Genomic DNA, 141607 nt, shown 5'->3' with positions numbered 1-141607 from the left:
CCAAGATGCTTGGGGTATGCACTCCTACCAGCAGAGGGAGACTGAGAACACTAGAACTGTAACAATGTATAAGCCACCTGCCAACCCCAAAGCAGCCAGTAAATCTCAGTCTCCAGCAGAGGGTAGACGTGCAGCCTGAGCAGTCAGTCTGGTCTGGTAGGCCTTGGATTTGTTTTAGGCCTTTTGTTGGTTAGCACCCTGTACTTAGAATCTGTGTGCTTCGGGGAAGTGGGTCCAGTGGGGCTCTGTTTTTCCCCTGGGGTGTCACACCCGGTGATCGGGTCCCTCCCCCTGCTGTGCTCTCCTGAGCAGTCAGCCCTGTGCCTCGGCTCCTGTGTGATTGCAGGAACCTTGAGAGCCATAGCCCTTGTCAGCTTTTAGCAACCAGGCTGGGAGGTAAGAAGCCGGGGGGGGGGGGGGGGGGGGGGGGGGGGAGAAGGAAACTCCAACACTCTGTTTAAGGCATTTCCTGAGCCCAGACAGGATAGGAACATAAAAATAGACATGCTGGGTCAAAGCAATGGGCCATCTAGACCAGTATCCTGTTTCCAACAGTGGCCAATCTAGGTCACAAACACCTGGCAGAATCCCAAATAGTAGCAACATTCCATGCTACTACTCCCAGGGCAAGCAGTGGTTTCCCCTATGTCTGTCTCAATAGCAGACTATGGACTTTTCCTCCAGGAATTTGTCCCCCCCAATTTTTTTTTTAAACCCAGATACACCAACTGCTGTTCCTACATCCTCTGGCTACAAGTGCAAGAGCTTCACTATTCATTGAATGAAAAAGTATTTCCATATGATGTCATGTACTTTGTGAGAGTAAAAAATTGATTCCCTTCTACTCCGGATATTATACACCTTAATCGTACCTCTGCCCCCCCCCCCCCCCCCATCTCTTTTTGAAGCTGAAGAGTCAAAAACATGCAGCTGCTGCCTATGATACAGCCAGCACTGCATAAAAGCACCCATCTGCTGGGGAGAGCGGGGTGGGGTCTCTGCTTCCTGGACCCCTGGGTTTAGAGCAGTGGAAGCCACCCCTCTTGCAAACACAGCAGAGTCCTTCATTGCATTGATATGCTGAAGCTGGGTTAATGGAAGTCACACAGATGGTGACATAAGGGGTGGGGACGCAGCAGGCACAGTGTGAATGGGGATTCCAGAAAATCTGGACAGGCACAGTGGATCCTTGGCAGTGGAGGAGTGAGGAGTAAAGCCTGGGACAGACACAGATGATCCTCAGTGCTGGATAAGGTAATGAGGTGGTTTAGAGAACAAGTGAGGGGGGTACTACTCACTAGCTGTCTTTTACCACCTTAGATATCAAGGGCCATCCAGTGCCAGCACCAGAGAGCCCAGGGACCTATGGGACAATGCCCTTTTTGTCTGTAGCACCTCCAGTTTCCCACATCCACTTTTTTCCTCAGATTGTGGCCTTAGCAGGGCTTTGAAGAGGTGAGGAGGAGGATGGGCCACACTTGACTAAGTGGTTGTGGAAGGGAAGGGCCTTGTACTGAAATAGAGCTCAAGGTACTTAATGTCCTTTAGGTTGTAGAATAATGCAGTCTCCCAGGTTAGCTATTTGTAAAAGCGTCTTTCATCTCAGTTGAACTAATGCTTGCCAGAATTTGAAGGTGAAATTAGGCCTTACCTGCTAATTTTCTTTCCTCTAGATCCTCCAGACCGTTCAAGAGCCCACCCACTGTATTGGACAGTTCAGTATGATAATTTCTTTAGACTTTCTAGTAGCTCCTGTGATTTGGGTCCTGGAGTTTTACTAAGGGCAGTTTGTGGTACCGTTTGTGCCCATCTGCAGTTGAATTCCCCCGTCTTAAGGGGAGGAGATCTGAGTGTGGATTCAGTGGTTTAGGTGGAGGTTTTTGTTCCTCTGCTTTGTTACTGTTTTACTGGTTAGCAGAAGGTCTGCACAGGCTACTTGTATAAGAAGTTTTAGTGTTCTCAGTCTTCCTCTGCTGGTAGAAGTGCATAACCCAAGCGCCTTGGAGGATTGCTGAGGAATATAGGATTTGTGCCACTTCTTGTGCTGGAGCTGTCGTGGTCCTGTTCCTTTCTAAATAGCATGTATGGTTTTTCATATTTTGCAAATTAATTCACTGGATTTATTGATCCAACTCATCTCAATAATTTTTTTCTTCATCTCAGGTACATGAAACCTTCTTATTAAGGTATCCTATTATTAAAGGACTATGATACAACTGACAACTTGATACCATGTTTTCTTTTCATGCTATTTCTATTTGGAACAATCTGCCTCAATACATTTGAGTTGGATCAAACAATGTACGATTCTGAAATAAATTGAAAACCTTTCCATTTATTAAGTTCTGAGGACTTGGTTTGGTGCATTTTATTGATGATACAATTCCCCACTAGAATAAGTCTTATTAGATTAGGTAGAATTCTAGCTCACTGTACCACTTCTTGTGATGGGTTTTTTTTTTTTTTTTGGGGGGGGGGGGGGGGCTGTATCAGTGCTCATACCCTCCCTCTGTACTGTCATTGGCAGCTGTAGCTCATGCAGTCTCTAGTCTATTTTAAACCCATCTAGGGTGTAAAAAGGTCTTATAGCTGCCGTCAACATAACAGATACAGGGCGGCGTGTAGAGTAACCCTCCCTTTCCCAACCCCACAGCAGGAGCAGTAGAGACAGGACAGGACACAACACCGTGTTAACCTTTTATTATACACAGGAGCATCTAACAGAGCATCCCCTGTCCCCTATACACAGGGAAGGAGGTGGAGAGAGGTGAGCCTGCAGGCCCAGGGGCCAGGATCTAAGCACCAACTGGGTGCAGGAAAAAGAGAAGGGTAGGCAGGTGAAGTGAGGAGGGGGATGGGATGAGTTTTTCCACATTAGATGGTGATGCATTACCAGGCCGGCTGGAACCGCTGCCTCTTATTCTTTGGTGGCCATATGGCACAGAAGGTCCACGACACGGTGGCTGTACCCAAACTCGTTGTCATACCTATAGGAGAGAGGAAAGGGATGAATGCCTGCAACTGCAGTGGTCTGTTTCCACAACACTCACTGTCTCTCTGACACCTCCCTGAGCCAATGTCCACTTGGCTCCTCTGCACTCAAAGCTTTTATTCAACGTGCTGCATCCTGGAGCTGGCTGCACACTGTTCTGGCAAGTGTCGAGTGCACAGGAGTGTAAATCTGAATGCCTCTATTACAAAGCAAATAGATTCAGACCTCAACCACCCACCACATCGCTCACCCTGCACCTACCAAGATACGAGCTTCACAAAGTGATCATTCAGGGCAATTCCTGCACCAGCATCAAAGATAGAGGAATGATGATCACCATTGAAGTCACTGGAAACCACCTGTGAAGAGCAGAGGATCACCATTTAGACACAAGATAAACTTCCCTCTTCTCCCACCCCTCAAGTTTCAAAGGCAGAATCAATGATGTGATAAGCCCAGTGGTTCCCAAGCCAGTCAGGTTTTCAGGATATCCACAATGAATATTCAGGAGAGAGATTTGCATGCACTGCCTCCACATCTCTTGTCATTGTGGATGTCCTGAAAACCTGACTGGCTAGGGTGCCTCTAGGACCAGATTTGGGAACCACTGTGTTAGCCAGTGAATTCAATTTATAAAGGTGCCCTAGACAAGCACACCCTGTTCCTTTCTCCCTCCAGCCATGAGGTGGGTTTAACATATGAAGGACTCCGAGAGCTCACTGCAGCCTTAAGAGAATCCTACAGCCTTAACAGCTACAGCAAAATCTTTCTTTCACCATAAGTACATAAGTAATGCCACACTGGGAAAAGACCAAGGGTCCATCGAGCCCAGCATCCTGTCCACGACAGCGGCCAATCCAGGCCAAGGGCACCTGACAAGCTTCCCAAACGTACAAACATTCTATACATGTTATTCCTGGAATTGTGGATTTTTTCCAAGTCCAATTAGTAGTGGTTTATGGACTTGTCCTTTAGGAAACCATCTAACCCCTTTTTAAACTCTGCTAAGCTAACCGCCTTCACCACGTTCTCCGGCCACGAATCCCAGAGTTTAATTACGCGTTGGGTGAAGAAAACTTTTCTCCAATTTGTTTTAAATTTACTACACTGATCATCCTTTGGGCAACTTGAGGTTATTCTTCAGAAGATTTATTCAGGTAACGTTACCTGGACAATTTTTAGATTTTAAATTTCCCCCTCACCCCATGGAATGCTTAATTGTTGGAAGAAGGAGGCATAGTTAGACTTTGATTGAGTGGGTCACAGAAGTGGAGTGGCGGCCTAGTAGTTAGAGCACCCAGTCTTGAAATCAAGAGGTGGCCGGTTCAAATCCTACTGCTGCTCCTTGTGATCTTGGGCAAGTCACTTAACCCTCCATTGCCTCAGGTACAAACTTAGGTTCTGAGCCCTCCTGGGACAGAGAAATATCCAGAGTACCTGAATGAAACTCACCTTGAGCTACTATTGAAAAAGGTGTGAGCAAAATCTAAATCTGAAAGCTAACAGATTGACTGTAACTGGGGGACATCCAGCAGCTTAAATGATCTTAACTCCACTTCTCTGCATTGAATACAAAGTTAATCAGGTAGCAGCTTGCTGAATATCTAACTGTATCTATTACACTGGCAAAACATGAATTAACTGGATGCCAATAAAGTAATCTGAATTAAGGTGCTTTACCCTACACCCGAAGAGCAACTCAAGATGAATTCCTCAAAGCGAAACAAGACGCCGGGCAATGCTGTAATCAGAGTTATAAAAGAGACTATAGCAGCCCCTTAGAACACATGAAGAGGAAGCCAGACCCCCTGAATAAGCAAATCGTAAGGTAGCTAGGAGCTTCCGAACATAAAACAAATGAGAGGAGGGATTGAGCTGAACCTAAACCTTCTGGTGTAATATGTTGATGCTTCTTCATAGTTTGATATACCGCGTTTACAAAAAAGGTCAGCGCAATTTACAATGAAAAGAAAAGAACTATAATAAATTATAGGAAAAGAAAACAAGCACCCAATTATTCAAAAATAAAACAATGAAAACAAACACTGCAAGAAAGCAGCCAAATCATTCCAAAATAAAACATTAAATTACAAAAAATACTAACTGGGCACTGGGTCAGTGACAGGCCAGCACTGCCAGAGGGGTCACTCAAGCGAGATTTTAAAAGGAACTTTGAAAAAGTGAGTCTTAAGTAAGGCTTTGAAGCATGCGAGGGAAAGGTCAGATCTAAAGGAGGGGGTGGGGGGGTCATTTTATTATTTTGGTGCTAAGAAGGCAGAGGATCTGGTGGACTCATAGTGGGTAGACCTGGCAGAAGTAAGAACGAGGTGATGGGCATTAAGGCAATGAAGGGACCGGGATGGTGAATAAAGGATAATGGAAGAGGAGAGCGAGGAAGGAATTCCAGTATGTAAAATCTTGTGGTAGTGAACCAGGACCTATATGCTATGGGTAACCAGTGTAATTGGGATAATGTGATCAGTCTTAGCACAGAAAAGTAGACGGATAGCTGAGTTTTGAAGGCAACGTGTTTGAATCTGAGTGATTCCAGCATAGACAAGTGTTGCAATAATCAATGCGAGAGATGATAAAAGCATGAAGGAAAGGAAAATCCAGGTATAACTGAGCTGTGCAGGGAACATCGGATTAGAAGGGACAGCCTCAAACCACTTCTTTTCCTCTGAGACTATTCCCACCCACTTGTAGAAATTGTTTTGTCAGCATGGTAGCAGTGGGATCCGAGATGACATTTCCATCGCCACCCTGAATGGCCAACTCAGGATGACTGGTTAATTTGGAAAACTCTCATGAGATGTCTGGTTACAGCATGTCAACTCTTTCTCTAGGGCCGTGACACGGCAGCACCATTACTGCACTGGAGCAGGAAAGCGGGCAGAAAATTGCTTCAGCCGGTTCTACACCCCCACTTCTCTGAAAACGATGGGAGCAAATCTTCCGACTGCTACTGGCAAAAGGTGGGGAAAGAGCAGCCTGTTTCTACATACAAAGGACATAGGGTTAAGATGATTGATATTAAGCTTTATCAACAGGTCTTCAAACAGAACCTGACCATGTAACGGGAACAAACAGATTCTCTCTAATCTATACTGACGTTTAGAAAAAAAAAAAACCTATCTAATGTGGCAGGTTTAAAATTACACCAAATGTTCATTTTTTAAAAATCAATAAAGAAAAAAGAAAAAAAAAAAAAAAAAAAAAAAGAGCACATGCTCATTACATCTCGGGTGTTTCCAGGGAAATTATACCCCATACCTCCCCCCCCCCCCTCAGCTACAGGTTATACAGACTCCAGCCTTACCTGGTCTTCAGTGTAGGCCAAGATTCCTTTCATAGGCCCTTCTGCCGCCGTCTTCACCACTTTCTTGATGTCGTCATACTTGGCCTACAGAAGAGGGTAAGAGATATGAAAGATGTCTTACTCCTGCCCCCTCCCCCCACACCCACCAACAAAAATATAAGAAATCTAAACTCGTTCTGGGGCAGCAGATCCCACTGCCCGGGTGGGGGTTGGTATTTTGCAAGGGACCTCGAAAGCTGATGGATAATAATTCTTCTGCATGGGCTGAGCTAAAACTTCCTTTTCAGCAGGTACTTACAGGCTTCTCTAAGCGGCAGGTGAGATCCACCACAGACACATTGGGGGTTGGGACACGGAACGCCATTCCAGTGAGTTTTCTGCAGGAGGAAGTGGGGTGGAGAGAAAGGATATTAGAGAAAAGCAGGGGGTCTGTGCCTTGCATCTCCTCTCGCCACCCTCACCCATCTCCAGCATTTGTCCCCCTCCTTTGCTTACCCATTCAGCTCAGGGATGACTTTGCCAACAGCTTTAGCTGCCCCAGTGGAGGCTGGGATGATATTCTGGTGAGCACCACGACCATCACGCCACAACTTCCCAGATGGGCCATCCACAGTCTTCTGAGTGGCAGTGTAAGCATGGACAGTGGTCTGAGGAGAGGAGAATGTCAAACGGTTCATCTTTAAGCTCCAAACACCCAGAGATACTCGCCTCCAGCCCCTCACACCCAGAACGGGAGGTAGTACTCACCATCAACCCCTCCACGATCTTGAAGTTATCATTAATTACTTTGGCCAGTGGAGCCAGACAATTAGTGGTGCAGGAGGCATTGCTGCAGTAAGGAAAGACAGCCATCAGAGGTCAGTATGGGACCAAAAACTGGTGGTGGTGGGTCAATATAAAACCAAAGACTGGGGAAGAAGCAATGACTCCATAGCTTGATCACCACCAGATTAAAAAAAAAAAAAACAAAAAACTTTGCTTCTTGCCAATAGAGGACTGAACAAAATAAATCATATTGAAAAAAAAATTAATCACACGCACACACACTACCATTTAAAAAAAACAGGACAAAGACCTCAGATTGCACACCATAGCAGAATAAAAAAAAATTCTCCAGGCAAAAGGTTTGAAAACTGCCTCTTGTTATATTATGTCCATTTATACCCATAATTCAAGCTATAGTTAGTTACTATCCATTTAAACCACTTATGTCACACATGAAATTAAAATGCTTATTTTATACATTATATCCATCGGAGGCCTTTGTTTCGCAAAACATTCTGTTGTATCAGGAGCGTTTCATCCAATTTCTCATAGCTGCCTCCGACGCAGAATATTTTGCAAAGCAACAGCCTCTGATGGGCATAATATACAAGACTAGTAAAAGAGGCCCGTTTCAGAGCAAATGAAACGGGCGCTAGCAAGATTTTCGTCACCAACACCCCCCTCCCTGGCCAACCCCTTCGTTGTTGCCATTGCTCCGCCCCCAACGTCATGACGTTTGACGCGAGGGCGGGGCCCGGAGCGATTTCCCCCCCGCCTCCCTCCCTGCCAACCCCTTCGTTGTTCTGCCATTGCTCTGCCCTCGAGGGCAGGGCCCGGAGCAATTTCCCCCCGCCTCCGTGCCTCCCTCCCTGGCCAACCCCTTCGTTGTTGCCATTGCTCTGCCCCCAACGTCATGACGTTTGATGCGAGGGCGGGGCCCAGAACGATTTCCCCCCGCCTCCCTCCCTGCCAACCCCTTCGTTGTTCTGCCATTGCTCCGCCCTCGAGGGCGGGGCCCGGATCGATTTTGGTGGCTTCACCACCACGAACCTTCTTGAAGGAAGTCAGGGCTTGGCTTCACTGACGTCAGTGTCCTCAGAACATTGAGGATGAGTTTTATTATAGTAGATAAGCAATATTCAAATGGGTTTAACTGCCTTAACCACCACTGAGCGACCCAGCACCTGATATTTAGCTGCACTGAACTAGTTAATACTGCTAACCGACTGGGCTGGGGGCAGGGGGGGGGGGGGCAGTCCACTAACCAGCTCAGTAATCACAAAGGCTGTTGTAACTACCGAGCAGATATCTGAATATCAGCCGATGCCTGGTTAACTTCTGGGTGACCACCAACCCCCGTATAGTTGATGCCGAGAGCTGTGTGGGCCCCAGCATTGAATGTCTGGGGGCTCCAACCCCACAGGCTAAGTATCGGGCCCTTAGAGAAAGTACCTGTATACAATAGAAAGGTGCATGTGCAGGAGTGGCCTAATGGTTAGTGCAGCAGAACCAGGTTCGATTCCCACTGCTGCCTAATGGTCGGCAGTGGGTTCAATTCCCTCCGCAGCTCTGTGTGACCCTGAACAAGTCACTTAAACCTCCATTGCCCCAGGTACAATATAATACTGGATTGTGAGCCTATCAGGAACAGTGCAAAAACCTTGACTAGTTATACATAAACCGCCTCAATTCGTGCTTCAAAAGAGATGGTATATCGAATTGATAACCTTAAACTAACTGCCCTTATGAATAAATGTCACATGTGACGTAATAGTGGTGTAAACGGATATGATTTACATTTTATGTCTATAACTCGCAGGTTTTTTTTTTGTAGATTTAAGAATAGTATATATTTTTTTTAAGCTCTGGAGATTTGCAAACTGAAGTCTAGGTTTTTTTTAAGCGTGATTTTTTTTTTTTTTTTTTAACAGTTCTCGACTGGCAAGAAGCACAGTTTTATCTGGTAGTGATCATAGAGTGGATGGTATCTCAACCTTGGCTTGAATACAGGAAGGGGGACCAGACCCCTCATTCCACCTGTATTAACAACCCTCTTGCCTCTAAAAGGAAGCTAACCAAAACAGAAAACTGAAAGAAAGCCCTTCTGGTAAAGGAAACACTCTGGAGATTAGTTTTTCTCTTTCATAATAATGCTAAAATGTATTAGAGTAAATAAATGGTTACAATACAAATTCTTTTATCCCAGTGTTACAGAAAATTGAATTCTTATTTGTGCGAGTCCAATTCTCAGTATAAGGAAAATAAAATCTCTCTCTCTCTCCTGTTTCCTTTGGAAGCTTAACAAAACCTGCCTGCCACAAGCTGTGCTTGTCAGATTACTGAAGCCTAATTTTGTCCAATCACTTAATGCCTTATATTTTCTCTCATCTGGTATTCTGCAACTCTGACCTCTAAGGTCTCCCTTTACATAATTCTTTTTCTTTGATATTTTTCTCAAATATTCATCATTTGCCCTTTGTAACCTCCTTCCCTCGAATACTTATCACTCATATTTGTCCTTCACTGAAAATGTCTGTGTTAATTCAGAGTCTGTTTGAAACAAACAGACACTTGTTAAAGTTTATGGCCCATTACTAGGGCTAAGCAAGCCTGTCTATGGTCTGTGAGAAGACCAAGAAGACACAAACTAGCTAATTGCCCTACTAGATCATAAATAAGGGCATAAGTTATATATACAAAGCTGACTGATCTGAAAAACCAGACAGCTCTATACTAAACACCCCCAGTCCCTGATATGTCTATTTATTTGTGACAATTATATCCCACATTATCCCAAAAGGTCTCGAGTTCAATGTGGCTTACAATATAGATTGAATAAATACAGAGTGAAAAATACACATATCACAGAGTCCAATTTGTATATAGAACCCGCTGACACACTATACATCCTCTCCCCTACACTCATCATCTCCTCTTATCCTTTCCTCCATTCCTCTCACTCACCTCACCACTTTCAGAGAGTTGTCGTATTTCTCATGGTTGACACCCATGACGAACATGGGGGCGTCGGCTGAGGGAGCAGAGATGACAACCCTCTTGGCACCGCCCTTTAGGTGAGCCTGCAAGATGAGGTGGGAGAGAAATCAAAATTACTTCCACCCATAACCCACTCCCAGGACAAGGCCCCACAGCAAAATCTCTTCCCCAAAACGGCCCTTTGTTGGGAAGTGGTGGAAACTCTGCACTGCTCTTCCCCCCCTAAAACCCAGCAGTACTCACGGAGGCCTTCTCGGTGGTAGTGAAGACTCCTGTTGACTCTACCACGTAGGTGGCACCAGCTTCACCCCATTTGATGTGGCTGGGGTCACGTCTGAGGGGGAGAAGGGATGAAGAGGTGAGTTTCTGTTTAGAAAGTTATTAAGTGAAAGGTCTACTTTCCTCGCCAGTTCTCCCTACCATGCGCCTCATACTCACTCCTGGAAGACGGTGATTGCGTGGCCATTTATAACGAGTTTTCCATTCTCAGCTTTCACTGTGCCATGGAAGCGACCATGGGTGGAGTCATACTTAAACATGTAAACCTGTGGGGAGGCAAAGTAAAGATCAATCCCACTACTTGCCCCACCCACTTCAGTCCACCCTGTGCCGTTATCCAGACCTACCTCATGCTGAGGATGCCCTATCCAATGCCTGCAGCACCCTAGATACCAAGGGTTGACTGACAGTAACCTAGGCCCGGAAAAAACTAAGATTCACGGACTCCTAACCATCTATCAAAAATGATTAAACTAGATGAAGCTGGGGAGAGTAGGACCCCTACTGCTGTGGGCCCTGCGCTATTCTCCTAATGGTCAGTCTGCCCCTGCTAAATACCCACCCTGCACCATTATCCAGACCCACTTCATGCCCTATCCAGTCCCTGCAGCACCCCAAATACCTACCCTGTGCTGTTATCCAGACACACCCTCACGCCCAGGATGCTGTATCCTCACTTCTGGATGACTAACTTTTTCTGCCAAACTAGTGCAAAAGGAAAACCTCATGTGGGAGGAAGTTCCACCACACTTTCACCCCAGTCTTTACACCGACCCCTGCAGTGGCCGTACTCTCACAGTCATTCTTTCCTGCCCAAGGTTTGGCTTTTGTGCCATGTCGTTTTATAACTTAAATCCAGCACTAGGGTGCCCTGCCCACCCATAAGGTTTTCAATGCTGGGGAAACCGGTCATCACAGCTTCACAATGCACAGGTTACAACTCCCATCAATCCAATCCTGGACAGAACCAGGCGGGGGGGGGGGGGGGGGGGGGGTCCAAGACCCATTTATATCAACCATATCCTTCCCTCTCCATGCAGACACTCACCATGTAATCCAGGTCAATGAAGGGGTCATTGATAGCCACTATCTCGACTTTGTTCGAGTTGAAAGCGGCACGAGCGACGAGCCGACCAATACGGCCAAATCTAGGGAGGGGGAGAAAAGCACGTTAGATGGGGGTAAGGACGCTCCCCCTCTTTGTGTAGTGTTCCAAGTGGTTTCCCAGAGTCCATAAACAGGAATTAAAAATGAGATGGTATTATAGATAAAGCCTGTTTCTATCCTATGAGGGAGGTGTTTTTAAAGACACAGTGTAGGGACCTCGGAGGTAAGTCACAGCAGAACCTGCCATCATCTAGGAAAGGGACAACAAACTGACGTCCTCAAAGACACCCACGTGGAAAGTGCAGCACAGAAACTGACCTCTAGGTACAGGTCACAGCTGGCTTTGAGCTCCGACCTATCCAATTCCGATCACCTCCCCCAAAAGGTCACATTGCTAAATTTAAGTCAAGTCCTTGCATTCCTGCCCAGCCTCAAATCCAGTTTAAAATAGATTTCTTTCATTACTTAGCTAAGCAAGAAATCTTCACCATTTGAGAAGGTCAGAGCCACTTTCCCCACCCTCCAGCCCAGAGACCCGATTAAGATGGAGGGACATCCCTATATCTTCCAGCACTGGGCACCATGCCACCATCCTCCCAGCTAATCCCTCCTGGGTGTCTAAGGACAAGTGGCAGCACATTCTGTCTCTCATACTTGTCGGCAACACCTCCCCCTCCCCACTTTAGTATTTGGGAGTTGCTATTGGGACTCTCAGCCCTCATTTGAAGCACAGCCTTCTTCAGTAGTGAAATCAAACTTCACGGAGCTCCGTAGGGCTGTACCGAATATTGTACCCCGCGCTTTCCCACACATGGCAGGCTCAATGCGGCTTAAGTACTTATTTGTACCTGGGGCAATGGAGGGTTAAGTGACTTGCCCAGAGTCACAAGGAGCTGCCTGTGCCTGCAGTGGGAACTGAACCCAGTTCCCCAGGACCAAAGTCCACTAGGCCACTCCTCCACATGTTATTTGATTCGGTCCCGAATACATTATTCACATTCGGAAGAATAGTGGTTTAAATTGAAATATAAATAATCTGGGGTAAAATAAAACACTCAATCTCTGATTTCATGTTGCTTTTTTTATTATTTATGTTAAAGCCCATCATTCGTATTTGAATAATAGTAAAATGCTATTTAATGCAGCTCTACGCCAAAGCATTCAAGCTATTCCCTCGGTTTTTATAAACTGGCTTTAAAGAAGTCTGTATTTGCTCTTTTAATTAGTCAACTGGACTACGGCTCATCTGAATCTTTAATTCACAGTCATCCAGAACACTGTTATTAAGCTTATAGATTTGACCGTGTCACCCCATTACTCGGACAAACCTGTTGGCTTCTGCCTCCTTCTCACATTAAATTCAAGTTCTTGATATATCTTGGGAGATCAGAACAGTAGAGGCTTGTACATGCCTAGGACACAGCTTCCCAAATTGTGGGTTGGGACCCTGCAAATGGTAAAGTTCCAACTGGATCCAGATTCATAGGCCAGGGTTGATCCAGTCCTGGGTTTACCCTGTTGCATGCAAGGATGTGTAGTTCTGATTTCCTCACTGGATGCCCTAAGAAAAGCAGGACTACAAGTCCCAGCATGCACTGAGGTAAACCCAAGACTGGATCAACCCTACCCTGAGAATCTGGATCCAGTTGGCAGTCTTACCAAATGGGGCCACAAAACACACATTTGGGGTCATGACCAGAGTGGGCTCTCCAAAGGTGTATCATAAAATGTATTCAACTTTTCACATTCTTTCAAAACTTAGATATCGTGGGAGAATGACAGTCTCAACTCTCTATAGAGCCCTAGTGAAACTCTCCCCCCGACGAAACTTAGGATATATCAAACAAAACTGGGAACAAGAGTCAGGAAGGCCGATAAGGGGGTGGGACACTGAAGCAATGTTGCGCCGTGTCCCGACCCTTACCATTGATGAGAGGTTCAACGACTGTGGATATAGGGTGATTATGAGAGCATATATGTTGGGGCAACAATGGGGACACATGAGTGCCACAAGTGATGACAACTGTGTTAAATGTAATCATACGCCTCACACTTTATATCACGCTTTCTGGGGCTGCCCAAGGGAACACACGTTTTGGAGACATGTCCAGAGTTTCATGACTAAAACGACACAGACGCCAGTAAGGGGAACCTGGGATCATTATGTCCTTGATACGCAGCTAGCGTTTGCAACTCAGGTGAAAGGAAATAGAATCTGGTGCCGTAAAGTATGTCTGGTAGCGCGTAAGACCATCTTACAGAGATGGATAGACCCTGATCCACCGGTGTACTGGCACTGGAGGAATCAAGTACACGAGTTGGCCACGTGGGAGGCAAGAGAGGCAAAAGGAGCTCCGAAACGGAAAAAACAATTCATGTCAGTCTGGGGTCAATATAGTCCACGGGGGAGAAGTATGCTCCTCAATTTGCTTTGAGTCTGAATTGGAAATGTACATGGTATGAATGCTCAATTTCACTGTTCCCATTAATGGTTGACACGCATAGAGGGGGGGAGGGGGGTAAGTACATAAGATTAAGAAGATAGTATGGTTGCAAGGTTGTAAGGAAGGGAGGGGGGTATGAGAGTCTGGGAGGGGAAGGTATGAGAGAAAGGGGACGATTGGGGGGGGTTCATATACAGTTCATGAGGGGAGGGTTATGAACAGAGAGGGGGGAAAGGGGGGGAGGGGGGATTTAAAATTATAGAGCGTAAATAACAACTCGTTTGGTAATATGACTGTTATCTGATATTTAGTTGTTTATTGAGTTGATTGATTTTTGTCATATGTTGGCTTTTCAATAAAGTGTGGCAACATAAAATGTATTGAAGTTTTTCGGGATCTTGCCAGGTATGTGTGACCTGCATTGGCCACTGTTGGAAACAGGATGCTGGGCTTGATGGACCTTCGGTATTGTCCCAGTATAGCAACACTTATGTACTTGGGATTCTGAATGGAATGTTGCTACTCTTTGGGGTTCTACATGGAATGTTGCCATACTTTGAAATTCTGCATGGAATCATGATATTCTTTATAATTCTAGAATCTTGCTACTCTTGGTTTTACATGGAATGTTGCTACTTTTTGGTATTCTACATGGAATGTTGCTACTATTTGGATTTCTGCCAGGTACTTGTGACCTGCATTGGCCACTGTTGGAAACAGGATGCTGGGCTTGATGGACCTTCGGTATTGTCCCAATACTTATGTACTTATTATTCTGCACTTCCAGTGGGGGGGGGGGGGGGGGGGGGTCACAGTTTTATTTGGCCCCTATCATGGGGCTACAGACACAAATGACAGACAAGCACTGGTCTAGGAAAACCATAATCTTCTTATGATTCCTCCTGGAATCCGCTCTGAGCTCTTTGAGCAGGGACTGTCTTTTTGTTTATAGTGTACAGCGCTGCGTATGCCTTGTAGCGCTATAGAAATGATAAGTAGCAGTAGATCAGCCTTTTATTTGGCATCTGCGTTATGAAATTCCCTCCCTTCTGTTTTAAGAATTATGATCAATTCTGGGAAATTCAGGTTTTTACTGACAGTTAGTTGCGGTGTGCTTGGGGGGTGGTGGGGGGGAGGTGAAGCTAGGAACAACTAGGATTATGGGAGCGAGTTTTCTTGTTTTGTTTTTCATTTCACCTTCCCTTTATTCTACAATTTATTGTTATGTAACTGCCTCTCATATAAAAAACAAACAAACAATCCCCACTAAATAAACAAAAACACAGTCTTCATGGTGAATAAATGCTTTCTGACATTATTAGCAAGTCTTCTCTGGAGAAACACCAGACTTGAGCTACAGCAGGCAGAGGAAGTGACTAATTTCCTCTCCTGTAAAGGACTCCAACGGACCCATGGGGTTAAGCCATGCTTCCTCCCTCTGTTACACATCTAAACTCCCCTCACGGTGGAAACTTCCATGAGTAGATAAAACAAGTGTATCATTGTGGGTTGAAGGTACTCGAGTGCATCACCTCCACAGACTGCAGGGTGTCCCTTCACCCATCCTGAGCTCCCCTACCCCATTTACCCCCAGAGACTGAAGAAATCCAACCTCTGCACCCCCCCCCCCCCCCCGTTTCCTCTCAATACATCAGCGGCTGAGGCTAGAGGTGCTGCCAGAGAGAATGTGCAGCGAGCGAAGCCAGCGCCAGCTCAGGCCTGCAGACTTACTGACAGCTGAAAGAACAGGCTGTGACCTTCATATGTCCTTGTGCACAGGACAGCTGAAAAGGAAGGCCAGAGACTCTCTAGCCAGACACAGCAGAACTGGTGGTGGTGGGGGGATAGAAGTGCATAGCTCTTAATTGATCTGCAACAGGGAGGGGCCCTTTCCAGCACAACACCCACACGCTCCTCCATTCCAGCCTGCTACAAGCAACAGAAGGATTCAAGCTCCATTTTTCTGTGATTTTAGCCTAGGGCCTCAGGACAGAACCCCAGTTATTCTCTTCCAACACCTTCTCCAGACAATCACATCCACCCACAAATCTTCCATATTTAAATTTTGAAGACACCGCCCTGAGTCTGACTGAATGCTGCTCAATCATCTCTGATTCAAGAATGAGGCATGTGAATGACAAATCGCCTCCAGGGCCTGGGTTCAATTTGTAATAATTTACATTACTACTGCTTCATCCCTTCTAGTGTGTATGATTATATCTGCATGAGAAATCTGACCCCCCCCCCCTCCTCTACTCCTCCTATTTCAGAGTCAGCTCTATGGAAAGATTTCTATGGTTACCAGGATGACAGATGCAAAACCCCTCCCTAACTTCAACAGTGGGATAAGAGTAGGGGGGTTAGAGAGCCTGGACCTCACTTCTTCCCTGTTGTAACATGAGGGGGGAGGCGGTGGGCGCCTGTGCTTCCTAGGCTGGTATCAGAGGTAGAAGTAGGAAGCCTGTCCCTTACCCTCCTGGCTCTAAGCAAAGCTCACTAAAGGAGAGGTATGGAGGGAGGGAAGCCCTGCATTTAATGGCTTCCTGTCAGCAGAACTACAAATCCCACAGTGCACAGGGGCCCGACATCTGCAACCTGAATGCTACACTTCCAATTTTGGAAAATTCTGGCTACACCAGTCACATGGTGGGGGGGGGGGGGGGGGGGGGGAGCTACTCACCCATTTATACCGACTTTCACCATGTTTTTCTCTGAAAGGTGCTCCTGAAAGATACCAAAAAGCAAGAGTTAGAATGTGTTACTACCTGCCCCCCCCTACATTATAAATCTAGACCAGCACATTCCCCTTTCTCTAGGGAACTCTTACAGCACCGGTATGAGGCCCCCACCCACCTTGACTCAGGGATCAAATATAGAAAAAGCAACATCTGCCTGGGGACCTGGACGGTGCCCGCCCCACCTTATGCTTCCATGCGTGGGAGGCTCTTCCCAATCTACTCAAAGGTTAAAGGATCTCTAGCAACCCCCCCACCCACCATGAGCCCCAGAGCTATACCTGTGCTGTGCGACTGTGGCTGGCAGAAGGCAGGGAGGGGCCCAGGGCTGACTCCTTTTATAACCCAACTGCCTGTGCTCAGACCACTCCTCCTCCAGCTCTCTCAGATCAAGTCTCAGCCTAAAGACACACCCCTCCTCCCCCTCTCCTCTCTGCAGCCTACGTGCAGCCCTAAATCACAGATTAGAAGCGCCTGTAAAAAAAAAAAAAGGAGCCTCAGGCCAAGAGACAGCCAGGAATCTCTCTGCTGCCAACCAGCTCTGCATGAGAGTCTGGATTCCTGGGATGTTTAATTCAATTTTGTCTGCATATTTCTAGTTATTATTTATTGCATTCGTACCCCACATTATCCCACCTTTTTGCAGGCTCAATGTGGCTTACAGAGTATTGTTGTGATGCAGTCAATACATTATCTTAAGTACATTCAATAATCGGGTGTATGGTTTAGATGTAAGGTGCTGGGTAAGGTGTTGTGAAAAAGTTCTAGTTTCGGTCCCTTATTCTGAATTTGGAGAGCGTCTGCCTGGGATCTGCATGTGTGATGAGGTAAAGGATTCTGTTTGTATGGTCTCAACTCAAATCCAAGAGATTCTATTCAAAATTCTGGGGGGTGGGGTTGAAGGGGGCTGTGTTTCCCTCCTAAAATGAGGAGATGGCTGTCTTTTACTAGAGTGGAACCTAATGCTCCCCCCTGGCCTAGAACAGTCATGAACTAGCCCAAGTACCAAGAACTGAGGCTCTCTCTTCACCCCCTCCCCGCAGGTGGCTTTTTCCTACAATAAAAGAAAACACAATTGCAGGTATAGTTTAAGGTACAATGTCTTTAGTTTTACCTATTTGCATAAACACTTTAAATACAATCTGTCCTCCTTCCCTTCCCACCAGCAAGGAACTATGAGGGGACCCCCAGAGGAGCAAGTCTCAGAAGGAATCGGCCTTCCTTTCCCACCAAAACTCTAGGACTTAGGATTTAGAGTGATTTACTGGTTCCTCTCCCAGGCTAATCCATGGAGTTGTCCTGAAAAGCAAGTCAATATTTCCCAGCAAGCATCAGGGTAAAACCAGGACTGGATCAGCTTCAATTGCACCTGGTGTACGAGTAGGGCTGCTATTTTTTTTGGAGAGGGGAGGTCACTACAAAAGCAGCTTATTGGCTGGCCCATTCCTTAGTTTCTGGTCCTATAGTTAAAGCCAATGTCAGCGTTCCCCTTCTCGGAAAACTTGGGCATAGCCTCTACTAGGAGTTAGACGGTAATTATGCAACCCCCTTCCCTGCATGCCTCACTCCACTTGGCAAACACCAGATATGAACTACAGAATTAAAGGGGGGGGGGGGGGGGACAGCACCTGTGAGAAAATTTATGCTGTCAATGTTGTGGACAAGCAGCAAGCTCAGGGGTACAAATACCCCCCTCCCTTTAAGAAGAGAATTGTTAAGAGTGCTTTGAGAAAGCTGGTGCTGCTGACAGGTGGCCCTGCATTGAGGGCCTGTCTAAGAGGGACACTGCTGACAAGAGGGCTCTGCTATGAGAAACCTATTCCTGCTAACAGGGGACTACAGCGAGGAAACGCATGCTGCCAAAGCCCAACTAAGAGGGATACCGCTGACAGGGGGGTTCTGCAGAGAGGAAAGTCACTGCTAGGGCCTAAGAAGAATACTGCAGTGAGGAAGCTGGTACTGCTGACAGGTGGATCTGCACCCAGGAAGGTCACACTACCATGGCCTGGCCAAGAGGGACACTGCTGTGAGAAAGTTGACACTGCTGACAGCAGAGGGGGCACCCCAATGAGGAAGCTCACATTTCTACAATACAGCGAGTTAAGGGGAGGCACTATTCCTGATGGAAGATCCAGCCTCCTTGCCGGCTGGGCCAGTTGAGTGACAAGCATTGCTCCATTGATTGCTATTCTACAGCTTCTGAGACACAGAAGGGTTTGCTCAAAGCTTTTAGCAGCTTCTTCCCCTACCAGAAGAGTCCACTCACAGCAGGGCCACCAAAGATGATTCAGGCCTAGTTTTACTTGCAAGAAAATCAGATGGTACAATGCAGTAAAACTGGAAGTTTGGCAACTAGCTGAGAATTAAGATACATTAAGTTAATTTACAGGAAGCTGCATTTTCAGAACTTCCTCCAGGAACTGTGTATCCCATTAACTAACTGTATTCCAGGAGTTGTGAGAGCTGCAGTGGGATGTCTCAGGAGTAACTGTAGGACTTGCTTGCACTGAGCAGTAACCTGAGTCAGCACTTACAAGGCCCGTTACTTATAATAATCCCAGCAAAGGTCACAACCTTTAAGTAAAGGTTGAAGTGTAAGTAAGGGTGCCAGTAATGGCTGAATGAATGATAGAGAGTGCAAGGCTGTGCACAGCATGTGCATGGATGTGTGGGAGCAGCAGAACCTATCCTTAGTTTGGAACTGCATCAGCTCTAAAGTCATTGATTGCATTCAACTGTGGGATTATTCACAGGCCTCCTTTTCCTTATTATTTGACCCAATACACATTGCTGTACATAATTTGTCATCTGGCAAATTCCTTCTACTCCTCTGGGCTTCTGCTCAAGCAGTTAACTCTCTGCTTGGATTGTGTACTGTAAGCCTCCATTTACATCTTCCCAAGTTTTCTTCCTTCCATTTTCCTCTCTCTCAACTCTACTTAGCCAGTGTTTAGTAGCCATCCTCGCACAGGGCCTGTGACCACTGCCTATGGCTGGCTTGGGATGGAGAAACATAATAAGAACATAAGTACTGCCATAGTGGGACATCAAGCCCAGCATCCTGTTCCCAACAGTGGCCAATCCAGGTCACAAGTACCCTGGCAAGATCCCAAAACAGTACAATACATTGTACATTTGGGAAGCATGCCAGGTGCCCTTGGCCTGGATTGGCCGCTGTCGTGGACAAGATGCTGGGCTCGATGGACCCTTGGTCTTTTCCCAGTATGGCATTACTTATGTACTTATGCTGCTTATCCTAAAAAATAAGCAGTGGATTTCCCCAAGTCCATCCTAATAATGGCTTATGGACTTTTCTTTTGGGAAGTTATCCAAATCTTTTTTAAACCCCGCTAAGCTAACTGCTTTCAACACATTCTCTGGCAACGAATTCAAGAGTTTAATTACATGTTGAGTGAAGAAATATAGTCCATGGTTTGTTTTAAATTTACTACTTAGTAGATTCATTGCGTGCCCCCTAGTCCGTATTTTTAGAAAGAGTAAACAAGCAATTCACGTCTACCCATTCCACTTCACTCAGTATTTCATAGACCTCTATCATATCTCCCTTCAGCTGTCTCTTCTCCAAGCTATGAGGAAAGGCTAAAGCGGCTTGGAGAAGAGCCTAAGCCACTTTGGCCTTTCTTCATAGAGAAAAGTCATCCCATCCTTTTTTATCATTTTCTGGACCTTTTCTAATTCCACTATATCTTTTTTGAGATGTGGACCGAGAGCCAGAGCCAAAGTTTCTGCATTGCAGTATCAGGCACTCTTCTCTAACCCATAAGATTACAAACAGAATTAAGACTGTTGGATGGAGGCTGTCTTGGAAAAACACAGACCCCCATATTCAAAGATTTCCTGATCACCATCTGCTCATACAGGCTATTCTGAGAACTGAATTGGATTGTGGTGGTATATCAGGAGCAGCATATACATGCTTTATGTGAGAATCACAGGCAAATCTCAGGTGAACGTACCCCAAGGTCTGTGGTCAGAAAACCCTAATTATTCTGGAATGGGGACAGAGACTCCAGCTGATACCCTAGAGGGGGGCCACAGAGACAAATTGACTTCTCTTGTTAGCATCATGTCATCTGTTTATTAACTTTTCCCCAGTGGTGATGCAGCGAGAAGGGAGTTGCCCACTGTTACTCAGGAACAGAACTTTATTGACAGATTCTCCAAGGAGAAGCAGAAAGCATCAACCATGCACTAGTGACATCTGACAGCAACATGGACAGATTAGCTCTCCTAAAGCTCAGAAAAGCCTAGGCTTCTGAGAATGTGCAAGCAATTCCTACCACAGTGGTCCACCTGTTGCTGCCTCAGTCTGTTCTATACACCTGGCCGCACACTGGATCCCCCTGCTTTCCAAGAACCAAATCGCCTCAGCAGCTAAGACTAACAGGATATATCTCTTGTCCGCTATGGGATCCACCATGCGGAAAAGGTCTCGCCAACGTCTGCCTCCAAGAAAGGAAGATTAGAACAGCCTTCTTGCCATTGCTCTCCTGGGAAAGGTGCAGATAAGCCTCTTATTTTGAGATCTCTCCCATCTTGTCACCCTCCATGTATTGGGTAGGATGATCCTTTTACGAGACAGAGAGCAAGATTCTCACAGGAAAGCTCTCCCGTACACTACAGAGCCTGCTGCATGTGGATAACACTCAGGTCTGGCCATATGCATACTGGATTAGATCAAAGGGCCTGGTCCCAACAGGAAGGCTCATGCTCCCACTGTCATGTACGCAGGCTCCCAGCAAGATGGGCAGAGCTGCCATCTTCTCCCTTATACCTCCACTGCAGGTGGGCAGCGCCGTCTCCACCAAGCCACTCTTCTCTCATGCTGGAGTGCAGAGTGTTTATTCCAGCCCTGACTTCCTGTTCTGCCCCAGCATCACCCACCAGATGAAGAAGCCGAGATTCTCTTGTGTTATTCAGCCACCACTAGCTAGATCATGGTTGCGCAATGCTAATGCCCATACAACCTGACCAAATTATAGCTACGTCATGCAAGGTTCCACGTTAGGAGTTACGGACCAAGAAAGGGTGTCGTCGTCGATAATACACTGAAACCTTCTGCTCAGTGTGCTGCTGTGGCTAGGAAAGCGAATAGAATGTTGGGTATTATTAGGAAAGGTATAGAAGACAGGTGTGAGGATGTTATAATGCCGTTGTATCGTTCCATGATGCGACCGCACCTTGAGTATTGTGTCCAATTCTGGTCGCTGCATCTCAAGAAAGATATAGTGGAATTGGAAAAGGTGCAGCGAAGGGTGACTAAAATGATAGCGGGGATGGGACGACTTCCCTATGAAGAAAGACTAAGGAGGCTAGGGCTTTTCAGCTTGGAGAAGAGACGGCTGAGGGGAGACATGATAGAGGTATATAAAATAATGAGTGGAGTGGAACAGGTGGATGTGAAGCATCTGGTCACGCTTTCCAAAAATATTAGACTAGGGGGCATGCAATGAAACTTCACTGTAGTACATTAAAACAAATAGGAGAAAATTTTTCTTCACCCAACGCGTAATTAAACTCTGGAATTCGTTGCCGGAGAACATGGTTAAGGCGGTTAGCTTGGCAGAGTTTAAAAAGGGGTTAGATGTTTCCTAAAGGACAAGTCCATAAACCGCTACTAAATGGACTTGGGAAAAATCCACAATTCCAGGAATAACATGTATAGAATGTTTGTACGTTTGGGAAGCTTGGCAGGTGCCCTTGGCCTGGATTGGCCGCTGTCGTGGACAGGATGCTGGGCTCGATGGACCCTTGGTCTTTTCCCAGTGTGGCATTACTTATGTGTCAGTACCAACCTGATCATATTAGTAAAATGCCTTAATGTTCTACCAGTTTGTTAAAAAAAAAAAGGTAATGGGGTTGGGGAGGGAGGGGGCATGGATAGTGGTTCGATAAATGTTGTACTGGTGTTGTCCTTTGCTTGAAAACAGTGAATATCAGTAAGCTTTAATTATCACAACAGTTATGTATGATAACGTGTATTTTGCAAATCAGTTGGATTCTGAAAATAATGTATCTATTATGTACCAACTGGAATTAATGATGTGGAGTGTTTTGTTAAATAGATTAAATGCTGCAATTTCTTTCAAGGGAGGATGGTGTGAGAGATGTAGCAGGACTTTTAAAATATGCATACCTTGGACAGACAGGAGAAACATTCTGGATCTCCTCTCCAAGGTGAGGTGTGGGTTAATCTGGCAAAAGTATAAAATGGAGTGTAGGGAGCGGCTTGTTCTCCTCCTTCACAGGAGCCGAAGATGCCTTGCTGTGATGTTTCTTCCTAGAAGAGGAAGGAATGAGAAGATAGGGTAGTTAAGCTATAACGGGCTTTAGTCCCCTAAGTGTAGTACAGGGATCAGTAGGGGAGATCCCAGAGAGGAGAGAGAGAAGTAAGCTAGTCTATAAGGTGGAGCTGAAGCGAGCGTCCAAGCAGATGACCCAGAATGAATAAAGAGGTAGGACCCGAGTCCCAAGTGAATCCTACTCAAGAGTGGTCTTGTGTTATTGGACTGAGAGGTAAATAAATTCCTAAAGAGAGAGGAATCATTTCCTCTGGTTGTTTAATTTAACTACACTGTGAAGGAAAAGATTCAGAGGTACCAGCACCTGACCACGATGGTTGCGAGAAGAAATGTGAGCAAGGACAACACAAGCACCCTTTTGCAAACCAGGAAACTGCTGCAGGAAAAATGCCAAGGAGATAAGAGAGAGAGCACCTGAACAGTGAGCCATCGGAAAATTTTTCTAGGTCTTTAGCCCTTTTTCTGGGGACAATAGGCTTGTCTTTATCTGCCTGCTGTTTATATATTGTGTTCTTCTGGGATTTGACCAATAACTGGGTGGGGTATTTTTTGTTACATTTGTACCCTGCGCTTTCCCACTCATGGCAGGCTCAATGCGGCTTACATGGGGCAATGGAGGGTTAAGTGACTTGCCCAGAGTTACAAGGAGCTGCCTGTGCCTGAAGTGTGAATCGAACTCAGTTCCTCAGTTCTCCAGGACCAAAGTCCACCACCCTAATCACTAGGCCACTGTTCATGGACTCCAAATTTTCCTGCCGATATAGAGCCCTGGCTAGGCTTGAAGGTATGTGAGATTTGTTTCTACCTGGGACTCTTTACCTGTGTGCTATAGATTGAAGAAAAAGGGGAAGTAGTACTTGAGTGTAAAGCACAGACACCTATAAATGATAAATTACATCTTACCTGCACATTTTCCTCTCTCGAGTCCCTCCAGACCAGTCCTGACGCATGGGTATACGCTCCCCCGCCAGCAGATGGAGACTAAGAACCACTGGCTTTATGACATCACATTATGGTATCATGTGCAGCCCATAACCAGCCAGTATTTCCTTAAAAGGCAGTAAAAAACAAACTTCCCTCTCTGAACCAAGGGACAATCAGATGACCACCACATAGAACTGGTCTGACTGCCAAAACTCTTTGGTTCTTTTCAGATAAAACATTCTCCCCATCCAACCTATGTAGACACCTCACATCAACTACTGTCTCTCAAAACACCAGGAAAGAAATGAATAGATTAATAAGGAACAATGACACTACATTTAGAGGGGTAGGAACCAGATGGATTACCAAAATGTGTATAACTCTGGACTTTGAGCATTGGGTTTTAATATACCAGTTTTTTTATTTGATGCTATAGACAGATTTATGTTTTTTTCCATAAACATTCTTGAGAGACTGTAAAGACTCCTGAGGCAGGCTGGTTGGCCAAAACATGGCCGCGTCGAGTCTTAAGCTACACAGTAAATTTGGACTCTTTCAGCATTGTCTAGAGACCATATCTGTGTCGTCTTTGCTGTGTCCTTTTTGAGTGTGTGAAGACTTGTGTTCTTCTGTGTTTTACATGGACTAGGAAGTATGACAGAGTGACACCAGTACTATGTCAACACTACCACGGGCTTCCATTCAATATCAATTCAAGTATAAAACTTTTCCTTAGTGCACCTTCGCACCGGCCCAGAAAGACTGATGGGTTGTGCATGCCTTCCAATGTCTCTCCATACTTGACTATAAAGCACTTCACCTGGTTCCTTACCTTACTTGGCTTCACTTCTGAGACCATATCATCCGGTTCATCACCTCCATTCTTCAGAATTACTACTTACTTTGCTATCTCTGTCTAAGGTTTATCTAGATTCTACCCAGTTCACAGCTTTCTTCTACTTAGCACTGGCCTTATGAAATTTAGTACATCTACCACTTAGAACTGATCTTTCTTTTGCAAATTCAAAATAGACCTGAAGACGTATTACTTTATGCTAGCATTTAACAAAGACTGAATCTACAGTGTTGGATCTTGGTCTTACCAGCGTGCCTGCCATGGATTTCCCTATCCCTTGAAATACTCTGCCTTATTTCTGTGTTTATTGCTAATTTAATTGGAGTTCCTTTCTAACTGTATAGGCAGTACAGCAAATACCTAATAAGTAAAATGTTTTCAGTCTTTCATGTTCATATTGTCTTTTATGTTAGTTTTTTTGTGTATTTTGTTTTAATTATTTTGAATTATATATGTTACCCTTTGTTATCCGACTAGAATTTTAGATAGTTCTGATTATGAACTTGTAAAATAAATAAAATAAACAAACCATTATTTTCACATTTTTCCTACTCATGGCAGGCTCAATGCGGCAGGCAATGGAGGGTTAAGTGACTTGCCCAGAGTCACAAGGAGCTGCCTGTGCCGGGAATCGAACTCAGTTCCTCGGTTCCCCAGGACCAAAGTCCACCACCCTAACCACTAGGCCACTCCTCCACATCCTGCAAAATATCTAAAATCTGAGATAGAAGACCTCAATGATACAACCTGCCATTCCAGGCACCATGACTTGAAAATCTACCATACCCTTATGCAAGCCAGAGGTTGATATCCTTGTGCTTCGCATGACACAACTGTAGTATCCCATTCCTTGAAACCTTGCCTCTCAAGAGCCATGCAGTAAGATAGAACAGAGATGTCCTGTATCTGTATTGGTCCCTGTACCAGATGACCTTCCACCCTGGACATTAGATATCTCCCACTTTCAAATCTCATTAGATCTCTGTGCCATGGTCTACTTGAGCTACCAGAATGATTACTCTGCCCAGTAAGGGTCACAGCTGAAACACATACAACAGTCCAGCTCACAGCCATACCTGCATGTCTATCCTGTTGCATGGCATTCTTTCATACAAATGAACACTTTCAGAACCTTTGTGTTCTTGACCGATCATCTGCAGTGTTTTTTTTTTTTTTTACATTTGTACCCCACGCCTTTTCCCACTCATGGCAGGCTCAATGCGGCAGGCAATGGAGAGTTAAGTGACTTGCCCAGAGTCACAAGGAGCTGCCTGTGCCGGGAATCGAACTCAGTTCCTCAGTTCCCCAGGACCAAAGTCCACCACCCTAACCACTAGGCCACTCCTCCACAGTGCTGCATAATGTGTGGAAAGACCTCCTCTCTAAGATGCCACTCTCCTAGGTTCAGAGTGTTTCTGCTTAGAAAGCCCACCTAGACATTTTCCACTAAGCAAACTCAGAAAGCATTTGTCCTGAGTTCTAATGAGGGAGTCTGTATAAAAGAATCACCTAGGAGGAGGGATTGGGGAGAAAGAATAGGGAAGGGGGAGGGAGGATCTGGGAGTTGTTTTAATGTTAGTGAAATGGTTATTGTTGGATGTTCTTGTTTATTTTTACTTAAACCCCCCCCCCCCACATTAAATAAAAGATCACCTAGTACAAAATTAGGGAAGGTAATTGAAGCCACTGATGGGATTAATTAATTTACACTCTGTCAGTTGTGGGGGGGGGGGGAGGGTTTTAATATAGAAGTTTTTTGGGGATGGAAAGACAAGCTGATCTTGAAGTCGGTGATCGAGGAGTTATATCCATATGCAGAGACTCCAAGGAAGATCGCTTTGTTGAAATGTCCCACAATGATGATTGTTGAACTGTATAAAAACATGAGAGAAGGGAGATATATCTTTAAGCTTAGATAGGGATAATGGACCTTGAAGGTTTTAGGAGGCTTCTGCATGTTGGAGTCCTGATCGAGTGGTAAGGGGGTAAGGAGTTTTTGTCAAATTGTTATTAATAAATAAACCTTGTTGAAAAGAACATTAAATATTAGGGAAGGGGGGGGGGGGACAAAAGTTAAAAGATTAATGAAGGGGTATAATATTTGACATTTATTGCAGTTAATGTTCGTTGATTGATTGTACTGGTACTTATAACATGCAAACATAATTTTTGTGCTTCATTAATAAAAACTGTTGAAACATAATTTACACTGTCAGCCAAGAATGAAGGTGGAAAACAGATAATTAAACAAATAGATTACGGGCATAGTTTAAGTGCAAATGAGGGCAGTTGTTATGAATAAATGGATGAGTTGAGAAGTGTACATGAGCTGAGTTGATGCCTTTTATATCATTTTGTCATCAGCACTGCCTCAGATGGGTTGATGAGATTGTGACAAGTGATTGGCCGGTGCCCATAGTGACCCACAGGAATGGTCTTGCAACATTTCTGAAGGATTGTCCCCAAATTCAGTTGCCAGTCAGTCTAGGGGTCGACCTGACCCAGGTCTTTGTCCATACACCAACCAAGATCACAAGTATTTTACTTCCGACGTGTAAGCGCTGGCAAATGCCAAAGCAAACTTCTTGCTTCACTGGAGCATTAACACTGCGCAGTTGTACTTAGTAGAACAGATCTGCGTTTTGGCAAACACTGCAACACACCAGTAATTGTGGCTGGGGCTTTTACCACTACTCAGTAGAGTATCTCAGACAGTGAGAAAGATGAGGTAGAAATTTCAGATACTGAAACAGTATTGAGACGTACGAAGGCTGTTCCTTCTCTGTTCGTGGATAATCTTGAAACTGAATACGCAGAATAATTCCAGGGAAGATACTGAAGAACACTTCCTCCTCACCATCCCTCAACCAAGTTTCGTTAAACACAGAAAAGACAATTTATGGTCTGTACGGATATCATATAGATCGGCATTTAGCAACGAATGGTGTAAAGTCAGTGGATGTGGTAACTTTTTTTTTTTTTTTTTAGTGCTAGTAGAAAAGAAATTAAGCAAAGAGGACAGATAATAAACTCACCCGAGGTGAAACAGTCCTTGGGGACCTCTGCGGGGACCGGTAACCCCAGAAAACAGGAATGGATGCAGACATCTTCCACAGTGATAAGAATCTTATCTAAACATTAAAAAAAATAGCCACCATACTTAAGTCTTAATGATTTTATTTATTCTTTTTAAATTAGCTTTTGTTTGCTGACTTGATCCCCAGATAGGGCACTCAAGCACCCCTTCCCAAACATAGAGGACAACCAAGACAAAGGCAGCCAACACCTCCACAGGCAAGCCTGCAATGGAGTGTGTGGGGAGGGGACCATCTGGATGTAGCACCTAAGCTAGAAGGAGCAACTCAGCCAGTCCTAGTGGCTTCCTTTTCTCAGGCTTTTTTTGTCCAAGAGGGAAAATCCCTCAGCATAAAGGCCTCCAGAGGGCCTACCAGACCAGATCCAGGCTGCACAGGATAACTCACCTACTATCTGGTATTGACTGCTAGAGTATTCTGGGCTCCACAGTATACTTAATAGGTGATGTCATAAAGCCCGTCATGAACAATGTGGTTCTGTGCCTCCATCTGCTGGCAGGAGAGCATATTCCCATGTATCTGGACTGGTCTGAAGAAACTGTTTGGCACAGGGCTCACCCTCAGTCTCACCAAGTATAGCACCCATTACACTTTCAAAAGAAAAAGATTCTCTATATGTTGTTCTTGAACTAACCGATGCCTGCTTAAATGTACATTAGAACTAGTCTTGGAATTAGTTTCTGATCTGAGTCTAAAGTCCAAGTGAGTTAAGTTCATTGACATCATCGCACCTCATCATGAAGTGATGAATGGAGCACCAATCTCACTTCTTATCAGATTCCCAAAAATAAAAACCTACTGCACAGAATTTAAATGTATTAAACCACCTCTCAAACCCATGTAGTCAGCACCCCTAAAGTCTGTTTCCAGAAAGATTCTTCCTAACAATTACATCAGCAATCAGAATAAGAATTACAGGCACTAGTTTTTTTTACTCAGCAAATAGTTAAGCTCTGAAACTCTTTGCTGGAGGTTGTATTAACAGTGTTAGTGTTTCTGGGTTTAAAAAAGGTTTGCCCCTATTTGACTGACTGTACATTTGTCCTTTAGATTGTAAGCTCTTTGAGCAGGGACCGTCCTTCTATGTTTAAATTGTACAGCGCTGCGTAACCCTAGTAGCGCTTTAGAAATGCTAGTTAGTAGTAGTAGTAGTAGTTCATTATTCACCATATACCCAAGTTACTAAAATAAGATTCTGTTCAGAAATAATCCAGAATTTTACCAAGATTAGTTGGTTGGTATGAAATTCTGAAACTGTCTATCCCAAACCACATCCTGTAATGACTGAAGAGATTCTCCATAGTTTAAGATTACAAATGCACATATGCACAGAGTACAACTCCACAGAAAGACTTCCCAAGTATTTTTTTTCCCTTTGAAAAAGGGCTCTCTTCTAAATGAGCACGACCACACCTGTATGGCAATCGAAAGCCACTTCAGATCACTTATGGTTCTCTGGAAAAGTGGCTACTCGGTCCTCTATATATACCTTCACAAAGCATTACCGTTTGGACCAGGAATCAAAATCATACAGTGCTTTTGGTCATCCCTCAAAGTTATTTTATTCATACATCTAACTTCCCATCCATTCTGCAATGTCATTCCCAAGTGACACTTCGAAACTATAGTTAAATAATCGTATCACTGCATAACGCCCTCCGCTTGTGTGGTTGAAGAAAGCAGGGTTCTCATGAGACAGCAGGATAAATCAGCCACAGATGTTCTCAACCTTCACAAACAAGATAGGTTCAAGCCTGAGGCAGTTTGAGGCTAGTGGTAACATGGTAATACAATCCATTTTGGGCCACAGGATGGCCACTTGTGTGGCTGATTCATTCTGCTGGTTTTACATGTATCCATCTGACATCTGTGTGCAGCTCTGACGAACCACCACTCTTCCTCTGTCCACGCAGCATTCACTCTCCACACGTTCCAGTTAGGAGCCACTCTTTCCGTCCATGCAACATTCAGTCTTTACACATATCAGTGAGGATCAACTCTTCCCATCCATGCAGCATGGTAAAATTAGGTCTTACCTGCTAATTCCTTTAGTCCTTCCAGAGTGATGGGTTATGAACTTCCATCAGTAGACAGAGACTGAGGAACACTGACTTCTAAGTAAGCCTATAAGTGAGCTATGCAGTACGCCTGGGAGTCAGCTGCCAAATAGCCAAGCAGCTCACTCAAAGAATCCAGACCTAAACAAACCACCCCTCTCAGTGCTGAATCTCTGCTACCAGAGCAGAGACTTACAAAATAATACCAGTTCCCACTGAAGAAGGGCCTGGTACCACTACAGAACTGCTTCGCTCTACCAAGGACGACTGTCCTGATGTGCAGACCCACAGCTAGATCAAAATTTGCATACTCCTGCTGGATCCAGGCCCATCCCTTGGCAAACAGCACACCACTTCAAGCTGCTACAACCATGTGGCTCAAGCCATGAACAGCAAGGGACACCCCCCCCCCCCCCCTTGATAAGGCCACCCCAAAAGAGCTGTGCTCTGAGAAGCAAACGGGCACTGCAAGGGAGACAGGGAGCTGAAAGGGTTTAGCCCACTAATAGTTTTCAGCCTCCCCCCCCCCCCCCAAACTAAAAGCAAACCCCGCAGGCACTCAAGGCTGTCTGCTGTGGTGGTCAGCAGAGGTACTCCAACCCTTAATAGGGGCAGTGAAGGGGGTAAGGGTCCCAGCCTCCCAGGTGTAATACCCTCAGGATGAATGAGACCTCCAGTGGCCTCTGTCCGACTCCATCAGCCTGTGCCAGTCTGGAGCGACGACGCTATGAGGATCCACAGTTTCCCTGTCCTTGCAGTATTTACACTTTATATGAACCGGTGTCACGTTTGCACAAGACTCCAATGAAGATCTACTCTTCAATTCTCTGTGCTGCATTTAATACTTTATTGGATGTGGGGGTGGGGGGGGGGGGGGTGTCTTCTGCTGCTTATGGCTATTTCTTAGACTGACAGACCTGTGATAAGTTGCTTTCAAAACATTTACGAACACTGATCTTGTTTCCTCAGGAGAGAAGCAGAGAAATGCCTGCTGGACTATTTTACAATCCTGTCGTCACACCTGTCTCTTGGAAGCTTAGAAACAGGGTCTGTACCACCCCCTGTACCTCAGAACTCAAAGATGGACAAACTGAACACACTTGATCCAGTACAACAGTGAGAGAATGCACAGGTCATAAGCCTGAAGAAAACATTGAGCAAGGCAAATAGTGACACTGTGTGTGTGGAGTGTACACAGGCCAGGAGCCAGCAACCCTGCTGCTCCTCCTTATTCCTTAGCAGCAACAACACTTCCCTTCATTTTTGAATAATATTAGAAAACAGACTTTTGTAAAATCTCCGAAGTAACTTTACTTACATTCATATTAAAATAAAATAGTAATAAAACAAGGATATACACGGTATGTGATGGACCCCATCAATCCCAACTCTCACCCCTCTGCTTTCTCACGATACGATAAAAAGAGGAAGCTGAGAAAAAGTACAGAATGGGTCATCATTATTTAAACGAATAAAATTCCTCCAAAACCAGATTTAAAAAAAAAACAGAACAAGGCGGCTTTCCTGGAGGCCGTCTAATGTTATTTCTTGCGAGCTGTTCTTGCAGACGTGCGACGGATTGGTGTGGTATTCTTTGGGGTTTCATTTTCACTCATCTCTGCCTCCAGGTCTGTGGAAAGACAAACCAACCAATAGGAAAAACATCTCAATGTTATCAAGGAAAGAACAAAAGTGGACAACAGGGAGACACTGTGGAAAAAGTGGTATATTCTCTCACATGCTAAGTGCTGCAATTGGGCACTCTTTCTCTCCTCCCCCCCCCCCCCCCCCCCCCCCCCAAAGACAAAACACTAGTCTTGAGTGCTGTGGACATTCAGTACCTTCCTCCTCCTCATCACTGGAGAAAGTCATCACCACTTGCTTGCGACTGGGCCGTTTCCGCTGTGACATCCTTGGTGTTACAAAGTTACTGTCACTTCCGCTGTTCATCACAGACAGGGGCCGACGTTTTTCTGAGATAGTGCAAGGAGCAAGAGACACCGGTCAGGAGGTCCAGACAGGCACGTACAGTGCCTTGTAGAAGTTTTCACACCCTTACAAAAGGGATGGGCAACCATGGTCTTCGAAGGCCACAACCCAGTCTACTTTTAAAGATTTCCACAATGTATACATATGAAATCTACTTGTATACAATAGAAACAGTGCATACACAATCTCATTCATTGTGAAATCCTGAAAACTCGACTGGGTTGTGGCTCGTGAGGATCATGCTTGCCTACGCCTGCCTTAAAGGTTGCCTGTCCCTTCTTGATGCCCCCAAAGTGGGCAAACAACCTATCTGATCTATGATACCAACTGGTGACCTCATGAACACTCAATGGACACCTACCAAACACATGTTTGTCCCTGAAATCTTCTATGCAATAGGAAGGAAATGCTAGCACATGATTTATATGAAACAAAGATACCACCTCTGGAAAGAAAAGAGAACTATTCTGATAAATTTCAGAAAATTATTTAAGTCCATCCTGTTCAAGAAGGCTTATTCTCCAGGTTCAACATAATTTTGATTAACTCCTAGTTAAGATTCATGGACACTAATTATCTTTATTATCTTCTTCATATTGTGGTTTAAATGATGTTTACTATCTTACTTTTACACCGTTTAATTGTGCTTTTCTGTACAGTAGCCTTCCTATAGATTTGTGTAAGCCACATTGAGCCTGCAACTAGCGGGAAAATGTGGGGTACAAATGTATTAAATAAATAAATAAATCCTGGCCTCTGTAAAATGGAGGAATGGCTCTCTATAAGAGCGCCTGCAATTCTCTTCTACATGCTGAAGAAACTGCTAAGAGGAAAACTGTCTTTAAGGTAAGATCCTTCTTCAGCAGTTCAAAAGGTAGGCGCCCCAATGCCCTGAGCACCAAATTCAGACTTCTTTCAGGACAGGTGTGTACAGGAGGATGAAGACGATTCATCTCCTTAGAAAATGAACCAGCAGCTAAGGAGGTTCTCTCTAAAGCACATGGAAAAAAATATGCACATTCTATGGACAGGAAAGGCCTTGTTCAGCTTTCTTTCACCATCAAGAAACAGATTCTCTACACTGCTACACTTTGCCAGACTCTCCTCCAAGATATTCAGCACCAAAAGGATCAGATATATAAACTACTGTAGCATCCTTGTGTGGGAGGGGTTCTGAGACCAGACAGGTCTCCTGCCTGCTTCTCCTGCTGCACCTGTCTCATCAAACCCTTTTCTGGGACATCCTAGGTCTCTTGGTGGAAGAGAGTCCTCCTTGGGCTGCCAGTCCAAACAGTAGACTCCCCAACAAGGTCACCTGCTACCAGAACCTTCTTAAAGCATAAGACTGAGGGAAGGAACCATTATGTATTGATTTCAGTACATTTATACCCCGCCTTTTGCCATAGTGTTACAGCCCTATGAGTACACAGGAGGGAGCATTCGCAAATGTTAAGAGTTTGGCTGATTCTATCCTGCTAGTCCACAGGGAAACAGCTTGATTCTTCACCAAAAAATATTTGCTTCTGCTCAGCTACCGTGACTGGATATAGTTGGGCTCTAACTTACTATGGACCTTCTTAAGGCAGGACTTTGTTTCTTATTCTTACTTTCTTAATATTTCTATAATTGTTCTGTCACATTGAAAGTGAAGCATATGTTATGTAGATCAGTAAAACACACTACACATTTTTAATGTCAACGTCAATTCACGTTTCCCCTGAATAGGGGTCAACTTGGTGTACAGTTAAACATTAATATGAGGCATAGACAAACAGTAAGAACTTCACGAATTGATTCAGCATAATTAATCAAGAGGAAATAGACCTTCGTCCAGAAAGGTGGGGTTTCTTATGGAATTTCAAATAGTTGTGCTCTACTCAAATAGCAAATGGTAGAAAATTCCTTTCAGGAATAACAATGACCGAGAAAATAGGGTTTATTATTCTCAGAAAATGTATTTTACTAAAAGATGAGGGATAAAGAATCTTATCCCACAACCTAGAGGACTGCTCAAATAGGTTTTTAGAATCATATTTATTAACAGTTGAGCAGTGGAGCCATAGTTGTTACGGTGTAATAAGTGCCCTGAACAAAATATGTTTGGCTATTGGAAGCAGGTCATGAACCATAAAATAACTTTACAACAGTAACTGAGAATTATGAAGAACTTTGCTTCTGTAAGATAGAATTTACTAGAATATGCTGGAATATGTTAGAATATGCTGACTTTGTACTTCCAATACTAGCCTATGAGAGAAAAGGGTATAAAAGGAGACTCATGGACAGAGGCAATCAGAGAGCTAATGTCAGAGGTCACGTCTCATGAGAGAATTAATTATATTACGTATTCTAATTGTAGTCCTGATTGGTAAGTGTAATAAACAATTACTGATTATTCTCGTATTACTAAAGCCTTCTGTGTCTTTCTGTCTCTCCACCTGGTGGCGTTAGGACCATAATCCCTGGAGTGCTGGACATTCCAGGTTACAGATAACTAGTACCTTTATACCTGGGAGAGGGCAGAAAGATAAACACAGTGTAGTAGCCTTGCCATTAATACAAAAAAAGAAATCAATCTCAAAGCAGTTTTCTGTAGCTGAAGCTTTTTAACATATCTAGAACTTAACCCTAGAAAAAGCACATTGCAGTAGTTCAGATGAGGCAAAATCCATCATCTGGACGAAAAGCCTCCAGAGTAAAAAATGAACATATCAGCCCTCAGCTGTCTCAATTTAAATAATGTTTTCTTCCATGAGTTATTAACCTGAGGGCAGTAGAATATAAAAATGTACAATGTTTAACTGGAGTGGAGGAGTGGCCTAGTGGTGGACTTTGATCCTGGGGAACTGAGTTCGATTCGCGGCACAGGCAGCTCCTTGTGACTCTGGGCAAGTCACTTAACCCTCCATTGCCTGCCGCATTGAGCCTGCCATGAGTGGGAAAGCGCAGGGTACAAATGTAACAAAAAATCAAAAATTAAAAAATTAATTTTTGTAATATATTGAACATAGACAAAGATCATGGCGCCCCCCCCCTTCCCTCCCTCTACCCTGCCGGTCCACTCCCCCCCCCCCCTTCTCACCTGCTATGCATTTCTTTCTCTTCTCTGAAGGGCCTGTGGGTAGCAGTTCAGCAGGTTGTTCCACGTCCTTCAATCCTCGGTTATGGAAAGCTGAGATTTTCTGCTCAAACTCATCAATTAGAGCCTGAAGAAGAGAGAACAATGGTAAGAAATGAAAAACTGGTTAGAGAAAACTACTGTACCAAAAATCTCTCTCTCTCAGTAGCATAAGCAGCAGCTCATTTTAATTTATTAACTAGCTCACTGTGCCAGATCACTGCAAAGACCATACCCACAGCATGCCAGACACTCTGCCCTTCATCCCCTCCCTTTCCCGTCCCTACCCCCCCTCACCTTGAGCTCAGGCTTGGCCCCCCGGCGTATCCTGCCTACAACGGTGTTGAATGAGCTGTAGACCCCCTCTTCACTCAGCTTATCCCCAAAGCAGTCAAAGCTCTCCTGCATCTTATGTAAGCCACGTTCAGAGATAGGCAGGAGGGTGAGGCAGTATGCAAGATCACGCCACTGTCGCTCTGTCCTACAGGGAGAATTAATTGGACCACACACACACAAATTTATCAGACCAATCAGGTTTTATGTCGAGAGAAGCCCCAAGAACAGGAAAAAGGTGCAGTATTACAAACCTGGCACTTCGGAACCTCTGACAAAGCTTCTCCACCAGATTCTCGGTTTGCTTCTCCTTTGTGATGTATGACAACAGCTGCCTGTGGGAGGAAAGAATTTCAGCATCCCCTACCTCATGAAAGCCTTTGCCCCCTACCACTAATTTTTATAGCGCTACAAGACCTACACAGCGCAGTACACAAGCATGTCAAGAGAGTCTCTGCTCAGAGCTTGCAATCCCCACCTCATAATAGTCTGGAATACATCTTCTCCCACACCACACTCTGGGTCTGACAGACGGCTTATGATATCTGGCAGCAGATTGTAGACGGTGTTTCCCTGTAGACAGAGCCAACGGCAGGATCAGTGACTGTCCCTTTCTCAGGTCCCTTGCAAATCTATGCATGGTCCTTCCTAACTATGTACCTTATTGGCGAGCTCATTTACAAAGTTGCGTGCCAGCCTTGCAATCTCTTCATCAGAATCACTGACCAAAATGGCCATCTCGCTGACCTGACCTTTCACCTTTACCAAATCTTTAAGAATAAGATGTGTCATCACCAGGATGGCAGTCTTCCTGACAGTTTGAGAAGGGTCCCGCAACCTGTGGGAGAGAAGCTGGACATTAAATGAGAGACTCCCTTCAGGTTCACCTGTAATGGAAGAGTCGGGGGGGGGGGGGGGGGGGTATCTGCCGGGAATGCATGTATTATTACTACCAATACTAATTTCTATGCTGCTAATAGACACATACAGCTCTGCATGCAAACACAGATTAAATCCCTGCTTGACAGCGCTTACAATCTATTCAAGACAAAGAGGACAAATAAGAGATTAGAGAGTTTAATTTATTATGGGAATGATTAAAACATGGGGCTCGTTTTCAAAGCACTTAGACTTACAAAGTTCCATAGGTTACTTCGAAAATAGGCCTCCATGGGTATTGAACAGCTGAATAAGGGGTTAATATTTAAAGAAGGTGGGTTTTTAGCCTGGATTTGAATAAGGTCAGAGATGGGCTCAGGAAGTCTATTCAGGGTCAGATTTACACAGCCTATAAAGGGGCTCCGTGTCTCACTTCCTTCCTCTCCTCATACTCCTTTGGATTCACCTTTACGGTTTATTTGTACATTTGCTATACCACTTAACTTGCCAAAAACAAGTCAAAGCAGTGTACAACCTAAATTAAATTAAAAGTAAACAGGAAAGAAAGTCCATTAATGATAGAAGAGAGTCAAGCATACAAAAATCACACACATTTCAGCATCTTTTGGTTCTAATGTCCAGACCTCCACCAGTCATGCAAAAGCAGCATTGAAATAGAAGGTTTTCACAAGAGTCCAAAAGACTTTACAAGGATAAGGATAAATTATAGGGAGCAATTAAATGAAACACCCTATTCCTAGTAGATTTCCATTTTTCTTAACAGGGACCAGAAGAACTAATTTGTGATTGCTCAGGGAATGTAAAACACGGAAAAGCATGTAAGGAATTAAGTCAAGAAAAGTAAGCAGGGTTATCAGAGTAAGGTGGGGAGTGGGGGGAAGCCCTATGTCAGACTTCACTCCTGCCGTACATGTACGTGTGGAGATTGCACCAGACAAGTCTGAATGTGTACAAGAGTTGAGAGTGAGGGCACATGTCATTCTCTCCCCATGCAGTTTCCCCCAAGGCTCACCTAGCATAGAGATGTGATGTCCATGGCTCAATCACATTAGGGAAGCGCATGGACAGATCTCCAACAGCAATCATGATGTTAGAGCGAAGAGAAGGATGTGGAGACTTCTCCAACATGGTGAAAAGGAGACGTAGGTGAGAGTCACAGAAATCAGAACTAGGGATAAAATAAAAGTTAAAATCAGACAGAAGGCCTATCACACAGCGCTGCAAAGGAAAAACAATCTGAAATCCGAGTGGTCACAAAGACACAAAAATAATGCTGCTCCTTACCTTATCATCATGAATTTTGCAAGTGCAAGAGCTGCCATAGTGAGCAGAGTAGGGTCAGTGAATCGGCCAGGATTACTGCACACCTTCAGAACCAGGGGCACAAAGGCTGAGAAATACTGCTGGGCTGAGAGAATATAAAATCACAAATCAGTGTCATACCACAAGTTTCACCCCATCCATGATCTACAGCCCCCTACCCTTTCCCTGTATTGAATGTAATCCAAAAGCCAGACACAGAAGGAACATTATTTCACAAATTGCTGACAGAAGCGTAACGCAGGGGCAGGACATGTCTATTACATGACTGGAGAAAAGCCATGCAAGTGCACTAAACTTGCTGAAAGTTTTTTTTTTTTTTTGGGGGGGGAATGGGTACAGCACACCAAAATCCACTTCTTCTGTCCAATGTACCACCTTATCCACACTCGTCTCATGTGCACACTGGAACAACCTTTTTACCTGGGTCCCTCCCCACTGGATCCCCGCTCCTGTGCACCTCTCTAGTCTAAACTATGCAACCGCTTCCTCCCACTCTCCTCTACACAGGAAGTGAAATGTTCTTGAGACGACCACCTTCAGGATGGAAAAGGGAACCAACCACAATACATAAGTAATGCCATACTGGGAAAAGACCAAAGGCCCATCACGCCCAGGATCCTGTCCCCGACAGCAGCCAATCCAGGTCAAGGGCACCTGGCAGCTTCCCAAACGTACAAATATTCTATACATGTTATTCCTGAAATTGTGGATTTTTCCCAAGTCCATTTAATAGCGGTCTATGGACTTGACCTTTAGGAAACCGTCCAACCCCTTTTTAAACTCTGCCAAGCTAACCGCCTTCACCACGTTCTCCGGCAACAAATTCCAGAGTTTAATTACGCGTTGGGTGAAGAAAACTTCTGTCCTATTTGTTTTAAATGTACTACACTGTAGTTTCATCGCATGCCCACTAGTACTAGTATTATTTTTGGAAAGCGTGAACAGATGCTTCACATCCACCTGTTCCACTCCACTCATTATTTTATATACCTCTATCATGTCTCCCCTCAGCCGTCTCTTCTCCAAGCTGAAAAGCCCTAGCCTCCTTAGTCTTTCTTCATAGGGAAGTCGTCCCATCCCCGCTATCATTTTAGTCGCCCTTCGCTGCACCTTTTCCAATTCCATTATATCTTTCTTGAGATGCGGCAACCAGAATGGAACACAATACTCAAGGTGGGGTCGCACCATGGAGCGATACAACGGCATTATAACATCCTCACACCTGTTTTCCATACCTTTCCTAATACCCAACATTCTATTCGCTTTCCTAGCCGCAGCAGCACACTGAGCAGAAGGTTTCAGTGTATTATCGACGACGACACCCAGATTCCTTTTCTTGGTCCGTAACTCCTAACGTGGAACCTTGCATGACGTAGCTATAATTCGGGTTCTTTTTTCCCGCATGCATCACCTTACACTTGCTCACATTAAATGTCATCTGCCATTTAGCCGCCCAGTCTCTTAAGGTCCTTCTGTAATTTTTCACAATCTTCTCGCGAATTAACGACTTTGAATCAAACTTCGTGTCATCAGCAAATTTAATTACCTCGCTAGTTACTCCCATCTCTAAATCATTTATAAATATATTAAAGAGCAGCGGTCCTAGCACTGACCCCTGAGGAACCCCACTAACTACCCTTCTCCATTGTGAATACTGCCCATTTAACCCCATTCTCTGTTTCCTATCCTTCAACCAGTTTTTAATCCACAATAGGACATTTCCTCCTATCCCATGACCCTCCAATTTCCTCTGTAGCCTTTCATGAGGTACCTTGTCAAACGCCTTTTGAAAATCCAGTACTACTTTCTCTTTCAAAAAGAACAAGACAGACTCCCTGCAAAAACAGGGGATGCAGCTGAGATCCCCATAGTTGAACAAATAGCCACAAGAGACAGTTTTTAAGGTTACATCCTTCACCGAGGCCTCCCCCCACGGCTCAAAGGCCGACAACATGAATCAGATGCAAATTCTAAGGGAGAACCACCAGATGCCTTGGAGGTTTCATACCTCTCAGAAACAAACCGCATCCAGATGACAGGCTATCGCTCCCAGGGGACCCGCAGGGCTGAAGAGAGCAAGGCAGCCCCAGGGCCAATTCCTCCTGTGGCTCCTGAAGGCAGACCCTCAATCTGTCCTACCATACACACCCGTGGCAGCAGCGGGGGTGGGGGGAGACCAACTCCACTCAGGAAGCATCGTAGATAGTGGTGGTTCTTGACAAAACTGGGTCCCCTGGAATCTCTAATGCCAGCTCTACTTCTAATTGCATAGTCATTTCTGTGCTGAAGAGCTCTGGGGTATCTCCCACCTCAGGTCAAGTCTGCAGCAGCAGAGTACAGGACTCTTGTGTTGACCCTTTTATTTAATTAACTTTCTCCTGCTTCCTGCTATAGAAGGCACTGAACTGAGGAGTAAAACTGAGGAACAGAATACTCCCCATCCAGTGGACAATGGTGAGGGCTGAGGGGGAGAACTCAGCCACCAAGGTGTAGGCCAACGGGGTGGAACCAACCCCTGCCTATTCTTCCTTTTCATATATAAATCTCTGTCTCTTGGGGATTGCCTCCACTTCCTTCCTTTACCTATGGGGAAAAATTAACCTCTAGACAAGACCTTCTTCGACCACTTTTTAGACTGCACAGAATAGGACGTCTACCAGACTGAGAAATACTTGCTGGTTTGGGCTGCACAGGATACTTATGGGATCACTTTGAAGCCAATGGTTCTCAGTCTCTATTTGCTGGTAGGAGTGCGTATACCCACTCATTTGGCGTGGTCTGGAGGGTGAAGGGAGAGAGCAGGTTTCTGCCATTAACACTCACAATCTAAGAGCTCTGTCTCACAGATCTTGCGAATAAGTTCAGCCTCTGTGTCATCAGCAGAGGCCCCCACCAGCCCCAGTTCTTCGTCCATGGTGCTCTCATTCCCCTGTAAAAGGCAAAGCTCATATCAGCAGAGGCTGGGCCAATCCCCAATGTACCAGCTACTCCTGTACAAGCCACACTGCTTCTGCTCTCTAAGGTATCTGTATTCTCTGCCTCTTCACCTTGGTTTTGCTCTGCTTCCCTGCAGAATCCTTGGCCTCTTGTTCTTCTTTCAAGACCCGCCGTCTGCGGAGCTCAGAACCAACAGAGCGCTCCAAGTGTATCAGCTGCTGCAGTGCCGTGGTCCCTGCCAGAGACAACAGGTGAACTAGCAGGAATGAGGGTAAAACAGGGCCCAGCTCTGATGGAGCTCCAGGTGCAGGGGCTCTGGTCTCTGGCAAATCTGGGGAGAGAGAGAGAGAGAGAAAAAAGAAAGTCCTGGAGTTAGACACACAGCCCAAGGAGAAAACGCTAAGAGTCATGAAAGGAGATGGTAGGCAGAAGCGATTAAGCAGCAGATCTCACCCGTCGTTAACAGGCCTTCCCCTGCATGGTTGGCAAGAAGAAGAGGGAGGGATGTTGGGGGGATCGGGGGGGAGGGAAGGATGAATAACAGGGAGGATAAGACGCATTAGAGTATGAATGAACGGATGATGTGGTCACTAGTTACACCCGTATGTGTGAGTACATTTGTTGTACCACTACGGGTATACGATCCAGGTTTATAGACACTTATGTTAACAGTTAATGTTAAGCTTTAGAGAGGGAGCCACCAGAACAAGGGCTCCTTCTCAGACAAGATGTTGTAAATTAGTTTCCAGTGTTGTACCTAGATTAGGAGGGTTGGGAATGATACAGACTACAACATTATATGCAAATGAACAATGAATACCTATATTTATCCCTTGTTAAATTGGCAACACACACAGGGATCTGAGGGGAGGGGAGAAGTAGGGAAGGGGGGGGAAGAAAATTATAAATAAACAACAACTCGGAAGCCAGATTGATGTATTTTATTTTGTTGTACAAAGAATTGAATGACTACGTATATTAATATGACTTTTCAATAAAATGTTGAAACATAAGCAGCAGATCTCCCACCTTCCAAGTAAATACACCATAACATTACTCCTTATAAGTAGCCAATCCTCCAGGCTGTTATAATTGCTCATGTGCCTTCTCTACCTCTCCCCAGGCTCTTTGCACCTAACTCTTCCTGTGTTCTCGCCTCTCACCTTCTCCTTCCAGGCTTTGTGTTTGGCTGCTCAGCTGCTCGTGTACCCGATGGCTGCAGCGCTGCAGGATATGTGCAGAGATTCTCTCCGGCTCCTCAGCCAACTGATAGATAAGGGAGAGAGCGGTCTCTGTAAATAAGACCCAGTAAAGCACTGGCTGGCCAATACCTGCACGAGACAATGAAGAATTCCTGATCACTAGAGGTAAAACGGCAACGTAAGCAGGTGTAATTCCAAGTAAAGGAATATTAATTCTGTACCCCAGAGTGTCCTGCTTCTTACCTTCTACGATAGCATCTGTCAGTCTCTCAAACAGTATGTGATCACTGGCCAGACGAAAGGGAGAGTCCTTTTCACTCATTGCAGGCTGCAACAAATCAATATAGGTAATTAACCTAACAGTACCTGCCTGTCATCTATCACTGCTCTAGTGCCCCCTAGCACAAAGGGCAAGTACCACAGGCTTCCCTGGCTGATGAACAGAGGTGGTTCCTTCCCTTCTCACCTTCTTGCCGTCTGTGATTTTAAGGATACAGTTGCACACCTCACATGCGAGCTGGTAATCCTCCTGCACCCTCTCTCCTAGGCCCACTGACACCAGAGTGTCCAAGTTACTGCCCACAATCTCCGGCCGCCCTCTGTCAACCCAAACAAAATGGAGAAGTGGATGAGTCTTGATTACAAAGCAAAGCACCAGACCCCTTGCTTAATGGAGGCAAAGTAACAGTCATAACAGTTACCACATTAGATTAGACCAAAGAACCAGCATCCTATTTGCAACAGTGGCCAATCCAGGTCACAAGCACCTGGCAGGATGCCAAAAAAGTAGCTAGATCATTGTTCTTCAATGGTGGCCCCCCTGGAGACCTTTGGGGAAGCCCTCATCGCTGTTTTTTCTATTCTCTGCCTCACTTCTCAAGCTCATGACAAATCAGAAAGCAGTTGTGGGGGGGGGGAAGAGAACAGCATGCTTGAACGACAAGGCATTTTCTCAATAGACAAAGAGAATGCATTTCAGAAATGACTACATCCTTGAGAGATGCCTCCAAATGAAAAGCCTGGTGGGGGATGGATGTCATTGAAACACACTGGTCAGCAGTGTCACAACCCTGCATAGGAAGATATTTGATGGCTCCGCTTGAGCTCATTTGGATTCAAAGTGGCCTCAGCTTAAAAATTAGTGAAGACCACCGAGCTAGATTCTACTTACTCCCAAGGATAAGCAGTGGCTCTTTCAAGATCTATTTTAATAAACGTTTATGGACTTTTCACCCAAGAATTTGTCTAAATCTTTTACAAACCCAGCTACAGTACTTAATTACGACATTAGAACACAAGTGTTGCCATACTGGGACAATCCAAAGCCCAGTATTCTGTTTCCAACAATGGCCAATCCAGGTCCTCAGTACCTGGTAAGATCCCAAAAGATCTCCGTTAAGAGATATACTGACTAGCTAGGAAGACTGATGTCCGCTAGACAATGTACAAATCAGTGCTATCTCCACCTACTAGGAGATGGACACAACCCACATGTGACTGGATTCATCTGCTGCGACTAAAGGAAAGAAATTATCAATTATGAAAGTTTTCCTTTTTGAAATGCTGTAACCAAAATTGCACACAATGTTCAAGGTGCAGTCTCACCTAGGAAGGCATGATTTTTTTGTTTTGTTTTATTCTCTATCCGTTTCCTAATAATTCCTAACATTGTTTACTTTTTTGACCCCTGGCATGAACGATTTCTTCCCTGCTCATGTACCTTCTGCTCCACCTTGGTACATTAAGCCAACAGTAGAAATTTTCAAGTGGCTGGAGTCAAATCACACAGTGCTGAGACCCTCTCCATGTGCTTGGGCAGTATAGAGAAACACTAGCCAAATACTGTGAAGCTGTTATACAGCCCATAGACAGTAACAACCTAACAGCAGAGCACAGGCGAACTCTGACCTTACCTCGCCAACATCCCAAGCAACATGATAGCAGCCCGTCGTTCCAACACAGAGCACGGACACTTTCCAGTGAATTGTTCCCACAGAAACTGGATAACAGCAGGATGGATCTCGTCTTTCTGTACAAACTCTGATACCTAAAGTAGGCAAAACAAAACATCAAATTTAACTGCAGATGGAAGACTGGAAAGGAGCAGGGAGGAGGAACTAAAAGGGTGGAAAGTGTCAGGTACTCACAATTTCCTCCAGACACCGAATAGTCCCCAGTGAAGAATCCACCATAAGGAGAGAGAGATTGTGAACCAGGGCCTGGGCCTTTAGCCTGTGAAAGAAGGAACACAAAAGAATTAAATAGCAACAAGGAGCCAGCCAAAGGCAAAAGAAGTTCCATACAAGGAGAAATTAAGTCTTGCCTGCTAATTTTATTTCCCTTTGTCCTACCAGACCAGCCCAGAACGTGTGGATTATACCCGTCAATCAGCAGATAGAGACGGAGAAAAAAAGTAGTCCTATGTGCTTTGCATATAAGGGCATTGTGCAGCCTTAGATGCTCAGTATTTGCAATGACGAGCAAGGGACCATATGTTTTCCATTTTCCTTAAATTGATCACTCTGGGGGGTTCAGACTCATGCCCTGGTCCAGACTGGTAGTCTGAAGCCAGCATGCTTCTCACTTTCCTTTGGAGGGAGAGCCTCACCAACTCCTCAGTCTGTGACCACCATTAAGAAAGCAGGGCATCTGCAGCTACTACTACTTAACGTTTCTAAAGCACATGGGCCCTGGTCAACTGAACCACCTCCAGCATTGCTGCCACAGATCCTGAGATAGCTCCAAGTATGTGGCTTCCTGCTGTTGAGCTATTGTCAAATCTATGACTAAGTTCTGAGCTCTGAATTTCAGCAATAAAACTTATCCCAGACGAACGTTGACACAAACTCCAAGGTATTCTAACTCATGAGATGGTCTCAGTTTGCCCAACTGTTCCATAAAGTACATTACCCAAGAGGTAACTTGTTTGGTGTCCTGAAAGAACTTTGCCCAAATGGGGAAATTAGATCTTACCTGATACTAATGGAAAGAAAATTACTTCCCACTTTACCAGAACCTGTGGGATAGTTGTGTCCATCAACCAGCAGGTGGAGACAGAGAACTGAAAACTGACCTAAGACATCTCTCTCTTGGAATCCAGTCCAGCTCCTCTGTACTTACATAAGCAAGCAGGTAAGGAGAAATTCAGAATAAAAACATCCACCTTAAACAACTCACTAACCTAACATTAACCAGACAAGCAAACTGACTAGCCAGGAAGCATGATGTCCACTAGGCACTGTACAAATTTGTGCTATCTCCACCTGCTAGTAGATGGATCTCAGAATCTCTACCTGCTGGTAGGACAGCACAAGCTCAAGCCTCTGGACTGGTTTGGAGGCATGCAAGGAAAGAATATTAGCAGGTAAGATCTAATTTCTCCACTGGAAAAATAAACTGAACTGATGTGGGTAATAGGTGCAAGAAGGAATAGATATTTCAAACATACACTGACGAGATCAAAGACAGGAGGAATCGTAGTATACATGAGAACTCTGACAAGACAGCGATGCATGGGACACAGACAAATAAATCCTAAGAAGTTGAGGTGGCACTTTTTACCTGGCTGACTCACCACTGGGAGTCAGATAAAGCCTCCTGTATGCATTCACCACAGCCTCTCTCACACCTGCCTCTTTGGACCACACCAATGGCAACATCCTGCGAATCCCAACCACAGCCTGTGAGATGTCAAACTGTGAGACTGTCACAAAGAAATCAATCACCTCCTGTACCACTGAAAGATACAAATACAGTGAGAAAAGACAGTCATAAATGTACCATGGCAATATGCTATACGTTACACCACTTGCCTTCACTTCCCCTCTCTGATACTGCCATTCCCACCCCTTTCTTCTCATCCAACACTTCTGCCCTCCCTCCATCTTGTCTAATACCCCCCCACCCTTTTTTTTTTCCATACCTGACAGCGTAGCCTTTACAATCCTCCTCCCTAACAACCCAATCATCCCTGACGCAATGGTCTGGTCTGCTCTCCTTCACCCTCATACCTGATACTGCTGTTTCATACATCATTTTACTGATCACATTAATGGCTTCTTCAATCTTGACAGCAAAGTTGAAAGCGTCTCTCAGATACTGCACTAGCATCTCCTGTTTCAGAAGTTGAGACTGCTGCACTTGAGCAGCTGAAGAACCTACTTCTGGATTCTCCACTGCAGATTCCTCTCTCTCACTGTCACTTGTTCTCACACTCTGCTCCTTATCTGCATTAGGGTTACAAAATCACACCTGGAGTGAGGAGCAACCCAGACCCCATGCCCAGGATTCCTGTAACCTAAGAGACACTGCCAAAGCCATGCAAGCTTTTAAGCAAAGACTCAGGCCTTCCAGTGATGAATATGAAATGAAGACAAATTCCCAGATCATTCATTCGTCTGTCTGAACAGCCTTTATTACATACAAGACATATCTGCTGAAACAAGGTCTCTAGAAAGTTCTGAGACAGTTTCTCTACTCCACCATAGGGTCAGAGTTTAACGTAGGATCCAGTTCACCCATATGCATGATATATACTCCCTTATGAAACAGCCATACAGGACCCATAAATACAGATGCTCAATTGTCCAGGCTTTATCAACACCCTCAGATAAACTTGGGAGTGTATTAAGCCAATGCAAAGGATTTCAACAGCAGAAAACAAGACAGAGATGGAAGACAGAGCAAGTTACTGCCCTGAACGGAAACACTCACTGCCATGATGCATTTTTAGCCTGGCGGTACAGCAAATTTTTAATTAACTATAGCTCTATAATACCTTTGAAAAGTTTTTCCAGCAGACTCAGAAGCCTTGTTTGCTCATCTTCTTCCATGCTTCCTGGGAAAAGCTTGGTACCCTTAAAGTGCGACATGGCTGCCCGTGCAAGAGCAATGGCATCCCTAGGCAGAATAGTGAGATCAGAACTTGAGGTACATGGGGAGCAGAAAGTCAGGTAGAGTCTGGGAGCAGAGGCCTCACCACTCACTTATAGCTTGATTTTTTCAACAGCAGGACAATGTGTTCTGAAACAGTTTCTGGCATCTCTCCCTCTCCAATGCCACTTCCTACATCCTCCTCTTCCTCAAGATTTCCCTGTAGGATAATCTGTAAGCAGCCCTGGATCTCTGGTAGCATGGCTTCCCACTCCTCCTCTGCTGAGACAAGGGCAGCTGCAGAGGCACAACACAGATCGTTTTATAGACACCTAAACCAAATATTCAAACCACCACTTGAAGTATTACCTTCCGTGCTGGAGACCACATCTACAGAGGCACAGACAAGGTAGAGGCAATTCAAAAGGCAGACCACCAAAAGGGAACATGGCCGCCACTACACACCATATAAAAACTGAAGTTAAAGATGTTTAATTTCAAGAAAGTAGGGAAGGAAAAATTTGGCCTTAGTCCAGACATAAGTTCATGCTCCCCTATCAGCAGATGGATGCAAAGGACTACTAGACTGCAGATTGGGCATATAAGAAAGAGGAACCTGAACTATAGATATGTGATGCAAGGTTCCAAGTCACCGACCAGGAAAAGGATCTAGGTGTCATTGTTGATACTTTGAAACCCTCTGCTCAGTGTGCAGCGGCACCTAAGAAAGCAAAGGAGCAATTAGATCTTACCTGCTAACTGGCTTTCCATTAGTCCCTCCAGACCAGCACAAATGGGTTATGCACTCCGACCAGCAGATGGAGACAGAACAAACTGAACTTCAAATAAGCTATGGAATAGAATGTTAGGTATTAGGAAAGGAATGGCAAGCAAAAATGAGAATGTCATAATGTTTTTGTATCACTCCATGATGCAACCGCACCTCGAGTACTGTGTGCAATTCTGGTCACCACATCTCAAAAAAAATTTAATGGAATTAGAAAAGGTACAGAGAAGGGCAACGAAAATGATAAAAGAGTATGGGATGACTTCCTATGAGGACAGGCTAAAGTGGCTACGGCTCTTCAGCTTGGAGAAGGGACAGCTGAGGGGAGATATGACAGATGTCTATAAAATGAGTGGACGTGAATCGCTTGTTTACTCTCTCCAAAAATACTAGGACTAGAGGGCACGCAATGAAGCTATTAAGTAGTAAATTTAAAACAAAACTGGAGAAAACATTTATTCACTCAATGTGTTTAAACTCTGGAATTTGTTGCCAGAGAATATGGTTAAAAACGGTTAGCTTAGCAGGGTTTAAAAAAAGATTTGTATAACACCCTAAAAGAAAAGTCAAAGCCATTGTTACGATGGACTTCGGAAAAATCCACTCCTTATTTCTAGGTTAAGCAACATAAAATCTATTTTACTGTTTTGGGATCTTGTAACTTGGATTGGCCACGGCTGGAAACAGGATGCTGGGCTTGATGGACCTTCAGTCAGTCCTAATATGGCAATACTTATGTTCTCTATAGAGTCCCATACAGTTCCCAGCTTTCTAGTATTCACATATCAAAAAACTCCCCAGTCTTCATGAGCAGGGGAGCTGTAAAATAGTGGCTGTACTCCGTGTGTGTTCAGACAGAGGCAGTACCTCACTGCCAGTCGGCCCTGACAAAACTGTGCCCGTTCCCACTCTCTCCTGCATCAAACTGCACAGCGGTCCTGCCGGAGAGCCCAAAATTCCTGGCATATTCAGATGCTGTAGCAAATCAGAAGACAGGCCGCCGCCAACCATTTCCTGTGGGATTCATGACTTGCACACACTGCATTGCTCTGATGATCCCTCCTCTGCTCCAAGCAGAACTTGCAGCCTTCCAAAGCAGTTCATAGTCAAACATTAATCGGACTTACCACTACCAGCTACTCCCCCCCCCCCCCCCCCCCAAAGCTCACTCTCCAAAATTCCTACCCCAGATGAGAAAGGATCAGGACTGATACTCTACCCACAGTCTCCAGTAAACGTCATTCCTTCTCCTTTTAAGGTTCTTGTGCTGGAAAAGGAGAACTCTACAGGAATAAACTGGGTCAGAAAAAGAAACAAACCAAAGAGTCTCCCCCAAGGTAAATGGAGCTCAGAATAAATTGGGTCAGAAGACAAAGCTTCCATCATAGAAGGAATTATAGTAGTCACAGATGTTTTGGTGAAAAACAGAACAAGATAACTCCTCAAGAAGATAACTTAGTCTTCCAGTAAGAGCTGGTCTATTATTAAGCTTTTCCAGTAAATACTAATCAACTCATTACTATAGCCAATCAGTGTTAACCATTACATTAGCATATATTCAATAAATGGGATTATTGTCAGAATAACCTGTTATGTTAATGAGCGTATATAAGTGATTGTACTTCCTATTTCTTGGGGGTGAGAAAGTCACAGCCAGCACACCTTTGTGCAAACCGGGCTGCACTCCCATGAGAAACCAATTAATTGGCAAGTAATCCTATTGCTTTCTCATAAGCACCCTTGGGTCTTTTATATATGTAAATTGGCTTTAGCTGGTAATTTGGGGTGAGGGTGAAAAAGACCCTAAAATAAAACATTGGAGACTCAGACCCAGAACATTTATGTGTAGCTGTGGACTGTACCCCCATAATCATTTGATTGTACATATATTTGGAGAATAATAAAAGGATTTGATTGCTAGTGCATTCTTTGGAGTCTCAGATATAAAAGTAATGTCGTGTAGCAATGTTCTGTACTCCCAGTGATATCACTGATCTGCTAATTGTACAAATACTTGATAAGAAATAAGGTATCTAATAAAGAGCAAACTGCTGCAGCCTTGGGTGATTTATTTATTCCTAGGTATTGTGCTTGATGAGTACAATTAAATGATCACATTTCTCATTCTAAACGTAGCCTTGGTTATTTATTCCACCTATTAGGAGGTGGCTGGTCTATACACTTTAGTAAGGAATAAATATGCCTAAAATTCACCATCTGCTGGAGAAAAGGCGGCTGAGGGGAGATATGATAAAGGTCTATAAAACAATGAGTGGAGTTGAACAGGTAGACGTGAAGCGTCTGTTTATGCTTTCCAAAAATACTAGGACTAGGGGGCATGCGATGAAGCAGGACTAGGGGGCATGCGATGAAGCTACAAAGTAGTAAATTTAAAATGAATTGGAGAAAATGTTTCTTCACTCAACGTGTAATTGAACTCTGGAATTCGTTGTCAGAGAATGTGGTAAAGGCGGTTAGCTTAGCAGAGTTTTAAAAAAGGTTTGGACAGCTTCCTAAAGGAAAAGTCCATAGACCATTATTGAATTGGGGAAAATCCACTATTTCTGGGATTATAAAATGTTTTAATTTTTTGGGATCTTGCCAGGTATTTGTGACCTGGATTGGCCACTGTTGGAGACAGGATGCTGGGCTTGATGGACCTTTGGTCTTTCCCAGTATGGCAATACTTATGTACTTCTAACGAAAATTTCAATCTAGAAAAACACTCATAAGAAGATCCACAAGGAAGCTAAACATCACACCTCGTCTAACAACTAAATAACCACTGGAGACCAAGAACACACAATGGCTGCAAAGGAACTGCACAGGGATCTTATTCAGTTTCAAAGTTAGATGTTCTCAGTCTCCACCTGATGGTAGGCGTGCATAACCCAACTGATCTGGAGAGTCACTATGGAAAGTGTCCGTTAGAAAGGCGGAACCCACCACGTGATTTCCACAAATTGCCACTTGCAAGGTCAGTACAACAGATACAGTTGTATCTGTTTCAGTAATGCTTGTTCCCAGAATCCTGTGGGCCCTTCAGCACTACGCTGCCTTCACCCAGAATGAGTGTCTTTTTGTGGAAAGCTAGCACCAAGGCATCCATTTTAGGAAGGTGCAAGCTCCACTGCAGCAAACCACTCTGACGGCTACTCCTCTTCGCAAGTGTAGCTGTAGCCAGATGACCCGATACTTGGGCCACGCAACACCCATTGTGCTCGGCTTGTGTCACCATTGTATATACTTCTCAATCCTTCACGTTCCCTGCATTCGGCCCACTTACCTCATGGCTTCTGCAGCAAGGTTTTCCCTTGGATCGGCCCTGAAGCCTTGAGTCTTCTGGCAGCACGAAACAGACCCATCCTTTAATTTCCTTCTTGTATTAGCTGCTCAACTCATTCCTGCCCATGTGTCTGGACAGATCTGGAGGGATACTAAAAGTTGGGGGATCTTTTTCTCCATCTGCTGGAAGGATGGCATAAACCCATATGTAGACTGGTCTAGAAGGATAATAAAGTTGCCACTACCTGTGTGTGTGTGTGTGTGTGTGTGGGGGGGGTGCGCTATACCTGAAGTGGATCCTCTCTGCTGCTGCTTCATTTCCATTAGTTTTCTCATCTCCGTCTCTAGTGGCATCTTCAGATCCACACTGCTCAGCTATAAGGACAAAACAGAAGAGTAAGAGCCCCAATCCCACTTCTCAAGCAGGACACAATCCTTCCTGCTCCCTCCTTATTTTTCAGTATTACAACTCAGACCCAGCTTCCCTTGAAGCAAGGAAGACCACAGCCTATACGTACACATACTTTGCAGGTCCCATGGCTGTGCGCCAGGAATACTAGAAAGCATACGTACCTTGCACGTGAAAGGGTTGTGGGCAAGGAAAGTTGCCAGTAGCTGGATGGCCATCTTACATACATTCACAGACTTGTCAAAGAGCCGTCCCACCACTAAGGTAACCACTGCATTGAAACGGTTCAGAGGGAGAACCTGGTGAAAAAGAATATGTAAGGGTGGCCATGAGAACAGACCATCCTGTGGAAAAAGAAGCACCTTTACCTTCCCCAATATGGACTCCCCCCTCTCACTGCAAACCTGTAAGTTACCTTTCAACTGTTATCCTGATCTGAGCAAAAATCTGCAAATGTTCTGCAGTTCCTGTCATCCAGGACTGAAGAGATTAACCTTGCTGTTCCAACTCAAAACCAAGGCTACTCCCCTCTCCCGCGAAACGCTTTTAACATTGGGCTGTAACGTGGACGTTAGTACCAGACTGTATTTGTTATGAAAGGTAGTGGTAGTGTTATAATTGCTTCTATGGAACAGGTTGAGAACCTCTCTAGTTGGTTGGAAAGTACAATGGAAGACTTGTGGCCAAAGCCTAGTCCCAGTTCATACAGCCTCTTGTAGACAGACTGGTACCAAATTAATATTGTTTGCTGTTTCCAAGTTATTAGATTAAAAAAAAAGGTACTCTGGGCCTGCAAATAGGTAGGAAAATGTGGGCTACAAATGTAATAAATAAATAAAACTGCAGGCATCTGATCAGTGGAAGTAGTTTTCATAGTAACATAGTAGATGACGGCAGAAAAAGACCTGCACGGTCCATCTAGTCTGCCCACGATAAACTCATATGTGTATACCTTACCTTGATTTGTACCTGTCTTTTTCAGGCACAGACCGTATAAATCTGTGCAGCAGTATTTCCCGCCTCCCAACCACCAGTCCCGCCTCCCATCACCGGCTCCGGCACAGACCCCGTATAAAAATCTGCCCTCCCCCATCCTAGCCTCTCAACCACCAACCCCTCTTCCCCCTGCCACCCAATTTCAGCTAAGCTTCTGTGGATCCATTCCTTCTGCACAGGATTTCTTTATGCCTGTCCCACGCATGCTTGAATTCCGTTACCGTTTTCATCTCCACCACCTCCTGCGGGAGGGCATTCCAAGCGTTTTCTGTTTAGTCTGTGGGTATTATTTCTGGGAACTGCAAATCCTATATCTTTTGTAGCATCATAACCCCAAGAAACTACCAGGGAATAGTTGCAAGGCAGAGTTACTAGTCCAGAGCTGACGAGCAGGTTTCTAGCATAGGGGCAGAGGCTTGGGGGGGGGGGGGGGGGGGGGGGCGGGGAGTCGCACTAAGGCATTACATTACTGAAGCGACAAAGAGCAGTACCTTGCATTGCACAATACGGATGAGGCTCTGCAGTGCCCGAGCTCGTACAAAGGCATTGACATCATGCATATGTTCCTGCAGCGTGTCCAAGAACTGGTCACGTGTATGCCGTGCCATCTCTTCCAGCTCTTCCCCATTCAGCACCTGGATTATCATCTCTACCATGATCCCAAGCACTGCATTCCGCATGATGTAGCTCTAAAGGACAGGGTACACAGAACCATTAATATGCACACGCTGTGAACACTACCTAGTTACATGTTAAATATTATTCCTCTCGCACCTCTCCGTCCAGATGATCCAGTAATACACTAATACTGGGGAGCATCACAGCAGGGATCTTCTCAGCTAGTTCCACTAGGAATACTGAATATGCTCTCACACCAGATGTCTCCCGCACAAACTCCTGCGGGCACTTCTGTCCAATCTCTCTGAGCAACATGGGTGTGGAGGGGAAAGAGGGAGAGAGAAAGAGAAAAATAAAACCAGCAATTTTATCCGTAAAACAGGAGACCGATGCCGAGATCAAGCAACTGCCCCGGGAGAAGGTTAACGGGGACAGGGGGTCTGGAAGGGTGAGGTGGTGTGGGGATTGGTGGTTATGAGCCCCCTTACCTCATGATTTCCCCCACGATGGATTTCACTCCGTACTCTGTGGCCCACAGACTCACCGCCTGCACAAAGATGGGAGCCAGATGTTCAAAGTGCTGCAGCAGCTGGCAAATCTTTAGACTAGCACCTAGAGGAAAAAGACAGAGGTAAATCACCATGGTATATAGAGAGCGAAGCCTCTTCCAGCACAAACAGTGAAATAATTAATGCCTTTACCATGGCCCTGGGTCCAGGGCTACAAGCAGAGATGGAAAATTTCCTGGAAAGGTAGACTGAAGGAAGAAGAAAGTGGAAGAAAATAGGAACACTGGAAATAAATTATTGTATTTAGGTAATGCTATAATAAATGCAAGTATAAAGACACATGCATTTTAAAGTTTACTTGAATGCTTATGAAGTTCTGATGCAGAAGTTTTATTAGCTGAAAACCAACATTACAAAAAAACACAGAATACAACCTATCAGAACTTGACCAGCTATGTTCAGCAAACCACCCCTATTTACTATAGCGTGCGCTAAGCTAAATGCTAGTCGCCCATATGTTCCTATAGGCGACTTAGCATGCTAAAAACACTAGAACGCCCTTAGTGTGGCTTAGTAGTAAAAAGAAAATCAGCCATCCTTTTCTTATTTTTCATTTTATGGCCGATTCATAGCAGAAATACATCTGAAATAGATAAATTCCATTAAAATAAGAGAAATCCTCAATCTAAAACTTGAAATTTGTCAGTTTACACAGTACACTTAGGTACAATGGACCACAGACTATGACAATTCATTGTTCTAGCAGATAATATGCGGAGAGCCATGCATCCAACACAGTTAAAATATTTCCAGATAAAGATTCTCACTGACCACTGTCCCATCTTTCAAAAATATTTACAATTATACGAGGATTATCCTGAAATTATGCTATTAATATTTTGATATCGTTTTAAAAATACACATAAAATTATGCCCTTTTTCCCTGCCCCGTAGGTCACTCACTCAGCATGTAATTATAGCGTTTCACCAGCACTCCCAGCAGGTGTGCAACAGCATCACGCACAGGTCTGTTCTTCACTTGGGCGATAGCTTGGTTCTCTAGGATCTTATAGCAGGAGCTAGATATCATGCTGAGGAAGACAAATGTGGGAGAGTAATGAAATAAATGAAGGCAGATATCAGAGATGGGAAGAGAAAGAAGCAGAGGCTCACAAAACGACAGATTGGGAGACCAGGAGCTGCAACAACACGGTTTAATGGGGCTGCCTGAAAACTGCCTCCTTTAATTCCTTCACTGCCCACAGATTACTTGCAGCAGAAAGGAATAGACACAAACTGCATATGGGATTTCATGGAATAATTTGGTCGTACTTGCTAATTTTCTTTCCTTTCCAATCAGCCCAGTACAGAACATGCGGTATTTAACAAAGCAATGCTTAACACAGGTGGGAAGATGAGGATTTTTCTGCCAAAACAGAGGGCCCAAAAGCCACCTCAATCCTATTACCAACATCCAACAAAAATGATAAAAAGGGATAGAAAGACTTCCCTACGAGGAAAGGCTAAAGCGGCTAAGGGTCTTCAGCTTGTAGAAGAGACGGCTGAGGGGAAGATATGATCGAAGGTCTATAAAATACTGAGCGGCGTGGAACAGGTAGCCAATCGCTTATTTACTCTCTCCTAAAATACTAAAACTAAGGGGCACACAATGAAGCTTCACACAATGTGTAATTACAAACTCTGGAACCTGATACCAGAGAATATTGGAAGGGTTTAAAAAAGGTTTGGATAATTTCCTAAAAGAAAAGTCCATAAGCCATTATTAAGATGGACTTGAGAAAAGCCACTGTTTATTTCTAGGATAAGCAGCATAAAATCTGTTGTACTGTTTTGGAAATCTTGGCCACTGTTGGCAACAGGATAATGGGCTTGAAGGACCTTCGGTCTCTCCTGGTATGGCAACGCTTATGTTCTTAAAATGCAGTCTTTCCCCTAAGATAATAACCTGACAAACTCTTCCTCCACCACAGCACGGCCCCAGAGTTTATGTACATCTAGCTGCAGCAAGTGACTAAGGATCTGTAGCACCTGCCCTCGCTCCACTTGCCAGTCAAAGCCAGAACCCTGGACCTTCATTTTCTTCCCCTGCAAGGAGAAGAGATAAGAGTGAAAAAAATTACTTGCACACACAACGAGAACTGTCATGCAAAGGAGCTGAATCTCTCCCATTCCTCACCTTCCCACATGGCTCCATGTTCAGTCCCATCTTGTACGTCTCTGCTTCAAAGGCTTCAAGCAGCTGAGTCAGTAGGTAACAATTCATCTTCAGCACATTGAGGTGCAAAAGACGATTAGCTGGAGACAAGTCAGAATCCTCCAAGGCTGCAGGGAGTTCATGTGAGTGACGAGATACAGCTGCAGGGTGAGAACAGAAAAAGAATCCAATGCAGTAATCCTTCAGAAACTTTGCAGGAGTTACCGTCCACATCTCAGTGTGATATACAAAGAAAAGCCTGGAGTCTTGCATAGAGTATTTGGCCTACTCCAGCCACGCTAAGTTTCTTCATTATTTTTCTCGGTACCGTGCAAATTGTAGATAAATTACATTGAAACAGCTAAAGCCTTGCAGATAATTTCTCCCACTGTTCTAGTAGCCATCCTGACCTAGCAGCCATCAGATTACCAAAGATGAGCGGTCATACCCTACCTGCCAGATCTTGGCTGTGACCCTGATGACCCCAGGCCGGGCATTATCATACCGTCTTGTTCTGGATGTCTCAATGCCCCAGCCTCTATATTCTTGAGAGAGGACAAAGAGATCCCAGATTTCCTGTTGGTCTGGCCTTACAGCAAATGAGCACACCTTTGCATCACTCACCAAGATTACAGACCTGAAAAAAGGCCATGGAGGGGTCACAGGGCACAGCCTGGCTGGTGGGATCACATGTGCCTTTGTGTCATCACTTGGCTGCAGCGGTTCATCCAATGAATAAAGTATCTTAATACTGACCTTTCACCAGAAGTTCCAGGGTATCCTCCTTCAGTCCAGGGTTCACAGCATGGAAGTGACTGGTAAGGGAAAGGGGGGGGGGGTGTAAACAATATACCAATGAGCATTAAACATCTAGTGTCATACACCACTTTCTGTCCACACAGGACCCTCCCACACCCCTTAGCACTATAAAAGCAGAACCAGCCACCTTTGGGGATGGCCAGCACATACACACACAACATGGTAAACTCTTCTAGTCTTGCCACAATGTAACCCCCCAGCCATCAGACTACCAAAGGTCTGTGCTCAGTTCCTGTAAGATTGTTCTGTGAAATGTGACCACTAACATTTGGCCATCAGGCTGTAGGCACTAGTTCACACTTTGCCTGCATATGCTCACCACAGGCAATCAAGGATAAACATGGGTGCCTCAGTGACTACTGTTGGTCCGACATAAAATCTGCAAATCTCTATGCAGCACTCATCAAGACAGACCAGAAGAGAGGTTAGGGGTCACACTCCCAACACAACTGCCAGAATCGCATTCGCCTTTGTCTCATCACATGGCACATTTGGCAATACAAGCCTGAAGAGTAATGGAAAGACTCCTGAGGACTAGGGATGAACTCAGATACTTACTACAGAATGCTATAAATGACATCAAATTGTTCCAAGACAGCTAAGGGACCTTGGGTCCTAAAAGAAGGCTGTAACCCTGTCAGGAGACACAATACACACACAATCCAGTGAAATCAAGCTACTGCAAGGGAAGAGAAGACAATACTGCCCCATCCAGCCCAATGCAAACTCTTGCAAAGCGTCAGAAATCAAATTGTGTTGTACAGCCATGCAGATTTATGTTCCTTATGCATTTCTAATTATTTTTGTTATCTGGTATATGAGCATTAAATGCATAAGCATTTCTGTCTGATATGTATTGTTTCAATCATACTTTTCAAACATAATTGTATTAAATAGGCAGACTATAACTATTTTAAATAAATTGGGAGACACTTTTCTCCCTGGACAAGAAGGATATGTCAGCCACACGTGGGTGATGCCTGGAAAGCAGCAAAGCAATACCCTACTGTGCAAAAACTGTGTACAGGGTAGGTAAGTGACCAGAGCTTACAGCTCACTGACATGCCTTGCAGACATAAAGGCAGAGAGGCTTTGCTTTCCATGAGTGCAGTGAGGAGAATGTTGAGGTCTCAAGTGGGAGGATACATGTTCATAAGCCCCCCCCCCCCCCCATGAAGCTCGATATGAGTGGGTGGGTGGAGATAGCATCCTACTATGACCACATAGATGTCAACTCTATCTCTACTAGGTGGAGTTGGACAAAGGTAATTTTGAGTCCAGACTGGGCAAGGTGCAGGAGGTAAGTCATGAGTTTAGCAGAACAGGTTGTATCCCATCGTCTGGGCCCACAAGTACGAATGCTTGCCGGAGAGTTTGGGGGCTGATAGGAGGACCTCCTTGACCTTAGGTGTTAATATCCAGGTGTAATATCAAGCACCATGAAGTCAGAGAGAGAGAGTGCAGACTGGGGTAGAGCCACAATACTAGGTGAAGAGCCACAGATGGCTCCAGTAGAACTGAGTAGTCCACTTGCATGGATAGAAGAGGGCACCATAGCCATCTGGGCCAACGAGATGCTGTGAGAATGAGCTTTTCTCTGTCATGTCTTGAGTACTGTCATAGCTAGGGAGGGGAAGTTTAGAGGGGCCCTTGATATTAAGGAGTAACAAAGGAGTTATGTGCATATCTGTAAGAATCTGGTCTGATGGAACAGAATCTTTGGCACTTGGATCTCTTTGCCACTCCAGACAACGCCATGTGTGGCTGCTCCCAGAGGGTGAAGGGAACCAAGGTTTCTAGGTAAAGACCAGTTGGTTTCAGTCACCTGGGAGATATGCTGCTTTTATTTGGACAGCTCAAGTTGTCAAATGCATAAGGCCTTCCAACAAAGTTTGAGGGACCCTGATCCCATCTGCTTGTTGCTTTGACCATGTCTTCTCCTTATTAAAATCATATCAACTGGCTGCCAGTTGCCTACAGAATAAAATTGAAAGTTCTCACCCTAGCTCACAAGACTTTGTATTCTGGAACTTCTCTATATCTCTCTTCTCCTATTATTCCTTACACTCCCTCTTGCACTCTTCATTCTCTTGATGAATGTTGTCTTCACCCCCCCCCCTCACAAAATCTTCTGCCCATTTGTTAAATTTGTATCTCACATTTTCCCACCTATTTGCAGGCTCAATGTGGCTTACATAGTACCGTAAAGGCGATCGCCATTTCTGGTATAACAATTACGAAGTGATGTAGTGGTAGAATAAGGTTCATGTGTACAAGACACAATAGGGAATCGTAGAGAAGGGGAGTTGTGTTATGTTCATTACGCTCTTTGGTTTCGCTTGTGTTGCAGGGTTCAGGTATTTAGGTTGGATCGGTAGGGTATGCCTTTTTGAACTGGTTAGTTTTTAATGATTTCCGGAAGTTTAGGTGGTCATACGTTGTTTTCACGGCTTTTGGTAATGCGTTCCATAGTTGTGTGCTTATATAGGAAAAGCTGGATGCATAAGTTGATTTGAATCCACTTAGTCCTCATCATTCCTCCATTTAGCACTGTCTCTGTGGAATTCTCTTTACAACTGGAAATGTACTACTCAAAATTTAAAGTGGGACTGAAGACATAACTGACTAGTCTACTCTTTAGCTAATGCCCATTTCAACCTGTAGTGTCTCTTCCTCATAAGAACATAAGAGTAGCCATACTGGGTCAGACCAATGGTCCATCTAGTCCAGTATCGTGTTCTCCAAATAGTGGCCAAGCCAGGTCACAAGTACCTGGCAGAAAACCAAATCATGGGAACATCATAATACAGATCCTAGGCCAAGAAATTGCTTCCCATGTCTGTCTCAACAGCAGACTATGGACTTTTCCTCCAGGAATTTGTGCAAACCTTTTTTTAAACCCAGATATGATAACCACTCCTCTGACAAAGGGTTACTATTTGTTGAGTGAAAAAATATTTGCTCTTATTTGTTTTAAAAGTATTTCCATACAACTTCGAGTGGACTAACCGAAACATAAAGGCGGACATTGTTACGCATACTCAGAAAAGTCTAGGTTTTCCTGAGCTCAAGCAAAGCAAAGTCTGGAATTTAGCAATATTGGATGACATGTGTGGCTAAGATCCTGCTGCACACAGTGAATCCCATTACAGGCACTTAACTTTGCTTTACAATTAAATAGTTTCCTTACCCCCAAACAGTGTACTGAGCTGCCTGACAGGTAGCACTTCCTGCACAACATACTGATTCACCCCTCCACTCTTCAGCAGGTCCCGAATCGAGAGTGGGATATGGAAGTCAAAAGCCATCTCCATAACTGAGAGAATTTAAGCAATCATCACAGATCTACCAACAACAACAAAAAAGTATAATAAAAAATAAACAAAAACACAAGAGAAGAAAAGGTCAAGTTCATAACCAAAATGTAGGCAATGTAGAAAGTGCAGCGAAGCAACTCAAGCTTTACACATTAGGGACTAAATGCCGCACTGGTGCGCCTGGGTTTTAATCATGAGCTGTAGAAGAGTGTGGTAGCCGTGTTAGTCCACTCTTAAGGTTATCAATAGAAATCAAACCAAATAAAACATGGAAAAGAAAATAAGATGATCCCTTTTTTATTGGACATAACTTAATACATTTCTTGATTAGCTTTCGAAGGTTGCCCTTCTTCCTCAGATCGGAAATAAGCAAATGTGCTAGCTGACAGTGTATATAAGTGAAAACATTCAAGCATTACTATGACAGTAAAATAGATACCATTGGAAATTCTACATGGAATGTTGCTACTGTTGGAGATTCTACATGGAATGTTGCTATTCCACTAGCAACATTCCATGTAGAAGGCTGCGCAGGCTTCTGTTTCTGTGAGTCTGACGTCCTGCACGTGCAGGACGTCAGACTCACAGAAGCAGAAGCCTGCGCGGCCACATTGGTGATCTACAAGGGCCGACTTCTACATGGAATGTTGCTAGTGGAATAGCAACATTCCATGTAGAATCTATAGAAATCAAACAAAATAAAACATGGAAAAGAAAATAAGATGATCCCTTTTTTATTGGACATAACTTAATACATTTCTTGATTAGCTTTCGAAGGTTGCCCTTCTTCGTCAGATCAGAAATAAGCAAATGTGCTAGCTGACAGTGTATATAAGTGAAAACATTCAAGCATTACTATGACAGTAAAATAGATACCATTGGAAATTCTACATGGAATGTTGCTACTGTTGGAGATTCTACATGGAATGTTGCTATTCCACTAGCAACATTCCATGTAGAAGGCTGCGCAGGCTTCTGTTTCTGTGAGTCTGACGTCCTGCACGTGCAGGACGTCAGACTCACAGAAGCAGAAGCCTGCGCGGCCACATTGGTGATCTACAAGGGCCGACTTCTACATGGAATGTTGCTAGTGGAATAGCAACATTCCATGTAGAATCTATAGAAATCAAACAAAATAAAACATGGAAAAGAAAATAAGATGATACCTTTTTTATTGGACATAACTTAATACATTTCTTGATTAGCTTTCGAAGGTTGCCCTTCTTCGTTAGATCGGAATAAGCAAATCATGAGCTGCAAATGCAATTCCCAACAGTGGCATCATCTTTCCCTATCCCACCCTTTAGTGTCCAATGTTCCCATATGGCTTATTAGTTGTATAAGCATTGGCCTGGCAATAGCCATTTTGGTGTATTGTAAGCCACATTCAGCCTGCAAACATGTGGGGTATAAATGTGATAAACATTGGAGACTAACGGGTTAAAGTGGGTTGACCTTCAGGATCTCCCTCCCCTTTGCTCGGCTGCTGTGGAGCTTCCCAAAGCCCCAGCCATGAGGCTGCCCGAGACCCTCCCTCCCCCTTCCTTCCTTCCTTCGGTAACCGACCCCTCTCTCTCTCTCTCTCTCTCCCTCCCTTCGCCTCACCTCAGGGCTCTGCCTCTCCCCCTCCTCGACTCCTCTTTTCAACGTTTTCTTTCACTACTACAGCGGCGGCTGCTCCTGCCTCCTGCAAGTTCAAACTTTCCCTCCGCCGCCTCCCGCGCCTGCTGGAAACAGGAAGTAACGTCAGGAAACAGGAAGTTACGTCAGCGAGAGAGGATGGCGGAACTTTGGACTGTCGTCATCTAAGGGGAGGAGTCGCTGGTTGAGTGTCCGCGAGCTTAGTTATCTCGCGATGCAGCAGCTGCTGCTTTGGCCTCCTTGTTGCACGTGTCAGAGAGAGGCCTCGTATATCCACTAAGGGTATCAGCAGCCTGTGAAGCAGCTCCTGCATTGCAATTTCCAGTCATAGGGCTGATAATCAAAACTCTGGCCATATTTCTGAATAGCACCATAAAATACCCAAAAAACAACACCCTAATACTCAAAGCTCAGGAGCATTAGGGAATTCGGCTGGAGGATATTCCTTGGCATAAGCACAGTGGCTGATACCCGGGCCGGATCGCCGATGCCCCCCCCCCGGCGAAAGGACACCCCCCTCGGGTGCATTTTTACCTGTGAAGTAACCTGTGCCGGGGCACAGGGAGCACGGAACGAGCAAAGCCGACAGGCGCGTGCAGTGGTGTGCTGGAGCAGGCTCTCACAGGCTCGCAAGAGCCGGTTGTTAGTTTTTTAAGAATTTTGGGAGCCGGTTCTTAAAGTAGGGCCCTCCATGGCTACTTTAACAACTGGCTCCCAAAATGTGGGCTTGGGCCCCCTGCTGAATTATCTTTTACTTTGCTGGTGGGGATGCTGACCCCTGCCAGCCAAGTAAATAGACTACTGCTGCTCCCCGCGCCTTGTTTCCAGCTCTGGGCAGCAGGCTGGGACTTCTCGAGCATGCTGCTCAGAGCAAGACATTGGGAGTGGTGGCAGTCCATTTATTGGCTGCCAGCAAAGGTATGCATAGTGTGCCCACACGAAGGGAGGAAGGAGAAAGAGGCAAGTGTTGCTCCCCCCACCGGCCCTTCCAACTGCAGAGCTGGCTACGTCCGGAGAAAGAACCTGTTGTTAAAAATTTACCAGCACACCCCTGGGCGCGTGGCACCCCTTCCAGCGGCGTGCACCCACCCCCCCCCCCCCTAGGAACGCCACTGCATACGCACAGAACAGTTCAGCGGTAAACAGTTCCTATGCGCATGCGCCTGGTAAAACCTGAACATGAAGCACACATTGGCATGTTTTCTGCAGCCTACATATAAGCATTTTTAATTTTTTTTTTCTGGATGCATTTATTTAGATACAAGTAACAGATGCCAATGTGTGTGTTAGGGTTCTGGCCGCTTAACGCCAATGTGTGCTTCACATTTGGGTCAGCTGTTTCTCACATCCACTGCTCAAGGGCTTGCACCAGTAGATATTGCAGAATCATCTGAGAAGCATGAGAATCATGGAAAATCTTCTCTTCCAACACCTTAATGCCTGTGCAGACATGGTGTTATCTTTTACAGTGGTAAGGCACCTTTGTTTCAGGTGTTCCTTTCTGATCATTGGGAAGAATACAAAATTACCTCATTTAAATGAGCTTGACTACATTTGCAAGCTATCTGTGCAAAGGCCTGACCTGCTAAAGCCTCTGATCATTCTGCGCTGGTAAATGTGGATGCTAGTATGGTGCTAATGGCCTCTAGTGCCCACATTTACTTTGGATTATTGGCCCCACCCTGTCTTGGAATATGTAAATGCAACATGTTTCTATACCCTGTAGCTTTATTTTACTGTTACAGTTTGGAAAAAGAAGTTTCCCTTTTAACCACGTTGAAGATAATTTCATAAACATTCTCTGTGTTTGAGGTGTGTTCTATTTGTGGAAATTGTGTGGAGGATGTATGGTGGCGTGTGTACTTTGAATACATCTGCAATTATTTCTTCCCTAGGTCTGAATTTGGGTGGAGCTGTTGTATACCTGTGAATTTTATTTTACACAAAATAGGCCTGTGCCTGCATTAGAGTACATGCACATAGTTACACCTTCCTTGAATCAAGTGTAACTTTCAGAACATTTGTGCACTGTTGAGGATTATTGCAGGAACCTGTTCTATAAAGGCAGCTAAACATAGAACTCGTCTAGATGAGCCCCTGCCTGCTTAAGCTCCAGCTATTCAGTGGTATTTAACTGGGTAGTACCCCTGAACATCTCCGCTAACTGGTCATTCCTTAACTGCTCAACTTTTTGTCCTATAGATTGTAAGCTCCTTTGAGCAGGGACTGTCCTTCTTTGCGTAACCCGGGTAGCGCTTTAGAAATGTTTAGTAGTAGTAGTAGTCAGCACACATACTTTCAGTATCATGAACCACATGTACCCTGGGTTTGAAGATTCAGGGTTAGTTTAGGGAGCGCCTTACAAGACACTTACTGCCGCAGGCTAAATACTACCTCTTAGGTCAGTGGTTCCCAAACCTGGAACTATGTCAGCATTAGTGCAGCTTTGTAAACGAGGGGGGGGGGGGTAAGAATGTAAGGCAAATACCTTTTCGGACTAGTACAGGCTGGGTTTTCTTTTTTTTAATCATTTATTAACCTTTATTTCTATTTTTATACTTTAAACTAACAGCAACCACCTTGCTTTATCCACCAATGGAAAGGTCAGAATTTTCCCAGCCTGTGGTTTTGTCCCATTCTCTCCAGCCACCAGCCATACTCAGTCTGGAAGCTCTCCAATACAGGAACCCAGGACCCAAACAAATACAAACTTCCCAGGAGGCTCCTGTCACTACACACTCCTCAAGCTGCTCTATATCTTCAATAATGATCCTCATGTGCATGAGGGCTTCCAGCTATTGAATGACACCTCTGAACAGTCACCTCTCTTCCCCTCTTTATTATTGGATAACTGTGTCCTAAGCAGACACATCACAGGAGAGACAATGTAAAGAGACAATAAACATCCCCATAACACAATGAGAACAAAAAATGTAAAAAAAAAAAAAAATAATAATAATAGTCAATAGAAACTTGTAGCACCATGAAAAGTAACAAGCTGTAAAAACTGTGTCCAGTTTCATCCTCCAGTCCCTGGAAGAGTAAGATTCTGTGCAATCAGTCTCTATCCCCATCCCCAGAGGAGCAAGACTTAGCTACTTCCATCCCCAAGCAATTTCTGCAGGGCAGCCCGTAGCACCAACACAAGGAGGAGTGCAAGTGCTTGGGCCAGAAACCACAATCTGAAAGGATTCAGACAGCATTGCAAGACAGGCAGAGAGAGAGAGAGAGAAACCAAGATTGCAGGAAAAGAGGGGAGACTTTAATAGCTGCAGCACAGCTGAGAAATTTTGGACAATACAAACCAGGCAGTGCTGGCACTGAACTAGAAGGACAAGCCAAGGGATGAATTAAATTCTATCTAGGAGAACAATGGAAAGAGAGACACTGCTGCCCCCATATTATCCTGAAAACATCCTGGCAGTGAATTTCAACCCAGCTCCACTGCCGTTGTAGCTTTCCAGTTGCAGTAACTCGATTTTCTGTTGTGGATTTTTCTCTTTGCAGGGTCACTGCCTTTGTTTTGGGGTCTGACCATCTCTCCTTCCCGAGGTTCAGGGGTCCTCTCACCTGACGTCATCTCAGTCCTAAAACTAGACAAAGCCCAGAGCCAAAGAATGCTTTGCAGTATCACAGTGATACAGCTGATTGCCCCAACCCCTAGCGTTTCTAAATCAATTCTGCCCCTTCCCCTCTGGATCCAGTGGCCAGTCCTGCATTCCAACTGGTCACACCAGACAAAAGCTCCAAGCCGCAGCTGCTAACAGCCTGAGGCTCCAGTTCCAACTCCGAGCCATGTGCACAGGGACATGAAGAACAGGAGAATGAGGTGGAGGAAGAGATGATCTTTTCCAGTTGGCATCATCCGAACAGCAGGTTTCATTTCTTCTTGCGCTCCTGAGAGCAGCGGGGGCAAAACCTGTTCACAGAAAAAATAAATTAAAACCCATTTACTTCTTTCCAACACCAAGATTCTCAGTAAGCTCCCTGCTATGCCAATATAGAGACCATCACAAATAGCTCTGCCAATATACCTCACTCCCGTGCCTCCCCAAAAACCCTTGACATTACAGTACTGGGACCCTCTAGCTCTGTCCGTGACCCTTACTCCTCCAAGGAGTACCTGCATATAATGTGTACAGTGCTGCGTACATCTAGTAGTGCTATAGAAATGATTATACTAAGCAGTAAACCTCCCTCGCACATATGACTGCCATTAGGCACCCCTGGTCAAACTGTATGCTTCAATAAATCCCTTGGTGAACAGAAGCTGACAACCACTAAATAGTACAAAGTTAAAAGACAACATCTTAATGCATGATTATTATTTGCAGATATTAACTTTTATTCATTTTAACTTGTTAGGGTTTCATTAGTCAGCTGAAGACAAATCTATGAGTGAACAAATACACACAGTTCTAACCTTTCATCTTGTGATTGTTCTGTGTACTTTCAACAATCACAAGCTGAAATAAGCAGCAGTCAGTAGAAAAAAACATTTCTAAATACTTCCAACTAGCAATTTCTACTGTCAGAAACATGGTTAAGAACTGGAAGTTATATGGGATTGTTAAGGTCAAGGCAAGATCTGAAATACCAAGAAAAATCTGTTAGATATGCAGAGATCACTGGAAAGGAGCCGCTGAAAACTTTGGCTGACACTGGGGTAAATTGTCCACAATACAGTATTCCTTTTACAACAATAATCTGCATGGAAGAGATACCAGAAGGAAAAAACGTTCTACAATTTCATCCCAAAAGTCATCGTCTAAAATATGCAAAAGAAAAACTTTGATAAGCCTGAATTTTTTGGACTGATGAAATTAAAATTGAACTATTGGGCCACAAAAGTTACATTTGGAGACAAGAACTGCTTGCCAACCCTTAAGCACAGGGCTGGCTCTATTCTGCTTTTAAATATTGGGTGGGTGGAAGAATGGATTCTGCTAAATAACTATATATCCTAGAAGCTGCTCCAGCAGATGTGGGAGTCGGGAAAATCTTGCTGGACACAGAATGACAAGTGCCTGTTAGGCACAGGTCCTCTGCAACTGTGATAATGTACCTGAATGTACTACTGAAAAAAGTTGTGAAGCTAAATCCACATAACTTTGTCTCCATCTGCTGACAGGGTAGAATAGACCACCCATCTGGACTGGTCTAGCAGGATGATAAGAACATGAGTTTTCCCTTCCCCTCCCTTCTATTGTAGTTGCATGTCGGGCTCCTCTTTCCCTCCTGCACATCTACGAGGTACTCACCATTTCCCCCTTGGTTTTGTTGTCAGACCCACACAGGCAAAATGAAACCACTCAATGGAACACTATGAGAAGAGAGACAAGAACTACGGTCAGTGACCCATCGTGGTCTCAAAGTGAAAGGCAGGGGTAGCCAATGGTTTGTAGACAGGGAAAGAGAGAGAGTATTCTTACATCAGGATTGTCACAGCCGATCATTTCTCCATAGGACACCTGGTGACACAGACAGTAAGTTGGCTCATTGGGGTCCACGGGCATGTCTAGCACATCCGAGGGGTGCACATTCCCAAAATTCACAGCTGGCGTCCCATACTCTGCACTACTGAAAAGCAGCAGAGGGAAGGTTGTAAGAGAGCTACAAGGAACTACCTCATTCCTAGCCCCAATCTCTAACCACCAACACCTCATTCTATCACTTACCTCTCAACCTCTCACACCCACCCTTAACTTCTCATTCTTATCCCTAAAGCCTCATCCTCTCTCACATGCATCCCCTCACTCCCAACCCTAATACTCTACCGCCTTACCCCATTCCAATCTTTCTCTTAACAAGTCTCCCCCTCCCCCGTTAATCTGCTATTCCCTCTCTCAATCTTCAGGTAACTGTCACCAAGTCTGGCACTTCTTCCCTCATCTCTTCTACATTCTTTCGTTCATCATATCAAGATCTCTACTCTCCAACATCTTCCCCTCCAGCATTCTCACCACATTCCTATCTGTCCTGCACGCTCCCCCTCTAGTGATCGTTCCTATCATGTGCTTTACTTCCCCAATTGTCTGCCTTCACCCACATCAAACTCACCATATCCTGCACCCCCTTACTACCATCCTCTCATCCCCACTGAGCATCATCCCTCCTAAATTCCTGCGTCTTCCCCATTACTCACGTATGAACAAGTTTCATTTTTTTCTGGCTGCTTTTCACTGTCTCTTCATCTGAGTTCTTGACTTTTGACCTGGCTTTTGCTGCCTTTTTTTCTTTCTGACTCCTGCCCTCTGAAAGAAAAAAAAAAACTCTATTCAACTATAGATAGATAGATAGATAGATTTCAATAGTTCAGTGAAAAAATATCCTTGTACCACTAGAGATCAGAAGTGAGTAGTCACACCAGGGATGGAGAAATTAGGTTTTACCTGAATTTTCTTTCCACTAGTCCTTCCCACTGTTCCAGAACCCGTAGGATAGTTGTATCCATCAACCAGCTGGTGCAGATAGAGAACGGAAAACTCAGCTGAGACATCGCTCTCTTGGCATCCAATCCAGCTCCTCAGTATTTACGTAGACAAGAAGAAAAGGATAAACACAACAACCTTAAACAATTCACTAACCTAACACTAACCAGATGAGCAAACGTGTGCCATGACAGCCAAAGACATACTGCAGGTCATAAATAGCACCAAATAGGCCATCCCCGCTTCCAGCTTATGTTGCAGACTGCTGATGCCACTTCAGGCATTCTCGAACCATGAACGAGTTGCACACTATCACTTGAAGGCCCCAAAGAGGTCACTTCAAAGGCTTGTTTCAGTGAGCCTTCTAGTTTCCTATCCTGTTGGTCATTTAGGGCAATGACCTTTCCAAGGGCAATGTGGTTTTCTTGGTCACTGCTGTTACCAAGAGAGTCCACCACGGGAAGCTGTAATTTCTTTCTCCTCCAAAACCAACAGGTACAGGCGAGCCATAGCTCTAACCACTCCCGGACCCGTGTCCGGTGAGACCCATTCTGCTGCATCAGGTCTTGAATGTCTGGATGCACTGGAAAGGCCTTAGAAGGTCCTCTTAAGCCTTCTCATGATTGACGAAGATGGATAAGTCTATGGAATGATGGAAAACAAAGAAGCCGAAAATCCCCTGACCTAGAGGTGTTAGGTGATAATGGAAAAGAAAATAGACTCGCTAAATAATTAGGGCAAGAGCCTTCTAAAATCGCGTAAACCTAACATGTCAACTTAAACGAAACTCGGGCTTTTAAAGGAAGCAATGCAGTGCTATCAGGCATGGCATGGTCAAACCGCCTCTTGTCAAATATCAGCTTTGCTGCAGTGTTTTGCACGGTCTGTAATCTAGCAATAGAGGAAGCAGATAAAAGGCTTTATAAGCCATTACAATAATCTAAATAGGATAAAATTATAGACTGAACCTAAATAGCAAAATGTTTTTCTTTTTGCTTGTTGACACTCACCTCAATAGCACAATTCTTGAGTTTTGCTCCAGGCTCAGGTCATACAGCATAGGATGTCTTCATCCACCATTGGGGAAGGGGTCTTTTATATGTGTATCCTTCAATACCTTTTGTGGGAAAGACTTTGCTGAAATCAAACAGGAGTGGCCTAGTGGTTAGGGTGGTGGACTTTGGTCCTGGGGAACTGAGGAACTGAGTTCGATTCCCGGCACAGGCAGCTCCTTGTGACTCTGGGCAAGTCACTTAACCCTTCATTGCCTGCCGCATTGAGCCTGCCATGAGTGGGAAACGCGCGGGGTACAAATGTAACAACAACAAAAAAAAACTATGATCTTCATTGTACCCTTTTGGCCAAGGCAGATATGGTTCCTTCTACTTCTGAAGTTGGCCTCCAAAGAACCATGGAGACTGGACTACTTTCTGAACCTCATCACTCAGAACGAGGGATCTCTCTTGCATCCCAGTCTCCAATCCCTGGCCTTCATGCATGCTGAGAGCATAGAGTTGGCATTTCTTGAACTACATAAGGGGGTCTCCAGGGTCCTGCTTACTTCCAGAAACGATTCCACAAAGAGGTGATATCATTTTAAACAAAAGAGGCTTGCCATCTGGTGTGAGGGCAAGGCCTTAGAGCCTTTTCTTGCCCTTTACAAAAACTGTTTGAATACCTTCTCCGCCTTTCTGGGTCTGGTCTCAAGACCAAATCTGTAAGGTTTCATCTTAGTGCAGTTCGTGCTTACCATGTAGAAGGCAAGCCCATCTTTGTACAGCCTCTAGTTGTCAGATTCTTGAGAGGTTTGTTCTTGACTAAGCCCCCTGTCAAACCTCCTACAGTGTCATGAAAGAAAAGTCCATAAGCCATTATTAAAATGGACTTGGGAAGAATCCATCGCTTATTTCTATGATAAGCAGCATAATATGTATTGTACTGTTTTGGGATCTTGCCACGTACTTGTAACCTGATTGGCCACTGTTGGAAACAGGATGCTGGGCTTGATGGACCTTCGGTCTGTCCCAGTGTGGCAATACTTATGTACTTTCAATAAGCAATGCATGAACATTCTTAAGTTGATGGAATTAAAAAAAATAATAACAAATTTATATAAGATTTACTGCTTTTACCTGATAAATAGTAGTAGTAGTAGTAGGTACTAATGATAAAGAGGTGTCTAGATAAACACCAAGAATCTTTGAAACCTTTTCAACCTTAAAGGTTGGACCATCAGGTAATAATAACTCTGCATACAAGAAGATCTAAACACCCATAGAAGACAAAACAATGAAAAAAAACTGATCATATATCTATTAAATAATCATGCAGAGCCCTGGGGAACACTACAAGGTGGGCTCCAATTGACTCTAATGGCTCCTTCAATGACAGACCTCCAGGAATGGACAGATGAGGCTAACCAAGATCTCTTAGAAGCAGCAAGGCTAGAAAGTGAAGCACCTTGCAGCAGCTCTGACTGTCCCTGCTTCAGTCAATAAAAATTATGGAGAACACAAAGATCCCAATGCAGCTGAATGCTCTGTTGGGCCCTGAGGTTGTAAAATGGCAGCTGTGCTTTGCGCATGATCAGACAGAGGCTGTTTCTCACAGCCCTGACAAATGGTGCCCATTCCCGCTCTCTCTTACATCAAACTGTGAACCGACTTTGCCGGAGAGCCCGAAGGCCCCAGCATATTCGAATGCTGTGCCAATCGTTACCTCCGTGTCCCTCGGGATTCACGGCTTGCACGCACTGCTATATCTCAATGCCAGCCAGCAGAACACCGCTTAACTGTCTCCTCGAGAGTTGCCACTCCCCTCAACTGTCACAAACACAGCACAACGTGTCCCAAACAGTGAGTCAGGATCTCTCCCCTGCACCAAGTAGAACTTGCAGTCCCTACAAATGGACCCGAGTCAAACTTTAGCCACTCACCACTTCTGGCTGCTCCCCCCCCGCCAGAAGTCTGCACAAGTGTTACTACAGATGAGAAAGGCTCAGGACTGATAGGTACTCTGTCCCACGCTCTCCAGAAAACCTCTTTCCTTCTCCTTTTTTTTTTTTTTAAGTTGTAGAGCTGGAAAAAGAGAGCTCCACAGGAAAAAGGAGACAGGTGAAGGGAGAGGAGTAAGTTTGCGGAGCACCAGAAACAGGAATCTGAAGACCTCCAGATATGACTCTGCAGACTCAAGCCACCCACAAAGCTCAACAAATCACTCAGAACCAGAGGCTGAAAAGTGTATCCAGCCACCTGCTGGAGACTGAGAACTGAAAACTGAGGTGAGATATATCTCTGTTGGCATCCAGTCCAGCTCCTCAGTATTTTCTATCTCCACCTGCTGGTTGACGGACACAACTATCCCACAGGTTCTGGAATAGTGGAAAGCTACGTAATGGAAAGAGGGTTTTGATCAGATCTGGAGAGATGTTAAACCCTGAAGAAGAATGAGCAAAGCTGGAAAAAGGGTCTCTATTTCACTCACTTTTTTTCCCTTTGCTGGATGAACTGTCATAGTCACTGGATTCAATCTGTTTCTCTTTCAGATCTGCCTCAAAGCGGGCAAGGTCTGTGTCCAAGCGCCTGATATGTTTATCCACCTACAAGAGAAAGCACATCTGAAAAACATTCACTCATCTGACTAGGTACACTCTGACTCCACGAAGCCTCCACCTTTTACTGCAGAAGCGATATTCATTCCCTGACTCTAAGCAATTTCAGCATCCACATGTACATTTGCTCCAGTTTCAACATCTCCCTGCAGGAGGCACTTCATCTTAACTTCTTGCAGGAGATACTCAATTGTTCATACCATTTCATAGGTCTGCATTGCCAGCTGCACTTTATCATCTCCAAATTCCTTGCATTTTCCATAGGCATCTTGAATCCGCTTGAGAAGCTCCAGCTTTTCCTCCGAGGACAGTGTCCGGGCACTAGTAATGTATTGTGTGGCCATCCTGTCAATCTCTGTCTTAAGGTCTGCAAAAAAAAAAAAAAAAAAGAACTAGAAAAATATCCAAAAGGCAGGAGACATACACATACACTATTGATATTAACCTAGAAACTGACTGATCATAAAAATATGCACATACAGATCTTCAAACATTTACTCACAATGATACAAACTGTATCCAACAAGAGATCCAGGATATAAATCCCAGAGAGACACAGAAAAGCTTATCCAGTGATGTTCATTGATTCAGAAAGACTAATTTATATTGTTCCAGAAGGAAATTCATCAGAGACAACAAAGCAAGATCCTGACCCTCACAGAAAGACTGATTCAGAAAGATTTGCAGATTGTGATATAAAGATGACACATCCCAAAAGAGATGCAGTGGAGGTGACAGACTGCTCACCCTCAGTCCTTTGGTCTAGATCCCTCATCAGCTGGAAGTTCCGCTGTAGCTCAAAAGGGAGATTTTCTATACCTGAAATGAAAATAATCAATTGAGAGAGCACTGACACATAGAAAAATAAAGACAGCACACTCTTATTTCTATTTTTCCCATAAGGACATGAATCCATAGAAGATGGATGTGATGAAGATGTGTGATAATGATATGTCATTGTTTTAGAGAAAAATGATCACATCATTTGAGACTCCATACCCCACCACCCCCAGAGCCTATTTCTGGAGGAGTCTAGGGGTTTGTGCAGCGGCCTGAGAACCTGGGGAATTGAATTTGATTCTCACAGCAGCTCCTTGTAACTAAGCAAGTCAATGAACCCTCCATTGCCCCAGGTACAAAATAAGTACCTGCGTATAATATGTAAACCACTTTAAAAAGTAGTTGCAAAAACCACAGAAAGGTGGTATATGAAATCTCATTCCCTTTCCCTTTCTTAATCAGTTTGGTTTACCTTCTTCCTATATAACCTTTTGTATTAACATCGAGGCGGTTTGCAACACAGTAGGTCGGTGAAATCACTGCTGCTATTCCTCATTCCTTTGAATAAAACACAGATTTTTCTTGCTCATTCTTTTAAGGGGAGTCTGATTTTTTTTTCTCTCTTTGAGAAGTGATGCAGTTCTGTCTTCAGTTCTTTACCAGGATCTTTATACCTAGTCTAAGAAGTTTTCCATCTCGTGGCTCTTCCTGCCATACAAGAGATTCTTTCTCCAAATGTTAGGGTTTCCCTCTGTTTATGTTATATTATTTATAGAGTAAGAAGTATTTTTTAGAGAGACTGAATATCTGATCTGACCTCCCCCGACTCTGCGACGCTACCGGTTCCCTCTTTTCCCTTCAATTAAGAAAAGATTTCTTACTGTCTAGATAATGCTCCAGGTACATGCCCGCCGCCATCTTAAACAAAAACAAAGCCACTTCCTCTCTGAACAGGAAATGACTTCACAGCGCTTGTTCCAAGCCAGCAGGTTAGATTGAGAACCAACCTCCTTTCCCAAGGAGATGAGATGAAACAGGAGGTGGGGTTAGCCTATCTAGCCCAAGGAAATTTGAGGCGGCATGACGTCAAAACGTTGAAGCCACTTAAGTTAATCTTTGTTTCCCCTTCTCCGCGTAGCCGTCGAGCTGCGAACACTTAAAGCAAACAAACCTATGATGAGCTGCTGAGGCATCCGCACTGTCGTTCTTTATTATTGGTAGCATTTTTATTTAATCTCACTTATATTTTGAAAGTTGCCAGCTTGTGCAGCATACGAGTCTACACAGAGAAAGTATAATAGTCTTAGTCCATTGTAAGCCGCTTTGGGGCTGCTCCATGTGGCAAAAAGCGGGGTATAAATGTACTTAAATAAATAATAGTGGAATAACTTTTCACAGGTAGAGTAGTAATTTGCTATAAATCGTAATCAGTGTGTCATTTGGAGGGGACACCCTAGCATGTCATATTCGTGCAGAGATTTTTTTTTTTTATCCTGGTAAAGGGCCACTAAAACACACATCATATTATCAGAATCAAGTGCTTAACATCAAAGTTTCTATTTATTTGTTTAGTAATGGCAGTTATATCTCACATTAAACACGAATTAGGTTGGAACCTGGGCACATTAAAAAAAATATATATATTTTTTCCTGTGCCTAGATCAAAAGAAAAAGGTGTTTTATAGGAACTTGCTCCTTTCGTTTTGTGGAATGCAGTGGTACATTATAAAAATGCTCAACATTATTACTACTGTTTAAAAGAAAGATATTATTAAGAGAGGGTAGAGGAGGGGAAATAGGGATTGTTCTGTTTAATGAGGCATATTATGATGCACAAATGATATTGTTTTCTGTTGTTAGGTTATGGCTATGGTGCTGGAATGTTAATAAACATTGTTGAAAGTTGACGGGGAAGGCGAAATAATAAGGTGGGGAGGAAAACAAGATGGGAGGGGTCTCTCACATGCAATGTTTTTCCTGTGAAATGTATAGTTTTGTTGTACTTGGAGTCCTCCCAGATAAAACGATGTTGTATAATGGAGGGTATGGAAGGGGGGGGGGAATTAAAAATATGATGACAACTTTCATTATGTTGATGATGTATAAGACTTGGTGAAGCCATCATTTTGTACAGCTGGATATACAGATGTATGTGTGGTTGTGAAGTCATCAATAAAAACGTTGAAAATAAAAGAAAGATATTAAATAATGAGGGGAGCTACCTTGATTGAGAAGACCAGAGTCTGAGGGCCCTGTTTACTAAGCAGTGTTATTTGTTACATTTGTATCACAATTCATTATTTTTACCCGCTACATTTGTTGGCTGTTATTTCACATAATTTAGCGGAGTTGTTCCCAGAGTTTTTTTGTTACATTTGTATCCCACATTTTCCCACCTATTTGCAGGCTCAATGTGGTTTACATTATACCATAGGCGTACGCCAAGCCGGTAATGAACAAATACAAAGTGGTATTATGGTGGAATAAGATACATGTTTTACAGACACATTAGGGAATCGTAGAGAGGAGGGGTTGCGGTAGGTCCATTTCTAGCTGTAGGTAATTGTGTTGCAGGGTTCAGTCATTTAGGTTATGTCAGTAAGGTATGCTTTTGTTTTTTTATAAATAGGTAGTTTTTTTAGTAATTTCCTGAAGTTTAGATGGCCGTATATTGCTTTCACGGCTTTTGGTAGCACATTCCACAGTTGCGTGCTTATGTAGGAAAAGCTGGTTGCATAAGTTGATTTGTATTCCATATCATCAAGCTGATCAATCCATAGACTGGTGGGTTGTGTCCATCTACCAGCAGGTGGAGATAGAGAGCAAACTTTTGCCTCCCTATATGTGGTCATGTGCTGCCGGAAACTCCTCAGTATGTTCTCTATCTCAGCAGGTGGTGGTCACACACAGCAGCAGCTCTGGCTAGGCCTCCAAGCCTAATTTTTAGGTTTTGTTGAGTGCCTGGGGTTGAGGGCTCTTTTGAGCAAGTGCAAACCTGGTGGTGCCAGGTCCCTCCTTTTCTCCCCCCTCCCGCTGGCTCCGTTAAAAAAAAAATTTTTTGAACGTCCTTAACAAAGTTGCGTGCTTATGTAGGAAAAGCTGGTTGCATAAGTTGATTTGTATTTAAGTCCTTTGCAGCTTGGTAAGTCATGAATATTGCAGTTAAACAGCTATGTTTTTGCTTGCTCCATATACCTGGAAATTCAATGCCAGAGCCCAGATATGGCCCAGCATTTCATTTCCAGGCACATTAACATTTTTAACACATGTTAACCATATAAGCACCTACACGATTACCACACACTAATTGTATGCATGTTAAAAACACTAAAGTTCCTTAGTAAATAGGTCCATAAACATGCCAACATTTTCCAGTTCTGTAATTTATTTCTTCAAGTCAGTTTTCAACAGCATTTTCTCAGTAATTACCCAAATGCAATTATAATATTAATTAATTTGTTTTGGATGTTACTGAATTCTGTTATTCTGTCTCACTGTATCTCCAGTTTTGGCACTGTATAAGTCATCACAAGGATAAATACAAGAAAACTCATGGAATGCATGAGGAGCTTATAGCCCATTTAGTTAATACAAATGAGAGATCTGCATGAAAAAAAATAGTTATTTTTATTATTTACACTTATGAAAACCACTTGTCCCTGAAACACGCTCAAAACAAAATAATGCATTTGTTCAAAACAGATGAGGTGAAGATGTGATTACGTGTGCTCCAATGAAAGAAGAGTTTAATTTTACTTCCAATCTTTATAACACCAGGCTTCCCAAGGCAGATTACAACAGTTAAGATGAACCCATTAGTAAACAGGATATCCTCACTGAAATTTGGCCATGTATTAATAATGTATTGTATAGAAGAGTGTAGAAAAATGACCACAAAATACAGCCTTTATTAATGCTGTTTCCACCAGCTACAATAAATTTTGAAGCTGTTTTAGTGATATTCAGTTTTTATTTCATTTATATCTACACTAGTAAAAAAGCCCAGTTTCTGATGCAAATGAAACGGGGGCTAGCAAGGTTTTCTTCTGTGTGCATGTGGGAGTGTGTGTGTCCCTCCCTGCCCTCTCTCCCCTCCCCCCTCTGAGTCCTTCACTGTTACAGAGAGAGCGATTTGATTTCGTGCTTTCCTGTGTTTTTTCCTTCACTGTTTGTGTTACAGAGAGAGCGAGGGCGGGGCAGACACTCATGTGGAAACCGGATATCTCTCCCCCTTCACACTTCCAGCTGGAGGCTTCATAGAACGTTGGTGGTGCCTTTTATACATAGAGATATGGGATGCTTTCAAATAAATGAAAAAAAAAAAAACCAAAACCTGTCAAATAAGTAAAAAAAAAAAATTGTTGTTCTCCACCTTTTAAGGCACTGCCTATCCAACTGGAACAGCTTTTCACTTTTTATAGATGAACCATGCATAGGCAGCACATTATTTCTAATAATCTTTTACTATTGCTTTCAATAGCGTTTGCTATTTTTTTGGGTGTACTTGTGACTCTGCCTACTGGCTTCAACCCATATAATAGGCTAGATAGCCTCGTACCGTCTCCTGTTCTCACTCAAACCTCTTTGATCTAGTTCATTATGTAGGCTGAAGCCAGTAGGCGGAGACTGCCGCCACACTGGTTCACCCAACAATTGCAAAAGCAAAAATTATTGAAAACAATCGCAAAATGATTATTAGAAATAAGGGACTGCATATATGTGGTCCATCTTTAAAAAAATCGTTCCAGTTGGATAGGCAGCGCCTTAAAAGGTGGAGGACAAAGGATTTTTTTTAAATGTTCTTTTTCCATATAGACATTTAGGTATGCCCTATGGTAGTGTTTATACAAAATTTCAACATTCCTACAATTGAGATATCAATTTCTTTTGGTGTAACTTTCCAAAAAGTAATGTTTCCCAATTAGTTGAAGATCTCAATATGTTGTGTTTATTTGATTATAGAAAGACAAAATTCCTCAGCTGAAAACAATGATTAGAAAATAATGTGAAGAAAATAACTAATTTCCATGATCGCAGCTGTTTTAATAGAAGTGGTCCCATTTCTCTAACACATTGTTTAGCTGAGATGGGAGTAAATGAAGACAAGGATCTTGAGGAGTCAAAACTAATTTAGGGAGTCCAAACTGGGAGTCAAAACTAATTTATGAGTCAAAACTAATTTAGGGAGTCAAAATGGGTGTCAAAACTAATTTAGGGAGTCAAAACTGGGAGTCAAAACTAATTTAGGGAGTCAAAACTAGGAGAAAAAACTAATTTAGGGAGTCAAAACTGAGAATCAAAACTAATTTAGGGAGTCAAAACTAGGGGTCAAAACCAATTTAAGGAGTCAAAACTGGGAGAGAAAACTAATTTAGGGTGTCAAAACAGAGAGTCAAAACTAATATAGGGAGTCAAAACTAGTTTAGGGAGTCAAAACTGGGAGTCAAAACTAATATAGGGAGTCAAAACTGGGAGAGAAAACTAATTTAGGGTGTCAAAACAGAGTCAAAACTAATATAGGGAGTCAAAACTAGTTTAGGGAGTCAAAACTAGGGGTCAAAACTAATTTAAGGAGTCAAAACTAATATAGGGAGTCAAAACCGGGAGTCAAAACTAGGAGTCAAAACTAAATTAAGTAGTCAAAAACTTAGTTTTGACTCCCTAATTTAGTTTTGACCCCCTTAGTTTTGACTCCTAGGTTTGACTCTGTTGGAGGAGGCGGAAGGCCTCCAATTATTTAATGTACAGAATTAATTTCTCAATATTTTTGGACAGGGAGAAATGGACGTTTCTCTCCTTCTAATCATGGGAAAAGCTTGCTGGAATAGTAATTTTACTCTCTACCCCCCCCCCCCCCCCTCTTGCCAAGTCAGGGAATTGAACCTGATTGCTCACGATCTCTCCCATTGAATATGGTCAGGCCTCAGGGAATTCAGGAGACAGAGTTCTTTCCCATGTTCTTTGAGGTAAGGCCACTACTTCAAAGACTCTTTTTGTTGTAACTATAAGAGGACATAACACCTTGCAGAAGACTTCTTTCCCTCCTAGAACAATAAGATCAAACACTATATCTCCCTGACAGATCTCTGGAGCCAACAGCAATAGTTCTATTACACATATCTTTGAACATAAGAAAATCTATGTTATGACATAAACACAGGGTCTGGGCTGACAGGAGAGAAATCTATGACCTCTATAAGAAAGTAGTTAACTCTTGCCTCCTCTTAGAATTAGAATAAAGATGAGACAATGAATCAAAGGTTCTGAGAAATATATTCTTGTGTAAGAAAAGCCGTAAAGATGAATAGAAGAGATATAATGATCCACAACATTTGGACAACAGACCAACTGCATCTTCAAAGGAAATGTAAACAGATGCTATGTATTTCTTTATTGACAGGAGATCCTGACTGTAAGATGCTAATTAAGGGGGAGAAAGAAACCCTCCTCCTTCTTGTGCTCCTTTTGTATTGAAAGGGAAAAGAAAGCCTATATAATATTTCTCTGCCAGATAGGAGGGTGGTCAGTGTGCAGCGCTCTTGGCCTCACGCCAGAGAACAGAGGGGCTGTCCTGACCATTTTCCACTGCAATTTAATTTCTGTATATGTTCTCATTTCTGTCCTATTCTAGTCTATATCTATGAATATTTCTTATTATTTATCCTAAATCTCTGGATAAAGAAATAAACCTGTGTTACCCCGAGAAGCACTTCTTTTGGTTCCTTTTTCCTGTTTCTTTTGTTATTGCTTTAAGCAGGCTTGACCAGCTGTCGGAGTTTCTAAAGATACCAGTTGAGAGGATTGTTTTGCGTGAGTAGTGCTGGCTGAATAACGGCTCTGGAGCGCAGCACAAAAGGCGCTAACAACTCCTAGTTTTGACTCCCTAATTTTGACTTAGTTTTGACTCCCTAATTTAGTTTTGACTCCCTTAGTTTTGACTCCTAGTTTTGTGTCCATCCACCTTCAGGAGTTAGAAAATACTAAGGAGCTGGACTGGATACTAAGCGAGGTATGTCTCAACTCAGTTTTCAGTTCTCTATCTGCACCTGGTTGATGGTCACAACTATCCCACAGTTCTGGAATAGTGGGAAGCTATGTAATGGAAGTTTGCCTTTTTGCTGATGATATCAAGCTTTGCAAACAGAGTGGACATCCAAAAAAGGAAGTAAACTTTAGAATTGTCTGGCAGTTAAAATTTAATGCAAGGAGTAGAAATCCAAGGGAGCTATATATGCTAAGAGGCAAAAGGCTGATTTGTACAGACATGGAAAGGGACCTTGGGGTAACCATGTCTAAGGATGTGAAAGCAACAAAACAGTGTGACAAAGCCATTGCTGTAACCAGGATGCTAGGCTGCAGAGAGACATAATCACCAGCAGAAAGGAGGTGCTGGTACCCTTGTACAAATCAATGGTGAGGCCTCACTTATAGTGTTGTGTTCAGTTTTGGAGGCCGTATCATGCGAACGATGTAAAGAATCTTGAAGTAATTGAGGAAGGTGACAAAAATGATATGGGCCTTGCACTACAAGATATGAGACTGGGATACCTAAATATGTATACCCTAGAGGAAAGGAGGGATGAGGAGATATGATAGACATTTAAATACTTGAAAGGTATTAATATAGAAAGAGTAAAAACTAGAGGACATGTGTGACAAAGCCTGTAAAACTGTATTATTTCTTGAAGTGTATTTCTCTAGTTTGGCCAGCAGGTGGTGCATGTTTATGCTTAAGATGTTACAGAGGACTGCTCCTTCTTCAGTTAACACTGATAAGAGGTAACCTGCAGTGATGTGGCCAGCTATTTTTAAAACTTGTTCTGGGCTGATTGGCCCAAGAGCTCAAAATTCAGCTAGGATATTATAAGATTAATGTGCAGAATTCTCCCTGGAGTATCTTTTTAAAACTAAGCGTTAAAAAGTGTCTACCACTTCTCTTTCAGTCCTTAGGTAGAGTGGTAAATTTTAATGATAGCTTACAGATTACCACCACACACCAAAAGCTTTAAGGGTGTCAAAACGATGGCATCCACCTGCTCCTATTTTTTGCTGCAATTTGTTTCCCTATGGAAATCTGTAAAGACAAAATTTATCACTGAATAGAAAACTTCACAAAACTGAAGGGCTGTGCCTCAGGACCGCTGCAGATGACTCTCCAGGAGAAGCGTGAGAAACGCATGGGCGAGATCCAGAAAGACAGCTCCGGCTCCACTGATCCTCATATATGGGCTTTTATTTCTATACAATGTGCTAAAAACAGGGCATTTGTACATAAGTCTGGTAGCTTTTATTTTATATATATATATTCATATAACAATGTCTTTTCTGTTAAACCTTCTCTCCCCCCCCCCCCCCCCCCCACATATCTCCACGATTCAAACTGTTAATTAACTCTGACAGAAGGCAGGCAGCTTTCTCCAAGAAAGAAAATATATATTTAAAAAAAAAAATAAAAAAAACTCCCCCTCCTCCTCCCAAGTAGGTACTTTTATAAAGCACAAAAGACTACCGTAAATATATAGATATATATATATTTTTTTGTGTTTGTTTTGTCTAAGCGATGTATGCAACATGCAGAGCCATGGCTGAGATTCACCTCCCACAGTTGCACTTACACCTTTCTTCCCAAATCTGTGGGTTGACAGCTGCTACCTGGGCATGCTGTCTTTCTAGGGGGACAGCTGGGTTCTAATCCCAGATTTGTCACAGACTCTGTAAAGACCTTATAGGATCTTACTTGCTCTCCCCATGCCCCTGTAGCTACCTGTGCATCTCTACTTTAGAAAGCACTCTCGGCACAGCTGATACCCTCCTTATCCTACCCTGCTACTGTCCTTCCAGGACTGGGCAAAGACAGATGGATGTGCCTGCTCGAGAGCCACTGTGCCCTGCTGATTACAGTGCAAAGGGTTCCTGTGATGTGTAAATCTAAACACCCTCTCCACAACATTTCTGAAGCCCATTCTGTCCTTAGGTTTAAAATCTTTTCATAAATTTCTAATTATAAAAAATAACCCACAAAGCAAGTTCATAATCCCCAGCTTTTACTCCCTCTGAACTGGGGACAACTCATATCCTATGGTAAGGGTACAGTCTGGGACCCCTGGAGTCCAGCTCCTGCCAGTGGGGTGGACACTCGAGGAAGCTCTAGAGCCATTTTCTCCTCCATATCTGCAGCACAGGATCCCCTGGATCAGATGGGAACATGAAATTTATCCCAAGCCATTGCCCTCTGCTTCTCATGGGACAATACTGTATCCCAGGATGTACACCGTCTCTGTCTTTCTTGGCCAGGTATCCTGGGTCATAGAAGACAGTGTTAGGACCCAGTTGTTGTGCAGTGACTTTCACAGGCAGGACAGAGCCGTGATTCTTAACCCCGTTCTAGAGTACAGCCACGCTGGCTATGCACACAATTTGCATATTTCTCACACATGCCGAGGATCTCTTGTCCATTCTCCACAGACATTCTGGAAACTGAACCTAACAGGGTGGAGAAGCACTGCTGTAGAGAGCAGCCCTCTCTGTGCCCCTCACAGGCATGAGCACCACGTTACATCACAGTGCTGTATTCATAGCTCGCTGTCACACACATGAGGTCGTGGCTGGTACAAGCTCATGTCTGGTGGGAATAGATGAAGTGGGGATTATTCCTCCACCACACGCCCCATAGGACTGAAGTCTCTAACCGGTAGCAGTCACAAAGGGAAGGGCTACTCAGTTTATGAGCTGGCAAGATGTTCCACTTGGATGGTGCTGGTACTGACAGTTAGACAGATATCCTTGTGGTGTTCTGACTTGTAGGGGTTCATGTCAAAAGAGCACTGGGGAACATCACCAGAGGGCACTTGAGGGGCAGAGGAGTAGTGGCTCCCGGCAGACGCGTGGACCTGAGACACCACTTGTGGCTGCGGTGCTGATGGCGGCTGCTGCTGCTCTGGGGCATTGTGTTTCCTCATATGCTTCATCAGGTAAGTCTCCTGCAGACAGACAGACAGACATCAGAGAACGCTGGAAAACCCTACCTCATTCTCCACACAGTTTTAAGCACTATCAAATCAAATAGCTGCAGCAACAAGAAGCCCTCTGAACCCTCAATTCTCCACATACCGATGTGTAGGCCCGGCTGCAGATGGAGCAGGTGTACACTTTAGCATGCTTCACAGTGTGCGTGGACAGGTGCACCTCTAGTGATGCTGCGTCTGTATAAGCTCTGTGACAGTTATGACACTTAAAAGGTTTATCCTTGTTGTGCTGCCGTCGGTGGGACTGTAAGCAGGAGGGGGACAAACATCAGACATGATATAAATGCTGGCAGCTCCCATCCCTCTCCCTCTCTCCCTGGCGATTTTACCTGCAGGTTTGAGAGCTGTGTGAAAGCTTTATCACAGCCCGGGTGTACGCATTTATAGGGTCTGTCCCCAGTGTGGATTCTGTGAAGAGCAAAAACCTGGAAGTTACTCAGGATGTACAGACTGAGAACTACACATATTCAGATGTTCAGTGAGCATGATTTAGAATTATGAAACACAGAACCTGGCTATCTGCTCACCCTCCCCCAACACCCCTTTGATGTGGGATAAATTCATTTTTTTGAAGTAAAATGGAAAGAAAATGCATATAATCTTAGTGCTATAAACGTGAAAACAGATGGAAGATAGAACCATGTAAGGGGAAGAAACACTAAATAAAATAGAGTAAACAGGAAACAAAGGACCCTCTTTCACAAAGCTGTGCTACCCATTTCCGTGCAGTGATGACAGGAAGCCTGTTCAATTTCTATGGGCTTCCTCTCATTTGCCGCACCAGAATTGCTAGCGTGACTTTGTAAGAGGGGCCCAAAATGTTTTCACATCAATATTCTGGCAATATTAGATGTGAATTTAAATCTGGGGAAACCTTAACCGTTTCCATCCAAGTAAATAAATCATTTGGCCGATTTGGTTTCTGCCTTGTGAGAGTTTCTATTGACGTTAGATGTGTTGGAGGACCTGGACAACATCTGGAGTATGAGTGAGATGAAGGGTTTTGTCGACTGTTTCTGGATTTTTCCTATGCATTTTTTTAATGATATTTTGTGTTTCTGTTTTGTTTTTTTTTAAATTCATATTTGGTATTAGAAAATGTTTACAAATGTATTTTAAAAGAAAACTAAGTGAAGCCAGAAGTAAGGTCTTGAGCATCTGGGACGGGACACTTTGGTAGAAGCAGGCCTCAGCTGTAATTATACCAGGTACATGTATATCATAAAACAGGTTTGGTGATCCCATTATACTAAGGCTAAATGTGCCTGATATCAATGGTCCCCTATGCCTTGAGACAGCTGAAGGGAAACTCTGGCCTAAGTCGGTGTGATGGACTACTTGCACATTACCTGTTCTACTTGATAATTAAGTTAAGTAAAAACTGTTTTCATGTTTGGGGATCCACTTCAAGTCAGTTCTGTGAAGTCAGCATTTTACATTGTAGTTTTGGAGCCCGTTGATTTCTTTCCACCCACATTGTTTTTCAACGTTGTTTTCGGGTGCTTGGTTGGGCTTTCTGCTGAGGCTTTTTTCCCCTTTTCTTCAAAAGGAAACATTGAACTTTACAGCTAAAATATTCTACAATGCGCTTCACAGAACAATAGTCAAACGTATATATAAAAATACTTTGGTGCCAACATACGAGAGAAACTTTTGAGGTTATACAGTAATTATACCAGGTACAACCTACAGTCTGCTAGACTGGTTGGGAGAAGACAGTGCAGGGGGAATAATGCATTTCAAATTGCCAATTGGAGAACGCCAGAATGAACCAACAATGAAAAGAAACAAGGTATAATGCACACATCTTTATCTGTACCCTGTTTATGCAGATTATTGGCTACACCATTACTTCTCTTTCATGAGTTTGAAAAGGGAAAAAAAATGCAGAAGCTGAGGACCAATGGGACAGACACACAGCCTATACACTGATCACATGGATATCATATGAAGACAGTATGAAGAGACCCTAGGTGCTGCATTCAGTACATTCTCACAGCAACTTGGAGGGGGGAGGAATGCGCACAGCCTGTTCATGCCCCTGGTAACGCTGCCCCTGGTGGACAGACTGTACAGCCTGACCATATCTTAATTAGCAGGCAGTAAAATATATTCCACCCAAGGTGGCATAGTAACATACATAGTAGATGACGGCAGAAAAAAACCTGCACGGTCCATCTAGTCTGCCCAACAATTTAAACTCATATGTGCTACTTTATGTGTATACCTGACCTTGATTTGGCATAGGAGCCCACTTGCAGCTGCTCCTAGATCTTTCTGAAATGGACACTTTGGGCCCTTAATTTGAACTTCTGCCATTACTGGCAGGTTATCAGAAATGAGAGGGGTTTTTTGCCCCTTAAACTGTTAGCCAAAAACTGTAGATTACAAATCCCTATGGCCAGGAGCTGGCGCCCGCAGAAGCATGCAGAGCAGCAGTGTCCTCCCCTGGCAGCAGTGGAAGCAGCGCCCCCCTTACCGTGTGTGCTGCTGCAGGTGGGAGAGCTGACGGAAGGATTTCTGGCAGTAGCTGCAGGTGTACGGCTTGGCCCCCGAGTGGATTCGGATGTGCTGGGCCAGGTAGGAGCTGTTGGCGAAGGTCTTGGAGCAGTGAGGACACTTGTGGGGCTTGGCCTCTGTGTGCACCTTGGAGTGAATCCTGCCGGTGGAAGGACACGGTTTGCGACTGGATTCTCTGTCTCGCTATGCACGCACGGGCAGGGCCACAGCATTCTCACACCCTGCGCACCGCTTAAAAGTGAATTCTTGACAGTGTGCTCTTATCATGTAACAGACATGGAAAACGGGCTGGCAATAAAGGGATCTGAGCATCATGCTACACACATGCTTATGTGTGGGGAAAGGTTACACATCTGCACATCTCACAAGGTAGAGGCGAGATGCACTGGCAGAGCTGTGTGTGGCTACTACAGGGCAGGAGTGAGGCAAGGTGCCAGAGAAGGGACAATGCCTCAGCAGCACTGGCAGAAGTATACATGAGGAAGGTCTCTCAGTACTGAAACAGCAGCAGGTACTATGAAGGAAGAGTGAGTGTGCACTTATGGGGATGGGATATCTAAGTACAGAAGCAGCTGAAGGAGCCCCATGACTGCGTGAGGCGTACTGACAGAGATGGCTGGAACTGGAACAGCAATGGATGCTGCAGGGCAGAACAGAAGAGCCCTTAGTACAGGATTAGCAAAGTGGGGGGTGCCTGCAATAACTCCAACATTAGTTGGGTCATCATCTCCTGATCTGCATGGGCTTTAAATTTAATTAAGTTTCCCCACAGTAAATGGTGCTCGAGTTGAGGAAAATGCTGCTACTGGGGAGGACACGGCCGCTGCTTTCACGTCCTCACTCTGTGCTGGCGTCATGATCACAAGGCGCAAATGCAATGTGGCTGGAGATAGGAGGATGCTACTTGAGTGGGAAATCCTCTACATCTATAAAAACTAGTGTAAGCAAGCAGTGACCACACCCAGAGGCCAGGGCAAAGACAGATTAGAGCGTGCTCTCTTATCCTGGTCCCTAGTGGAATGTCATGGGTACCCCATTCCCTCGATACACACATGCCACTGGAAACACAGATAGCCGGACTTTAAGGGTACGTCTGCGGAACAATACTATTACACAAGACTTCAGGAGTTTCCATGCAGACAGAAATATGGAGAGATTATATTTTCTTCTAGCATGCAAGCTATCAAAGAAAGACGTCCGACTCTCATGCCTATTAGCAGACAGGCATCTGCACAGAAGCATGCCATCATTGGTGGCAGAACTTGCTGCCAGCAGGAGTGCTCCTCACTCACCGTGTGTGCTGCTGTAGGTGGGAGAGCTGACGGAAGGATTTCTGGCAGTAGCTACAGGTGTACGGCTTGGCCCCCGAGTGGATTCGGATGTGCTGGGCCAAGTAGGAGCTGTTGGCGAAGGTCTTGGAACAATGAGGACACTTGTGAGGCTTTGCCTCTGTGTGAGATTTGGAGTGGATCTGCATCTCAGACTTGGAGAAGAAGGTCACAGCACACATTCGGCACCTGGCAAAAAAAAAAAGAAAAAAAAAGAGAGAGAGCCAGAGCCTGGGTCAGAAGTCGAGATCACGGCCATATCACCTCTATACAGGTAACAGCTGGTGCCAAGTGATTGAGGCCCAGGCCCTGTCACACACACACCTATAAGTCTTCCCATCTTTCTGGTGATCCTCGTCAGAAAGGTCATAGGGGTCATTAAGTTCAGGCAGGGCAGGGTCCGGTAGCCTCTTCTTCTTCCGGCTCCTCCCAGTTTTTGGGGCCCCCCCTCCACCATCCTTGAGTTTGGAGAGATTGGGTACAACTTGCAGACTCTGGGAGCCAGGGGGCAGTGTTGAGACAATCATAGTCGGAGGTGCAGAGATGGGAAAGGTCTGGCCAGATGAGGATGAGGTGGTGACGAGGGAGCCAGAAGGAGATGTGATTACCAGCCCCGCTGTGAGAAAGAGAATGCAAAATCACTTGCAGATCTAAACCAGCAGAAACAGAAAAAAACAAATCACCAGAGGGAATCTTAGGCTAGTGCTTGTTTTTCCATTTTCATTCAATGCATTTGTGGACCTGCAGTCCTAATGCTAGTTAGAAATCAGCACTGCAGATACCACGATGCAAGGAGGCCAGCCTGATGTCCCCAAATAGCCCACTGTCCTCATCCATCCTCCCCAAAACTAAACACTCACATACTATCACAGCACTCTACTTGGTGCTCAAGAGTTATCTCCTTCACATTGACAGTGTGTGCAACAAATTATCAAAAGATAAACAGCCAGGTATTACTTCACAGAACAGATCTAACAATCTTAATGTTACTACAATACCTACACAATGGTTTCCCTAGAAAGTCATGTAGAGGACATACCATATGGTTACTAGGTCCCTTACAGACTATAAACCAAGATAGAGTACAGTAAGAGTGACTGCATGCTGAAGGTCACACAGTAAACTGGCATCAATGGTGAGACAAGAGCTGGATATACAGGTGTCATAGCTCTAAATTAATCCACCTGGCAGGGGTGGGATTGGAAACTGGGTGTTAAATCATCTCTTACCTGCTGTCATGAGCCCTGTGGAAGGGACTGGCAGGACAGTGATGTTCTGGGTCACAGAAGCCTGGCTGTGTGGTGCCAGCTGCTCCGATTTGTTGCCTGTATCCACAATGCCAGTGGGAAGAGAGACTGACGTGGGTACCGTGAGAAGTGCAGGATAGTGTGGTGGACCCAGCCCACAGCCCTTGTCTGGAATTAGTTGCTCTTTCATCTTGTTCAGAAACATTGAGTTCTCAATCTATAAAACAGAGAAGGAACAAATCAGACAGGAAGAAAGGTGCAATCCCTACAGTTTCAATCTCTCCCAGAATTAGATGTGAGGGTGTTCACTGCTCCTGTAGTGCCAGCCACTCCCAGCAGAAGGTGCTTTATGCTGTGAGAGGCAGGATGGCTCCCACAACCCTAATCAAAAGTATAAAAAGTGGTTTTCATACCTTGCAAGTGAAAACACAGGAGGTGGGAAAGTATATGGGTTCTATGACTGATGAGACACTTACCTGCCCAGAGACTGTAGGAACTGCAGGCCAGAAGTAGGAGGAAGAGTTAAAGTGTGAATCTTCCATCTTTCCTGCAAAATATAAAGAAGTATGTCAGTCAGTCATTCTCATAGCTCAGGACAAAAGCTCCCAGCAAAAATGACAAAAGTACCGAGGAACAAGCTCAAACTATTTGTGCAACTCATTGCTAATACCATAAACAAATCCAACCGTGAACTTCTTGCTTCAGCAGTGTTTCCCAAGTTCAGTCAGGATATCCACAATGAATATGCATGAAAGATTTGCATATAATAGAAGCAGTATATGCAAATCAAGTTCATGCATATTCATTGTTGGTGAGGAAGGTGGTTATTCAGCAAACTGTAGAAAAGGCCAAGAGTGACTAAGAAACAAATATCCCGGGCAATTCAAAGTTTGTCATCTACTCCTGAAGCTAATGATTCTTGTCCAGTGTGGGCCACGAAGGGTCTAGCTGAAAATGTCACAATACCACGCTTTCCATTGTGGGCCAGTCTTTGAAGGAAGGGATTAGGCCCTCTTTTATCACTCCCTTATCTCTCGTTTGTCCTGTTTGTCTGTCCTAATTAGCTTGTAAGCTCTGTCGAGCAGGGACTGTCTCTTCATGTTCAAGTGTACAGCGCTGCGTACGTCTAGTAGCGCTATAGAAATAAGTAGTAGTAGTAGTCTTTTGAAAAAAAAAAACGTAGCTCATTTTTTTATTGAAGGTAAATTTGATTATGTTTTACATAGGCAATGAAATTAACATCTCGAGAAGAAAAATATTCTGCATGAATTTCTTTTCAGTTTTAGAATTGATCACATAGAGGCATTACCGGTCTCTATAACTGACCACTAGTTGCTAACCTTGGAACATAAGGCAGCTATAGTTGCTATGGAAAATGGTAGCGACATTACTATAAAAAACAAAGTTACAGAGCGTATACATAACACTACTACTACTCAACATTTCTAAAGCGCTACCAGACTAACGCAGCGCTGTACAGTCAAACATGAAGAGAAGACAGTCCCTGCTCAAAAGAGATACAATCTAAAGGACATAATAACAGAGACTTAAGCATGGATTAATGAGACAAAGCCAACATGGATTTAGTCAAGGGAATCTCGCCTCACCAATCTACTACATTTCTTTGAAGGGGTGAATAAAACACGTGGATAAAAGTAAGCCAGTTGATATTGTGTATCTGGATTTTCAAAAGGCATTTGACTAAGTACCTCATGAAAGATTCCTGAGGAAATTAGAAAGTCATAGGATAGGAAGTAACATAGTAGATGACAGCAGACAAAGACCTGCACGGTCCATCCAGTCTGCCCAACAAGATAAACTCATATGTGCTACTTTATATGTATATCTTACCTTGATTTGTACCTGTCTTTTTCAGGACACAGACCGTATAAGTCTGCCCAGCACTATCCCCGCCCCCCAACCACCAGCCCCACCTCCGGCACAGACCGTATAAGTCTGCCCAGCACTATCCCTGCTTCCCCCCACCGGCTCTGCCACCCAATCTCGGCTAAGCTCCTGAGGATCCTTTCCTTCTGAACAGGATTCCTTTATGTTTATCCCACGCATGTTTGAATTCCGTTACCGTTTTCATCTCCTCCATTTAGCCCAGTACCCGTCTTCCCAGCAGTGGGCAATTCAGAAGCAATATGTCCACCTCAATAACAGACTATTGGGGTTAAAATCTGACAAATATCGATGAAGGAATTTTCCCTTACTGTTTTTGTATCAGCTTTGACACTTTATTCATCGAATAGCAACTATATTGGATGAGTTTTCTTATATTTTGTCATCAATAAAAACATTGGAAAATGAATGTGGGAAAAACCACACACAAAAAAAGAAGAGTACTTTGGAAATTTCGGATGATAAGACATATGGGCTCGGCCTTGGATACCCTGAATTTTCAACTAGTGTTTCACCTGTATTAACACACCCAGATTACTGAAATGCAATTTACATGAGACTACCAACAAAAAGCTGAAGAAAACCTAGAACATATGCTTGTCAGGATAATTACACAGAGAAATAAATCAGAAAGCAACCTGAATCTTAAAACCATGTACAATTTAAGATGTAGGAGGAATATGGAGGAAACTATTTTCAAAGACCATTAGTGAAAGCAACAAAGAAGTTTTACATCAGGGGTACAGTTCTTCTACTAGTGCATAAAAACTCCCAAGGGAAGATTCCCCAGTGGAACCGAAAGAAGTTGAGAATTATCAGAAATAATAAAAAAAGAGATGGATTACACTAAATTTATCTGTGGAACAGCCAAGACAGGGAGTACACTGGTATATAATGAGGAGATTAGGTCCTTTTGAGGTTTACAAAATCCTGAGTTGTGTAGAACGCGTGAAGTGAATCGGATTTTTCACCCTTTCAAAAAGTACAAAGGCCAGGAGACACACAATTAAATTATATGTTAATACAACAATGCAGTTTTCAAAGTGCTCAGCTGAATGGACCTCAGAAAAAAAGAGAGGAAAGGGCACCAAAAAGGGACCGGGGGGGGGGGGGGGCATTTAAGACATAAAAGCATGGCTGAACAATTCAAAACTTATTAAGGGGAAACGAGAGAGAAAACATGCACTATTACAGACACAAGGGTCCCGGTAAGATCAAATTCCCAACAATTGCAAAAAAACTTTTTATTGAATTTTTATAATATAGTGTAACAAAACATTGACAAATCAGAACATCCAGTTGCATGTAATTTATTAACAGAAATAAAAAAAAACATAAAAAGGAAAAAAAAATATACCTTTTTTTTTATTGGACTAACTTAATACAGTTAATCCAATAAAAAAGGTATCATCTTATTTTCCTATGTTTTCTTTTTCTTACATTTGTACCCTGCGCTTTCCCACTCATGGCAGGCTCAATGCAGTTTACATGGGGCAATGGAGGGTTAAGTGACTTGCCCAGAGTCACAAGGAGCTGCCTGTGCCTGAAGTGGGAATCAAACTCAGTTCCTCAGGACCAAAGTCCACCACCCTAACCACTAGGCCACTCCTTTAAAAGTGGACTAACACAGCTACCACATCTTTCTACTCATGTAGTTTATGAAAACAAACAAACAAAAAAATCAGAATCAACACTTACTTAGCCCTTCATCATTCACCTCAATACCACCCTATTTACTATTCTCCCCCCCCCCCCAAAAGATCCATTAGCTCCTAGCATGTTAGTCTTATGATGCCCTTCTTCCAGATGTCTGCTACTCAAGACCCCCCCCCCAATATCCATTAGCTCCTAGCATGTTGGTCTTATGATGCCCTTCTTCCAGCTGTCTGCTACTCAATGCCCCCCCCCCCCAAGATCCATTAGTTCCTAGCATGTTGGTCTTATGATGCCCTTCTTCCAGCTGTCTGCTACTCAATGCCCCCCCCCAAGATCCATTAGTTCCTAGGATGTTGGTCTTATGATGCCCTTCTTCCAGATGTCTGCTACTCAAGAGCCCCCCCCCCAAGATCCATTAGCTCCTAGTATGTTGGTCTTATGATGCCCTTCTTCCAGCTGTCTGCTACTCAATGCCCCCCCCAAGATCCATTAGCTCCTAGCATGTTGGTCTTATGATGCCCTTCTTCCAGCTATCTGCTACTCAAGACCCCCCCCCCCCCCAAGATCCATTAGCTCCTAGCATGTTGGTCTTATGATGCCCTTCTTCCAGATGTCTGCTACTCAAGTCCCCCCCCCCCCCCAAGATCCATTAGCTCCTAGTATGTTGGTCTTATGATGCCCTTCTTCCAGCTGTCTGCTACTCAAGAGCCCCCCCCCAAAAAGATCCATTAGCTCCTAGCATGTTGGTCTTATGATGCCCTTCTTCCAGCTATCTGCTACTCAAGACCCCCCCCCCCCAAGATCCATTAGTTCCTAGCATGTTGGTCTTATGCTGCCCTTCTTCCAGCTGTCTGCTACTCAATGCCCCCCCCCCCAAGATCCATTAGTTCCTAGGATGTTGGTCTTATGATGCCCTTCTTCCAGATGTCTGCTACTCAAGAGCCCCCCCCAAAAAAAGATCCATTAGCTCCTAGCATGTTGGTCTTATGATGCCCTTCTTCCAGCTATCTGCTACTCAAGACCCCCCCCCCCCCAAGATCCATTAGTTCCTAGCATGTTGGTCTTATGATGCCCTTCTTCCAGCTGTCTGCTACTCAATGCCCCCCCCCCCAAGATCCATTAGTTCCTAGGATGTTGGTCTTATGATGCCCTTCTTCCAGATGTCTGCTACTCAAGAGCCCCCCCCAAAAAAGATCCATTAGCTCCTAGCATGTTGGTCTTATGATGCCCTTCTTCCAGCTATCTGCTACTCAAGACCCCCCCCCCCCCAAGATCCATTAGTTCCTAGCATGTTGGTCTTATGATGCCCTTCTTCCAGCTGTCTGCTACTCAATGCCCCCCCCCCCAAGATCCATTAGTTCCTAGGATGTTGGTCTTATGATGCCCTTCTTCCAGATGTCTGCTACTCAAGAGCCCCCCCCCCCAAGATCCATTAGCTCCTAGTATGTTGGTCTTATGATGCCCTTCTTCCAGATGTCTGCTACTCAAGAGCCCCCCCCCAAAAAGATCCATTAGCTCCTAGTATGTTGGTCTTATGATGCCCTTCTTCCAGCTGTCTGCTACTCAAGAGCCCCCCCCAAAAAGATCCATTAGCTCCTAGCATGTTGGTCTTATGATGCCCTTCTTCCAGCTATCTGCTACTCAAGACCCCCCCCCCCCAAGATCCATTAGTTCCTAGCATGTTGGTCTTATGATGCCCTTCTTCCAGCTGTCTGCTACTCAATGCCCCCCCCCCCAAGATCCATTAGTTCCTAGGATGTTGGTCTTATGATGCCCTTCTTCCAGATGTCTGCTACTCAAGAGCCCCCCCCCCCCCCCCCCCAAGATCCATTAGCTCCTAGTATGTTGGTCTTATGATGCCCTTCTTCCAGCTGTCTGCTACTCAAGAGCCCCCCCCAAAAAAGATCCATTAGCTCCTAGCATGTTGGTCTTATGATGCCCTTCTTCCAGCTATCTGCTACTCAAGACCCCCCCCCCCAAGATCCATTAGTTCCTAGCATGTTGGTCTTATGATGCCCTTCTTCCAGCTGTCTGCTACTCAATGCCCCCCCCCCAAGATCCATTAGTTCCTAGGATGTTGGTCTTATGATGCCCTTCTTCCAGATGTCTGCTACTCAAGAGCCCCCCCCCCCCCCCCCCCCCCCCCAAGATCCATTAGCTCCTAGTATGTTGGTCTTATGATGCCCTTCTTCCAGATGTCTGCTACTCAAGAGCTACCCCCCCTTCTCCCCTTCCTGCCGCTCTTGCTGTGTTGTGGAACTCTATGGCAGCCAGCGGGAATTCTCTTAGACAAGTCCCCTGTAAACACGGACTTACCCTTCCGGCCTCTGCCCTTCTTAGCCGCGCGCTCTTGTTCTCTGCTTTGCAGGAAGTAGCAGTGGGAAGGCGAGGGACGGCGCATCCTCTGCTTCAGTCCTAAGCGCTACCAGCAGGACGGCCCATGAGGCGCTGCATGTTCCAAACCAGCGCGAGACAAGGTGGACAAGAGCCCCTTTGACCTCTGCTTGGAGACTACTACGCTGCCACCAACACTATCTCCGTTACCGCGGTGCCTCCGGGCCCTGGGCCCCCACTGCTGACCTCAGACGGCATCCCTAACGCACACACAGCTGCTTCCGCTTCCGGTCTCCAGCATGAAAGGAGGAGCGAGTGAGACAGCGCGCGCGCGCACACACACACGAAGCCAGGGTAGCAGCGCTCGCGCCCTTCTCCTTTCTCCACCAATCCATGCCCAGCGGCGCGCGCGCCTTCACCCCTCCTCCTGCCCACCAACGGCCGTGGGTCCCCGCGCAGACAATAGAAGGTAAGGACGTGGTGCGCGCCCGCGGCCCTAGACTCCACCCCTCCTTTTTTGTGTTGCTTGTGTGTGTTTGCAGGGTTTTCTTTTTTTTTTCATTTTTTTTTTAAGTTAAATAAACTTTATCGAACAACGTTCCCTGGACACGACACAGCCCTGTTCTAAAAGCAGCACTCATTAACGAGTGTGCGCGGCCGACGGCAGCTTACCCTTCTTGGTGCGTATCCTCCGCAGGAAAACAGGAGGCAGGCAGGGCCGAGAGAGACGGAGAGAGGGGGGAAAGTGTTCCAGGAGACGGGCCGGGCCCCACCGCAGCTAACGTCACTTCCGCTTGGCGCAGACGCCTTGCAAAAGAAGAACCCGAGCTGCAGAGAACCAGCCTAATAGTGATTATACTGTTATTTTACTCCTCTGTGTGCTGTAATGCGATGCAGTGGAAAACTAGACGCAGTACAGGGGGAAAAAAAAAAAATAAGAGAAAAGACCTCCTCAACATGGCGCGCCGGCCTTGTTTCCGCTCGACTAGGTCAATGTCGCGTTTCCGGTCAGGGCCGGCCTGCCCTCTGAGAGGAGCGTCATGGATAGACCTCTGTGACGTCACTTAGAAATAACCCGGTGAAGCGCGGGACATCATCTTGCATGCCGGGATCTGTAGTTGTAGCTCTGTGTGAGGAGTTTGTGTGTGTCTCGGAGTGAAGTAGGGAAGGGCCGTGCCCGGTGAGTAATTATCATCCGAGCTGTTTACAGTGGTAATGACCGTCTCCCTTGTGTTGAGGTTGCTACCTGACTAGTTTACACAGGAATTGTGGTGGATAAAAACAAAATTGAAAATAGAGCAAATTGTGGAGCGGGGCTTTTTTTGAGGGGGTACTTGGGGGTACTGAGTACCGGCACCTTTTCCACTGTCTGCTAAAATTGACCAATGGTCCCCAAGTTTTAATGAAAAGGCTCAGGCTCTACACACCAATTCTGCCTTGTCATAGATTCTGTGCCTGGCTATTGTGGGTTGGTTCCTCAGTGATCACCCCCACCCTTGAAGGGTGGCCTGGCATTTTGAGTACCAGCACCTTTTTTTACTAGGAAATACGCACTGGGTACACCCTAGGCTAGGAGTGGCCATTCATTCGCATGCCCAGAGCTAAAAGAGGCATAAGCACTGCGTTTTTTTCTAGCAATAAGGATGGGGTGATCACTGAGAGACCCACCCCACAATAGCCAGGCCCCCTGCAACCAGTCACAGAATCTATGACAAGGCAGAATTGGTGTGTAGAGCCTGAGCCTTTTCATTAAAACTTGGGGACCATTGGTCAATTTTAGCAGACAGTGGAAAAGGTGCCGGTACTATGTACCCCCTCAAAAAAAGCCCTGGGCATAAGTCACAGGACCCGAAGAATCTTACGTTTTCAAGAAAGAGGGGAGGAAAGGGGAGAGGGCTGTGGCCCTAGATTTGCCCTGACTGGTTGCTCCTGGCCTAGGTTTATCTCATTGCATACAGGATCTTGTAGTTGTTTTCCAATTGCATTTTATAAGGAAAGCACGAGAACAATTCTGTGTAGATATATTAAAAAAAACTAGAAGTTCATATATGTAGGGGAGTGATCTGGGGGAGTCTGGGGCAGACTGGATGGACCATGCAGGTCTTTTTCTGCCATCATCTACTATGTTACTATGAGTCATGGGTTATAAGTTTCCCCTCTTGGGCACATCAAATAGATGCGCCATTTTGCTTTCCATAAGGTCCTGTGGGTCCTGTAGAGTAAGGAGCGCTTTGTATCAAATGGAAGAATAGATAAAAAAGGAGGGATCAGCTCAATTAAATGAGAAATGTGAAGAGAACATTTGGATCTGAAAATGTTAAAAAGGATTCCCATAGGGGCAAGATGGCGACCGAGTAAGAAGTGAAAGAAGCAGCTCTGATCTTACCTGCTTGTTTGCTTTGAATAGCATAAGTACATAACGACGACCTAGACCACTTCTCCAACCTAATTTCCTTATGCTTATCCCATGTTCCATCCCCCTTCCACCTCCTCTACCCCTCCTCCAATGCTCACCTACCCTGGCTCATACCACTCCTAATCCCCTCATTCTTGCCCATCTCTACCTACTTATTTCTTTTATTATTCTGATATACTTAACTTATTTTTTTTCTTCATCAATACTCTGTAATCTCTGTTACTATGTAAGCCGCATTGAACCTGCTCTGATTGTGAAAGCACGGGGTACAAATATAATAAGTACATAAGTATTGCCATACTGGGAAAGACCAAAGGTCCATCAAGCCCAGCATCTTGTTTCCAACAGTGGCCAATCCAGATCACAAATACCTGGCAAGATCTCAAAAAAGTACAAAACATTTTATACTGCTTATCCCAGAAATAGTGGATTTTCCCCAAGTCCATTTAATAACGGTCTATGGACTTTTCCTTTCGGAAGCCATCCAAACCTTTTTTAAACTCCGCTAAGCTAACCGCCTTTACCACATTCGGCAATGAATTCCAGAGTTACACGTTGAGTGAAGAAAAATTTTCTCCGATTCGTTTTAAATTTACTACATTGTAGCTTCATCGCATGCCCCCTAGTCCTAGTATTTTTGGAAAGCATGAACAGACGCTTCACATCTACCCGTTCAACTCCACTCATCATTTTATAGACCTCTATCATATCTCCCCTCAGCCGCCTTTTCTCCAAGCTGAAGAGCCACAGCCACTGTTGGTGTTTCCGTTTATAGATAGAAAACTAGCCCCCCCCCCTCCCCGTTTACTAGCGGCTACCATGCACTAACGCCGACACAGCCCATTCACTTTGATTGGGCTATGTTGGCATTGCCGGGCGGCAGCCCCTAGCTTGGCTTAGTAAACAGGGGGTAGGTTTTTTTTAAAAACCTTGAAATTAAAATATGTCGAAGGTGCAGGGCGGGTGGTGGGGTGTTTGGGTTAGATGTGAAAATTGTAAAATATTGAATACGTGTTTGTGTTTGAATTCTTGTACTTTATTTCCTTGTTCAATAAAAATTGTTTACAGTAAAAACCTTGAAATTAGTTTTTTTTTCTCTCTAAAGAAAACATTTGGCTATCTTTGAGGCTTCTTTTCATTTCTTTGGGGTCAGAATCTGGAATAAGTTACCTCTAAATCTCAAGTCTCCACCTTCCTCTTTTTCAGGAAAATGCTAAATAGTTATTTGCTCAAGCAACAACTCTGACTTGCTTGTAATGTTTTTTTGTTTTTAATGTTAATTTTGTGTTATTTTTATTATATTTTTATAGAATTTGTTAATTCCTCCTTACTACTGGAGCTTTTTTTTTTTACTTTGTAAACCACTGTGAATCCTTTAGGAAAATTAGCAGTATATTAAACTCCGATAGTATTGTATGGTATAGCAAATGTGGCCTTGAAGACCTGACTCAGCAGGTTGCCTTACAAGGGTAGACTGTTGTTTGGAAGGGCAGAGTGAACATTGTCTGAGGATTCCTTAATTAAAATGGCAGGTGCAGGATCAAAACGAGCCCCGAATGACTTAGTCCAAACCTTTTCAGGCATTTTAGTGAAAAAGGATCCAAGACAGATCACTGAAGTTAAATTCAGCTGATCCCTGTTTTCCAAATAGTAACAAAGGATATAGTTTTAGAATATTGATCACCGTGCTTCTAGAAACTTCTCACTATATTAAAAAAGTTCCCTAGCTTATTCTAGTTGATTGCAATTTGCCTTGTCATTATAGATCTTAAGATGTAATCGATAAAAACATCTATCCTTGTTATCAGATTTCAGCCCTTCCTTTTCAAGTCTGTAAGCCAGGGGGAGGATTTATTACAAGCAATAGCCCTCAGCTGCTCTGATGCAATAACAGCAGCTGCCTGAGGCATCGCCTGATTCCATTTCTCTATATATTCATCCACTGTACCTTCCAGAGAAAAAAATGTTCTTATCAAGTAAATTTCTCTATTAATTTGGCTGCAAATAAGCTTGTTCTTACATCTACATTTTGAGCTAATTATAAGCAAATGGCTGACTATAGCTGGCCTATCACTGCAAAGGAGTGCATAAAGTGGTCTGACTACACCAGTGTGGACTTATTCAGATCTTTCCTGAGTGGGTATACACTCTCCTACCAGCAGATGGAGTCTGAGAACTACTGATCGATGTCATCCTATAAAGGCCCTGAGCAGCCCTCAGCCAGCCAGTATTTCTCAGTCTCCAGCAGATGATAGCTGAGTACCTGTGCAGCCCTGCTCTGGTTAGGCCTTGATTGGATGTCCAGATATTGGTCCCATGGAGGAGGGGGGCATTTAGCTTTAAAAAATATATAAACATCCAAAGGAATAAAAGATCTCTGGGGGCTTGAGTAGCCTTTGAGGCATATTTTCAAAGCACTTTGGGAGGCTAAGTTCCATAGGTTTCTATGGAACTTTGGGAGGCTAAGTGCTTTGAAAATAAGCCTCTTGGTCTCTTTGCCCCAGGGTTGCATACTGTAGAATTCCTCCTGGAGTGGAGGAGTAGTTCAGTAGTTAGGACAGCTTGCTGTGAACCAGTGAGACCAGGGTTTGAATCCCACAGATTCTCCCTGTGGTCATGGGCAAGTCACTTAACTTTCCATTGCTTCAGAATTGTAAGCACTGGGGACAGGGAAATACCTGCTGTACCTGACTGTAAATCGCCTTGAACTGCCACTGGAAATGTACGAGCCAAATACTAAAAAAAAAACCCTCTTTGGATGGCCTGAATGTCACAGCAATACAAAGTCCAGCCTCTCGTCCCCTTTATGTAAGGATTAATAACTTGGTTAAAACTTTGCATAATAGAGGATAAGGTCTAGGGGCAAGATGGCGACTAGAGAGGAGGTGCGTGTCTGAGCTCTAGAACCCCAGCGTTTGTACCTGGAGAAGCAGGCACTTTTCCATAAGAGGTTTCGTGGGGAAAAGGAAGGGGAAAACAGGAATACAATCCTCCATCGAGCCTGGAAGCCCGGCTCTCCATCAACAGACGCTGGAGAAGTATGGAGTTCGGGCAGTAAAGACACCGGTTTCCGCGTTGATGGGATCCGAAGCTGGACTATCGGATCGCAGCATAGAGGCGGCCTCACTCAGCCCGCCTCCAACCACAGCTCCACCACAACATGGAAGTATTTCGACTCTGACGGAGACGTCACATGAGCACTCGCCCGATGTGTCGTCTGCTCAGGCAGCCGGAGGAGGCCCCGTAGATACATCGACCCCAGAGAAATTAACTGATAGAAATACTGGAATTAAGCCTGTATCTCTTCCTGACCTTGAGGTGTCTTCCATGGAGTGTGGAGGTCGAGTTAAACCAGCTGTGATAACGCTTGAGATGTTATGGGACGCCATTCAAGGAATGAACACCAATCTTACCAAGGTAACTCATTCAATAAAAGAAGAGTGAACTGAATTAAAACAAACTCAAGATTTGTTGTGTGGGAAAGTAAAAGAAAATGAAGAAAAAATTGAATCACTGGGAGGAGAGAGAAAAAAATTGCAGAACTTAACAGGAGCTATGGTAAAAGATAGAGATGTTCTTTCTAGGAAGCTGGAATATCTTGATAACCAAGGGAAAAGAAATAATCTAAGATTTCTCAATTTTCCTAAATCACCTTTGATTCCTGCAACTGATATGCTTAAAAAATATTTTGGAGAAATCTTAGTAATTTCAATGGAGGGTTTTCCCCCCATTGTTAGAGCTCAATATATATCTGATATCCTGAAATGTCTGTCATAACAAAACTGTAAGCCACATTGAGCCTGCAAATGGGTGGTAAAATGTGGGATACAAATGCAATAAATAAATAAATCTGGAATTAGAGCTCAGCCCATGAAACCTCAATCCCAATCTGAATTAAATCTTACAGAATATCTGGAAAGTTCTTTAGAAGTGATAACCCAAAGGACGACTCTCCTAGTGACATTTGCACTTCAGTTTGATAGAAACAATATTTTTTGTCTATATTTTAGACACATGAATGCACAGTTCCTCGGTGCCAAGATTCAAATAGTTCCTGATTTGAATAAAGAGAGACAAAAGAGAAGACGAGAGTTCATGGTGTTAAAACCTAGAATACTCACCTTTGGAGGGGCATTTATATTAAAGTATCCTTATAGATGTTTTGTGTCTGTTGAAGGAGTGAATTATGTATTTCTTGACCCGAAGAAAATGCAAAATTATGTAAAATCTAAAGAGGGGAGGGTAAGGAAGGTGCTCAAACCTGAATTCCCATATTGATATGCTGTTAACATTAGCTAGCGGATATACCGTGTTTTTCTTTCTCTTTGAATATGATTAATCATATTTAATTTTGTTTCTTTTTCTTCTTTTTTTAATTATAATTTCCTAGTATCTTGCCTTTAAATTGTGGTTTAAATTGAGGTCAATGTTTAAGAATAAGGTTTAATGAAAATGTATTTCCCAACAACTGTATATTTCTGATTTCTATTACATTTATAATATAATATGGATGTAAACTTATAAAATAAAATAAAAAAAACTTTGCATAATAAGCAAGAAAACAAAGTTCTGAATATTAAAATCACCCAGAATGATCAAGTTAAAAGAAATTCTAGGCTGTTAATCCAATGGCAGCTATAGCAATTCATCAGCTGTTTCCATAGCGTCCCACAGATCAATCCAGAGACTTGTGGGTTATGTCCCTCTACCAGCAGGTGAAGATAGAGAGAACATCGGAGGTCTTCTGTACGTGGTCCTGTGCAGCAGCCTTTACCTCAGTATTCTCTCTATCTAGCAGATGGATGGTCATACCCATGCAGCTCTGGATTGAGGTGGCTCCTGGCCTGTCCTCCGTGTCGAGTTGAGCTCTTGGGGTTGAGGTATCCGTGGCCTGGGACTTTAGAGTATACCTGGTGGTCCCAGGTCCCTCCCTCCTTTCCCCCACCGGCTCCTCTTTCTGCCTAGGGCGTTCTGTTCCCGTGGCTGTGTTTGATTCCAGCTTCAATCTCCTGCCTTTTAAAGAAATAAAAATAGTAAGAGTAAGCTGTTTGAGCAAGTAACATTTCTTTACAAAAGAAAAAGAACCAGTTCACAGCATCTGGCAGCAGTGTGAGGGGGCCTTATCTGATGACAGCTAAAGTAATTCATCAGCTATTTTATTACCATGCACAATAAACAAAAAAAATACCTGATTTCTGAGCTGCCTCAATCAATATTTGTAAAAAAAAGCCATTGTGCTCCTGTGGTAGATGAGACTGTCAACTGTTTCACTGAGTTACCAATAATCACACTCCCAGCCCTCCAGGCGGAGAAATCTTTCCTAATTATTGCAGAATCGGGGGAATACAGCTATGATTCTGTAATACGCACAAGATCCTTTCTGAGATGCAAACTTAGATGTATTTATTTTATATACTTGATATACAGCCAAAGGCCTACACACACAGCTAAGCGGTTTTACCAAAGAATAGATCAGGAGAAGGAAATTAGACAGGGTACATGGGCAATTCTGAGAAAACTAGATGAAATAATTAAGCCACATTGGAGAAACGGAGAAAAGATAAGTTTTCAAAGCTTGTTTAAAGGCTGGGAGTGAGGGCTGATTCCTGGTAAATGATAAATAATATAGTATTTTTTTAATGGAATGGACCAAGCATTAATTATGTAATCATGAGCCCATGTACTTTAAATTTTACAAAAAAGAAAAAATTTTTTTTTTGTTGTACTTGGAGTGGGGACCAAGCTGGGCTGCCTAATTATCTTTCTACTGCAAGTAATACTAACAATGTAGCTTTCCCCATTGTACAGCTAGTGCACAGGGTCCTGACCAAGATGTGTTATGCATATATATTTCCATAAGAGATGTAAGATCTGGTTATTCTGGGAAGCATTTATAAATAAATAAATAAAACATATATATATTCCCCCCCCCCCAAAAGAAATATATATATATAAACATAAATATATTTTTCCCCAAAATAATATATTATATATATATATTTTAAATGCTTCCCAGAATAACTGGGTCTTATAGTTAGGGCTGTTCTGGTGTTGGGAGCGGTGTTCCTCCTGGTTTTCTTGTTGAGGTGTCTGTGACTTGCCTTTGAGTTGTTCTGCTGTTGGGAGCGGTGTTCTTCCTGGTTTTCTTGTTGAGGTGTCTGTGACTTGCCTTTGAGTTGTTCTGCTGTTGGGAGCGGTGTTCTTCCTGGTTTTCTTGTTGAGGTGTCTGTGACTTGCCTTTGGGTTGTTCTGTTGGGAGTGGTGTTCTTCCTGGTTTTCTTGTTGAGGTGTCTGTGACTTGCCTTTGGGTTGTTCTGTTGGGAGTGGTGTTCTTCCTGGTTTTCTTGTTGAGGTGTCTGTGACTTGCCTTTGGGCTGTTCTGCTGTTGGGAACAGTGTTCTTCCTGGTTTGCTTGTTGAGGTGTCTGTGACTTGCCTTTGGGCTGTTCTGATGATGGGAAAAGCATGCTATTTCTGTGCTGAGGCTGGCCTGTTACTGTTACTTCACCCCTAGGGAAGCACTGAAGCTAGATTTCAGCACAGATGGCTGACTGATGCTGAATTGTCACCTCCCTAGGGCTTCTGTAGATAATTAACTAGCTAATGTAACAGAGACAGGCATCATTAACTACAAATCGGACAACTTCAAACATACAGAAGGCAAGCTGGGAAGTATGGATTCCAAATTATGAGAGAGGAGCCAGATTTGGAGAATGGGAGGTGTGAGTGTTGCTGTGTGCATGAGTGTTGGTGAAATGTGGAAAGGTATTTGTATATGGTTCTACTTTTGCAGACGTGTTATTGAGGTTCAGTGGATGTGGTGACTGGTGTTTCATGCCACGGCTGAAGTGTTATCTCAAGTCTGATTTTGGACGAGAAAACTCTGTGGGTTTCTGCTTTGCGTAGAAGGGTGTGACATGGGCCTTTGTAGGAGATTTTCATGAGTTTTGCAGGACATGTTTGGTATTCCTGCCACTTGGGCGACAATGACTTGGCTGGGGAGGGGTAGGGGGGGTTGGGTATGTTTTGAAGGGCTCCTGTGATTTGTTTATGGAGGGGTTTGTTTAATGTAATGTATATTTAATGTATGTACACTTGTATGCTGCTACCACCTTTGCAGTTCTAAGCGGGTCACAGGGACCTAGAGACCAGAACAAACCTCTGGGAATTATATAAATCAAATAATAAAATAAACTTATGAAAATTACGTAAACCGAATAATAGAGTTACAAACAATCCTATAATACAATTTTTTAAAATAAACATGTTTTAAACTTCCTTCTAAAAGAAAGGTTAAAACATGTTTATTTAAACAAATTTTGATGGGATGTTTATTTTAAACGTTTGATGGGATATGTGAGAGATCTCTCTGCTTTTGGTGATTTGTAGAGGGGTCTCTTTAATTAGATGGGGATGAGAGATCCCTGTGATTCTGGTGAGGTATTTTTGAAGTGGTCTGTTTTGTTGAGGTAGATGGTCCTCTGATTTTTGATGGAATGTATGAGATAAGTCCTGCCTCCTTTGCAGGAATTCATCCTGTGACCTCTGTGTGGGGAAGAGACTGCTGCAGGTGAGGTCCCTCTGCTGTCTTACAGATCTGCCTTCATTAATAGGTCTGGGTGGCTTCCAGGCACAGCCATAAAATCTGTTCTTGCAAGCACGTTAGCATTGCACACTGTGGGTGAGAAGATGAGACCTCAACATTGCTTATTGCTCAGTCATTTTTCATCAAGCGTGAGAAGAGAGGATGAAAGACAGATTTATAATCCTTGGATGGGAGAGGAGGTCCCCAGGGCAGAATTTAGAGAGTGTGATCCCTGACAGGATTAAAGGGAATGACTCCAGGCACGGTTAGATGGGGCTAAGTCCTAGGACAACCTAAATGGGGTATCTTCATGGTACAATCTCCAGGAGAAGACTGGGGAGAGATGCTAAGCAGGAGTTTGGGGAAATCTCATGGCATGGATGGAGTGAAACTAGGCTATAGTTACAGGGTGTAACATCAGAGATACAGCATTGTATTCAGAACCTCTTGCTCTATTTTCCAGAAAACACCTTTCATTTTTATTAGGTTTAAATTATATAAATTTGGAATTTTACAATTCACAAGATGTTTACATGTTGCACCAGGAACAAACGGTAACAAAATAGAAATGACAAGAAGGAAAGGAGTGAGAAAGGGAAATATAAAAAGAGAGTCAGAGAGAGAGAGAGAGAGACATAGAAAAGAAGACAACAAGAAAGAGTGCAATACGGACCTGAAAAGGAGAAAGGGAATGAAGGAGAGAGCGTGAAGCAGACATGAAAAGGAGACAGGAAAGGAAGGACAGAGTGTGATGAAGACATGAAAAGGAGACGGGGAAGGAAGGAGAGTGTGAAAGAGGCATGAGAAAAAGGAAAAGGAGAAAATATGGAGATGAGGGAAGGAAGGTGAAAGAGTGTGACAGAGGCATGAAAAGGGGAGAGGGAAGGAAGCAAGGAAAAAAGGCATGATGGAGACAACTGTGGATCATAAAACTCCCTAGTAATAAAAGCTCAATTTTTCTAGAGTCTGTTTCCACACATCCACTAAGAGATCTCTCAGTACTAGTATAACATCTCTACAGAATCTGCAGTGTTATTTCTTAAGACAGATAATAAATCTGTGTATCACATGCACGAGATGACATCAAAGAATTCAGAATTCCTAATAATATCCCCAGGTAGCTTGTAGAGCCTGTCTCCATTTCATTATAATATCTAACAAGTCAGGGCTCATGGTTAGAGGAGGAGTCTCCTATCTTTTCCCTCTGCCATCTTCCATTTAAAGTTTGGATCCATTGACATAGTCCATCAGAACACCAATATCACCCAATAAATCAATATTACCAGAGATGCCGCCCAGTGCACTAAATCACAGTAGAGGTGGTCTACAGCTCTTTCAGTACTGTGACCACTTTGAATCCTGATTAAGGGTCTAAACTCTGAAAGCTATCCAAGGAAGCCTGGTGTTGAGAGAAAATGATAAAGGGGATGGGACAACTTCCATATGAGGAAAGGCTAAAGCAGCTAGGGCTCTTCAGCTTGGAGAAAAGGAGGCTGACGGGAGATAGGATAGAGGTCTATAAAATAATGAGTGGAGTTGAACGGGTAGACGTGAAGCGTCTATGCTTTCCAAAAATACTAGGACTAGGGGGCATGCGATGAAGCTACAAAGTAGTAAATTTAAAACGAATCAGAGAAAAGTTTTCTTCACTCAACGTGTAATTAAACTCTGGAATTCGTTGCCAGAGAATGTGGTAAAGGCGGTTAGCTTAGCAGAGCTTGTAGTGCCAGTATTCGTAGTGCACTGGTCCCCCTGACATGCCAGGACACCAACTGGGCACCCTAGGGGGCACTACAGTTGGCTTCACAAATTGCTTGCAGGTGCATAGCTCCTTTGCCTTGGGTGCTGAGCCCCCCCAAAACCCACTCCCCACAACTGTACAACACTACCATAGCCCTAAGGGGTGAAGGGGGGGGGCACCTACATGTGGGTACAGTGGGTTTTGAGGGGCTCACATTTACCACCACAAGTGTAACAGGGGGATGGGCCTGGGTCCGCCTGCCTGAAGTGCACTGCACCCACTAAAACTGCTCCAGGGACCTGCATACTGCTGTCAGGGAACTGGGTATGACATTTGAGGCTGGCAAAAAATATTTTTAAAGTTTGTTTTTAGGGTGGGAGGGGGTTAATGACCGCTGGGGGAGTAAGGGGAGGTCATCCCCGATTACCTCCTGTGGTCATCTGGTCAGTTCGGGCACCTTTTTGAGGCTTGGTTGTAAGAAAAAATGGACCAAGTAAAGTCGGCCAAGTGCTCATTAGGGACGCCCTTCTTTTTTCCATTATCGGTCGAGGACGACCATGTGTTAAGCATGCCCCAGTCCCGCCTTTGCTATGCTTCCGACACGCCCCCGTGAACTTTGGTTGTCCCCGCGACGGAAAGCAGTTGAGGACGCTCAAAATCTGCTTTCGATTATGCCGATTTAGGCGACCCTGAGAGAAGGACGCCCATCTCCCGATTTGTGTCGAAAGATGGGCACCCTTCTCTTTCGAAAATAAGCCTGACAGCCTGTTCTGTTCTATTTTTGTTAGTGTACCTGTGCCTTAGGCTTGAATAAGTTGGGAAACACTGATTTAAAGCATTGAATTATATAATTATAAAGTTATGTGCCTGTATAGCAAATACAATGGAAAAATCACCCATCACATTTGCAAATAGTTCTGGATTAATCTTACCCCTAAAGCACATCTTGCAAATGGAAAAATACTGATCAATTTCTAGAAGATTTTACCTGGTAAGTAACAAGTAAACCAGCTTAAATTGGGAGTGGGGAGGGTGCTGCAAACTCTTCTCCTTGCAAGTAAAAGTACCCATAACATGAAAGAACATGGAAATTGTACCCATGCCACAAAGGGGTAGGTGTGTGACTGGGGGAAGGTGGAACCAGCTGACAACACAGGAAGCTTTCATTTCTTTGAATTCTTTCTCATGTGGTTTAAGTCTGAAATGTATCTATTGCAATACAGGTGGAAAACCCTGGTGCCAGCAAAGTGATGGTCAGGCCAGGACACAGTCTCATATAACTTTTACCTTCCTGCTAATGTCATTATCATACATTCAAAAAATCAGAGCAAGTGTATAGCCAACTGTGTATGTAATATCTGATACAATCTTTGAAAGTCAAAAAACTGATATAGCCATAATAAAAAAAAATCCTAAAGAAAAGGATTGTACTGGGGTTACCTAGAGGCCAGTAAGCTATGTCCAATTTATTTTGTCTTCCTACCCTAATAAATAAAAATTCAGAACCCTTTAGGTTGTTGAACTGTGAATCTAATTAAAGCATCAGAATGCGATAGAGAATTCACAACTTCATCACCATGGCTTCCATTCGTGGCTGAGCAAGTCATAAACCCATTTGAATCAGCCGGCCGTGTCCCAGTAATACAAACCAAATCCACAGCACCGCCTTGAATCAACTCATAAATAATAACTGTTTTCTCTTTAAAAAAATCATGAATCAAAGCAGAGAATTCATACAAACCTTCTGCTTATCATCAGACCAACCCAACCCATCAGGGGGAATTTAACAGAAATCTCTGAACATCAGACATGCAATATTCAAAAAGCACTTAGAGATCTGATGCTGTGCCAAACATCTGTGTGATTTTTTCTTTTAATATCAGACACCATTATATATATATATATATATATATATATATATAATGCTATACATACAATCCATGATAGGAGTGGTGCTATATAAATACCAATATTCAGTGTCCATATGTATAGCTGATATGTTAAGCTCAGATGCAAACCTACACATTTTGTGCAAACCACTGATATTTGCCTTCTTTGAGTATAACACATTGATATACTTCTGTTTCACTACATGTGAATATTTAACGATGCTGCTGCACCATCCAGGTTAGAGATTTCCAATTATTCCCCAGACAACCTGCTCAACATCAAGCTCTTATTGTAGCAAAAAAAAAAAAAATTCTAACCATAAAAGGGCCCTAATGCTAAATACATAAGTACGTAGAATTTTCCCAAAACAGACTAGTTCTTCCTCGTTGCTCCTGAAAGGATGAGGAAAGGGGCAGACCCCTTAGGTTCGCCCCTTTGGCAGCGACCCATCAGTGGCCACCCATTGACCCAGGTGCTGGCTGAAGGTGATGTTACCTGTCAAAGCCCCTCTCCCTCAGATGCCAGACGCTAAACCTGTCTGCTTCTCTGGGTGTAGGTTGAACTTTTATCTACATAGTATCTGTTAGATCTGGGTGGGTAAAACTGAAGGCACATGCACTGTCAGTTAGGCTTTTTACGTACAATTTACTCTTTTCTGTATTACTTTAAGAACTCATGTACAGATTTTCTCTTGATTCTAACAGAAGGGAGAGAATGAGGGAGGAAAGAGGGAAAGGACATGTCATAGAGGAAGAAACAATGAAATTAGTGAATAAGTGAAAGACAGCAACAGGGGGACCAGGAACGCAGCACAGATTCTCAGCATTCATATCATGCAACTGTCCTCAAAGTTCAGTGGGATCCTGTTTTTACAGAGGGCATTAAGATATCTTTTATTCGGGGTCATCTCCTTTAGGCATGCATGCCTCTAGGTGCTTCCTTCAGGCTGAAAAGAGACAGTCACGGATCAGAGTAGTCTCAGGGTTAGGTGAGAGACTGCTGCTATTATCACATGGCCACCAGTAGGATCCTAATTCACAGAGAGGGGGGAGACAGACAGAAAGAGAGAGGAAAGGTTTTCATTAGCAGCCTCTGTCTGTCTCTTTCTTTCCCAGAGTCTCACCGGTTCCATTGGAAGCCTGTGTTGTTAGTGATAGTCTCTGATTTTATTGCACCTCTGAGTGCTGGTGCTCCTTCACTTTCTGGTGTGTCCCGCGGGGAGTCACTGTATGGGCTGAAGCTGGTGATGCTCCCAGGAGACAGGTCTGTGAGCGGTTGTTGACTTTCCTCCTGCTGCAATGAGTTCTGTTGGACACTGTGGGGCCGCCGCTTCTGGTTCCGGTCCCAGCTGAAGGCAACAAATGGGGTAAACAAGAGTGACACCAGCACTTACACAATCTTACACACTGACACCCTGTGTGATACTCACACACCTGTGCACCAGTGCCAGCTTTTCACACAATCACACACGTGTCAATGTGTACACAGCTATGGACTAGTGCCAGCATTCACACAATCACACACCAGTGTCAATGTCTATGCAGTTGTGCACCAAAAGAACATTATTCAAAAAATGCAAAGTAGATCTAAATGAAGAGAATAGGAAAACTCATAAATAATGACAAGTTACAAGTAAATACAGTAGAACGCCGATCATCTAGATTTCCAATTATCTGGACCCATTATCCGCCAATACCTTCTCAACCAATCCTTGCGGTCCACACAGAGAAGAGCCCTGCCCTTTCCTGACTCATGTGCAGCAGAAACATTTGGCAGAAGAGTATGGTGTAGGAACATCTACAATATCTGACATAAAAAGACAAAGTGATGCTACTGTAAACTACGTTTTTGAAAAAGATGAAGGGAGCAATTGCAGAAAAAACATGGTTATCAATAGAAATCAAACAAAATAAAACATGGAAAAGAAAATAAGATGATACCTTTTTTATTGGACATAACTTAATACATTTCTTGATTAGCTTTTGAAGGTAGCTAATCAAGAAATGTATTAAGTTATGTCCAATAAAAAAGGTATCATCTTATTTTCTTTTCCATGTTTTATTTTGTTTGATTTCTATTGATAACCTTAAGAGTGGACTAACACGGCTACCACACTCCTCTACTTAGAAAAAACATGGAAAGGTCACCTATTGAAAAGGTAGATAAAGCTGAATAAGTGGTGTAGTGGTTAGAACACAGGTCCTGTAATCAGAAAAGGTAGATAAAGCTCTTTATTTTTGGTTCCTGCAAAGGAGATCCTTGGGCCACCTGATTTCTGGGCTGCTGTTAGCCGAAAAGGCGATATTTTTCAATAAGCAGCTTCAGAGGGTGTTCAGACTTCAAAGCCAGCACTGGATGGCTTCGAAATTTCAAGCACTGCCACGAAATAAGGCAAATTGAAATCCATGGTGAGAAACTTTCTGCAAATTTGCCAGCAGCTAATGACTTTCACCAGGTTGATGCTGATGCAGGACCGACACACGCAGATGCTTTTGAATGTTTAAATACAGCGATGGTTTGGCTGGAAAAGCAGGAAGAAAGCAGTGCAATCCAACTCTTTTTTCTGAAAACACTACGTGATCTTGCAGCAGAGAAACGAAAATTGGCCTTGAAGCAATTAAGAATTACTTCCTTTTTTTAGTATACAGTATGTACAAGTAATACAGCACAGTACCTTTTGATTAGAACTACTTTTTTTCTGCAAATATATTGATGAAAATAAAACTAATGTTTAATATGCAATTCTGTGGTCTTGTTTTCTTTACAGAAATTTGATATGTCCAATTATCCGGATCACCCTCTGAGGAGGATAGCCCGGATAATCGGTGTTCTACTGTATTTAATAAGGCAGACTAAAGAATAATTTAAAAGTAAGCTAGAGGCAAGCAATAATAACCTTTGGTCTGATTAATATGGCAGTTCTTATGTTTTTGTATCCACTAGTGACTGTAGCACACTCGCATATCTGTACACGACTGTCAGTGCCAATGTTCACACATCCATGCATTAGTGCAAGTGCTCACACACCCATTCACCGGGATCAGACTTTTGACCTTTAGTGGTACTGAGGAAGCTGGAACTTACCAGAATTTGAGAATAATCCCAGTGGCAACAAGGACAATAATAATGGAAATGGAGATTGTGACATACAGTTGTGGATCTGCACCTGGAGAGAGAGAGAAGTGGTCAGTGCACAGGTCTCCTTGTGTAATGCACAGAGATGAACATTTTACAGGTCTAATTGTGCAGTGTATAAGGAAGGTATTGTGCAGGTCTCAGTGTGCACTGCACTGGTGTACTCTTTTGCAGGTTTCAGTGTGGAGAGCACAGGGAAAACGTTGCGCAGGTCTCAGTGTACAACGCACGGGGATGGAATGTGCTCAGTGTGCAGTGTGTAGGAAATAATTGTGCAGGCCTCAGCGTGCAGTGCATTGAGATGTACTGTGTGCAGGTCTTAGTGTGCAGTAGATGGGAATGAACCGTGCACAGGTGTCTGTGTATAGTGTGTAGAGATAAATTGTGCAGGCCTCGATGTCAGTCCATAGGGATGAATTGTGCACAGATATCAGTGTGCAGTGTATGGGGGCGGACTTGTTCTACAGATCTCAGCATGCTGTGTACAGAATGGGTGTGCAGGTCTCTTGTGCATTGTGCAATGAATGGCTTACAAATGTCCACAGCAAGGGGAGCCCAAACTAATCTCTGATTGCACAGAAAATAATTTTGAATTTAATAACTTCAGCAGCAGATGCTATGATAGTAATAGATATTGATCCCTGATCATGTGGTTAGCTTTGCAGATAAGATCTTATTTTACATAAAACATTTTCTCTTTTTCTCGATGCAAAATAATATTTCTCTTGGTGGTGGTGGGGTGGGGGGGGGGGGAGAGAGCTCTGGGGTTCAGCTGGCTATAGCTGGATATACAGTGAAAGAGGAGCTGTCAGAGTAAACGAAACAGACAGACAGACAGACAGACAGGGAACTATTGGACATGGAGGGAGAGGGAGTGCTGATGGTGTCTTTAATTTACCCTCAGTCCTGGGCCCAAAGAGGAAAGGTTGATGGGTTGCTGGCGACTCTCTCAGGTTCATATCACTGTCTCGATGTCGAGAGCGTGAATCTGGAAAGGACGTGATTGCACCATGCCGGGGGACAGATCTGTAATCAGGGTGGAAGGAACCAGCATCGGCAGAACTTGGATCCACATCCTCCTCGTCTGCCACTGTGGGTCCCCAGACAATGGCCCAGGGGTACTGCGATGAGGACAGTCCTTCGTATCCTGCCGGGGTGACTGGATGCTGTCCCAGTGTTGTTCGCAGACCCTGGCGCTTCTTGCGAGCCTGTAATGTTTCCTCATGTGGGATGCTGGAAGGATGTCGGATATTGTGCTCCTGCATCCAGAGAAGTCCTGTGCTCAGCTCAGGTCCCTGGTCCTGATTAGTGCTCCGTCTCCCAGAAGCAGCTGCGGCATTGGACATATGGAGAAATTCCCAGGAGCCTGCAACAGGTACACTCAAAGTACTGTCCACAGCAAAAAAGACAGAGAGGAACAGTATCCACATCCGGAATGGACTGAGCAAATTCCAGTTTTGGAAGTACAGAGCTGTGACCCTGAGAAGCAAAACAGAAATTGCAAGTTGTATATCACACGCAGAGGTGTAGCCAGACATGATATTTTGGGTGGGTCTGAGCCCAAAGTGGGTGGTCACACAATTCCCCCCTCCCATGCTTTTTGCTCCACCCCTGCTCCAGTGACCCCCCCAACAAATAAATACCTGAGGTGGCAGGGATCCCCATGCCCTGCCAGCAGGAAGAGGTCCTCCGGCGGCCAGAACAGGTCATTCCCCTATTTCCTGCAGCCGGTGGCACTGTGCATACACTATCTCCACAACCCCACCTCCCCCCGCATGCTCAGTTTTCGCATATGTGGAAAAACTCATATGTGCAGGAAGGAAGAGGCTCAGCCACCACGCCACTGCACAGCACCTTTTGCTGGGAGAGTTTGGGACTGCAAGAGCTGTGAGTTACTCAACACAGTGCCCCCTGCTGGGAAAGGCAGGGAAGACATACATGGAGGAGTAACCTAATGGTTAGTGCAGGGGACTGGGAAACTGAGTTTGATTCCCACTGTGGCTCACTTAACCCTCAATTGCCCCAGGTACAAAACATGGATCATGAGCCCTGTGATCAAGCGAGCCTTCTCTGGAGTAGTCCCCACACTCTGGAATGCATTGCCTGAAAGGCTCCGCGTAACACAAGATTATCTCTACTTCAGGAAGCAGGTGAAAGCTTGGCTCTTCAACCAAGCCTTTAACGGAAGAAGTAACTAACTTGTTAGTCTCACTCACACACACACACAAGGATTGACTCAGGCTGCACATGCTGCAGGGGGACATGTTTATCCACTCCTACCCTAGCTGAGATAATATTTAACCATCTCTCTGACCTTTCTTTAAATTAGTCACCTTATTTTCTAACTCCTCTTGCTCTCTTACCTATCTATATGTTCCATCTTTGCTTGTACCTTACACTGTCTATTAAAATGTTCTATTGCATATTCTGCTGACATTGTAACTATGCCATACGTTGTATTGTTTGAATATTTTTACTGCTGTAATTGCCTATCGCTCATCTTTGATTTATTGTTACTGTACTCCGCCTTGAGTGAATTCCTTCAAAAAGGCGGTAAATAAATCCTAATAAATAAATAAATGTAAAGCACTTTGGTTGTATCACAGAAAGGTGGCATATCAATCTAGGACCCTAAAACATGGACTGTGAGATGTGCTGCACATTGACAGCATTTAGAAATAATTCTTTATAAAGCAGAGCGATTCGTCTTCTGTCAAGGCTAGCTCTCACTAGATTACAAGGATCTTACCGAATTGCAAAACCCATATCTGGTGTGGTCCTTCTCTTTCAGCCCAGTCTGATGGGAACAGCAGAAGGCTTCACCTCACTGTAAAGGATGAGAACATATGATGGAACATATAATAATGTTTTGTGCTCAGATTTTCTACATAGGACACGCACAGAGCATGAAGCAACTAGGGTTGCCAATTAGATCCAGATTCGCCCGACAGAGTTGATCTGGTCCTGGGCATACCCCATCGCATGCAGGGACTTGTTCTGATTTCCCCATTGGATTCTCTAAGAAAAGCAAGGCTACAAGTCCCTGCAATCATTGGGGTAAGCCCAGGACTGGATCAACCCTGTCGGGCGAATTTGGATCTAGTTGGCAACCCTGACAGCAGCCCCTCAGCCCTAGATCTGGGATTCCCCTCTCCTCCTGTACTCTGAGGATCCGTTTATTTTAACAGTCAGATGCACATATATACCATGAACTGTTCCATGTACGTTATGTTCCATCTATGTTACCATGTATGTATGCACCTTAACGCAACACCACTTGTATTCTGTTACCCAGAAATGGCAACCGCCATTACAGCAAATGTAAGCCACATTGAGCCTGCAAATTGGTGGGACAATGTGGGATACAAATGCTACAAACAAATAAATAAGTTCATTTACAAAACTCGTAATGAACATCCTAAAATGCACAGGAGCAGTAGGTGGGAATCCAGGGAAGCCAGAGTTCAAATCCCACCTCTCCCACTACTGACCTTGGACATGTCTTCTGATCCTCCATTTTGTGAGGTATAAACTTACAGGCCTGTTTATTAACTCCCATTTGTGTCCATGAGAAAAATGCTTAATAACCCAGAGCAAGCCCTCTAAAGATGGGAAAATCCCTCCTGTACCTTGAATACCAATGAAAACGCCTGATCTAAACCTGAACCATATTCGCCTAAACTATAACGAGACAATTATGTCTCCTATTGAAAGGCACCGTTATCTTTCTCTCCCCTTAAACAGAAATGCAGTCCTTTATTAATAATTCCTTTGATTGTCTTCCCAAATGTTGCAACGAGAGCTGAGGGCAGTAACTGAAAAATCAGGGGAAACTGTAAATCATCCTAAGCAAATGAACAAACAGAACTGATAAACCCCGATGCCAGTCCATCACATAGGCACCGCAGCCTCAGTAATCTCTTTCGCATTCTGTGTAATGGGCCAATCATTCATTCTACCTTCCTATAAGGTTTTGCACACCCACCACTAAATCCTCTACTAGCCTTATATATCAACATTGACACCTAATCTTCACCCATTTTGTGATCAGATAAGCAGCAACCCTATTGGTATTGGGGCTGGCAGGCCTTGCTAAATCATCAAAACACCCTTCAAGTGCCAGTAGGAGTGATACATGCAGTTTATCAGAGAAGCATTCAAACCTGAAAATGCATTTTGTTTTAATCACTTGTTAACCACTTCTGCAGCTTTTTTATAGAAGTAACTCAAAGCAATGTAGAATTTGAAAGAGGAAACATCATAAATTAGGTCTTACATGGTCCATAAAAACTGGATAGTAACACAGTAATCCATTGGCTGTGTTCCCAATGTATTGGCTCTGATAATGGTGACACCTAGAAGCAAGACCTCTCTGATTTTAGATGTTTTGACTGTCTTTTGCATTGATTTACCTTCAACTCTGGCTCCACCTCTGTTATGATTTCTTGAGTATCATCATGTTCTAGTACTCTAAAAGCATTTTGTAGGGAAATAATTGGGAGGGAATGGAGATAGATTGGTTAGATGCTGTGTAGTAATGGAAGCTGCTTTAATTGCAGTCAATTCTTATTTGAGTTTGATGAGCTACCCTTGTAGAGCAAAGATTGGGGCAAGCTCCAAGACTCCACATTGTTTGCCTTAGGTCCAAGGAACCACAACTGTTGCATTGATGGAATGAATTTGAACAGCTGAACTATGATAATGAACACCAATCTGAAAGAGAACCTGATTATCACTAATTGAAAAATCTAATTAGGTGTATTAGAAGGCCTATATTGGAAAAGCAATGGGGTGGGTGGGAATTGTAGAAGCAAGATAGCAGATTTACTATCAAGCCACCCAGCCAGTGAAAAAAAGAGAGATTATTTTTGTTCCCATTTCAATAGCTTTCATATTTGCAGGCAGTCTATAATAAAATAATAAATATAGCATAGTTATCTATCATTTCTAAAGGGGTAAAGGAATTAATCAATGAATCTGATAGAGCTGGCATGGAAACACAAGTCAGTTTAATTGTACTTTTAACGAACGTTGCTAATGAATGCACAGAGATAGCGGTAGCTTCTGAAGTATGGCTTAGCCCATTCATTCTACTAAATAACTTTTGATGCATTGGACCAGACCCAATTTTTTCAAATAGTAAAGCTGCCCTTTCTCTATTGATAGAATATATATACAAAGTAGTCAGGTTGCTCCAATGATTTTCTCTCTCTTCTCTACCTGTTTTCTGTAATTTATGTTCTAAACGCTTCTGTTTTAAGCTCAATAAGTAAGGAGGAGGAAAACACTAATGAGAACTGGGTCTCTTTGATAATGGAGCACTCTCATCTAGAATTCATAGTGAAATATTTAGTCTAACTTTTGTTTATCTAATTTTGCAATAGTTTTGATGATTTATCAGCTAATTTATTAGATTTCTGTTTCTATTTTAAGACAAAATCAAGTTGGAAATGATCAGACCAGATCACTGGTGATCACTTCATCAGAAATATTCATAATCTACCTTACGAAGGGTCACTACCTTGTTGTGGTGGAGGGGCTTGTGGGTTTCAAAGAGGGCTACGGTGTAGAGTCACTCATATCAGACAGGAGAAACAAGACTGTAAAAATGACAGGAAGACCTTAGAAAATTGGAAGATTGGGCAACCAAATGGCAGATTAAATTTAATGTGGACAAATGCAAAGTGTTGCACATTGGGAAGAAAATCCAAATCATAGTTATCTGATGCTGGGGTCCACCTTGGGAGTCAGCACTCAAGAAAAAGATCTAGTATGCGGCAGCGGCCAAAAAAGCAAACAGGATGCTAAGAATTATTAGGAAAGGGATGGTAAATAAGAACATACTGGGGCAGATCAACAGTTAATAAAGACTAGTTAATCAAGGGCCTTTTTACTAAGTGGCTTCCCACACAGAAATCCGGAACTACCGCCAGCCTAATGTGGGACCAGCAGTAGTTCCACTCCCAGCATGCATCATTTCCAACCCAGTGGTAATCGGGCAGTGCCATACACCTCAGTGGGTGGCAGGAAGAGTTTCCCTGCATGGCTACATGGTAAGTGCAATCTTACCGCATGGACATTTCTTCTTTTCAGCCTTTATATCCTTTAATAAGCCTACAATACCTCTTTTAAATTCCAACCTTTCAATCACCAAACCACAGAGAAAAAAAAATAGTATACACCCTCTTCTTTCAGAAATTCTCATAATGAAAGTTATCTGGGAGGGGGACCTTTCCTCTCTATTTAGTTTTGATTCTAAGAGGACTTCTTCAAACAGACCATTTGAAGCTAACACAGTAATCAGGATGCCCTAGTAACCTCTGCAGCTATTCTACCTTCCTCACACCTTAATTAACACCTAATTCAGGTCAGTACACTGCTTTCTCTCCTTCAGATAAAGAACAGAAAGGTGTGACCTCATCCTATCTTGAGTATTTTGTGCAATTCTGGTTGCCCTATCTCAAAAAAAGATATAGTGGAATTAGAAAAGGTTCAAAGAAGAGCAACCAAAATGATAAAGGGGATGGATCTCTTTCCGTATAGGGCTATTCAGCTTGGAAAAGAGATGGCTGAGGGGGGGGGGGGGGGGATATGATTGAGGTCTATAAAATCCTGATTGGTGTAGAATGGGTACAAGTGAATCAATTTTTCACTCTTTGAAAAAGTAAAAAGACCAGGAAACACTCAGTTAAATTGCATGAAAATACTTTTAAAACAAATAGGAGGAAATATTTTTTTCACTCAAGGAATAGTTAAGCTCTGGAACTTGTTGCCAGAGGATGTGGTAACAGCATTTAGTGTATACAGATTTAAAAAAAGGTTTGGACAAGCTCCTGGAGGAAAAGTCCATAGTCTGTAATTGAGATGGACATAGGGAAAGCCACTGCTTGCCTCAGGATTGGTAGCATGAAATGTTGCTACTAATTGGGTTTCTGTCAGGTACTTGTGACACTGTTGGAAGCAGGATACTGGGCTTGGTGGACCATTGGTCTGACCCAGTATGGCTGTTCTTGTGATCCTAAGACTGAGTGGATGCCATGTTTTGTTTAAGATGAGTCCTTTGTCGCCATTGAGGTTGTGTGGGTATCTTGCTCTCTCCACTACGACTTTGAATGTTCTTGGCCACCAATCTTTCTTTTCAAGGATGTTTGTGTCGTTAAATCTAATCCTAGGCCAGTTTTCTTTTACAGTGCGTCCAGTTTTGCCTATTTTCGATTGGCCGCAGTTGTACAGGATTCTATACAGTCCGACAGCTTGGACTGGAGGTAGCCAGCCCTAGTTCTGCCTTGCAGGGTCTGTAGATGTGGCAAATTTCTGCTGTGGTTTTGTCCCATTGTATCATTTGTAATTTTTAGTTAATGACAAACCCTAGACCTTACTCCCATCAGAGAGGATTGGTTGACTGATCCAATCAAATCATTGTAATGGTAATTTTACTAGTGTTTCTCTGTCTCTTATCTATGGCAGTTAATCTCAGGCCTCATTCCCCCATCATTCTGTATATATATGTTTTGTAGTTCCTCATTAAAATGATTTAGAATTGGGCACAGAGCCACAAGGAACACCAAGATGTGATTAAAGGACAAAGCACCCTTTGGATACATTAAATCTGACAGAAGTTCTCCCCTGCTGGGGTGTCAGCATTCTGGAATGACACTTATTGGATCAGTGATACGCCTCCAATGACAAAGAGACATGCCAGGGGGTCTCTGTGCAGGAAGAGATCTGCCCTACCACTGAGGGAGGCAGTAAAAACCAGCCTTATCACTTCAAATAACAGATCTTCTACACCTTCTCTCTTGCTCTCTCTCTCTGCTTGTGTAAATGTCTCTACATCTTTCTCTGCCTCTGACTGAGTGCATATCTGTCTCTCTGCTTGTGTGTGTGCATGTCTCTCTCTTTCTCTTTCTCTTTCTCTCGCTCTCTCTCACAGTGACTGAGTGCATATCTGTTTCTGTATCTCTCTGCCCCTGTGTGTGTTGTGTGTGTGTGTGTGTGTGTGTGTGTGCATCTCTGTCTCTCTCTCTTTAATTCTGTCTCCAGCTGAGGTACGGCATAGGGAAATTAAAGATTGCTGTATTTTCTGGAATATGAAGAGAGAAGCTCTTGCGGAGGGGACAGAGACAGGGACTCTCTAAGTCAAGACATGTTCTATGTATTTTATCCCTTATTCTCATTCTTAAGAGGCCTGCATTTTTCAAGAAGAACCCCCCCCCCACCACCATATCTGTTACCAAGGCAACTAGCAGGAAAACACAAAAAAAGAGTCCGTGTCCCAGGCCTCCCCCTATCCCTTCACATCTGTCCATCTCACCCCCAGAGCTTCCCCATTGCCATCCCTCTCAACCCACCCCAGGGCCTCCCCCCATCACCCTCACATCTGTCACTCTCACCCCCAGAACATCCCCACCACCATCCCTCTCAACCCCACCAAAGCCTCCCACATCACCCTCATATCTGACCCTCTCATCCCAAGAGCTTCCCCACCACCATCCTTTTCACCCCTTGCCTCCTCATCACCTTCACATCTGTCCATTTCACCTACAAAGCTTCCCTACTATCATCCCTCTCAACCCCCACTCATGTTTCTCTTGTCACTCACATCTGTCCATCTTACCACAGAGTTTTCTCACCACATCCCTTTCAATCTCCCCTCCCCTAGTACTTCCCCCATCACCCTCACATCTATTCATTTTAATCCAGAGCTTCACTATCACCATCCCTCTCCCCAGTGCTTCCCAAGGCTTTTAAATTCTCAGCCCTCCCCCTCTACTCCTCAGACCCACTGACCCCCAGAGCTCCTCTAACCCTCCCTCAACATCCCTTTCAACTCCCCCCTCCAGTACATAGCAAGGCATTCTTGTTCCCTGCACTCTGCCTCTATTGCTATCCCCCAGGACCCATAAAACCACCAGAACGCCTCTGAACCTTCATCAAGGTTCCCCACAACCATCCCTCTCTCACCCCTCCTTCCAGTGCCCCTACCCAGTCTTCTGATTCCCAGCACTTTCCTGCTTAGAACCTGCTGACCATCAGAGCTCCTTTCTACCACCCAGGCCTTTTCACCCCCAGAAATCCTATTCCCATCTCCATGCATCTGAACCCCACAGTTCCTTCCAACCCAGTTTTTCACCTTAAGAGCTCCCATTCCACATGAACCCATCCCTCTTAATCCCAGTTATCCCACATAAACACAAGCCATCCCACGCCCACTGTTCCCCCCTCGCCCCCATCACTTCCATGGATTCCCTCCCCTATAACCCCAGAGCTCCTACCTCTTATTCCAGAGTACCACCCAATTCCCTCTACCCCCATCCGTCTAACCTCAGAGTACCCCTCCATTCCCTTTTACCACAGAGCTCCTGTCTAATCCTTTATACCCCATTCCCTCTAATTCCGAGAGCTCCTAACCATATCCCTCTCACCCCAGGGTATCACTCCATTCTCTCTAACCTCAGAGCTCCTACTTCCATCTCTCTCACCAAGTTACCCCCCAAATCCCTCTAACCCCAGAACTCCTATCCCCATCCCTCTTACCCCAGAGTACCCCTCCATTCCTTCTAATCCCCAGAGCTTCTTCTCTCACTGATCTACCTCTAGAGTACCCCTCCATTCCTTCTAACCCCAAACTGCTTTCCTCTGTCCCACACTGGAAGGAGGTAGTCTTCCTCCTTCACATCCTCAGTTCCCTGTGTCTGTCCCACACTGGTAGGGACTGTGCCCCGTTCTTTTATCCCCACAGCTTACTGTCAGACATTGGTAGGACTGTCCCACTCCCTCTCAACCCTCTTGCAGAAATACACACCCTGCTTCTGTGATACCCCACCTGTGGCTCTGAAGAGCCCTCCACTTGCATTATATAAATCATCCAAATTGCACAGCCCAGAGCTTGGAACGCAGTAATATTTACATTTGAAGATCCCTTTAGTAGAGATAAAGCAGAGCTTCTGTGCACAGATTATGCATCCAGCTTCGGACACGGATCTGCCCCGATATGTCTGATTTTCCACGGACGTGTAGAAACAGAGCCTCTCTGGACCTGATCAGCAGCCACTTTAAAGCTGAAAAGAGCCTCACATCTCCCCACCTCTGCCAGGGAGGGGGCAGAAGCAGCCTGAAGTCACTTACCAAGGACAAGATGATTCCATCTTCTCTCTCCATCCCTTCTCTTCTCTTCTCTATAGCCCCAGCACAATAGTTCACGACTGAGAGGAGAGAGAGACTGAGGATGCTGGAGACTTAAGCCCCTCTGTATAACCTCTACACAGGGAGAGGGGTGGGACTGACTGTTCTCCTCTCTATAAACCCAGCACAGGGACAAGGGAGGGACTGACAGGGTTGGACACTGAAGCCCCTCTGTATTACCCCAGCAAAGGGACAGGGGAGGGAATGACGGTGCTGGAGACTGAGGCTAGCAGTAGGCTAGCTCTGGTTTAGGAAAAAAAAACCTAACACTCCTTTATAGGTTGCTGATCAGTGTTTTACCATTTCATTTTCACCTGTTTGGGAATAGATGCAGAAATGCATTTCCTACTGCATTCTGCAAAATATAGGGATGTACATTTCTCAAAGCTAAGAAAGAAAATCAAAGAATGTACAGAAAAACAAAAAAAACTGTGTCTAATCCTGGGGAAAGAAGAGAAACAGCAGCTGGAGCAGCAAAATCTGTGCAATCCTGAACCATGGTTAGAAGCAGAAATGCATTTCCTCCTGTACTATATAAATCCAAAGAGCAGAGAGAGAAAATCAAACTGTGCCCACAAAAGAATGGTAATAAACAGAAATAAAATAAAACACAAGAAACAAAAATAAGGTGATACATTTTTTGACAAGCTTTCAAAGCCAAAACATTCTTCAAGTTAGGTATGAGCAAAACATGACAATATCAAAATACACTGAAGTGAATCATGGAATGAATTCCAATGACAGTCTTGAGGGAAAGATAGGGGAGGGGGAGGAATAAGAAATAGGGAGAGGTGGATGGCTGATCAGAAAGCAACAAAGCTGTATAATGTTGTGGTTTCTACTGATTTAGGAAACCCAAATTCCTTGTTAAATCCTGTCAGGTGGGTGTCAAACTATTTCATTATCTTAACATCAAAGGCCTTATGTCCCTGGATTGTTTTAAAGTTACTTGATAGTTTTGAGACCTTAAGGTTGTTGATGCAGTGCTCAGATTCTGAAAAATTCTCACCAGAGGTGTCACCATTCAGGGGCAATGTCTCCAAAAGGTTTATTGTTGCACATAATATTAAACCGGACTGGCAAACAAACTCTGGTTGCTTTGCTTAGTTTTGTGTCTTGCAAATGACAAGACAGAGTCGTATAGGCTGGAGCGGGCTTTGACGGCAACTCCAGAAGTTGGAACATAAGGACAGAGCTGGGAGGACTTCTACGGTCTATGTCCCAGAAACACCAAAAGAACGACAATGATCAAGTATATAATCTCAGGTTCATTGTTGATTTAATCTTGAATTGATAATGAATGTGACGGTTGGGCAGACTGGATGGACCATTCAGGTCTTTATCTGCCGTCATGTTCTATGTTACTATGACACTCCTTAGTCAGGGCATGTGGAGTATTTATTTATTTGTTGCATTTGTATCCCACATTTCCCACCTATTTGCAGGCTCAATATGGCTTACATAGTACCGTATTGGCGATCGCCAGTTCCGGTCTAACAGTTACAAAGTGATGGTATATAAGGTTCGTGTGTACATTGTACAAGACACAATAGTGGATCATAGAGAGGGGGAGTTATGTTTTGTCCATACGCTCTTTGGTTTTGCTCGTGTTGCAGGGTTTAGGTATTTAGGTTGGGTCGGTAGGGTATGACATTTTGAACAGATTAGTTTTTAGTAATTTCCGGAAGTTTAGGTGGTCATACGTTGTTTTCACAGCTTTGGGTAATGCGTTCCATAGTTGTGTGCTTATGTAGGAGAAGCTGGATGCATAAGTTGATTTTTATTTGAGTCCTTTGCAGTTTGAGTAGTGGAGATTCAGGTATGTTCATGCTGAGTTTGTTGTGTTTCTAGTTGGCAGGTCTATGAGGTCTGTCATATACCCCGGGGCTTCGCTGTAGATAAATTTATGAACCAGTGTACAGATTTTGAAAGCAATACGTTCTTTGATTGGGAGCCAATGCAGTTTTTCTCGAAGGGGTTTGGTGCTTTCGAATCGCGTTTTTCCAAATATGAGCCTGGCTGCCATGTTTTGGGCAGTCTGAAGTTTCTTTATGATTTGTTCTTTACATCCCGCATAGATTCCGTTGCAGTAATCTACATGACTTAATACCATAGATTGTACCAGGTTGCGGAATGTATCCCTCGGGAAGAATGGTTTCAGTCATTTGAGTTTCCACATTGAATGGAACATCTTCTTTGCTGTGGCTTTCATTTGGTACTCTAGGATGAGGTTACGGTCGATTGTGACACCGAGAATTTTCAGGCTGTCTGAGATAGGAAGGGTGTGGTCCGGGGTGTTTATGCTTGAAGGTTTGTATGTGTTGTATTGGGATGAGAGGAGGAGACTCTGTGTTTTTTCTGTGTTGAATTTTAGTTGGAATGCATTTGCCCATGAGTCCATGATGTTCAAACTGAGCTTGATTTCATTGGAGATTTCAGCCAGATCGTGTTTATACGGAATGTGTATTGTGACATCGTCTGCGTAGATGAAAGGGTTGAGGCCATGGTTGAATAAGGACTTGGCTAATGGGGTCATCATTAGGTTGAAGAGAATCGATGATAGTGGTGATCCTTGGGGTACTCCACAGTCTGCTTTCCATGGTGCTGATATGTTTGAGTTTGATTTCACTTGGTATGTTCTAGAGGTTAGGAAGCCCTCGACCCAGCTAAGTATGCTTCTGCCGATGCTGAAGTAGTCTAGTAGTCTTAGTAGTATTTTATGGTTTACCATGTCGAACGCACTAGACATGTCGAATTTAAGGAGGAGTATGCTTTTACCTGCTGCTATTTCCTGCTTGAATTTGCTAGGAGGGTGATTAGTACTGTTTCAGTGCTATGTAGTGGCCGAAATCCTGATTGTGATTCATGTAGTATTGTGAATTTATACATATAATCAGTGAGTTGTTTGGTTACCATGCTTTCCATCAATTTGACTGCCATTGGAATAGAAGCTACCGGGCGGTAGTTAGAAATATCGTTCGTTTTTTTCTTGGTGTCTTTTGGTATTGGGGTGAGTAGGATATTCCCATTATCCTTGGGGGAAGAGACCTTGTTGAAGCATGTAATTTAAGGGGGGCGGCTTTTATCAGGTAGCTGGGGCAGGCATCTAATTTGTATGAACTGAGGCTCTCAGATTTACTGCTAATGCTTGCTGTACTACTTGCATCGTGCCAAAGAGAGCTTCCCTATGGAGATTGTAAGATGTTAAATGTATAGGCTGCCTGTCCAGTTGTGTCACCTTTGTGGTGCTTGATATGGTGCCTGTGTGACTTGATTCTACAATGTCTTTAGCATTTGTCCTGTCTCCTCAGGAGTGCTGGTCTGTCTTGGTCTAGCGCCTGGTAAATGAAGGCTGTGACACCTGAAAGGGCTGTTCCAGTACTGTGCGATTTCCTGAAGCCAGTCTGGCTGGGATGAAGAGTGTTGGGTTTGTCTGTAAAGTTATCTAATTAAGTACAAAGTGTTCTGCTGCGGCCCAGAGGCCGTATCCCCTGTCCAGTTACAGAGCCACAACATTTTGGCTACCTGAGTTGATGGATAAGATAATTTATGCAGGTATCTGCTTTTTGGGAGGAATTTGACCAGTTGGATTGTGTACAATCCAGGGAAACAGGGCTAGTTGCAGTTGTGGGCTCAGTGTTGAGATATTTATCAAAAAGAGATGACGTGATATTGATACTTTTAGACCTCTCTGCAGCTTTATACTTGCCAAGCAGTGTGTTCAAGTATGGATAGAGGGGAGAGTTTTAAAATGGATATCATCTTTTTTTTTCTTTGGAAAACAGATAAATGTATTTATTTATTTATTAGGATTTATTTACCACCTTTTTGAAGGAATTCACTACAGTAAGAGTAGATCAAACATGAGCAATAGGCAATTACAGCGGTAAAAATATTCAAAAACAATACAAAGTATGGCATAGTTATTACTTATAATGTCAACACAATACGTAATAGAACATTATAATTGATAGTGAAGGGTAAGGCAAAGTTAAGAGTGGAAACTAATTGAGAAGCTTCATTATGGTGTAAATGTGGGACTGGAGTCTCTCAGGAATCAGCTCTCTCACCCTTACTGTTTAATATATTCTTACAACCTTTGGGAGAAATGATTAGACAATTGGGTTGGGAATTGCTACATCTATGCTGATTGCTCCTATTAGGGATCCGACTCGGCATAAACTGGGAACAAATTAGTAAGGGTTTGGAAAATATTATACATTGGTTTAAATAGAGTAGTTTGGTTGTAAATACTGACCACACTGAAATTTTAAGGATAAGCAGGGATGAAGAACAGCTGCCACATCTACAGTTGTGTGTGGAGGGAATTAAGGTCTCATCTAATGAAAAAAACAAAAAAAGTGAGGGACCTTGCGGTGTGGATTTCTCAGAGGTTTGGTTTTTATCCACACTTTGAATACATGATGAAGTCAGTGTATGGTAAATTGAGGTGGGTTAAGGGCCTAAAATCATATCTGACATTTCAAGCAATGACCTCTGTTATGGTGTCCTCAGTTACAGCTGGTCCAAAATACTGCTGCGAGGGTACTACTGGGTAAATCACGTCAAGAGACAGTCTCTCCTAAGCTGGCAAAAATTACATTGTTATGTTAGATGATTCTTCTATTCTGCAATAACCAATAATATTTCTATGCGGAACACATTAGTCATATGAACAACAGGAACAATACTCCTGGAATTACAGTAGCATATTATTACATAAATATATTAAAGGTATTTTAAGAATAAGTAGGTTTTAATATTCTTGCAGAATATTAAATAATTTGGTATGACTCGAATCGACATTGGTAGTGAGTTCCACACAAAGGCAGCTTGATAATATAAAGAAGAATTAAATATTTTAAACTTTTTAACCAGCTTAGGCAATGGAAAACAAACATTTGCTTACGAGTCTTACTATGAGCACCATTGGAAAGAAGGTTTTTCAGTCAAGGCTAAAATTTAAAATTCTGTTGCTGACCTTTAATTCAGTGAAGCATGAGGGTCCTAAATATCTAAACAGGAAGTTGAAAAATTATGTTCCCAGTTGTCTTTCAAGATCTGGCCAAGAATATCTTATGGAGGTTCCAACAGTTAGACGTGAAAGGGGAATGAATTAGATCAAGGATGTTCCTGTTTGATGGAATTGTTTACCAGGGGAACTTTGTATGGAAGATGATGTGCAGAAATTTAAGAAATTGTTAAAAACTTGACTCTTTACCTCCTGATTTAATACCTGGACTAGAAAGTAATTGGGTGTTGGTTCAAGCTGTGGGGAGTAATTCTAGAGCAGGTTGGTTTTATGTTGTTAGTTTTTGAATTTATGATTTTTTTTTCTGTAAACCGCTTAGATCAATCATTTATTTGTATTGTGTAGTGTTGTATAAGATTGTTAATATAAGTACATAAGTAATGCCACACTGGGAAAAAGACCAAGGGTCCATCGAGCCCAGCATCCTGTCCACGACAGCGGCCAATCCAGGCCAAGGGCACCTGGCAAGCTTCCCAAACGTACAAACATTCTATACATGTTATTCCTGGAATTGTGGATTGTTCCCAAGTCCATTTAGTAGCGGTTTATGGACTTGTCCTTTAGGAAACCGTCAAACCCCTTTTTAAACTCTGCCAAGCTAACCGCCTTCACCACGTTCTCTGGCAACGAATTCCAGAGTTTAATTATGCATTGGGTGAATAAACATAAGCAAGTTACACATTTAACTGCCTTTATCCAAGAGGCTCCTATAATAATCCCCAGTGGTACACAAATATCCTCATATTTACACCTGATTCAAGAAAAGTGCAACTATGAGCATGAACTCTAACGCGGGCACATACTTACTTTATAAAATAAATACACAGGTATACAATAGCTCCACCCAAATGCAGACCTCAGGAACATCTCTTAAAAGTACATATGCAGTCATTGACACAGGTACTTACACATGCATATATACACACAATTTGATAAAACCCATTTCCATATGGAGAACCTGTCTCACACACAGAAAACGCTTTAGGAAAATATATTCAAAGTTTTAAAAATTGCAATAACAGCAAATAAAGCTACAGGGCATAGAAAGGTCTTGCATTTACATATTCCAAGGCAGTAAGTGTGGGAAGATACGCTACATGTGCAAGTCCATGCATGCATGAATGTGTAGTAAACTTGAGTGCAATGCAGGAGTCTAGGAGATGCTTTGCAGGCTCCTGATGCCCCTCACTGGACACATGCAAGGCATATAGCAAACTGCGGCTCAAGATGGGAGCTCTCTCCTTAGAGATTTTCAAGGACAAGTCCTGTACTCTTTCTCCAGGCAGCTCCCAAACAATCCCAATACAGGGATTCAATGAGGTCGAAGCCAGCCTAAGGTATTGCCTCCTAGTGCGGTGAGTCTGAGAGGCAAACTGGAAGAAGCAGACACTTCACAGCTCCCACGTGATCCCCTTCCCCCTCCATTTGGTGTCACTCTCCAGCCCAAAACACCAGCCCCAGTCCGGCATTTCCCCCTCATTCTCAAGGCCTGCAGCACCGGTACAGCCTCTCGCCCTCATTCTCAAACTCCCCAGCACTAGTCAAGCCTCCCCCCTCATTCTCAAACTCCCCAGTGCTGGCGCAGCCTCTGCCCCTCATTCTCACTCTCCCCAGTGCTGGTCCAGCCTCTCCCTCTCATTCTCAAGCTCCCCAGCACCAGTCCAGTCTCTCCCCCTCATTCTCAAACTCCACAGGACCAGTCCAGCATCTCCCCCTCATTCTCAAGCTTCCCAGTGCAGCCTCTCCCCCTCATTCTCCCACCTTCCAACTGGCCATTGGTTTTATCCATGACAGGCCCCACCCCTTTTGATGCAACTTCCTGTGTCTGGCAGAGCAGAACCGAGGAGGTTAGATTGAGAACAGGAGACAGCATGACATCAAAAACCCGAAGCCAATTAGGTGGATCTCCCTTTCCCTCTCCTCCACTCAGCCGTCATCCTCATTCACTCAAAACAAAACAAGCAAACCTATGAACTGCTCTATCCACATTGTCATTTTCTTTTTATTGTTGGTAGCATTTTTATTTGATTTCACTTATATTTTCAAACATGCCAGCTTGTGCAGCATATGGATGTACACAAAGGAAGTATTGTTTTCATTGGTTAGAGTAGTAATTAGTTTTAAATTGTAAATCATTGTTTCATTTGGAGGGGCTGGTTATAAGGACTCCCTGTATTCGTGCAGAGATGTGTTCACCTAGTAAAGGGCCACCAAAACAAGACATGATGTTATGAGAATAAGGTGCTTAACAATACGACTTACTATTTTTAAGTACAATTTAAAAAGAAAAAAATATTAGATTGAAATCTGGGAGCATTTAACGTCTTTTTTCCTGTGCCTATATCTAAAGAAAAAGATGGCATGTAGGAACTTGCTTCTTTTGTTTTGTGGAATGCAGTGGTATATTATAAAAATGCACTTGCCTTTTTTTATAACTACTATTTCACAGGGTATATCTAAACCAACCACCTACTAATCCCTCTAAACTGATTATATTAGCCATATTATCATATTTTTTTTTCTTTTTCATTATGTGTTATGTAAATTATTCCACAGACATATCTTCCTTAATTCTTACATAGTAATATGTTACTTTAGAACAAACCTCTTACTCTGTTCATAACTCTGTTCATAACTCTCATCCCCCGTAGTCTCACCTCGCTCATACCCTTACTCACAGAAATATGTATACCATACATAATGCCCTTTTAACCTCCCGCTGTCTCCTTCCAATGCTTCAAGGTTTGGTTCCAGTGTTTATATTCCTTAACAACACTTTGATTGTCTTGTATAACTCTTCACAATGTAATCCATAGCCAAGTTGTAACAAATTGTATTTCCATAATCCTTATCGTATTGTAAGCCACACTGAGCCCGCAAAGAGGTGGGAAAATGTGGGATACAAATGCAATAAATAAACTATATCTTTTGCAATACAATGTAAGCCACATTGAGCCTGCAAATAGGTGGGAAAATGTGGGGTACAAATGTAGCAAATAAATAAATAAAAATAATGAGGGAAGGGCTTCCTTCATGCAGAAGTTCTGTCGAGTCAGTCTAAATGTGCCAACATTGTCCACTTCAGCACAGTATTAGCTGCCATGTTCACAAAGTTAATTATGTTCTGTGGAAAATAAATCTGTTGCTATGTGAATATTCCATTACTGTTTCATTATTGCTACCAAGTATTACATATTAAGGGTTTTTGCTTTAAACTTTGTTTTAATTTGTTTATCCAGTCCTTACATGCTTTGGGTCTTACTGATCTGTACATCTGCTGTCTAGAATTTTGGAAGATGAAAATGAAGTTTTGGATGTATTCTGTAGAAGTTGTTGTTTACTTTTGCAATGTGTGTATGGATGCCTGTTCTGGTGTATGCATGTGATAGTTTAACTGTCTATACTTATGGCTATGATTTCTGAACAAGAGGCATCATTAAAGGAAAGACTTTTAAATGCCCAGTTGGGTATATATGCTAATCTCAACTTTGTTAAATATTTCAGACATATTCATCTACTTTCTCCCATGATATAACTGTCTCACTGTATTTTCAAATGTAAGCTACATTGAACCTGAGTTTGCTTGAGATAATATGGGATATAAATGTAAAAAAAAAACCAAAAAGCAACAACTTTATCCTCTACCTTTTAAGACACTGCCTATCCAGCTGGGTGGTGATGGCACAAGGAAAGCAAGCTTAGTCCAGTGAACACTACCTCAAAATAACCTGCTCCTTAGTTAAGCACTAGTATTACCATATTGAAAATGTGACCATATCATGTCTCTGGTTATGTTCCACTAATAACAACTGGCTTTCTTGAAAGGATTATATTAATTTTGGATGCATGACTAGGGACATAAACATACAGGGGTCCTTTTACCAAGCTGTGGGAAAAAGGGCCCTGCATGAGCAGCGGGGGCCATTTTTCCATGCGCCACAGCCCTTTTTACCGCAGCAGGTAAAAAAGCCCCCAGCACACATGGTCATGCGGTGAGAGAACTCTTACCGTGTGGCCATGCGATGGGGAGCCCTTACCGCCACCCATTGAGGTGGTGATAAAGGCTTCTGTGCTAACCGGGCAGCACATGGGAATGCTGGATTACCGCTGGGTTATCGACACCCAAGCCATTTCCGGGGGGGGGGGGGGGGGTATTTTTCCCATGGAAATGCTGTGTGCTCGGGGCGGGTCTACTGCCAGCGGCCACATTGGTCCAGCGGTAGTTCCAGAAGAGTAAGCAGTAAGCCTGCTTGGGCTTTCTGTCACTCTGTAAAAGAGCCTTACACTTACTCAATATTGCAATTCCTCATGTACAGCCAGAAAACAACCTTTTAGGGTGGATAATGTTTACAATGAGCTCCTTTTATTATTCGCCAGATAGAAGAGATTTTTCAGTTTTGGCACAGTGTAAGTCATCAGAAGAACAAAATATAAGAAAACCAATGGACTGCATTAGGGGTTTATAGCCCATTTAGGTATGTTTAAACAAAAGAGATCTGTATGAAACAAAATATTTATTTTTGACTTATTTTTTATTTATTGCATTTGTACCCCAAATTATCCCACCTTTTTGCAGGCTCAATGTGGCTTAGAGTGTTGTTATGATGCAGTCATTACATGATCTTAAATACAGTCGTTAATAAGCTGAAAGTAGGTGATTTAGATGCAAGGTGCTAGGTAAGGTGTTGTGAGAGGTGTATTTGATGCACCTGAGTAGTTTGAGGAATGATTTATTAAGGATGTCTTTAATAGGCTTTGTTGAAAAGATGTGTTTTCAAAGATTTGCGAAAGCTGGTTAGATTGTCCATATTCTTCAGGGCCATGGGTAATGCGTTCCAGATATGTGTGCTTTTATACGCAAAAGTAGTAGCATATGACTTATAAAACCACTTGCCCTTGAAACATGTTCAAAACAGAGTAATCCATTTGTGTATCAAAATGTAAGCTGTAAAACAGATGGAGATGTGATTCCAAGTGTCCCGGAGAGTTTAATTTTACTTCCATTTAATTTCCGTATATTCCATCATCTTTTTAACACCAAGATTCCCAAGGCAGATTATGAACACATCAGGACCAGGATATCCTAACAGAAATTTGGCCATATGTATTGTAGAACAGGTTAAAATGAGCACAAAATACTACTATTTAACATTTCTAGAGCGCTACAAAGTGTAACTGCTGTTTCTACCAGCTACAATAATTTTTGAAGCTGTTTTTGAGCGATATTCAATTTTTATTCCATGATATTTACATGTGCATATGGGAAGCTGTCAAATAAGCAAAAAAAAAAAAAAATCTTTAGTCCTTCATCTATAGGCATTGCCTAGCCAACAGTCCGTTTATTTGTAATAATCGTTTTGCCATTGTTTTGGGTGAACTAAAATGGCGGCAAGCTCCGCCTACTGGCTTCAGCCCATATAATGGACTAGATAGGCTCGTGCCATGATGCCGCTTCCTGTTCTCAATCTAACTTTGGGGTGAACGCGGCCGCGGAAAGGAAGTTGCGTCAGAGGGGGCGGAGCGCAGGAGGAGGAAATCGGCGGGGCCGGTGTTGGGGGTCCTCCGGCATGAGTTTAAGGGTAGGATGAGGGAGGGGAGTTTTGAGGGGTTTGTGCTGGCCGCCCCCCCCCGGTGGTGTGTGGAGAGAGGGCGCTGCGTGTGAGTGTGAGACAGTGACGTGCGAGTCACTTGTGTGTCTGTAGGGCCGAGCTGTGACGCACTGTTGGGGGTGGGGTGTGTGGAGTGGACTTAGAGTGGGGTAAGAGGGTTGCCAAGTAGATGAAGAGTCACCCAACAGTGTTGATCCAGTACTGGGTTTACCCCATTGCATGCAGGGACTTGTGGTTCTGACTTCCCTGTTGGCTTTCGGGCTACAAGTCCCTGCATGCATTGGAGTAAGCAAATAACAGAAAAAAAACACAAGGAGCCTTCAAGTTGGGGGCATCTCAGCTTGACTTTATTGAGCAGACCCGACACGGTCCATGTTTTGCCTAAAAGCGCCTGCGTCAGGGGCCTATAGATGATATGTTTCCAAGGATATCAATCATCCACTCATACATGTTGTTTTGAAATAGACAATTGTACATAGTTGAAAGACACCAAACAGGCAATTCAGGAACAGATATGATTCTCAAAACTAAAGTTTCCTGCACTGATCTTAAACTGCTGTGTATTGACAAACCCAGGACTGGATTTTCTACTTAGATTGTAAGCTCTTTTGAGCAGGGACTGGCTCTTTGTATCAGGTGTTCAGCGCTGCGTGCGTCTGGTAGCGCTATACAAATGCTAATAATAATAATAATTGACTTTGTCAGTCGAATCTGGATCTAGTTGGCAACCCCAAGTAGAGTAGAGTGGAATGGAGGTATGGTGAGGGGGATGGTTATTTTGCAGTAAAACAGAGACGTATTTTGGGGAGGGGGGGGGGGGGCTCCCAAACAATAAAATAACTGAGCTGGTGGAGATTACCAAGCCCCACCAGCTGGAAGAGGTGCTCAGGCGGCCAGAACATTTTACATTTGTTTGATACACTGCTTATCTTGAGAAAATTTAAACAGTTTACAGTTGTGTAAAATACAGGGTAGTATAAAAATTAACCAGACACATTAAAGTAGAGGAATAAACAAGCATTACAAAGTTCAGAGGAGAAATCCCAGAGCGAGTTTGTTATGGTGCTGGTCAGATTCTGGTTCTGGTCTGAGGACAGAATCCCCCAGACTTTGATTTTCTCTCTCTGCTCTTTGGGAAATGCATTTCTGCTTTGGGTCTGGCTTACGGGGGGTTCTGGTTCAGTTTTTGTCTGTATATGGTGAAGGTCTGTGTTCTGTGTATGACAGGTGTCATATTCTAGGAGGTGTATCGCAGTGTTAATGGTAGTGTTACATTTTCCTGGCAGTTAGTGCTGTTATGGTGTGGCAGGTTTTCTCCATAGGTACTGAGTGTATTTTTGTACTAAATTCAGGAAATTTTAATGGCCTGACGGTTTGTACATATGTTGCCAAAGTAATACAGGGAGGATCTGGTAATAAAGGATATGGATCTCTGACAGTTGTGGTCTCTGGCTGCTGTTCCAAGGTTTTGTGTTTTGTTTTGTTTTTTGTCTGTTTTAAATGTTTTAATTTTTTTATTTTTTTATTATCTTGTTTTGTTCCTGTATGTATTTATTCTTGAATGTATTTGTTATGTTGGACTACTTGTTTTAAGTTAACCCTTTAGTGTCCAATGTTCCCATCAATCTGTTCCCATATGGCTTATTACGGGAACATTGGACACTAAAGGGTTTAAGGTAGAAATGTATCAAGATAGCTGTACGTATAGTCAAACAATTGAAATTATTAGGACTAAAACTCAAGTCACTTAGCGGTACAGATGCTTGAAAGAGAGAACACATGTGTGGGAATGTTGTTTAGTTACTGTTGGGTTGTTGGTTTAATCATGAATTGACAATAAATAGAAGAGGTGGACAGACTAGATGGATCATGCAGGTCTTTAACTGCCACGTGATGTAGCCAGACAACTAATTTAGGATGGATCTGGCCAAAATTTCATCTCCTTTCCCCCTCTCCCAAACTAAAAACAGAAATACCTGAGCTGGTGGGATCCCCAAGTGCCTTCAGCCAAAGTCCTTCTTCAGGCTGGAGCACTTGCAACCTGGGCAGGCAGCATCAGTGTCCCTGAGCCGCTGCCATCGCTGGCCCTCACACATGCAAAAACTGAGTGTGAGCAGCTCAGGGACACTGCCACTACCTCACTTGCAAATGTCCTGGCGGGGTTTGGAGATTCCAGCCAGCCACACATGGCTATGCCACTGCTATCACTATGTGCTGTGTTGCTATGTAAATAAATGTATAGTTTATGTATTTATATGGTATCCCTCATTCTCTCTCTGGGATCAGGATTGGCCACGGATGTGTGACCCTATGCCATGGTGATGGATCTAAAGGTGACCAATCAGAATCAAGAGCAGTTTCTGCTCCTGGCCAAGGCTGCGAAAGGGGCAGCCCTGGCAGCTCTCATATCCCAGGTTCTGGAGGCCCCAGGGGTTTATGTCTTTGGAGAGTTACTGGATATGCCCAGTGTGAAAGAGGTGAGCACAGGAAACTCATGGAAATGTATGTCTGCATTGCATGTGCTGCCTTTCCCCTCTTTTTAGAAAAGATGTAAACAGAATGGAGTCAGTCCAGAGGGCGGTTACTAATAGTAGAATAGGACGCCTCTGCACACCGCCAAGGACACTAAGGTCCTCTCAGGGACTATCACTAACCACACCCTCTCCAAAAGACATTGCACGATTTGATACCCACAAGTGAGCCTTCTCCGGAGTAGCCCCCACACTCTGGAATGCACTGCCTGAAAGGCTCTGCTTAACACAAGACTCTCTCTACTTCAGGAAGCAGGTGAAGGCTTGGCTCTTCATCCAGACCTTTAACGGAAGAAGTAACTAACTTGTTAGTCTCACTCACACAAGGATTGACTCAGGCTGCATATACTGCAGCAGGACATGTTTATCCACTCCTACCCTAGCTGAGATAACATTTAACGCACCTTTCTTTAAATTATTCACCTTACTTTCTAACTCTTTTTACTCTCGTACCTATCTATATGTTCCATCTTTGCTTATACCCTTTACTGTCAATTAAAATGTTCTATTACGTATTGAGTTCACATTGTAAGTCGTAACTATTCTATACTTTGTACTGTTATAAGAATATTTTTACTGCTGTAATTGCCTATTGCTCATGTTTGATCTATTCTTACTGTACACCGCCTTGAGTGAATTCCTTCAAAAAGGCAGTAAATAAATCCTAAGAAATGAATAAAGCGTATGGGGACAGACTTGAAGATCTCTCTGTATGTACTTTGGAAGAAAAGTGGGAGAGGGGAGATATGGTATCAACATTTAAATACCTATGTGGCATAAATACACAGCAGGCAAATCCTCTGGAATGAGGGGCTTAGGATAAAGGAGAAAGGGGATAGACTCCGAAGTAACCTGAGGAAATACTTCTTCACAGAAAGGGTGATGAATTTGTGGAAGTGGTGGAGACAGGAGACGAAAACTGTATCTGAATTGGGACAGGATCTGTAATGGAGTGACAGGGAGAGTAGATGGCACAGGTGGGCAGACTGGATGGGCCATGCCCTTTATCTGCTGCCATTTTTCTCTGTTTCTGTGAGCACAGGAGATCATGGGAACTCTGTGCATGTGCTGCTTTCTGTCTATCTGTCTGTCTTTTGTCTCTGTCTCCCTCTTTTCTGATTACATCTCTCTGACTGTCTTGGGTGGGGAGTTTCTGCTCACTCTAGGTGTCCTAGATCCACATTAAAGAAACTTTCTTGACCTGACAGTTTTGTCTGTATTGTTCCTATCAGATATTTGCAGTAACCATGCTATTCAGACATACAGAATGTCAGAATTCTGAGTGATGTCTTTCCCCATCTGCTGTTTAATTAAACCTGTTTTCTCTCTTGGTTTTGCCTAGTTGGCGAGTGGTGATCACGCCTCCATCTACCGTCTGCTCAATGTTTTTGCTTATGGAACCTATGCCGATTACCTGGGTACGTGCTGTACATCTGATTACGTGTGTTAATATCTCGCCTTCCTGTTCATCCAGAATGAATGGGTTATGCCCTCAGCCAGCAGATGGAGACAGAGAACAAAGACTTGTTTGCCATGCCTTTGTAGGGCACTATGCAGCCCATTGCTCTTTAGTATTCTCTGTGTCCAGCGACGGTGTCAGGCATAGGAGCCAGCTGTCTGGTTTGTGTTTGGCACCCGTAACAGTCATACTGTGCAGTTGAGGACTGCATCTGGTGGCTTTAGTTTCTGGGCCCAGTCGAAGAATTGGTCACGCATTTGAGCCCAGGCAGTCAGAGAGGGGTAACCAGGGTACTGCTGGTGCTGGCTGCTCACTTGGGGGCTACATGGAGGAATCCAGATCCCTCCCCTGTCACCTGGTGGACTGAAAAAAAAAATTTTTTTTTTGCTTTCTCTTTTCATAGCCTCTCCTTCTACCAGCCTTCACTTTAAAATGTAAAAAGAACCCCCCAAAAACAAAAAGTTACTTTCTGTGAGGGGCAGACAGGAAGACTTTCCGAGTGCTGTGATGGAACGGAGACCAACAGGTCAGGAGGGAACTTTGCATTCCTGTTACTGAGGCCTGAAGTCAGTGTGGTCAGCGCTGAAGCTAGTGTCAGGCACAGTGGGAAGAACGAAGCCATAAGGGAGAGAATGATTATAGAAGTACCGTCAAAGTGTGGCAGAAGCTGAGGTAGGAGTAGTGCAAAAACCACCCACTCCTGTCTTTTCATCAGGGCTGTGGGAGAGACTGCAGAGAGGCAGTCAGTAAAAGGAAGCTGAGATAGTGGATTCTTCTCCGAAGCACATGGTGAGGCAGAAAGTGCAGGAGAGCTGATTATTTGTTCTGCTTCTAGTTGCAATTTATGTCTCCTCCCCATCACTCCTCCAGAAAGAGCGCTGGCAGAGGCGGCTGTTCCCCCATAGTGATTGTGGGGGGAGGGGGGTCAGCAGACAGTGGTGGTTGTTTTTTTTTTTATTCAAGGGAAGCATTACTGCATGAATATATTCTCCTAATGCACAAGTCCTTTTTAATGCAGCAGGTCAGAGGGTCCTTGCCAGGAGCACGTGCAGGTCAAGAAGCCTCGACTTGAGGCACAGTTGTGGTCTGTGTGATTGAGTGTGACCAGTCTGGTGGACAGAGGGACTTCACTGGTGAACCTCTTAGAAGGCGAGCTTCCCATTGGAGAGAATGATGACCTTTTGGTGGTTCAACTCTTTCAGAGAGAGGAGTTGCTGGTCATGATTATACAGGTGCCAGAAGCGCAGAGATTTTGGAGTTGTCATTGCAGGAAGCAAGAGCTCCATTAGATCTTATCTTGGAGGGGACCATCAGACAATTTGAGCCCTTATCTTGGCAGAGTGGGATGTTCCAGTGGCAGGTATGAGGCATGAGTGAGCTTTACCCATTGTGTCTGGAAGAGGAGGAGAAGCTTGTAAAGTTGAGGCCTAGGACAACAACCTTTGCTGTGGAAGAAAGAACAGTGCTACAGATGGTTCCAGCTTGCTTTTCTTAAAGTTGATAACCTTCTCAGTACATCATGTATCTGGGAGCTTGGTTCAATACCTGGAAAGGGAAAGTCTTGCTGTCCAAGCTCCAGAACCAGGTTTGGAAGGCTCTTGGCAAGAAAGGGACTTTACGCCTGGGATTCTATGCAGGTTCTTGGCTCCATGGCAGTTGCTTTTGAGCCATTGGTTGGCACAGTCAGTAAAGAAGCCCATGTCCATGGACCTACATTGGTGAAGACCAGTCTACGATACTGGCAGAATCTCATAATGTGTTGGCAGGTGCAAATTTAGGGCTCCATTCAACTAGAGGCATGGTGATTTCTTGGGCAGAGTCTCCAGCGGTGTCCCTTGTAAAGAAGACCAGGTTTTAGCCCTACAAATCTCTTCATCTTCCTCTAAGCATATAGGCTGGATGTTGTTAGCCAGGGAAGACTCAGCCTTTGAAGTAGGCGTGATTAGAGCAGAGCAGAGTTTGTAGGTTCCCACCCATTGTAAGAGATGCTTTGTTACAGCTCATTAGATCTGGTCTAGTTTGGTGGAAATAATTTGGACTTGCCTACTCATTCTCTTTCTTTGCATCCTACCAGACCACTGTCCTGCCTTACTGTTATTTACCTGTGTTGTACAAAAGATTGTGTAGACATAATTTGCTTTGTAGTTGTAGAATTACCAGGGAGATTCTTGGGTGACCAGTTGTTTATAGATTTAGAACCCCTGGATACCACCCCCCCCTCCGCTTTCCGTATGAGGTCTATGTGTAGTTGTTTTTCATTTGCTTTGTTACAGAGATACTAAAGAACAAGTGGCTGCATGATGCCCTACAGAGTCCCAAATTTGTCTTCCTTTGTCTCCACCTATGCAAATGCCTCACCCTCTGCCCTTCTGACTGCCTGGGTAAATGCCACATCTTCCACCCTCTGCCCCGCTGACTCCCTTTTTGGGTGTCAGTTGCTGGGTGTTGGAATATAGTGCAATGCCTGTATTTGAAGCACAGTCTCTCTTTCTATCTTCTTGACTTACTATAATTCTGTTTCTTATTTGGTTTGGGGGTGGTCTGTTATTCGCCTGTAAACTGTTTTGACCTGGATGCCAGAATAAGTGATATGGTAAACCCTGATAATAAACCCAGACATGCCTCAGTCTCCATCCCTGGTCCTGCGGATCACCTGGTATGTTCCCCCTCCCTCCTCTGCCTGACTTGGTTAAGCTCTTGTCTTTCTCTGTCTCTCCTGATGTGCAGCTGGTTCCTCCAGCCTCCCTCCACTCAGCCAGGCTCAGAAGAACAAGCTCAGGCATCTCTCCATAGTCTCACTGGCAGCCAAGATCAAGGTGAGTGGCATCGTTCTGTGTTTTTCTTTCGTCTTATTCCTTCTCTCTCTAAGTCATTCACATTGTTCTTCCCTGTCGTTTCCCTTCCCCCTGTCCTGCCTGCAGTGCATTCCTTATGCTGTTCTTTTGGAGGAGCTGCGACTGAAAAACGTTCGCCAGCTGGAGGATCTCATCATCGAGGCCATCTATGCGGATGTGGTTCGTGGCACATTGGACCAGCGGAACCAGAGACTGGAGGTTGATCACAGCATTGGGCGAGACATTCGTCGCACAGACCTGGGAGCAATTGCTCACACACTACAAGAGTGGTGAGCATCCGCGTATCACTGGGGTCGGCACTCACGCTGAGGGTTGTAGAATCGGAGGCAGACGGGGCTAATGGGAATCTTGGAAGACCATCAAGAGTCGGAGAAAGATGGGGCTGGGAGGAATTTCAGAAGGTCATCTAGATTCAGAGAACAATGTGACCAGGAGGCCCCTCAGGAGATCACTAGAGTGAGAGAAAGATGAGGCTGGGTGGGATCTTAGGAAATCATCTAGAGTTGGAGGAAGATAGGCTTGGAGAAAACTGTGTTGATGACTGGCTGAATAAGACAGTTGTACGACTCCCTCAAGGCACATATGCTGCTAGACCGAATTGAAACCTTTTGCTCCAGCCCTCATCCTGGCTATTGAAGTGTATTATTAGAAGCCTCAGTCTTTAGAAAATGACAGCAGAAAAAGAACATTTGGCCTATCCATCCCTTCTTAACTAAACTCCATAATTCTGTCCTTTCTGTGAGACAGCTGGTACTTATCCTATGCTTTCTTGAATTCAGATACTGTCTTTATCTTTCTGCCTCCCTGCTATGAAATATTTTCTTCTCCTGCCAGCAGTGTTGACTTTTCCTAGGTAGGGTTGTTGCTGTTTCACTGCTGCCAGATAGTGCTGTTGTGGTATGGCAGGTGCTGAGTGTGTTTTTGTATTAAATTCAGGAAACACTTTTGGCCTGATTTGTAGCAATGTTGCCTTCTCCTAATTCATAAATGGATTAAAAAATATGTAATTGTATTTCTCGCTCTCTTTCTGGGCTCAGGACTGGCCTCAAATATGTGATCCTTTGCCACGGAGAGGGGTCTCCTCGGTCAGGAGCAGGTTTTGTCTGTATGGGGCAAAGCAGACGTTTCCCTGGATTTACGATGTAAAATCTAGGCACTCGCGGAGTGATCCTAGATTCAGGCACTTTCTGTTATAGGATATTAGTGTAACAGGTAAAATATGCACCTAGGTGTGAGCGCGAGCTGGAGAGCTGGTGTAAGTGTGAAAAATACCTGCCACGTGAGATGTGTTTTTACAGAGTAGCACTTAAATGGATTTTCGGCATTCACGTGTCATTAATCATTTACACGTGTGTTAGCGTTACAGACTGACCCTTGCACACACACACACACACATTCAGAGCGTAATGGCTGATTTGAGCTCCAGAACAATGAAATCCGCTGAACCGGTTATGCGAGGAAACAATAAGCTCATCTTTCAGGTGATGTGGAGGAAGTGTTTAATGTTTTCTGCATGTGAAATATTATATTCTGGGTTTTGTGTGGGTTCGATGTGAACCGAGAGCGTAAGTGACTCTGTAGCAACCACTGTGCAGTCTCCCTCCCTGTGATAGCTGTTCGGCTTGATTTTTTTCCAGCTATGGTGTAGACCAGGAGGCCCTGGGTTATTTATAAGACTCCCCGAATGCATAGAATAAGGGTTAATAAAAACAAACACATACTTTAGATAACCTCTTTATTGCATTACCTTAATACACTTTTTACTACTTTCAGAAGCCCCTCCCCCTCAGGACTGAATAATCTTTATTTAAGTGTACTAATATAAAGTCCGATCTAGGGAAGGATATACTCGGGCATTTTCTCTTCCCTTCTTTCTTTCTCTTTCTTCTCAGTTTCCTTCTTGTCTTTCCCTCCAGACTCTGTGACATGGCGGTTGCATTTGTCTCTCCCTATCTTGTATTGATTCTCTGTCTCTCCTCTGCCAGGTGCTCGGGCTGTGAAACAATGCTTTCTGGGATTGAAGAGCAGATCAGTCGAGCCAACCAGCAGAAGGAGCAGCAGCTGAGCATCAACCAACAGATTGAGAGCGAGGTAAAGTTGCTAGAATGTGTAATATTTACATCATATGAAGGTATTGAGAACAGGGTTTACATATGCAGCCCCAGCTCCAAACCCCACTACTGCCATGATCTCTCACTGTGTGACCTTCAGCACAGAGTAATTCAGAGCTGTGACACCTGCAGACACAACTCCCAATCCCACCTCTGCCACCATCTCTTACTGTGTGACCTTCAGCATGGAGTCACTCAGGAGCTGTGACTCCTGCAGACATGACTCCCAATCTCACAACTGCCACCATCTCTTACAGTGTGACCTTCAGCATGGAGTCACTCGAGCTGTGACACCTGCAGCCCCGATTCCCAATCCCACTGCTACCACCATCTCTCACTGTGTGACCTTCAGCATGGAGTCATTCAGAGCTGTGACACCCGCAGTGAAGATCCAACTCCCAATTCCATCACTATGATAGACTCTCATTCTATGACCTTCAGAAATGCCCTGGTTTCCTGCAGGTAACAAATCTAAAGAAGACAATTAAAGTGACCACAGCAGCTGCTGCGTCCCAGGACCCTGAGCAGCATGCAGCAGAGATGAGAGAGCCCCCAGCTGGGACCAACCAGCGGCAGTCTAACAAGAAGGCATCAAAGGGCAAAGGGTAAGCAGACAACAGCTCTTTCCGTCCCCCATCCTGAGTGAAGTAGGGGGGAGGAGTGGTGACTAGGATTCAGCCCTCCTCCAACCCCAAATGGGAGAGACTTAAGACCCAGACCTTTCTTCAGCACAGTGTCCCATAAGGGTGTAAATGGGGGAATATAATTGTTGGTTCCTGAATCCAATGATTCCTATAACTCAGCAGGTCAGAACAAGTGGAGGTGTAGTTTTAGGAAGTCAGGAAGAGAACCGATGAGCAGCGGGGAAGGAAGTGAGGACAGGCTGTAGGATGAGGGGGAAGAGAGGGTGAGATATGAGGAAAGAGGGGAGAGGTGGGTGTGAAGGAGGGAAGGAAAGAGGAGAGAGTAGGGGGAAGAAAGGAGAGAGCTGCATGGTTACTTCTGGTTCTCTTGCTTTGTTTCAGGCTTCGTGGCAGTGGGAAGATGTGGTCAAAGTCCAGCTAAGGTGTTAAGAAGAGGGGGAGGCAAATAAGAGACTGTGAGAGAAACAACTGGACCCCGGTGCTGCAGTCTCTGTGCCTCACCCTGCCTCAGTCTCTCCTCCCTCACTGCATGTTTTTCACTCCACGCCTTACCTTTCCCCCAAATCCCCTCCTGTAGTCTCCCACTAATCCCTAAGCCATACAGTTGAGCAAGACGCCTTGGGAAGAAGCTGAATCCTGAAGTACTCTCCACAGTGGTCTCTGCCTTTCTTCTGCTGTGCATTGGTGTGGTGGTGCTCAAATTAATATTAATATGCATAGAAATAAACAGAGTGGATTACGTTTAGCACACTTGTCAGGTGCTTCTTTTGATCCGTTGTTTGATTTTAGTAGTGAATGGTGTAAAGATAGTGCTCTCACCCCTTGAGAGTGCCTGCTGACCTGGCCAGACGCTTGAAGCACCTGAAAAGAGACCTTGGAGCAGAGAAAACTGTATATAGAGACCCTAAAGCTAGCAACAGAGCTCAAATTGCTGGAACGAGACTGGGAAATGAAGCAACTGTATTGCAACCCTCCAGTTACGCAGGCAGCATCAACTACTAGAAAAAGAGAGAGAGAGCAAACTCAGGAGACAAGCGGCTTTGTGTATCTCAGGCTCTGTCGTTACATATGCGCTGTTGTGTGTGAGGGAGAACATTGTGTAACCACCTCACTCTCTCTCATATTCAAGATTATTTCTTGACCTGACCATTTGTCCATGTTGGTATCAACATAACCTAAAGTGAGTATCGGCTGGGGGAGAAAAAGGAGAGAGTGCAGGAGGGGGAAGGGTAAGAGGGGGGGGGGGTTGGGGAAATAATGCAAAGGGCGACAGAAGTGAGACTTCATGGTGGGGGGGGGCAGGATAGAGTACAAAGGGGGACAGAGAAGTGAAGACGGGAGGGGGAGGGGAGAATGCAAGGGGTGAGTGCATGGTGGGGGTGGAGAAAAAGTACAAAGGGGGATAGAAGTGAAGAT

General features: G+C 43.9%; 6 protein-coding genes and 2 non-coding genes across 13 annotated transcripts; 1 reads left to right on the top strand and 7 right to left on the bottom strand.

Annotated features, from left to right (window-relative positions):
* Nucleotides 1-2685: 2685 nt before the first annotated feature.
* Nucleotides 2686-37641, bottom strand: GAPDH (glyceraldehyde-3-phosphate dehydrogenase). The gene is made up of 14 exons (XM_030187888.1): nucleotides 37635-37641; nucleotides 21726-21732; nucleotides 16920-16930; nucleotides 16584-16627; nucleotides 11401-11500; nucleotides 10512-10618; nucleotides 10317-10407; nucleotides 10041-10156; nucleotides 7059-7140; nucleotides 6807-6958; nucleotides 6610-6688; nucleotides 6312-6395; nucleotides 3254-3351; nucleotides 2686-2987 (listed from the first exon to the last, which is right to left on the bottom strand). Exons 4-14 carry the CDS (start codon nucleotides 16604-16606, stop codon nucleotides 2918-2920), a joined length of 1002 nt encoding a protein of 333 aa, XP_030043748.1. The 5' UTR covers nucleotides 16607-16627; nucleotides 16920-16930; nucleotides 21726-21732; nucleotides 37635-37641; the 3' UTR covers nucleotides 2686-2917.
* NCAPD2 (non-SMC condensin I complex subunit D2) lies at nucleotides 31186-61233 on the bottom strand. Its single transcript, XM_030187889.1, has 32 exons — nucleotides 61128-61233; nucleotides 59396-59550; nucleotides 56764-56839; nucleotides 56143-56201; nucleotides 55369-55547; nucleotides 55138-55277; nucleotides 54135-54262; nucleotides 53151-53274; nucleotides 52819-52966; nucleotides 52536-52733; nucleotides 51213-51347; nucleotides 50927-51014; nucleotides 46681-46864; nucleotides 46473-46594; nucleotides 45706-45921; nucleotides 45257-45431; nucleotides 43843-43927; nucleotides 43609-43742; nucleotides 42162-42294; nucleotides 41939-42023; nucleotides 41657-41824; nucleotides 40604-40824; nucleotides 40380-40485; nucleotides 37518-37641; nucleotides 37246-37401; nucleotides 35994-36171; nucleotides 35812-35906; nucleotides 35588-35668; nucleotides 35298-35481; nucleotides 34965-35088; nucleotides 31735-31866; nucleotides 31186-31523 (listed from the first exon to the last, which is right to left on the bottom strand). Exons 2-32 carry the CDS (start codon nucleotides 59517-59519, stop codon nucleotides 31435-31437), a joined length of 4191 nt encoding a protein of 1396 aa, XP_030043749.1. The 5' UTR covers nucleotides 59520-59550; nucleotides 61128-61233; the 3' UTR covers nucleotides 31186-31434.
* LOC115458485 lies at nucleotides 55802-56101 on the bottom strand. Its single transcript, XR_003940081.1, has one exon. It is a non-coding gene; the product is annotated as a small nucleolar RNA U85 (small nucleolar RNA).
* LOC115458486 lies at nucleotides 56404-56692 on the bottom strand. Its single transcript, XR_003940082.1, has one exon. It is a non-coding gene; the product is annotated as a small nucleolar RNA U85 (small nucleolar RNA).
* Nucleotides 61234-63958: 2725 nt separating the features above from the next.
* Nucleotides 63959-72940, bottom strand: ING4 (inhibitor of growth family member 4). 3 transcript variants are annotated; one of them, XM_030187994.1, is made up of 8 exons: nucleotides 72866-72940; nucleotides 71952-72023; nucleotides 71405-71571; nucleotides 71078-71192; nucleotides 67309-67417; nucleotides 66596-66743; nucleotides 66425-66486; nucleotides 63959-65082 (listed from the first exon to the last, which is right to left on the bottom strand). In XM_030187994.1, the coding sequence occupies exons 1-8, from the start codon at nucleotides 72900-72902 to the stop codon at nucleotides 65043-65045; spliced, it is 750 nt and encodes a 249-aa protein (XP_030043854.1). In that variant the 5' UTR covers nucleotides 72903-72940; the 3' UTR covers nucleotides 63959-65042. The 3 variants fall into 3 exon arrangements, with proteins under 3 accessions (XP_030043854.1, XP_030043855.1, XP_030043856.1); XM_030187995.1 differs by having other exon boundaries at nucleotides 66596-66740; XM_030187996.1 differs by lacking the exon at nucleotides 72866-72940 and adding an exon at nucleotides 72457-72845.
* A 7259-nt stretch (nucleotides 72941-80199) lies between these two features.
* Nucleotides 80200-94079, bottom strand: ZNF384 (zinc finger protein 384). 3 transcript variants are annotated; one of them, XM_030188364.1, is made up of 9 exons: nucleotides 93672-94079; nucleotides 87581-87651; nucleotides 87087-87321; nucleotides 86182-86473; nucleotides 85822-86046; nucleotides 84489-84668; nucleotides 82339-82417; nucleotides 82095-82253; nucleotides 80200-81964 (listed from the first exon to the last, which is right to left on the bottom strand). In XM_030188364.1, the coding sequence occupies exons 2-9, from the start codon at nucleotides 87644-87646 to the stop codon at nucleotides 81707-81709; spliced, it is 1494 nt and encodes a 497-aa protein (XP_030044224.1). In that variant the 5' UTR covers nucleotides 87647-87651; nucleotides 93672-94079; the 3' UTR covers nucleotides 80200-81706. The 3 variants fall into 3 exon arrangements, with proteins under 3 accessions (XP_030044224.1, XP_030044223.1, XP_030044226.1); XM_030188363.1 differs by lacking the exon at nucleotides 93672-94079 and adding an exon at nucleotides 92982-93440; XM_030188366.1 differs by lacking the exons at nucleotides 84489-84668; nucleotides 93672-94079 and adding an exon at nucleotides 92982-93439.
* Nucleotides 94080-94157: 78 nt separating this feature from the next.
* On the top strand, nucleotides 94158-140936 carry COPS7A (COP9 signalosome subunit 7A). 2 transcript variants are annotated; one of them, XM_030188368.1, is made up of 8 exons: nucleotides 94158-94179; nucleotides 132878-133068; nucleotides 134465-134540; nucleotides 137309-137397; nucleotides 137503-137705; nucleotides 139422-139527; nucleotides 140010-140152; nucleotides 140573-140936. In XM_030188368.1, exons 2-8 carry the CDS (start codon nucleotides 132907-132909, stop codon nucleotides 140610-140612), a joined length of 819 nt encoding a protein of 272 aa, XP_030044228.1. In that variant the 5' UTR covers nucleotides 94158-94179; nucleotides 132878-132906; the 3' UTR covers nucleotides 140613-140936. The 2 variants fall into 2 exon arrangements, with proteins under 2 accessions (XP_030044228.1, XP_030044227.1); XM_030188367.1 differs by lacking the exon at nucleotides 94158-94179 and adding an exon at nucleotides 130486-130561.
* On the bottom strand, nucleotides 107750-111111 carry PIANP (PILR alpha associated neural protein). Its single transcript, XM_030186866.1, has 3 exons — nucleotides 110664-111111; nucleotides 109715-109796; nucleotides 107750-107978 (listed from the first exon to the last, which is right to left on the bottom strand). The coding sequence occupies exons 1-3, from the start codon at nucleotides 111109-111111 to the stop codon at nucleotides 107750-107752; spliced, it is 759 nt and encodes a 252-aa protein (XP_030042726.1).
* Nucleotides 140937-141607: the final 671 nt, after the last annotated feature.

This window comes from Microcaecilia unicolor, chromosome 14, assembly GCF_901765095.1.
Source record: "Microcaecilia unicolor chromosome 14, aMicUni1.1, whole genome shotgun sequence".
Lineage (NCBI taxonomy): Eukaryota > Metazoa > Chordata > Amphibia > Gymnophiona > Siphonopidae > Microcaecilia > Microcaecilia unicolor.
This window is presented reverse-complemented; position numbering and strand designations above follow the sequence as displayed.

What these genes read in the sequence shown, in the direction of transcription:
- GAPDH (XM_030187888.1), bottom strand. Translation starts at nt 16,606, where the DNA reads ATGGTGAAAGTCGGTATAAATGG. An exon ending in TCATTGACCTGGATTACATG is followed by an intron (nt 10,619 to 11,400) that starts GTGAGTGTCTGC and finishes GCCTCCCCACAG; the next exon opens with GTTTACATGTTTAAGTATGA. An exon ending in CTACCACCGAGAAGGCCTCC is followed by an intron (nt 10,157 to 10,316) that starts GTGAGTACTGCT and finishes CTCATCTTGCAG; the next exon opens with GCTCACCTAAAGGGCGGTGC.
- NCAPD2 (XM_030187889.1), bottom strand. Translation starts at nt 59,519, where the DNA reads ATGGAGATGGCTTTTGACTTCCATATCCCACTCTCGATTCGGGACCTG. An exon ending in TCCGTATTGTGCAATGCAAG is followed by an intron (nt 51,348 to 52,535) that starts GTACTGCTCTTT and finishes CTTTTTCACCAG; the next exon opens with GTTCTCCCTCTGAACCGTTT. An exon ending in GGGCCAAGCCTGAGCTCAAG is followed by an intron (nt 35,089 to 35,297) that starts GTGAGGGGGGGT and finishes TCTCTTCTTCAG; the next exon opens with GCTCTAATTGATGAGTTTGA.
- ING4 (XM_030187994.1), bottom strand. Translation starts at nt 72,902, where the DNA reads ATGGCGGCGGGCATGTACCTGGAGCATTATCTAGACA. An exon ending in AAAATGAAACTTGTTCATAC is followed by an intron (nt 66,744 to 67,308) that starts GTGAGTAATGGG and finishes GCTGCTTTTCAG; the next exon opens with TAGTGCAGAGTATGGGACGC. An exon ending in TCGGCTGTGACAATCCTGAT is followed by an intron (nt 66,487 to 66,595) that starts GTAAGAATACTC and finishes CTCTTCTCATAG; the next exon opens with TGTTCCATTGAGTGGTTTCA.
- ZNF384 (XM_030188363.1), bottom strand. Translation starts at nt 93,066, where the DNA reads ATGCGCCGTCCCTCGCCTTCCCACTGCTACTTCCTGCAAAGCAGAGAA. An exon ending in AAAGATGGGAAGACTTATAG is followed by an intron (nt 86,047 to 86,181) that starts GTGTGTGTGTGA and finishes TTTTTTTGCCAG; the next exon opens with GTGCCGAATGTGTGCTGTGA. An exon ending in CACCTACAGCAGCACACACG is followed by an intron (nt 84,669 to 85,821) that starts GTGAGTGAGGAG and finishes TTCCACCGGCAG; the next exon opens with GATTCACTCCAAGGTGCACA.
- PIANP (XM_030186866.1), bottom strand. Translation starts at nt 111,111, where the DNA reads ATGTCCAATGCCGCAGCTGCTTCTGGGAGACGGAGCACTAATCAGGAC. An exon ending in CTTTGGGCCCAGGACTGAGG is followed by an intron (nt 109,797 to 110,663) that starts GTAAATTAAAGA and finishes CTCTCTCTCCAG; the next exon opens with GTGCAGATCCACAACTGTAT. An exon ending in GGGATTATTCTCAAATTCTG is followed by an intron (nt 107,979 to 109,714) that starts GTAAGTTCCAGC and finishes TGTTGCCTTCAG; the next exon opens with CTGGGACCGGAACCAGAAGC.
- COPS7A (XM_030188368.1), top strand. Translation starts at nt 132,907, where the DNA reads ATGGTGATGGATCTAAAGGTGACCAATCAGAATCAAGAGCAGTTTCTG. An exon ending in CACTGGCAGCCAAGATCAAG is followed by an intron (nt 137,398 to 137,502) that starts GTGAGTGGCATC and finishes TCCTGCCTGCAG; the next exon opens with TGCATTCCTTATGCTGTTCT. An exon ending in AAGGCATCAAAGGGCAAAGG is followed by an intron (nt 140,153 to 140,572) that starts GTAAGCAGACAA and finishes GCTTTGTTTCAG; the next exon opens with GCTTCGTGGCAGTGGGAAGA.